The 135,265-nt window shown below is 37.4% G+C and overlaps 7 protein-coding genes and 1 long non-coding RNA gene across 10 annotated transcripts; 4 read left to right on the forward strand and 4 right to left on the reverse strand.

Annotated features, from left to right (window-relative positions):
• Positions 1 to 13,725: 13,725 nt before the first annotated feature.
• On the forward strand, positions 13,726 to 17,327 carry LOC131016661 (oxysterol-binding protein-related protein 3A-like). The gene is made up of 10 exons (XM_057945365.1): positions 13,726 to 14,165; positions 14,522 to 14,615; positions 14,865 to 14,981; positions 15,076 to 15,148; positions 15,235 to 15,353; positions 15,543 to 15,664; positions 15,918 to 16,094; positions 16,241 to 16,385; positions 16,526 to 16,704; positions 16,836 to 17,327. Exons 1-10 carry the CDS (start codon positions 14,065 to 14,067, stop codon positions 17,071 to 17,073), a joined length of 1,365 nt encoding a protein of 454 aa, XP_057801348.1. The 5' UTR covers positions 13,726 to 14,064; the 3' UTR covers positions 17,074 to 17,327.
• Positions 17,328 to 20,603: 3,276 nt separating this feature from the next.
• LOC131016662 (uncharacterized) lies at positions 20,604 to 23,293 on the forward strand. The gene is made up of 2 exons (XM_057945366.1): positions 20,604 to 21,421; positions 22,273 to 23,293. Exon 2 carries the CDS (start codon positions 22,273 to 22,275, stop codon positions 22,837 to 22,839), a length of 567 nt encoding a protein of 188 aa, XP_057801349.1. The 5' UTR covers positions 20,604 to 21,421; the 3' UTR covers positions 22,840 to 23,293.
• A 19,346-nt stretch (positions 23,294 to 42,639) lies between these two features.
• LOC131016663 (scarecrow-like protein 9) lies at positions 42,640 to 45,828 on the forward strand. Of its 2 annotated transcripts, none has more exons than XM_057945367.1 (3): positions 42,640 to 42,778; positions 42,975 to 45,493; positions 45,582 to 45,828. In XM_057945367.1, exon 2 carries the CDS (start codon positions 43,170 to 43,172, stop codon positions 45,450 to 45,452), a length of 2,283 nt encoding a protein of 760 aa, XP_057801350.1. In that variant the 5' UTR covers positions 42,640 to 42,778; positions 42,975 to 43,169; the 3' UTR covers positions 45,453 to 45,493; positions 45,582 to 45,828. The 2 variants fall into 2 exon arrangements, with proteins under 2 accessions (XP_057801350.1, XP_057801351.1); XM_057945368.1 differs by having other exon boundaries at positions 43,156 to 45,493.
• A 10,349-nt stretch (positions 45,829 to 56,177) lies between these two features.
• Positions 56,178 to 56,744, reverse strand: LOC131016664 (uncharacterized). The gene is made up of 2 exons (XR_009099176.1): positions 56,580 to 56,744; positions 56,178 to 56,477 (listed from the first exon to the last, which is right to left on the reverse strand). It is a non-coding gene; the product is annotated as an uncharacterized LOC131016664 (long non-coding RNA).
• A 7-nt stretch (positions 56,745 to 56,751) lies between these two features.
• On the reverse strand, positions 56,752 to 58,815 carry LOC131018791 (zinc finger BED domain-containing protein RICESLEEPER 2-like). Its single transcript, XM_057947500.1, has 5 exons — positions 58,665 to 58,815; positions 57,999 to 58,550; positions 57,377 to 57,882; positions 56,803 to 57,275; positions 56,752 to 56,758 (listed from the first exon to the last, which is right to left on the reverse strand). Exons 1-5 carry the CDS (start codon positions 58,813 to 58,815, stop codon positions 56,752 to 56,754), a joined length of 1,689 nt encoding a protein of 562 aa, XP_057803483.1.
• A 28,178-nt stretch (positions 58,816 to 86,993) lies between these two features.
• Positions 86,994 to 90,248, reverse strand: LOC131016665 (uncharacterized protein At5g02240). Its single transcript, XM_057945369.1, is given in 8 exon segments — positions 86,994 to 87,393; positions 87,462 to 87,585; positions 88,444 to 88,505; positions 88,714 to 88,811; positions 88,894 to 88,930; positions 89,019 to 89,168; positions 89,170 to 89,291; positions 89,852 to 90,248. Coding segments are annotated over 8 exon segments (918 nt in total). The 5' UTR covers positions 90,057 to 90,248; the 3' UTR covers positions 86,994 to 87,273.
• A 16,563-nt stretch (positions 90,249 to 106,811) lies between these two features.
• On the reverse strand, positions 106,812 to 109,225 carry LOC131016666 (uncharacterized). Of its 2 annotated transcripts, none has more exons than XM_057945370.1 (8): positions 109,074 to 109,225; positions 108,350 to 108,411; positions 108,199 to 108,264; positions 108,004 to 108,101; positions 107,805 to 107,930; positions 107,370 to 107,699; positions 107,219 to 107,284; positions 106,812 to 107,081 (listed from the first exon to the last, which is right to left on the reverse strand). In XM_057945370.1, exons 2-8 carry the CDS (start codon positions 108,408 to 108,410, stop codon positions 106,932 to 106,934), a joined length of 897 nt encoding a protein of 298 aa, XP_057801353.1. In that variant the 5' UTR covers position 108,411; positions 109,074 to 109,225; the 3' UTR covers positions 106,812 to 106,931. The 2 variants fall into 2 exon arrangements, with proteins under 2 accessions (XP_057801353.1, XP_057801354.1); XM_057945371.1 differs by lacking the exon at positions 109,074 to 109,225 and adding an exon at positions 108,846 to 108,977.
• Positions 109,226 to 129,572: 20,347 nt separating this feature from the next.
• On the forward strand, positions 129,573 to 130,457 carry LOC131018792 (uncharacterized). The gene is made up of 2 exons (XM_057947501.1): positions 129,573 to 130,010; positions 130,089 to 130,457. Exons 1-2 carry the CDS (start codon positions 129,573 to 129,575, stop codon positions 130,455 to 130,457), a joined length of 807 nt encoding a protein of 268 aa, XP_057803484.1.
• Positions 130,458 to 135,265: the final 4,808 nt, after the last annotated feature.

Consider the following 135,265-nt stretch of genomic DNA (forward strand, 5'->3'; position numbering starts at 1 on the left):
TTACTAACCGTTTATTGTTTCTATGTCAATATGTCTAAGAAAGATTAGCAGGTTTCAGGTACGGAGGATCATACTGTTATTGATCCAAAGACGAACTTCATAATGGAGGCACTTCGATCAGAATTGGGCAATATTCTGAGATCCGAGTTGGAAGGGGTGCATGAAATGATCAACCAGATCGAGTAGTCTCACTCCAAAGAGACCAATTTCACTCGAGGAGGAGGCCGAAGCGGTAGACGAGGCCGTGGTGGTGGATGAGGTCGATTCCAGTTTCATCAGTATGAAGAGCACGTAGAAGATACAAAATATGACGAAGAGGACGAGGGGAACTGGCGTAGAAATCATGACAGGAATGGACAAGATAACAATTTGGGCAACATCAAGATGAACATTCCCTCTTTCCAAGGAAAAAACGATCCAAAATTGTATCTTGAATGGGAGAGAAAGGTGGAGCTGTTGTTTGACTGCCATAACTATTCCAAGCTCAAGAAGGTGAAGTTGGCGGCAATAGAGTTCTCAGATTATGCACTTGTTTGGTGGGATCAGATGGTGACGAGTAGGAGGAGGAACTGTGAACCACTTATTCAGACTTGGCATGAGATGAAAGCTATGATGAGGAAGTGTTTTGTGCCTAATCAATACTACCGAGAGCTTTTCAACAAGTTGCAGAATTTGAAGCAGGGCAGTAGGAGTGTGGATGAGTATTATAAGGAGATGGAGGTTGCCATGATCCGAGCCAGCGTAGTAGAGGAGCGTGAGGCGACTATGGAGAGATTCCTAGCTGGTTTGCATTGGGACATTCGTGATAAAGTGGAGTTGCAACACTGTGTTGAGTTGGAGGATATGGTACACATGGCCATAAAGATAGAGAATCAACTCAAGATGAGGGGTAGCAACAGCAACAACCAGTGACAGAATCAGGCCAATTGGAGACAATCCCAACCAGTTTCTAGTGGTTCCTCATCAAAAGGGAACCAATGGGAGAAGGAGACGCCGCCGAGAGATGAAAAGAAGTCGTTCTTTAGGTCCTGACCTGAGGGTTCGAATTCAGCAAATTGGGCAGTTTTCGATGGTCAAAATCGAGATAAGAAGTGTTTCAAGTGTCAAGGATTCAGGCATATTATGAGTGAGTGTCCGAATAGGAGACTTATGATCATGCGAGATGACAGCGAAGTTGTGACTGATGGTGAGGAGACCGATCCGGATATGCCAGGTTTGGAGAATGTCGACTATGAAGAGGAGATTGAGGAGATTTTTGCACCTGCTGGACAACTGATGGTAGCTAGGAGAGCTTTGAGTGTTCTAACTCAATCCAATGAGAGCGAGCAGCGGGAGAATCTCTTTCATATGAGATGTCTTGTTTAAGATAAGGTGTGCAGCGTGATCATCGATGGAGGAAGTTGCACGAATGTGGCTAGTAGATCCACGATTGAGAGATTGGGGCTGACTGAGGTGAAGCATCCCAAGCCGTACCATTTGCAGTGGCTGAATAAGACCGGTGTTATCAAAGTTACGAGGCAAGTGAAGGTTTCTTTTAGCATTGGGAAGTATGAGGATGAGGTGTTGTGTGATGTGATTCCCATGCAAGCGAGCCATATCTTGTTGGGGTGACCGTGGCAGTTTGATCGACGCGTGACTTATGATGGCTTCACCAACAAATATTCCTTTGAGTATAAACAGAAGAAGGTGTCACTTATTCCTCTTACTCCTCAATAAGTTTATGAGGATTAAGTGCAGTTGCAAAAGGAGGCAGAGAATGTGAAGTCCAAGGAGCAGCCCGTAGCTAAAAAGGAGAGTGGATTGATGCATAAGTCCCTTCTTGCAAGGACTAGTGATTGGAAGTGGGCCATGAAGAAGGAAATGTCGATCATTGAGTTGTTGGCCAAGGAACGCGTGAGAAAGAGTTTGAAGGTGTTTGAACCTGGTGCTTGGGGGTGGTTGCATATGTGCAAGGACATGTTTCCTTTTGATGTAGGTGATGACTTGGATTTGAGGACAAATTCTCTTCAAGAGGAGGGGAATGATGCAGCCCAAGGTTCGTCGTTGAAGAAGCAGGAGTTGAAGAAGAAGCCATTTGAAGATGGTGGAGTTGGCGCATTGATTTTGATTTATTTGCATTTGGGCCGAAGTTGGAAGACTTTATTTATTTTATTTTCTACATTGTTATTTTAGAGCCCAATAGTTTAATTTTTATGTTATTTTTGAAAATTAGGGAATAAGGGTCTTGTTTGGCTTATTAGGGTTTTATTTAATTTGTTTCCTTATTAGACTAGGTTTAGTTTTTGCCTATATATAGGGCATTTAGGGTGTGGCCGAAAATTGAACATTATTTTTATCAAAAACTGTGAGTTTTATTTCTCTCTTGAGAGTTTTCGAATTCCTCTTGAATATTCCAAGAGAATTCATCTATCGGCGTAACGACGAGTCAACCAATCCTTGTCGGGTTTCATTCATCGTCCCCAAGTTGCTGCGTCAACGTCACGTTGGGGTATAGGGATTCCATCGCCTATATCATTCTGTGGGTTAGATTCAGAAGTTTTGAGATCTTCCATCATCTATCGTTCGTTAGTTTATTCTTAAGTCTTCCGCTAGCGTGTTCGTTTGAGCGGTCCGGCAAGGATCGTATCAAAGGGAATTTTGACTCATGAGCGACGACAAGCTTATGCGGTTGGGGCCAAGGATTAAAGTTGGGAGATATTTTATCTTCGGAGGGTCAACTATTTTTGGATACCTTGGTGCACGGCATCTTGGCTACTTACCGCTGATCACCCCAATTTCCCAAAGATTTCGATGTGGGGGTTCTCTATTTGGTGGGTGAGATAGGGAAAAAGACTCTGGACTTGGTAGGAGTGACCCTAGAGCAACGTGCAGCTCTAGATGAGGACCAACTTATAGATGCGCTAGATTCGGAGGGTCTATACTGTGTTGTTGGGATTGACAACTCCCTGTTGGGATTGACAACTCCCTGTTGGATGAATCTGAGGAATGGGTTACCCTTGTTATCGACAAGGCTTTACGGATGTTCATTGATGGAGATGATTCTGTGCCTCTACCGGAGAAGCCTATTTTCCGAACTCCTTTCCTCGATTCTCTCGCCAAGCTGCCTCAATCAGTGGCGAAGCTAGGAATTTATATTAGGAGAGGCTAAACTTGTATGAGGGTTCAAGGAAGGTAGCCCCCGAATTTTTTTTAGGTATTCTGTACATTTTTACTTAAAAAAACAAGTACAACAATGATAAACAAAATAAATATTTCATACCATTAAGTAACAAAAAAACAATATAATAATTCAAAAATATCCAACAATAGCTTACAATATCCAAAAATTATATCTATAAAAGAGCATCAAGGGTCATTGCGGTGTCAATTATCAGTATAAAATTATCTCCAATAAAAATTCTTACCATAAAATTGTTTGATATAGCCTCTGTTAATTGATAAAAATGATCCAAAACGATAAAAGAGCCCACAAGTTCTAATAATAGCCAACAAATAATTTGCTCACAAATTGAACAAAAAACTTTTCTTATTTCAAGAACAGAGCTCACCGACAAAGGCACAAATTGACTAAAAAAATCTTTCTAATTTCTAAGCTAGTTAAGCTATATGTGGCAGTAGGCATTTTTCCGAGGAGGAAAACACCACATAAACCATACTTGTATATGAATTTCAATTTTCAAGAGAGGACTAACCAACGTGTGCAACGATGTGGTGCGATAGCGTGAACAAGAACAGAGCGATGTGGTGCGGGGCGGCAATGTGGCGCAGTGTGGAGAAGAAAAAATAGGTGTAAGCGCGGTGGGGTGCCCTAAATATTTTCTAATTCAGCTTCCTTCTCGATAGCTCTCTATATTTTCATATTTTCCCCATCTCTAATTGGGAGTGGGGGTGGGCTTAGCCCATACATAGCTCCGCCACTGGCCCCAATTCTCTGCTGAAAGGCACATCCCTCACTTTTATAGCAGTTCTCTGACGGTTGTCAGTGCTGCTATCCTCTATGGTAAGTTCTTTTATTTTCGGTGTAAACTTTTTAAAAATATGTTTGTTCTCATTTTTGTTTTTTTTTTGTGTAGGTCCTTTGACTGTTCTTTCACAAGCTGTGGAGCTCCCTGCTGCTTCTTCTGTTGACCCCTCCTTGCAGCAGCCGAACAAATTTGTGAAGGATGTTCTGACATTTGCTCCTGCTGGTGAAGAGGCTTCCACAGGTATGGAGTTTGTCTTTTTTTCTTTGAAGATCTCTTGGTCATTTTCATAAAACTAGCATTTCTTGATGATATTGCAGGGCTAGTTGAGGAATCTCCAGGAATTGCCAATAACCGTGAAGTTGGGAGCTCTGCAAAGCTTCAGGAGGTGGATATCGTAGTTTTAGCGGAGGAGACTCCTGTTGTGGAGATGGTAGGGAATGATGCCCAGTAGAAAACTGCTGGGGATGATGCTCAGGAGAAAATTGCTGGGGATGAAACTGCAAGGTCTGTTGAGTCTGCTCCTTCTGATCAAGCTTCTTAATATTGTATCTGCAAAATTTCTTTGAACAAACTGCTTTTCTTGTGCTTTTTGTAAGTTGTTGTCTTTTGCCAACTTCACTTTGTTTTTATGGAGGATATTTTTGTTTGTTTTCTATTTTTGCTGCTGGCTATTTATATAGTATAGTGTTTTCACATATTTATTGCATAGCATGATTTTGAAGAGTATGCTTGAGAAGTATGTATATAAGAGCAATTTCAAGCCCGTACACACAGCCCTGCAAGGACGTGATTAAACTTGTGCAAGTGTAATATTTTAATTTCATAAGATGTGGAGGTATTTTAAAGTATTATTTTGTTTTGCAAAGTATTTTTTTAACTATAGATGTTTTGTCGTAGTTTGTGTCATTTTCTCTAGTTAGTTTAGTTCTACTTTCTTGCATAGTTGTGTTATGTAGTGGTAATTTTGTGTATAAATTGAGCTTGGTGTGAAATTGTGATGCTTTAGGTGTGGAAGAAAAGATATTAACGTTAAACCATTTAAAGATCTTGAAGTAAGCTCACAAACGATGCAAAAGAGGGTGTACAAGTCTTGCTACCCGTCGCGCTAATCACTACTTTCTTAGCAACAAAATACTGCAACTAACACGGTGTAATTGTAGCATATATAGCAATCGAGTATCGTATCCACAGGGACTGATAAACAAAATAACTCAATCTATTCCCTAAACAAACTCTCACAGTAAACAGACAATCAAAAAGGAAGAAGAATTAATTAAAACTAAATTCAATCAACAACAAATAAAATTCACGGAGAAAAATCAAATTATAAAAACAACTGATCCTAGGGTAGTAATTTCATTAACTAAATCCACATAATAAATCTATTAATCCTATTAACCAATTTAATCCAGTTACGATGAGAGATCACTTAATTAATCAATTACTCTCGCTAGAGCAGCAACGATCGTAGATTAGTAAATTCTCTATCTTCGTTAGGTCTCGAGAAAATCTACTAACTCTCAATAGCTCCTAAGAATAGCTCCCTATGATCCATCTATCTCCACTAGGTCTCAAGGTTAAGATCATATCATACATTCATGAATCCGCTAAACAATTATCTTCGTTAGGTATCAAACCGAATAGCTACACATGCAAATTATTGGCCAGATAATCCACAAGAAATCAAGTACCAGGAATTATGAATCATAAACTACAAGGTAAACAGGTACTAACAAATAAATCACATGAATCTAATTAACTATTTACAAAACCTAGAATCAGATAAAGAACTAGCCAGACATATTAAAATAAATCAAGAACATAATTAAAAAGAAAGCAATCATAAAAACTGAATTAAATAAATTTGAAAGAATGATCTTGAATCTTCAATCCTTGAAGAAATCCAATCCAAGCTCTAAAAATTGGGAAACAATAATAATCTAAAGCTATAGAACTGAAAAATTGAAGCTGGGAACCCTAGATAGGTCAAAAGAAGACCTATATATAGTGTCAGGTGATAAATACAGTACAGAGCTCGAAAATACTGATAAAATCCGAAAATCTCGCAAAATCCCGAAAATTTCAGAAATTCCCGTTGGGCACTATTCACTCTTGGGCGCGACTTTCTTATTTCGGTCATATCTTCCTCGTCCGAACTCGAATTTGCGAATCGTTTGTGCCTACGAACTCGTATCGAGGCGAACTACAACTTTTATTAAGACCATCAGTCTAAATTCAGACTGCATATTTCTGTAAAATTTATCAAAGTACGAGCAAGTAACATATTTTACAAGATGAAGCAATTTAAGCACAAAATAATCATCAAACACTCAATTTCCTAAAAAATTAACATCCTATGAACATTAAAAACCATGGAAACATGAGTGTTATCAGGCGCACAATGAACCGAGGTGACTAATTGAAGAAGATTGGGCAGAAAATGCAGCGCGCCCCGACGCACAGTCAACCAGGCTGACTGTCAGAAGAAAAGTGGGCAGAACGCCCAGTCAGCCGCGACTCACTGTCAACCGGACTGATTGGGACAGTTTCTAACTTAATGGTGACTGAATTTTGGCCCTAAAAAATAGTTTTTAGCAATTCAAACACTAAGCTTTTACCTTCAACTTTTATCTCTTATCTCTTATGAAGCAAGAACTTTAGGAGAATCTTAGTTTATCATTTAATTTCGATTTCTCTATGTATTTGGAACGGATTTGTACTTTAATTTAGTAAGAATTACTTTATCTTTCTTCTTTGCTTTCATTCTATGGATTACTTTTTCTCCTACTTCAGTTGTACATCATTATGAACTAATTTCCTATTCTGGGGTTCATGAAATTCAAATCGATGAGTAAACTTGTTTGTGATTGATTTGTGCTTGTTGATTAAATTATTCTTTTTATGATTATCAGTTGGCAATTGATTAATCTTTCTAAACAATGAATGAGATTGAGAGATGAATTTATTGTTGGATCATGGTTTAATCGACGTTAGATTTGATCGGAAACGTGTAGTCTAATTCATTTGTTAGTTCTAATTAATTATTTTGCATAGTCTCAAAGCATGAATACGAAAGTTAGTGCATTGACCTCCTGCGTGAATGCGTTGTTAGGATTGATAAATTGTGTTAATCTTTTGCTAGCGCGTTAACTCTCGAGGCAAATAATCCTAGACCCTAGGCTCATTTTTCCTATTATTATTCATTTAAAAATTATATTTATCTTTCTTTGAATTATTTCTGATTCTCTTTGAAACAAACCTTGAACTTATCGATAGAATATTTAGGATTTATTTGCTTTTTGTGTGTATAAATCACTAGCCCTGTTAAGCCTTCTTCGTGGATACGACTTGGGCAACTTATTACTCTACGATTGAGCTCGTTCTCTTGCGAGCAATCTAGAGGTATATTTTAGGTTGAACAATAGATAAAGTTGCAAGTTATAGATGCAGACCTATAAGGTTGTAGCAGGGCTCGCGCCAAGGCAGTTCTAGCTATGGGAAACTCATTCGAGTTTTGGCAGTGCTCGTTTGAGCCTTTGGGACCAATTCCGGTTTTGGCAGTGATAGAGCTAATTTGAGCTTCAGCAATGTTGATCTAAGCTTCTGGGATCTATTCGGGTTATGATTGAAAAGAGCTCATTCGAGCTTTAGCAATATTAATCTAGGCCTTTGGGACCCATTCGGGTTATGGCTGAAAAGAGTTATTTGAGCTTTAACAATGTTGATCCAAGCCTATGGGACCCATTTGGGTTATGGCAATGTGGATCTGAGCTTTTGGGACCCATTTAGGTTATGGCAGTGTGGATCTAAGCCTTCGGAACCCATTTGGGTTATGGCAATGTGGATCTAAGCCTTTAGGACCCGTTTAGGTTATGGCAATGTGGATATAAGGCTTTCGGACCCATTTCAGTTATGACAATGTGGATCTAAGCCTTTGGGACCCGTTTGGGTTATGGCAATATGGATCCGAGCCTTTGGGACCCGTTTGGGTTATGGCAATGTGGATCCGAGCCTTTAGGACCCATTTGGGTTACGACAATATGGATCCGAGCCTTTGGAACCCATTCAGGTTATGGCTGGAACAATGCTCATTGGAGCTTTTGCGATTTTCTCCTTGTAGTGTTGACTATTGTGATAAAATCATTGTGATATAAATTGCAATAAAATCATTGCAAATTTTTACTAAGCATTTTATTTCTTTTTATTTCGATGTATACTTCATCACATTTTAATAAACAACACACAAAATAATTCAAACAACATAAAGAAAAAAAAGGGTCGAGCGGTTTACATCGTGAACGTTGGTTCATGGTTCGAACTGAAATTGTGAAACCTTTCTCACGATTGGGTTTCGGTTCCATTTTTGGAACCGCGAACTAGAAGTCCAGTTCTGATTTTGGTTTGAACCGTAACTGAAACTGTGGACACCTCTAGCATTAAGTAAAATTTTAATTGAGTTACTAATCATGATATGATTTGTGGTTGTTATAACAACATACTCCCTCCGACCCATAAGAAAGTATCACTTTTTTCATTATCGTTCATCCTATGAAAAAATAGCAATTTCATTTTGGGATATGACCACACACATTATCATTTTTTTTTTAAAGTAGTGGGGCTTTTTCTTCACTCAACATATTACTAATCAAATATTTTTTGAAACACATGCCACTCCCAAGTGATACTATGCTAGGGGACAGAGGGAGTATATTATTATAATTATATAACATGTATTATAACAAAGATGTATCATATATATGTATATATAAATGCATTATCATTAATAATGCATTTGAATTTATAGGTACATGTTTTAATAATTAGTTACATATTAAGGATTTTTTTTATAGCATTGTACCTTGCACTCAATATCTGTTTGGGGACATAAATAAGTTCATCACTCTCTCTATATTTTTTAAAGGCATCACCCTCTGTAATTAATTATGTCGCAAAAATTTGAATGAGATAGATTTCACCCAAGAGACAAGTCAGCGAGGGACTGCGGTGCCCGGGTCGGGCGGGGCAGAGCGCGGGTCAGGATGGGCTGGGCACGGATCGTAGGTCACAGGCTGGTTGTAAAATACAAATAATTCAACGTAATTATTTTTGTGATGAAAGTAATAATCGACATAAAGAAAGGTAATATTTGTAAAATATTACTTTTTTCACGACAATTATTATCTTTACTTACGAGAACTTCAGCTTAGATTATTTGATCAAATAATTATTGTCGAATTAAAACCACGCATGAGAGATAACAGAGAGAAGAAGAGTACCACTAGGCTAGAGCTTTTTATTTGTAGAATAACAACTAACTTTTAGTTATATCATTCTGGTGAGAACCGATCTTATTTAAGAGATTGGTCTCACGGGAGAGTGATTCTTAGTATTTAGAATTTAAAAGAATTTAAAAGATATTGACAAATTTTTTTATAACTTGTGGATTCTGTAAATTTTATGGATTGTTTTAATTCAATGTAGAGTTTAGCAAATTCTATTAGATTCAATTATCTCTATTTTCCAGAAACCCTAAACCTAGCAGCGATGGTTCATTTCCTCCGCTGTAGTTATTCCGGACATCCTCGTGTGCCGTCCAGCCATGGCCTTCTTCGGCCCGACCATGGCAACGTATTCATCCCCTCCGTCAGACCCGCAAATCTCGAACAATTTTGTTCGGCCGCTTCCTCACAAGATAATCCAGCCTGCAAACTTACCCTCTGCTGTTTCGGGGCGTTCTGTTCCCAAAAATTACTGGGATAGTAATGCCGTCTAAGGTTCCGCCGCTCTCGTCTTTGATGGTTCAGCCGCCTCTTGATACTAGGGATTCTGCGCCTACTTTCCATTCGACTGATCACCAAGGGGCCGATCATAAGGCCGATAGCCTGTCCGCCGGGGATAGCCTATCGTCCGCTGTCGGCATGGCTTCTCTCAACTCTTTTTCGCTGATCTCGTCTGTCTCGGCCCAGCTACAACCGCCCGTAGTTACAGTTACTTCTTCACCGAGACTAACATGCTTTCGTTGCCGGAGAGGGCTCCACGTCGTTGGTTCTGCCGCAGCTTGTCACACCGCCATTCTCGGCTGTTTGGCTTATGGCCGTTCCGCTGGTATCCCGGAGTTGGAGACACGCCCACCGCCTGGTCTGAACTATTCGCGTGTGCCGCTGCCTGCCAAATCTTTTGCGGACACGCTCAAGAAGAAGCCGGACCGCCCCGCCGATGTTCTGGCTCACGACTTTGCTGTCCTCAAGCCCAACTTTGCTGTCCTCAAACCCAGGATGGTGGATGATCGTCCTTGTCTCACCCTTTCTCCAACCTTCCATCAGAGACAAGTCCGAGCTTTCCAATTCACCGTGCATGGCCGCCTCTTTCTGCGCAAGGGTGACACCTTAAGATTTGCGGCTGATCTCTACACCGAGCTCATTGTTCTTTGGCAGCCTTCGCAGCCCTGAGAGGTTATTCCTATTGGAAAAGGTTACTTCACCTTAAAATTCTCCTCGCAGAATGACATGATACTGCTTTCTAAAAGGCATCTTGGCGTCTGCACATTGGCATTCTTCATCTCCAAGCTTGGGTTCCTAAATTCAATCCCAATAAGGTCACGTCTACTCTTGCTTGGGTTTGGCTTCGTATTTTCAATCTTCCGCATGAGTTTTGGCATCCTGACATTCTCACTGGCATTGCTCGACACGTTGGTACTCCTATTATTATTGATGGTTGTGCTGCTCGAGCTTCTGTTGGTTATTTTGCTCGTGTTCTTGTTGAAATGAATGTTGCTGCTCCGATTCTTGATTTTTTGGATGTGAAATGTGGTGATGATATTTTTGAGATTGAATTCGGCTATGAGAATTTGCCATATTTCTGTTGGATTTGCTCTGTTGTTGGCCATGCTACAGATGATTGCAGGATGAATCAATCTGAGATACCTCCTTCTCCGACCAAACACAATGTGCATGATGATCAAATTTTCGGCAAAAAAATAGGAAATGGAGAAACAAGAAAGCTAGAGGTCGCTTTGTTGATATTTGGCGTCAAGTTTCCAAAACCGCTGAGGTTTCTGCGGAGTCTCGCCATGCTCCTGTCGCAGGTTTTCCTGTCGGCACTGGAGACCAGAATCCTCGTGACTTGATCCTGGCACCGGCGGCTGGCAACTCAACATCCAAGTGCTCTTCCTCACCCAGTAGGGGTCCAAGAATTCATCCAGACTTCTCTGGTCCAATTACTACTGCCTAGATTTTTGAACCGAACCTTGGCGGGTTGTCTGTTGCCTCTTGTTCCACAGAGGCGGGTACAGATCTCACAATTCTTACTCTGCCTTGACTACTCTCGATCAAATTGATGCTGGTGAGGAGATGAGTTTTGGTGCTGGAAAGGATATGGAGATATTATACAGGACTCTCGTGCTTTGGTGGCCTTCTCTGGCAAGGCCGTGGCACCTGTGGCAGCCAGACCAGGCCAGCCTTCAATTCCGTCTGCTCCTGCAAATTCTGGCGGCACGCTGCGGGCAAACCTCTGATAGTTCAGCCGCTTGTTGTTTTGCCTGACGTCTCTGATCCGACCGTTGGTGCCAGGAAAGAGGCTGACAATCCGTCCTATATGCACATGGTTATTATCACTGAGCAGCGTGAGTCATCGGATGGGACGCCTCCTAAGATTGATCAGGCTCACCCAACTTCAGACTCGGCATCTTCTGTGCTTGATTCGCCAATTCTTTCGACTGATGTCAAGCGTAGCCGAGGGCGTCCTAAGGGTTCTACCAAAAAATCTGGGAAGATGGGAGTTTCTGCTACCTCTATAAAGCACCGACTACGACATTCTGCTATTCAGAGCTCCTTTGTTAGTTTGCCTTCATATATTTCGATTTTCCAGAGTAAGATTCAAGATGCCACAGCTAAAGGTCTTCCTCTCAATGTTTTTAAAATCTATGTTCCCAGGGATGTTGTCGGTCTTGCGATGACGGCTGCCTCTTCTCAACGTTGGGGGGACATCATGGATTCTGATCTTTCTAAAGATGATACTCTTGACAATTGATTTTTTGGTTTTGTTTTTCGTTGCCCGTTGTTTGCGCTGATGTGCTTTCAACGGGTTTTCTTCATTTTTTCTTTTCTTTCTTGTTTTTGCTTTTCATTTTTCTTTCTCAATAAAATTTTCATTTCAGCATTTATCTCTATTTTTATAAACTTTATAAAGTTTTGACGAAATTTTTTGATAATTTGATGGGAAATTGATTTAGCTTTTATATGTATATATAGATATAGATTAGTCAATCTTAGAAAATGATATGTTAAAAATCAACACCAGAGACACAGATTTTACATGGTTCGATCATAAGATCTACGTCCATATGTGGTTCTTAGGAGATTTTCACTATGACTCAAGAGAGTGTACATTTTACAAGTTGATGAATGAATGATCCCCTAAATTTACCAGTAAATGTGTTATTTATAGTTTGCAAACAAACCCTAATTCTAAAGGCCCACTCATTTAGTCAATTAGGCCCAAAACTCACTACAATAGTCTTAGTTCAAAAGCTGAATTATCATGTGTCACCTGCGCTGACTGTTGACCGAGCTGTTGACTAGTTACTGTGCAAGCTGTTCACCGGTTGTTGCGCGGGTAGGCTTCTTGGCTGCGCGGGTAAGCTTCTTAGTTGCGCGGTTGCGCAGGTGGACTTCTTGGCTGCGCGGGTGAGCTTCTCGGCTGCGCAAGTAAGCTTCTTATGCAATAATTCTTCATTTCATCTACTCAGGTGAATTTCTTACTCTTTATCTGAGATATTCGATTGTACCTGCGCTTGGTAAATAATAATAATAATAATAATAATAATAATAATAATAATAATAATAATAATAATAATAATAATAATAATAATAATAATAATAATAATAATAATAATAATAATAATAATAGATAGATAGATATTTCAGTATTATTAAGCACAACGCTAATGAAGGATTTAGTCCTCGTCAGAAAAAAAGACAGAATTTGTTCCAATTTTTTTTGGCGGGAAATATATCTGATTGAGAAATGTCTTTATATTTATTCACAAAAAATTGCCAAAATTTCCTTTCACTGTACCATTCCAGAACGATGATCAATATTTGAGAGAAGAAAACAAAAAAATTAAGAGAAAAAGTGCCCTTATATCTATTCACAAAAAAACTGTCAAAATCCTCTTTCACTGCATCATTCCAGAATGATGGTCAATATTTGAGAGAAGAAAACCAAAAAAAATTGAGAAAAAAAAAGAACAAAAATAGTTGGGAAATTTGACATATTGATATACTTTTTCTTTATAGAGAAAGGATGTCAAAATCTCTTACGTAGAGCTGGGATTTCTGGAGTAATTTTGTATTTATATATATTTTTTTTGACTTGGGGGAGTTGGGGAGGAGGAGCAGTGGGGTACGAACCCGAGACCTCACTGTTCACACACAGGAGGTCGCACCGCTTGGTGTCCCCTTGTGGACAATTTTGTATTTATATTAGGACATTAGAATCCCATAAAATCCATGACATATTAAAATCTTACAAATTTTCAATTAAAATCTTAATTCAATATGAAGTTTTTAAAATCTTAATTGAATATTTATGGAGTTTTACAATACAAAAAATCTTTTAAATTATGAATTGAGTACATCCCTTAATCGTATGTTTAAAAATCTAAAATCGGAGTTTTACATTTTTCACTCAAATCACAAAATTACCAACAATTTTACCTTCATATATTTACCCAAAATATAGTAAAAAAAAAAAATGACATCAGCCGCCTTCACACAGTCTCTAGAGATCCAAGAAATTCAAAAAAATCGGAGACTACGAAGACTTATCTTCAACTTCACAAAGTTTTGACTGTTCTTCAACCGCGTAAAAACCCCATCAATTGAAGCCATTATCATCCCAATTCCTTCCCATTATCACATTATTTTTCCATTTTTAAACAATCCCACAAGCCGCCAACCCATCATCAATAAAGCTGCACGATTTCTGCAAGATTCCGATACAGACATACATAATAAAAAGCCAATCTTTTTTCCTTCCTTTAGGAATAATTTCGAAACAATTTTTTTCCAGACTAGCGACAGTTTGATCTGACTCCAAGATGGCTTCGAATAACGATCCGAAGCAGGGATCTGGTTTTTTTGCTTCCTTTGCTTCCACAATTTCCAGCCTTGGCACCGCCATGTCCAAATCTGTTAATGGGTATATCTCAAAAGTTGCAATTTTTTATTCGATCTTGCTTGCTCTAATTGAGTTTCTCTGTGCCTATGTCGTTGGGTCCTTGTTTTTGTTTAGTTTAGTCTGCAATTTTTTTCCAGACTAGCGATAGTTTTGTGATTAATTGATAATTATTGGCTGGGTTTTAAGTTGTTGAGTCTGATTTGATGTTATAGATTTATTGGGGTCTCGTAGATGGCAGATCTTGAATATACAAAATACATTAGATGGGGCCGGGTGTAGCATCTATAAAACGCCATTATTTGATCACATAACTGCAAACTTTCAAGTATGGATCAGTGATTTTTATTTAACCTTCAGTTTTTTGCCTTTGTTTCTAGTTTGATTGGTTATGAAGGATTGCAAGTTATAAATCCTGATGGAGGAACTGAGGATGCTGAGGATGAAGCTCGCAAAGGGAGATGGAAGCAAGAGGTATTGCAATGAATCTTTAACCTTTTTTCTTTGTATCATATTCTTTGTCTAGTAGATCTTTGGAGCTTCCTATGGTTAGTTGTGGGGTGATGTGAACATATTGATTGATTTGTGGTGATATCTAGAAGAAAGTGATGCGATATTCGATCCCAAATTGCTTCAATTTGTCTTACCTTATGCTCTGCATATAGGCTCCACATATGATTAGTGTTTCTTTTCTATCATGACAATTGACGTTTCCTCGTGTAGGATCGGGATAGTTACTGGAGAATGATGCAAAACTACATCGGTTCTGATGTCACATCTATGGTTACACTCCCCGTTCTCATCTTTGAGCCCATGACAATGCTTCAGAAAATGGCTGAGGTTTGTACCATTTTTTCTCTTTCTCATCCTATAACCAAGTGTGAAATTTTGTGAGGCGCGATACGCATGCTGAAGTGAGTGCCTTTGCTTGCAGTTGATGGAGTATACATATCTATTGGAGTTGGCAGATGAATGCGAGGATCCCCACATGAGATTAGTATATGCTGGTAATTCATATATTCAGAAGTTAAATTCATTTGGATTCGATGTTTATATCATGATAGCTGTAATGAGCAATCATGCTTCCTTGCAGCTTCTTGGTTCATATCTGTGTATCCCGCCATCCAGAGGACCTGGAAGCCATTTAATCCAATTCTTGGAGAAACGTATGAACTCGTGAACCATGGTGGCATTACTTTCATTGCGGAACAGGTGATCTTCGAACTAGCATTGGCCATGCCATTTTACATATATAGTTTTTTTGCCTGATTTATTGCCCTGGAAGCATGAAGTTTCACTCTATATATGTCTTGGAGAGCAATCTATCGATATCCACGTCTCTTGGTTGAGATGATACTCCTTTCCGTTTTTGTAGATACTGATCATTGATCTTGATAACAGGTTAGTCATCACCCTCCGATGAGTGCAGCTCATGCAGAAAATGAGCATTTTGTGTATGATATCACTTCAAAGTTGAAGACCAAATTTTTAGGGAATTCAGTTGATATCTACCCCGTTGGGAGGTAAAATTTCTCCTCAGGATGAATAAAGATGTTCCATTACTGTTTTTGCATTCCATCTCATGCATTTTGGTGGTTCAACGTTACCAATTACTCTTTCGTCAATTAGAGTTTTTCTTCATCTTGACCTAAGATGATCTTTCTGAATGAATAGAAGAATCTACTTTGAAGTTCATAGCTTTCACAATATATATGGGCCATGTTCGTTAGGCTGGTAAACTTAAGCCAAGATTCGATTCTTCTGTATACTTTGCAGGACGAGGCTTACCCTCAAGAAATCCGGTGTGGTGTTAGATTTGGTTCCACCACTTTCAAAGGCTAACAACATCATATTCGGACGAACTTGGGTTGATTCCCCCGGTGACATGATCTTGACAAACCTCACAACAGGCGAGAAGGTGGTTCTCTACTTCCAACCTTGCGGGTGGTTCGGGTAAGATTTAACAACCAATTTTAGTTATGCACTCGCGTTAAAATGTTACCTACGATCATGTCACATTTATTTGCTGATTTCCCGTGGTCTATGTTTCACCTTGCTGAACCCTGTTGTGTCCCTCGTTTCTTTCTCTGCTTGTCCAGTGCTGGCCGCTATGAAGTGGATGGATATGTGTATGACGCAGAGGAAGAACCTAAGTTCTTGATGACAGGGAAGTGCAACGAGTTCATGAGCTATCAGCCTTGCGACTCTGAGGGCGAACCCACTCCTGGCTCAGAGCTCAAAGAGGTCGGATCATTAACCCCTTTGCAATTTATCTTTATTGCATGGCTTCATTTTAGGCTGGATATTATGCAAAGCTTGTGTTTATCTTGTTTAGTGATAGTTTTGGAGAATATAAAGTTGAGTTTTGTTTGTCGTTGGTTTAGGTGTGGAGGGCTGCTGAACTTCCCAAAAACGATAGATTTCAATACACTCATTTCGCACACAAATTGAACAGCTTTGACACTGCACCTAAGCCGCTGCTCCTGTCAGATTCTCGTCTGCGTCCAGACCGTATGGCACTCGAGCAGTATGATCTCTCTAAAGCTGGTGCCGAAAAGTCTAGGTCTCTCTCTCTCTCTCTAAGCCTTGAGAATGTTACATAGCTTACATCTCTCCATGAAAGCACCAAAGTGATACGACCCTTGTGCCTCTCTCTCTCTCTCTGGTCTTGATATATTTGGTTATTTTGTGCAGGCTGGAAGAGAGGCAACGGGCTGAGAAGCGAACGAGGGAGGCGAAGAAGGACGAGTTCAAGCCCAAGTGGTTCGAGTTGACGGATGAGAAGGCTTCGACACCTTGGGGTGAGTTGGAAGTTTACCGATACAATGGCAGGTACGAACAATATCGTGCTGGTGTGGAGAGTTCAGACAACAGTTCCAAGGAGTTTGATCCATGGCAATATCATGACGATTCGCCTACTGCTCAAACATAAACATCATCACGTCCATTATTTCTTTTATTTTTCCAGATTTTCAAATGTTAAATTGTTGGGATTCTTAATTAGTCCATATACTTTTCATGTATCTTTTTCTGGGATGATATAGATTTTACGTAGATGAGATGTATATGGCATGGCACATTTCTTTTTTCTTTTTCTTTTTTTTGTATTTTTGCTTTTGGTTTCATTGTTTGTTTGAATGTATCAAAAAATGAGTTTTATGCAATTGTTTAGAGAATGTTTGTCAATATTTATGTCTTATCTATGTGAGCTCGTGTGATTTATTTAGTGCAACATTCTCCATGTAAAGAATGAGGTCTACTAGTCGAGATATAGTATTAATTTCACCACCCAAACAAGAAAACTGGTAATATCGATTGTCTTGTTACAATAATATATCAGCGTAGCTTACGAAGAAAAAAGATAAATTATTCATGAGAAGTGGGTTTAAATTCTTAAAAATGTAAACGGTTACATGCAAAGGCATTGACGAGCATGTTTAAGTTGAGAGGGAACACCCTATTCTAGTTAAAATCATGTAATAAAATGAAATTTTATCTATATATTGTGGATATAGTAGACTTTGTGTGCGTATGTTGGCCTAGCGGTAGGAGGTTAATTCCCAAAACTTGAGGTTTTGGATTCGAGTCCTCCATCACGACTTTTTTAAATTTCTTTTATATATACTCCTGTGTCGTGTAACAGTAGAAATTGTGTAATAATCGCGAAAAGTGTGTATTAACGTATTTTACACTTTTACACACATTTTTACACTATTACATACTTTTATGAGAATCGTCTAATAATATATTTTATATTGTTACACACTAGTTTCGCAAAAGTGTGTAACAGTCACGATTTAGAGAGAGCATGAGATCACTAGTTTCGCAAAAGTGTGTAACAGCCGAATGACCCTATTCAACATACAACATCAAATTTTGTCCATCATTTGAAAAAAGATAAATTTTGACCATTTTTTGTATGTCATGACTATTCTACCCTTCTCTCTCTCTCTCTCTCTCTCCTCTCTCTTTCTCATCTCCCCCTCTCTCTCTCCAGCAGCTGCGCGGCAACGGCGCCGAGCAAAAGTCACCGGAGCTCTCTCTCTTTCTTCCAGTGGTTGTGTGGCAGCGGCGCCGAGCACGTAGATCTCGCGGCTTGGGCAGAAGTCGTCGGAGTGGAGGATGAGGCGGCGGCGGTGGATCTGATCTGATCGGCAGATGGATCTGATCTGATCTGATCGGCTTGGGCAGAAATCGTCGGAGCGGAGGATGAGGCGACGGCGGCGGCAAATCTGATCTGATCTAATCTGATGAGGCGGCGGCGATGGATCTGATCTGATTGTTGCGCCGCCTCCTCCATCGGCAGATCTGATCTACGCTGCAACAGTAGCCGTCACTTTCTTCGATTTCAGCCATCGGCAGATCTGATCTGATCTGTATTTGTGCTGCACGTATGGCATTTATGGCACTATTAGTGCCATACGTGCCAAAAAGACCATTTTAAACACTTCCCCCTAGGGTTAAGATATTCCATTTTGGGTTTAGATTATCCATTTGAGGTTTAGATGTTCTATTTAGGGTTTAGATTATCCGTTTAGGGTTTAGATGTTCCATTTAGGGTTTAAATGATGTTGTTGTTTCTGTATTTGTGTTGCACATATGGCACTTATGGCACTATTAGTGCCATAATTGCCCAAATTATCATTTTACTTAGTTTTATTTTGAATTTCCGTTGGCACTTGTGTCACTAAATAGTGCCATAAGTGCCAAAAAAGACCATTTTACTTTGTTTTATTTTGAATTTTCGTTGGCACTTATGGCACTAATAGTGTCATAAGTGCCTAACCCAACCCGCGTGTCTGATCCTACCCGGTCCGCCTCATTAAGGGTAAAAACGTCCGAATTTGTAAAATATGGCCAGAATTTAAATTTTTTCAAAAAGTGGCCATAAATTGATTTCCATGATTCATTTTGGCTATCTCAAAATTTTTCTCTTTTTGGAAAGGGGGAGGGGTTGGCAGCGGGGAGATTATGGTTTAGGGGGAAGGGGCATTAGGTTGAGTGTTTTAAAAAAAACCAATTAACATCCAAAAAGGCTAATATTTTCAAAAAAAAAAAATATTTTCATGTGTACTATTTTGTTTTACTTAATGGGAATGAATAGATTGACATATTAACTCATAAGTAAATCCTTAACATCACATAAATGGAAATATATATTAAACGATTAATTGCACTTTATTGCGCGTAATTATATAAATTTTCACTCAATTTTGGTTTCTTACATTGATAATTTAGCCATATATATTTCAGGCGTTCATCTCAATATTAATTTAAAAATAATTTACAATCATGTAAAAGATTAGAAAAGCTATAAAAATAACCCAACCTCTAATATTGAGTTAGAGGTTGGGTCATTTTTGCAAATCTCTATAAAGGTTGAGCCATAAACTACATTAACTCAATATTAAATATTAATCGTGTATAAAATTCACCAACTCTAGTTGATAATTAATTCATTTATTGACATGAATAATAGTTTACAAATTCCCCAAAATTGTAGTATTTCAGGCTTAAAATGGAAACATATATAGTTAGGGGCGTTTACTTTGCATGATTGATAAAATGGACGATTGCGTATTTTAATCCTTAAGAGTAGGATTACTCCAATCCTACCATTTTGATGAGATAAGAATTAAGCAAAATTAGTTTGAATGATAAAAATAATCAAGGGCTTTGAAATATTTCAAAGTTACAATCAATTAAAATAAACAAAGGATTAGTCTTACTATTTTTATCAATAAAGAGTTATCCACCAAACTAAACACCCTGGTTTTCACAATATAAAAGGAACATATTCCATTGAGACAAAGTAAAAGGTGGTGAGTACATTGGGCATAACTTTACTCGCTACTGCTATTCATATAACTCGATTTATAAGATACCAGTACAATGTTAAATTTTAAATATGTGAAAGGCCCAAAAACATGAAAAAGTCAAATTAGAAGAAATATGGGAATAATAGGGGAATAAGCTACTTTTGTTGTTGCTGTCGGGCACATGCCCTTGATTAGTGTGTAATATTGATAACGTTAAAGCACTTATTGTTTAGTTATTTGTGTTGAGATGTGGATGGCATGTGATTATTATGGTTTCATTTAGTTATACTCCCTCCGTCCACGAAATGAGTACTCATATTTCCTTTTTGGTCCGTCCACCAAATGAGTACCCATTTCCTTTTTTGGTAAGTGTACCCCACACATCCCACTCACAATAAAAGTGGGTCCCTTATTCCACTTACACACACTTAATCAATTTCTTAAAACCCGTGCCACCCCCAAATGGGTACTCATTTTGTGGACGGAGGGAGTATCATTTTCTCACAGCACAACACACACACAAATTGCAATATTTATTAATCATAAATTCTTGTGTTAAACCACCTGTATGCATCAGACGGGTCCAGGCGCAGGTCCAATAGGTCTGAGGGCGGGTCAGAGCGGGTTCAATGATCCAACATATAAAAAAAAGTGGCAATATACAAAACTACCCAAATTCTTAGAAGTGTCTACAACTTTTACCCACTTTTTCTCTCATCTACAACTTTTAACCATTTGTATTTTTTAATATATTTTGTCATCACACATGTACACGCTTTTTTATGCTTGTCAGCAATCATCTCATAATTGTTCACGCATGAGTTGAAGGAGTGTACTATGATTCTCTATCATTTTGTCCTTTTATGATTCCCCCATCACCTTTTGTGCCTAAAATACCACCAAGGAAATGAGTTTGAAATACCGCACATATGTAAATATTATACGAAAATAATATTTACAGGTTAAAATGATGCAAAGGATTCTCTACACCATAGAAAATACTGTCTAAAAAAATTAAAATACCATCGGAATAAATGATAATACCGCCGGTCGATATTCTCAAATATTCGGACGGTATAGTGATTTTGACGATGGTATTTTCTTTTTTCGACGACGGTATTAAATTTATTTCCAACGGTATTCTAAGTACGTCTGGCTCCTTTTAATTTCACTTTCACGTGAATATAAAGTTCTTGCAAGTACACTCATGTCAATATAAAGTGATTCCTAGTACATTCACGGGTGAGGGTGAGTAAATTAAACATAAATTAAACACAAAGGCCTCCATATATGTTGAAAGGATGAAGTAAATACGACACAAACATTCAAAACAAGTTGTCTCAAAGGCCTCTATATTTGTTGAGTTATAATTCTTCTTCTTGGAAGCTTTGGGGTTCTCAGCTGCCATTTCATTGGAGAATTGGGAGAAAAAAAATTTCATCGCATATCTATCAACTAAAGGTAATTCTTACTTTTATTTTAAATACTGAAGTATATTTCGTAAATACCGTTGAGTAATGGTTTAATACCGTTGCATATTTATCATTCTAGTGTACATAGAAATTGTTGCTAATATTAGGTGTATTTTGCTTGTGGAAAATTTATCTTCGAGTAATAGCATATTACCGTCGTATAATATGTACATATCGTCGTCGAAATCTTAAATACCATCGTCAAAAAATGTAAATACCGTCGTATATCTATCATGTTAATGTCCATGCAATTTTGTTTTTAATTAAGTATTCTTTCATTCTATTCTAACAACCTTTGCATATGAGATAAATACCTTCGTAATGTTGATGAATATCGTCGATTACTTGATTAATACCATCTCCTAATAGTGTAATGCCGTTGCATATTTATCATTGTAGTGTATATAGACATTGTTGATATTATTAGGTGAGTTTTGCATGTGGAGAACATACCTTCGATTAATAAATTAATACCGTCGTCGAATATGTACATACCCTCGTCGAAATGGTAAATACCATTGCTTAAGTTCATTTAATACCGCCCGATTTCTATCATGATAGTGTCCATGCAATTGTGTTGTAATTAAGCATTCTTTCAATTATTTGTAAATACCTTCGAATTGTAGTTAAATACCTTCGGAATGTCGATAAACACCGTCGCATAATTGTTAAATACCATCGTGTAATAGTTTAATATTTTCGCATATTCATGAATAAAGATTTAATTGATGGGTTCTTCGTAAATAATTTGGTTTAGAGCGATTAATGATTTGTGGTATAAGCTAATTTATAGGAGAATATATTATTTGTATTTTAATTTATTTTATTCGTAATTTACAGATGACGGAGTGGAAAAACGTCCTTGTGAGATATGGAGGATATTGGAACGATGTCTTATATTGTGGTGGAGGTGCTACATTTGGTTATGTTCAGACAAATAACATAAGCATTTCGGAGTTAAGGCAAAATAGCAATTACTACTTGATGGCAAATTCACTGAGTACCATCTACAATTTATACTATCTATCGAGATCTCGAAGTGGCAGGATCATCCGATCTCTTTTAAGTACTGATGACCAACTTTCTCGACTTTGTGCCTTTGAGGTCGAGCCAGAGGTTTATGTGACACATGATGGTGGCACTTCCCAATCGGAGCAAGAAGTTTATCGACCTTCGATCGAGATACCGTATGCATCTACTTATGAGCACCCTCCTCAGCCCACGTCATTCGAGGAGCCCATCTCAAACCACATGAGAGGTTTTGATTGGTTTGCTGATAATAATGATGATGAAGAGTATGTTCCATCAACAGACACTGATGATGAAGAAGATGAGGAGCGTGAGTCTGCTCGAGTTGATTATGGCACATTTGCTGAGCATATAATTTTTGCTAGCTTCTTAAACTAAATTTTATTTTAAACAAATAATTCAGGCATTTAGGCGATGATTTATCTAAGCATGTTGGAGACTATTATCAATCAGCAAAGCTACGAGAGGCATACTCGTATCGGGTAAACTCTGTCCCGCCACATGCTTCATGGATAGTCCCTGCAGATGTTGCAAGTATTTGTGTTTTACCTCCACTATGGAAGCGACAGTTTGGTCGGCCAAAAGAAACGCAACATAAGGGACCCACTGAGAAAGATTCACAAAAGCAGAAGACAACACCAGGCAATGCGGCATCCACAAGCAAAAGTCGTGTTCCTAAGACGTGTAGTTTGTGTGGAGCGAGATCGCATACACGTCCCAATTGTCCTTACTTACTGCAAGATGAATGAGTGTTTGTTGTAATTCTACATTCTAATGTGTTTGTTGTTATTCGTGGATGCATGTTCTTATGGTTTTCTAGTATCTTAATGGTTTAATTAATAATATCGTCGTACAATTTTATAATACCATCGTGCAAATTTATAATACCATCGTGCAAATTTATAATCCATTCGATACAAAACATTGAATACCGCCAATGTCTATCCGACGGTATAATTACACACCACGACGATATTCTCATTTTTGACGGTGGTATAATTAACGCATGAACAAAAGTAGCATGATCATAAGGTAGCAAATGTCTTAATAAGGTAGCAACTATCTTAACAATACAAAACATGATCATAAGGTAGCAAATGTCTAAAGCATAAAAAACATGTTCATATGATACGTGCACTACTCCTCCACTACACCCATATCAAAAATGCTAGCGGCAATCAATTCCCTATACTTGTTGACGCGCGTGTCCCCCCAAGTAATACTTGGCTGACCAGAAATGATACGCTCCACTATCATGCATGCGAATGGGCCAGATGAATACAAGTCCTTCTGGGTAAACTGCTCTTCTGGACCCGGAATGTATATCTGTAATGGTCGGGTCTTCCTCGTCAAAGCTAACTCGTTTGTAGCCCAGTATCCAGCAGATTTCAATACTCGAGAGAACAAAGTTAGTAGTGGCTGTAATTCATCGGCACGAATTAGTTTGGATTGTTCATCCAAACCATGATACTTTGGATCGAACAAATCTCCTTGCCAAAGTTCGGGATGGATTCGAACAATAACATAATGTTCACTGATAACACATGGAACAATGATCTGCATACAAGTATGATATACCACAAGATCATGTTAAAGAGATTCATTGATCATAATACCGCCAAATAAATTAATAATACCGCCGGCGTAGTTCATAATACCTTCGTGAAATTATAAAATACCTCCAGCCGGTATTCTGAACTATTCCAATGGTATTCTATAATTTTCTAGGCAGTATTATCAACTTATTCGACGGTATTAAACAAAACAAGGATCCAAAAGCAAGATAAATGTAAGATTACAATCACCAAACACTCCCTCAACCTCCAATTATTTTTGACCAAATATGATATAATTCCAAACTAGCAAATTCACCAAATATGATATAACTCCCTCAGCCCTTCGTGAAATTAGTAACAATACCGACAAATAAATTAGTAATACCGCCGGAGTAGTTTACAATACCTTTGTGAAATTTATAGAATACCTCCAGTCGGTATTCTGAAATATCCCGGAGGTATTATTTATTTTTCTAGGTGGTATTCTAAATTTATCTGACGGTATTAATTTATTAATCGAAGGTATGTTCTCCACATGCAAAACTCACCTAATAATATCAACAATGTCTATATACACTACAATGATAAATATGCAACGGCATTACACTATTAGGAGATGGTATTAATCAAGTAATCGACGATATTCATCAACATTACGAAGGTATTTATCTCATATGCAAAGGTTGTTAGAATAGAATGAAAGAATACTTAATTAAAAACAAAATTGCATGGACATTAACATGATAGATATACGACGGTATTTACATTTTTTGACGATGGTATTTAAGATTTCGACGACGGTATGTACATATTATACGACGGTAATATGCTATTACTCGAAGATAAATTTTCCACAAGCAAAATACACCTAATATTAGCAACAATTTCTATGTACACTAGAATGATAAATATGCAACGATATTAAACCATTACTCAACGGTATTTACGAAATATACTTCAGTATTTAAAATAAAAGTAAGAATTACCTTTAGTTGATAGATATGCGATGAAATGTTTTTTCTCCCAATTCTCCAATGAAATGGCAGCTGAGAACCCCAAAGCTTCCAAGAAGAAGAATTATAACTCAACAAATATGGAGGCCTTTGAGACAACTTGTTTTGAATGTTTGTGTCGTATTTACTTCATCCTTTCAACATATGTTTAATTTACTCACCCTCACCCGTGAATGTACTAGGAATCACTTTATATTGACATGAGTGTACTTGCAAGAACTTTATATTCACGTGAAAGTGAAATTAAAAGGAGTTAGACGTACTTAGAATACCGTTGGAAATAAATTTAATGCCGTCGTCGAAAAAAGAAAATACCATCGTCAAAATCACTATACCGTCCGAATATTTGAGAATATCGACCGGCGGTATTATCATTTGTTCCGATGGTATTTTAATTTTTTTAGACAGTATTTTCTATGGTGTAGAGAATCCTTTGCATCATTTTAACCTGTAAATATTATTTTCGTATAATATTTACATATGTGGGGTATTTCAAACTCATTTCCTTGGTGGTATTTTAGGCACAAAAGGTGATGGGAGAATCATAAAAGGACAAAATGATAGAGAATCATAGTACACTCCTTCAACTCATGCGTGAACAATTATGAGATGATTGATGACAAGCATAAAAAAGCATGTACATGTGTGATGACAAAATATATTAAAAAATACAAATGGTTAAAAGTTGTAGATGATAGAAAAAGTGGTTAAAAGTTGTAGATAGTTTTGCAAAGTTGGGTACTTTTGCAAACCCCCAACTAAAAAAAATCACTATTTTCTTGTGGGCCTTAGCGATTTTCCTCCGATTCTGCCATCTCGGAAAATGGGTTAAACTTTTGATTCTTCTACTGCGCCTGACTTGCTGAATAAACGGGACGACGACGAGGGAGATGGCGTTGCCGATGAAGGGGACGACGAGAGGTAGGCCAGGGAGGAAGTGCTTCTCAGCCGTCAGGAATTTGTTGTGATGGCTTTTCAGCCTCACAGATTTCGCTTTCTTGAAAAACTTGATTCCAGATTGTTCATCAATTTTTTTTTTTTTAATTTCTTTCTCCAATGAATCATATATATCGGAATTAATAGATTACCTGTACATTTCATCATCATCTTTTTTTTCACTATTCATCTCATATACATTGCATCATCATCTTCATCGAGTTAATGCTATGATTATTCACTATTCATCTTGTATACATTTCATCATCATCTTCTTCTTTTTTTTTTTTTTTCCCAGTGAACCTATACATTTTATCATCTTGAATTTTAGTGTGGTTTGCATATTGAAATTTGTTGGATTGCTTATTTGATTTTCTGATTTTCTGGAAATTTTAATTTTAATTGCTTTTGATTTATCTAATTTTTTTTGTTGAATTGGCTGTAAATGAGAATTTGATGGTAGCTAGCTATAAAGATGTTAGTTTGGTCAAGTAATTCTTGTTGTCATAAAAATAAAATATTCATATGAAAAAATGTAATGTTTCAAAATTATTATATTTATTTATGATAGTTGTATTTTTATTCATGATAACTTGTAGTTTTAGTTATTTGGCCAAATAACTATTGTAGCAAGAAAAGTTATTATTGATATGAATAAAAGTAATATTATTTTTATTCGTTAGAACTTGTACTTTTAACTATTTGGTCAAGTAATCATTGTCGTAGAAAAAGTAACTATTAATATGATGAAAGATAATGTCTTAAAAATATTACATTTCTTCATGTTGATAATTACTTTTCATCATAATAATAATTACTTTGAAATAACATAGTAATAAATAAAATACAGAAAAAAATCAAGTAATCATGCAAGTAATTATTGTTGTAAGAAAAAGTAACTATTAATATGATGAAAGGTAATGTTTCAAAAAATATTATTTTTCTTCATGTCGATAATTATTTTTCATCATAATAATAATTACTTTGAAATAATATAGAAATAAATAAAATACAGAAAAAATAAAATAAAATAACATTGTAAAAAATAGAAAACAAAATAGAAATAAACAAAATACAAATTAAACCAAAAAAAACAATGAAACAACTAAAAAAACATTGAAACATAAATAAATCATAAATAAATAAATAAATTATAGAAAAAAAAATGTAAATAAATAAATTACAGAAAATAAATAATTGATATTAAGAAAGGTAATGTTTCGGAACATTACATTTCTTGAGGTTGATTATTACTGTAGTGGACAAAATCCGTTGACTCGATAAGCATTTCAAGTTGGCTCGATGAGTCAGGCAACTTGGTCTGTCTAGTCCGACAAGCTTCAGACCAACTTGGATCGACAACGAGGCTGACACAATTACTTAAGAAAACTTGTTCGCCCAACCCGATAAGTCAGGTGGATTTATCTCAAGACCAACCTAAACCGACCCAAGTTCGATATTTCATTTCAAGTCCAACTTGTCTAACAATCAAGCTAGATATTTCATTTCAAAACCAACCTAGGCCGGACTCAAGTTGGATATTTCATTTCAAGTGCAACCTTTCTAACAGCCAGGCTGGATATTTCATTTCAAGACCAATCTAGACTGGACCAGGTTGCATATTTCATTTCAAGACCAACCTGGACCGAACCCAGGTTGATTATTTACTTCAAGTACAACCTGTCTAACAGTTAGGCTGGATAATTCGCACTCAGTCTGAGCCCGTCAAGCTAGCCCGCTAATCTGGCACAATCTTAAAATCCGAATCACTATGATCCACCAAGCTGACATAGTCAGAAGGTAAATCTAAATAATCCCGTCCAAATTGCAACAGCTTAGAAGTGGAAGGCGTGGATGGATAAGGTCAGCACCCTAGCGGCTAGTCATCATTTATATAGACAGATCGACTATGTTACAAGGGACACGATATCCGACTTGCGACCCTCATACCCTCTATCTCTCGAATTCTCTCTACTTCCGCCACCATGCTCATTGCTCTGACGAGTTGGAAATAACCAACCTGGTCTATCTTCGCCTCCAACCTTCTATTATCAAAACCCGCCATCACCGTTTTCACTCTCCGAATGCAATCGACATCTTGGAATAACCATTAATTCCAACCTGTCTTTCTCTCTTACTTCATCATATTTACCATTCTACTTCGTTATTCCGTTAATTACTTAAGCGTTGGAGGCTCTACGGTCGACACCCCCTCTCCGTGCTCAATCTAGGGCTCCCACGTATTCTTGTGTTGACAGGTTGCTAGTGCCCAATTGATTCGGACGTGTCGACATCATCCTCCATTGTAGATTTAGCCTCTACAATTTGGCGCCAACCGTGGGGCGCTAGCAATCAAGCGAACTAACGCACTTTTCGTAGATCTCTACGAGCATCGATCATTATTGATGGACGTGACGGATCTGAAACTCCTTACGCACCCCATGTGGCTGCTCAGGCTGACCTAGCTGCCCAGATTGCCGCCCTGACTGAACAAATGAATCAGGAGCGGGAGAGATGCAAGAAGTTGGAAAAGGAGAACGCCAACTTATATGACTGTCTCGAAGCTATGTAGCCTATCGAGATCATCAAACCTCCCAGCTCCCGAGCCCAAGTACCTCCCATGCAGCCTCTGGGAAATACACCGATCACTCGCAAAGATGGATCCAACCTTCTTGTGACAGATCCGTCCTCTTCGGTAAGAAACTGCAATGTCATTAGTAACCCAACTGATCCTGGCCGTGCTACTTTGAATGCAGGTACCAACATTACAAAATCTGCTAGAGCAAGCACGTGAACTTGGCCAACTCAATCCAGACGCCAGAGCCGCAGGAACACCCCGACAAGATGGAACAACCATCACCGGGGGACAGGTTGCTCGAACTATCTTTACCACCCAGGCGTAGCAATGAGAAATGCCTTCATAGGAGGCATGTAACCTACCATATTGGGGCCCAATAAGATGATCATGCCAATCCAAGTTAACCAACAGGTGGACGGACACGGTCTGAGGGAGACCACCCAAGATTAGTTGTTTGCCAATGAATTTGCCTAACCAGCCATGACCAGCCCGTATGCAATTAGAGATGAAGACTTGGCAAGAAAGTTGGCCGAAATGAAGGCCTTGATCCAGCGAATTCCTGGTGTGCCGGCACCCATCCACAAAAGTTCAAAGAACTGCTACGCCAACTTGCCATTCGTGGATGAAATTTTCCTGATCGAAATGCCCGTCAAGTTTAAATTTTCGAGCATGCAGATGTTCAACGGCACGACGGGTTCGATTGACCACATCGTTCAGTACAATCAAAGGATGTTTACTGCCGCAATTCCTCGTGAATTGAGGCAGGCCTGCATGTGTAAGGGGTTCAGTTCTAGTCTGACAGGACAAGCCCTGCATGTGAAAATACCAGATTTGTAAAGATGAAATGCATTTTTTGAACAATTTAATGCATTTTTGTGTGAAAAGTTATGCATTTTCATAAAGAAAACAAAAAGCAATAAAAAAAGAAAAAATATGAAAAATATTGGGGATAGATCCAACAATCACGAATTAAGACGTCGGGTGCGTCTAGATTGGCGGGCACTAGCAACCTGAAAACCACAAACACGTTAGAGCCTTCTAGGAACACTGGTGGGGGTGTTGATAGAAGGGTCTCCAACGCTCAAGTCAGTTCAACGATTAAAGATACTTGACAGAATTCGTAAAAATAATAATAAAACGTAAGATTAATGGAATAACAGAGCAGGGTTGAAATAGTCGGTCTGGTTGGTCGGACTAGTCAGCCTGACGGGTCAGGGTGGTCCCGAACTTCAGAACGTGAAATTGTGGAGGCGGATGGATTGAGCAAGAAAGCGAATCGTGTCGAGTACGAGTGCAGGTAGCAGTGATTAGAGTATGAATGATTGGATGGCTCTCCAGACCTAGCCGGGTTATATTTATATGTAGGCCTCTGGCGGCTACGGTTGGCTAGGGTTGTCACCCAACCTGAGTCCAAACCCTAACTACTCCGAAATTCTTGGAGAGGATATCCCACGTTGCTCTCCTTCCTTATTCATCAAGTAGTCACCCTTTTTAGGGTTTCACCTAACGAACCTGTATATCTCTTTGATGGGCCAAAGTTTTGGACTTATCAATATAATCAAATTTGACTCGTCTGATTGGGTCATTTTGTCTGATTGGATAAAATAATTGGGCTTCATACGAATTTCACCCTGTACAAAAAAAATGTCGTTGGAGGAAAAGGGGTGGTGTGGGTTAGGGTGGCGAAAATACCAGATTTATAAAAACAAAATGCATTTTTTGTACAATTTAATGCATTTTTGTGTGAATAGTTATGCATTTTCGTATCAATGGTTACTTTTTTTTACGAAAATGATTTATTGACCAAATAGTTAAAAGGTTTTTTTTTTGTTTTTTTTTTTCTGTAATTTTTTTTGCGTTATTTTAAAGTAATTATTGTTATCATTAGAAGTAATAATGGACATGCAGAAAAGTAATTATTGTTATCATGAAAAGTAATAATCGACATAAAAAAAGTCCTCCCTCCGTCCCAATTCAATATGCCACAAGGTCTAAACACGAATGTTAAGAAACAAATACTTCCTCCGTACCTAAAAATTGTGGACTAAAAGAGATGGCATGGGTTTTAGAAAAAAGTATGGTGGTTGTGTTTAAGTAGAGATTGAGTCCCACACCTTTTTGTAATTAGTAAGATGAAATGTTTGTGGGGTTATTTCCAAATAAGGAAAGACCACAATATTCAGGGACGTCCCAATATAGTAATAAAACTACAATTTTTAAGGACGGAGGGAGTAGTTTATAATAAAATAGGAGAGATAAGACAATTGTTTTTTAGGATATATTTATTCAAAAAGTAGGAGAGAGAAATGAAGATATTATTTCTTAAATGGTAGGAGAGATAATTATATGTGGGTCACAATTAGGGTTGTAAACGAATCGAATCGAGTCGAATATCATAGTTTCGTATTCGTATTTGAATACTAACCGAATCGAATCGAATCGAATATTTATATTTCGAATCGAATATTTATCGAATACGAATATCAAAATTCGAATATCGAATCGAATACGAATTATTTGATTAGTTTACAATCGCAATGATGAAGCGCGACTTGTGATGGAAGAATGACTTCAATTTAAAATTTTGATTTTATAAATTGTGAAGTTTTACTTTTTAAATTGTGGAGAATTACTTTAATGCATGTATATTATGATTCTTTGCATTTTCCCTTTTTAAAATTATCAATTATTATATAATATTATAATTCTTATATAGATAATTAGATATTGATGAATATAAAATTAAATTCATCCAATAAAGTGATGAATCCACCATAAAATTTACAATCAAATTGTGAAAATTAGTTCATAATTTATTTTAGCCCCTCCACACGCACACATATATACATATATATAATATTTAAATATTTAATCATGCATCTATGCGAATATCGAATTGAATCGAATCGAATATCATAATTTCATATAAGTATTTGAATACTAATCGAATCGAATATTTGTTATCGAATACGAATCGAATAATTTCTGCTCGATTCGAGATTCGATTCGAAATTGTACTATTCGTATTCGAAATTATTCGATTCGTATTCGATAACAAATATTCGATTCGATTCGATTAGTATTCAAATACTTATATGAAATTATGATATTCGATTCGATATTCGCATAGATGCATGATTAAATATTTAAATATTATATATATGTATATATGTGTGCGTGTGGAGGGGCTAAAATAAATTATGAACTATTTTTCACAATTTGATTGTAAATTTTATGGTGGATTCATCACTTTATTGGATGAATTTAATTTTATATTCATCAATATCTAATTATCTATATAAGAATTATAATATTATATAATAATTGATAATTTTAAAAAGGGAAAATGCAAAGAATCATAATATACATGCATTAAAGTAATTCTCCACAATTTAAAAAGTAAAACTTCACAATTTATAAAATCAAAATTTTAAATTGAAGTCATTCTTCCATCACAAGTCGCGCTTCATCATTGCGATTGTAAACTAATCAAATAATTCGTATTCGATTCGATATTCGAATTTTGATATTCGTATTCGATAAATATTCGATTCGAAATATAAATATTCGATTCGATTCGATTCGGTTAGTATTCAAATACGAATACGAAATTATGATATTCGACTCGATTCGATTCGTTTACAATCCTACATATGAGTTTTGTGAGGATATTTGTTATGTACCCCCTCCGTCCCACAAATCTTGACACGTTTGAATTCGGCACGGGAATTAAGGAGTTGTAGATTGATATTTTAAGTGTATAGTTAATAAAATATAAAAGTTATAAAGTAGGATAGAGAAGGTAATAAAAGTGATAAAGTAAGAGAGAGAGTAATAAAAGTGATAAAGTAGGAGAGAGAAAGTAATAATTATTACCCAAAATGGAAACGTGTCAAGATTCGTGGGACGGCCCAAAAAGGAAAACGTGTCAAGATTCGTGGGACGGAGGGAGTATTGACTTTTCATTTTAGAAAATTGTCAATTGAAATGAGATATTCAAATAAGGAAACATGACCTATTGAATTGGGACAGAGTGATTACTTTTTTTACTACAATGATTACTTGACCAAATAGCTAAAAGTTATTTCTGTTTTTTATTTATTTTTGTGTTATTTCAAATTAATTATTATTATGATTAAAAGTAATAATCAACATGCAAAAAAGTAAAGTTATCTTTCTTTATATCAATAGTTACATTATTTTTTATTACGACAATGATTACTTGACCAAATAGCTAAACAATTTAAGTTCTCTAGAGTAAAAATAACATTACTTTTCTTCATATCAATAATTACAATTTTCTTACGACAATAATTAGTTGACCAAATAACTAAAAGTACAAGTTCTCATGAATAAAAATAACAATTATCATGAACAAATGTAATAATTTTAAAACATTACTTTTCTTCATATCAGTAATTACTTTTTATTACGAAAATAGTTACTGAACCAAATATTATTAAAATGCGATTTTATTAAAAAGTAAAAGAAAAACCTAAAAAAACCCTTGAAAGCACAGGAGAAGCAGACTAAGGGCCGAGCCTCATTAAAACCTTTCTACAGAAAACCCAGAGGGAAAAACCGTAGAAAGGAAAAAGAGTACCCGTCTAAAAAACGAAAAGAAGGGGGGAGAGAGCGGAGGGGTAAGTTTCTGGAACTCCGGCCTAACCATCGTCCCCAAACCAACCCGGCTCTCACCCCGCAAAAAAGACCGAACAGGGGCAACTGGCCGGTGAGACGCCGTCGCCAAGTAGCCTAGAAAGGAAAGCTATACGGCCGGTTAGACTCCGTCGCCGTTAGCTCGAACAAAGAAGACAAACAAAAGTAAGCAACACGGCCGGTTAGATGCCGTCGCCGTGAGCTTACCACAGAACCAAGATCAGAGCTAAAATGATAAAACATCGGCCGGTTATACTCCGTCGCCGAGATTACCACCCAAGCAAAAACCGAAGAAATAAAACGAATAGTTTCGGCCGGAGTGAGGCCGTCGCCGGAAACTAAAACGCTGTGAAAACTCCGATTGCGCGATCTGCCCAACAAGTAACGACCACGCCAAAAGCAACTCCAAAAACCCAGCTCATCAACGCAGCCCTTCCAAAACGCCCATGATCGCCATCCAAACAAAAGCTTCCAGCTAACCTGCGATCCGAATATGACTATGACATGAAATATCCAGTCTAACAGCATCATGAATCACCTCAATCTCATGAGGCCACCAACCCTCATGTCGCTCATCTGCGGCTAGAATATCAGCCACTTTATTCCCCTCGCGATAGATATGAGAAATTTGAATTTGGAAATCCTTTAGGAGCAAAAGAATCCTTTTCCAAATAGCCGCAAAGCGCCACGGAACCGAGGTTGATCTCTCATGCAGGAGATGCACGATATAAGTTGAGTCAGACTCAATCCAAAGTTGACGCTAGTGTCTTGCATGAGCAATCTGAATTGCCGTAATCACAGCAAGAAGTTCAGCTTCAAACGCAAAACCGATGCCTCATTTCACATGAAAGCAACCCCTAACCCAACTGAACTTATCTCTGAAGACACCTCCGGCACCGATCTTGCCAGGAGCACCAAGCGCCGAGCCGTCGGTATTAACCTTAATCCAATTATTGACGGGAGGCCACCAATAAACATTGATAAATTCCGGAGGAGGAGCCGCCCGCGGTCTGACCCCAATTTTTTTAACCACCAAAAGATCATCACAAGAATTATGCATTGAACCTAATTTAGTGAAATTATTCTCCATATCCAAAAAAGCTACCTTGACCACCTGCAGGATACGCATAGGGGCAAAGCTCTCATCCTAAAAAATGCATCTGTTCCGTTGACTCCACAAACTCCAAATCAAAGTAATGATTCCCGCTTTCCAGAAACAAGCAATCTGAGAACTCATCTTCTGATTCCAAGCGTGAACAAAGAAGCTGTGAACATCCGAAGCATCCAACATATGAGCCTGCTGAAACCAATCTAAAAACTTGTGCCATAGTGGGCGCACTTTCGAGCACTGCCAAAAAATATGATCCATGGACTCCCCCTCGGCCATACAAAAAACGCAACGATTAGGCATAATCAAACCATGCTGAATAAGCCTGTCAAAAGTTGGCATTCTGCCATGAAGGATCCGCCAACTAACCAGAGAACAACGTACCGGAATATGCTTCTCCCAAAGCCAAGTCCCCCATTTGACTTTAGGAAATCTGTGACAGTGATGAGAAAAAGCCAAGGCAGAAGTAACATTCCCATGAAGAGACGGCTTCCAATATCGAATATCAGAATCATCACCAACCGGAGCAAGAAGGATCTTACAAACAATCTCAGGGAAGGTATCCACAAAACTTTGAGTAAAATGCCAGATACCATCATAAAAGTACCCAGCAACCGACTGAGTAAGAAAATCTCGCATGAAGTGAGGCACACCACATTTATCAGCAATCAGAAAACCCAGCCAATCATCTGTCCAGAAGTTAACCAATTGGCCACTACCCACACTACAATAAGTATCACTGATTAATTGAGGAATTTCGCTACGAAGACTCATCCAGATCGAAGAAGGGGCAGCTACCGCTTTAGTCTGACCGAACGGCGTGAGATACCTGTCGCGCATGATGTCATAACCAAAATCCGTACCACAAATCACTTTCCAAGCCCGTTTCATGAGAAAGCAACGATTTATCATAGAGAAAGATCTAACATCCAGCCCACCTTCCTCTTTGATAGCACAAATTCTAGCCCAAGCCACCGTGCAGTTGGGCTTCTTCTGAGCGTTCCCAGTCCAGATAAAGTTGCGACAAAATGCATCTAACTCCTTCAACAGAGAGCGAGGCCACCTGTAAATCATCATCGAGTGAGTTAGAGAACTCTGAATAACAAACTTAACAAGACATATCCGACCCGCCATCGATAAATGCTTCCCACGCCATCTGGAAAACTTATTCACAATCTTGTCATGAATCGGGCGCAAAAAAGAAGCTCGAGTTCGCCCCACAAAAAGAGGAACACCTAGGTACTGAAAAGGCAGAGCACCCATCCGAAAATCCAGGTGATGTCCAATGGCCCGTCTCAAAGAGTGAGAAACTTTATCAGAAAAGAAGATATTGGATTTAGCCGGACTATGATTTTGACCAGAGAGCGAACCGTAAAAATGCAAGATGTTCCTGATGGTAGCTGCATTATCCACCGTCGCCTTACAAAACACAAGAATGTCGTCCGCATATAAAAGATGCGTAGGAAAGAGACTCCCACGTCTCATACTCATGGGAACAAGATGACCGGAAGCAACACAATTGTGAAAAAGAGAACTCAGAACATCCTCAGCAATACCAAACAAGATAGGCGACAGAGGATCACCTTGCCTAACACCTCGGGAGCAAGCAAAATAGCCATGAGAGCTGCTGTTATATAAAATAGACAGACGCGCCGAACGAAGAATGATATCAATCCACCGCACAAATTTACTGTCATAGCCTCCCACTCTCAACACTTTGAGAAGAAAATCCCAACGAAGAGTATCGAAAGCTTTAGTGATGTCAATTTTACATGCCATATTAATGCCACCCCCGGTGCGCCGCATGCAATTCACCCCCTCCGAACTGAGCATAATGCAATCATGAATCGAACGACCACTAATGAAGCCAAACTGATTAGCTGTCACATATCTGGCAGCCACAACACTCAACCGCGTGGCAAGGATCTTGGGAATTATTTTATAGAAGAAGTTAGAGAGCACAATTGGTCTAAGATCCGTGACCGATTGGACTTCCTCTTTCTTGGGGAGCAGAACCATACGGCTTGAATTACAACCATTCGGTAAGTAAGATTTCTGAAAAAAGGTGCGAACCGCCCTAAAGATATCCTCCTTGATAATCCCCCAACAGTGATGAAAGAACTTTCCAGAGAAGCCATCAGGACCAGGCGAACTAGAGGCATCCATACCAAAAACAGCCGCCGTGATTTCATCCGCATCCGGGATTTTTGTGAGGAGGGCATTATGATAATCATCAACAACAGAATCAATAGTCGCCTCAATCTCCACAATGTCAACATCAGCATGATTATCCTCTTCAAAAAGAGTGGAAAAGTATTGCACAATGTGCTGACTGATCGTGACTTGATCATAAACCACATTACCCCCAATATTAAGGTGAGAAACCACATGTGGTTTTCTTTTGTATCTCATCATACTGTGGAAGAAGGCAGTATTTCTATCACCATCATGCAACCAAGTCACTCTACTTTTCTGCTGAAGCAAACTATTCTGTCTAGCGAGGGCCGTATTAACTTTAGCTTGAATAGCCACCTCTGCGTCAAAAAGCTCCTCAGTGTAACCTTGCGACGCAATCTGACCCTGAACATCTAACAACTCCGCATTAGCTTCCGTAATCATGCTGTCCACCTGTCGAAACACATTTTTGTTCCAAAGCTTCAGATCACCACGAAGACGTTTAAGTTTCATCATGACAGCGAAAATAGGGCAGTTGTTGTCCACATTCTGCTTCCAAGACTCCGCAACCAAATCATGAAAACCACCATGAAGCGTCCACATATGCAGGAATTTAAAAAATCTCTGACCTGTAACAACAGAACTGCTGCAACGCAAAATAATGGGCGAGTGATCCGAGGAGATCCTAGGAAGGACCTGCAAATGTACGTCTGCCCAACTATCCACAAACTCCTCAAAAATAAGAGCCCGATCAATAGTCGATTCAACATGAGAAGGCATAAAACGTCTACCAGACCAAGTGAATTTGAGACCCACCGAAGGCGGTTCAATAAAACCAGTAGTTTCAATAAACTCCCTGAATTCCTGACAAGAGGTAGCACTCGACATACAGTCACTGCTACGCTCATGAGCACCCTTGACCGCATTGAAGTTGCCAATAAAAATAGAGGGACCATTAACATGATCCAACAAATCAATCCAAAGTCTGCGGCGCAGAATATGAGAGTTCGCACCATGGACAATCGCCACCTTGAAATTACAGTTATTAAGAATGCAAGCCAGAATCACCACCTGCTCAGAAGAGAAAACAACAGTAGTAATCACATCCGGATGAACAAAACACCAAATATTAGAACGCTTATTCAATCTCTCATTTTGATGACAAGGAACAACGTTAAGGGAATTCCAAAAAGAAGCAGGAACTTTAGAAAACTTAGCTTTAGGCTCAATGATGCCCATCACCATAGGGGAGAAAGAGCGACAGTGCTCTTGGAGCATGAGTTTAGACTCGTCCGTAAGCCCCCGGACGTTCCAAACAAGGATATTCATAAAAATCATTGACGATGTGCGGATCGGGCATCCTCCCGTTCCACTTCACTAGCCCAACTCTTAGCAGAAACATTATTCATAGTTTGCATGCTGGTATTTTTTTCCTTAATGATGGCAAAATCCCTCGGTTTTTGCCCTGAAGCGATCGCTTCTGTCAAATTTCTGTTAATTAGCAGCTCAGCTGAAGATGGCCGAGAGTTGTCCAGCTGCTCCGGTTTTCTGAGTCTCCCTTTGATGCTATCCTCTGGTAGAGCAGACGCTTTCTTTTTCTGTCCTGGTGGCCTTTCCCGTTTCTTTGGCGGCAGATCCAACTCCGGACATTCCTTATCCACAGTAGCTGCAATTCTGTTCACTTTCATGGTGGTCTCCAGAACTTGTAAGTTAATTCTTTTGTCTGCTCCCTTATGCACAGTTTCGGACTCTACAAGATCACGCATATGAGAGCTCTCAATCATTGTGTCAGTAGAAGTAATAGGCCGAGGATCCAGCTGTATCCTATCTGCTGCCACAGCATCGCTATGCTCAACAACCTGATCATGCTTGGCCGAAGGGGCTGGTACAGTAATATCTTGCAAAGTCTCCAAAGCTTGATTCTCAAATTCTTGTTCATCAAAAACCGTATCAGCTGCAGAGCTCGTGTAACCTTCCGATTCTGAGTCAGAATTCTCCGTATCAAGTTGCTCTTCCTCATTCCTTATCTCATCATTAATGGGAACTGAGACTTTTTCCAAAGGATCAGGCCCATACAAATCTTCCAAAGGCTGTGTCAGCAACCCATCCATCCCTTTCGCCGAATGAGTTGAGGTTTCCGGTTGCTCCTTCTCCCTCCAACTATTAGCTTCCTTTCCTTTCTCTTTCGCTTGGGGTTTACTAACAGGAGCCGAAGCCGGCTTCTTGGCTTCCCCCTTTCTGCATCGTGAAATCGTATGTCCTGTGATCTGGCATCGAGAACAATAATGAGGTAAATTTTCGTAGCTAAATTCGACATAAAAGGAGCCCTCGTCACAGGTAATGAGCAGCGAATCCGGCAACTGAAGAGATAAATCGACTTCAATTAATATTCGAGCAAAGTGTCCAAACTCCCCTTGGATCGAAGCTTTATCAAGCTTTAAAGGTAGCCCAATATGTCTTCCAATCCCAGCAATAACCTCAAGATGACGGCATTCGACAGGAAGATTATATATTCGAACCCATACCTGACAAAGAGAGGAGATCTCACGATAGGGGTCGAAAATTTTTGTCCATTCCCTTATTCGAACCGATCCTGACGGCAGTTCCCATAGCAGATGTTGTTTAACTCTAGCTTTGTCTTCTGGGATCGAGAAATTCAAAATAAAGAAGCCTTTTCCCATAGCAATCAGACGCCAACTCTCTTGAATGTTCCATAACTTCTGCAAATCTTGTTTGAGTTCCAAGTTAGGTTTGGGCTTCTCTCCCTTACGAAGAAGCACTCTCCCGATCAAAGCATGTTTAATTTCCTCGACCTGTTTTTTGTAAAGTGCTGAGGGGATGGTGAGAGCAGTTTCCTCCCCATGCTTCTCCGGCTTAAGCGCACAGAACATGTGCACCGGAATATCTTGCTTACGGACCGGACGCGGTCCCAAAACCGTTGCGTATGATGCCTTGTCAGTCTGAATCGCAGCAGTTACGTCTTTAGCAGCAACAGCCGCTGTGACGCTCTTAGACATCGTGGGTTTTCCACGAACAGTAGGCGAAACCCTAGTCGGGCTTGATGTTTCACGGCGAGGCGGGTCAAAGTTCGCCGATATTTTCGGCATAGCGAGGCAGGATGGATCTCTGATATCAGCCATGGAGGCGGCGTCATGAACTCCAGTCGCCGGCGACGTCATCCCGGCGAAGAACACAAAATTAGGCAGAAACCATAGCGGGAACCCTAGCAGACGTCATGCTCCTCCAGTTACTGAACCAAATAAATCGAAGAAGAAGCAATAAAACTAAATACACAGAGCTCATAAATTGATACATTCACTAAAATTGAATAGAATGAACCGAATCCTAAAACTAAAACCTGAGTATTTCTGAATCATTTAAGAGGCACGAGTATCAATGAGATAAGTAATTATAGGCACAAGTAGTTTTTTGCCAAATACATTTTCTGTATGCGGGTTGGAGGCCTCAACTCACTAAGAATTTCACTCTATAACATACATAAACTAGTCACAAGTTTGGAACTATTCTGGGAACATAACAAGACAATATTCAAAGATGGATGGAGTCAAAAATTCACCTAGATATCTTAAGTAGATGAAAGAAATATCTTATAAGTACTAAAAGCAGGATGTGTGAAGCAGTTTTTTGAGTTTTTCTAGAGGGCCATTCTGGGGCCTTACTGTTTCAGTCACAGGGAATTGAGATCGATCGTGGCGCGGCGCGCCGGCGGCGATGGCGAGGTGTAGCGGTGGGTGGTTGAGATTGATCGTTGCCACCACTTGGCCGGCAGAATTGCCCATGAAATCGCCGCAGGAGGCTGCTTTAGAGAGAGAGAGATAGGTATGCCCGACTAGGGTTTGTGAATGAAAATAATGATATATATATATATTTACATATATATATATATATAGGGAGAGGTTCAGGAAAGAACCATAAATAAAAGAAGACCGGAGAACCATTTTCAGCCATTCGATCATCAAGATCTACGGTGGATGCATCATCTTGTTGGATGAATGCAGATCCTAGGTTCGAATCCTGAAGGGAACATTCTTAATCATTTTTTTGAGTGTATATATATATATATATATATATATATATATATAGGGTGTGGTTCTAGAGAGAACTACATTATTTGTGAGAACGGGAGAACCATCAAATCTAATGCATCCACTGTAAAAATTAATGCATCCGCTGTTAAAATTAATGCACTAAAAAAAAAAATTGCTCCCTTCAGGATTCGAACCCAGGATTTGCATTCATCCAACAATCCAACAAGATGATGCATCCACCGTAGATCTTGATGATCGAATGGCTGAAAATGGTTCTCTGTTCTTCTTTTATTTAGTGGTTCTTTCTTGAACCTCTCCCTATATATATATATATATATATATATATATATATATATATATATATATATATATATATATACGGAAGGGCTAAAATAAAAACACTTCTTAAAATATAAACAATTTTCTACCTTTAAATCATCAAGTTGATTCGTAACTATGTTGGATAAATTCGTGGTCCTGAGTTCGAATCCCAAAGGTAGCAAATTATTTTTTTTTTTCACAATTCGTAACCTTGTTGGATGAATTCATACATGTTCTACATAAAATTCGTACATTGGAAAATATTTTTATTTTTTTTATGAAGTATTTTCACGGTAGTCCTTCCCTATATATATTAGATTATTAGATGCGCCCCGACCTGCACCTAGCCCAGATCGGATCTGTTTATTTCATACATTTGATCTTACAGAAAAATTTATGTTTATTGTTTTATTGGTTCTTAATCATACAATAATCTTAGTTCTCGACAAATTTAAAAATCTCGCGCAAGACTCATAAGTCACACACAAATATCATATATAGTGATGGGCTAAAATAAGAACATTTTTAAGTGTATAAAATAGGAACAAATCATGTCCATTAGACTCGGTTGATCTTGTGGTTTGAAATTTGCCTAATCAGAACACAATTCGTAACAAAAGAACTTTAGATTCGTGCATAGAATATAATTCGAAACAAAAATATTTTCAATTCGTAATAAGAAAAACGTATGAATTTCAAGGGAAATAATTACGAATTTCGGATCTTCATTTAATTTGATTTGAACCATTAATTCACTATGATCTAATGAACATGATTTGTTCCTATTTTTTACACTTAAAAGTATTTTCATGATAGTCCACCCCTATATATATATATATATATATATATATATATATATATATATATATATATATATATATATAGGGGAAGGCTAAAATAAGAACGCTTCTTAAAATATAAATTAGGAACCATTTTTAGCCCTTAGATCATCAAGATCTACGGTTGATTCATCACCTTGTTGGATAAATTCATGGTCCCGAGTTCGAATCCCAAAGGTAGCAAAAAAATATTTTTCGCAATTCATGCCTTTATACAGTTTATTCATGCGTGTTATATATAAAATTCATGCATTTTTGCTAGTTCGTAATTCTTAAAATAAGGGTGGTTTATTGAATAACCGCCCCCTATATATATATATATATTACCGTGAGAGCACATCTTAAAATAAGAAATAAAAGCAATTTTTAATGTATGAATTTTATGTAGAACACGTATGAATTCGCTATATAAAGGTATGAATTGTGAAAAATAAATTTTTGCTACCTTCATGATTCGAACTCATGACCATAAATCCATCCAACAGGATTACGAATCAACCGTAGATCTTGATGATATAAGGGCTGAAAATGATTCTTATTTTATATCTTAAGAAATGCTCTTATTTTAGCTCTTCCCTATATATATATAATTTATAGGTGCACATAGATACTCTGATACAAGACAAAGAGAGTATAATATAATCTTATACATAAAAAAAATGTTTTGATAATAAATAATAAAAATATGATACGATACGATACATAGAAAGTGTCACAAATCTCATGTCGGCCTGTGTTTCCGCCCGCTATGCAATTATGAAAACGCTTTTGACATCCTTGGTTTCCTTGTGTTTCACATAATTATGTAAAAATAATGCAATTTCACCTGTCACGTAACTCACGTTGACATGATTCATCTTCATTTGGCCCCCATTTCCCCCCTTTTTTATTTTCTTTTATTTTTTATTTTTATGTGTCAACCTCTTGATATTAATATGACCAGATCAGCAAACCACCATGTTCTCTTTCCAACTTCCTGCTTCTCCTCTCTCTCTCTCTCTCTCTCAAATAAGCGCACTCACCTATGCACTCCTGTGTTACTTCTCCCTTCCTCAGCAATCACTAGGGTTTGCTTTTTCTGAGGTATGCTAAATTGTCATATTCTTCTCAAGCTCTTCCTCTTTACACCCTCTGCAACAGCTTTGCTGCATATCATATTTATACACACTTCTTGGGTTGCAATTGTGCGCATATATGATTGTTTTTTTGCGGGAATCGCCATTTTTAATTGTTTCTTCTACCCTTTTGCTCAATTTGGATGTTGTTGTTTTGCATGTAGTTTTTCGGCTATCACTCCCCGCAAAGATTCAGTCTTTTATTGTTTCCTTGAGCAAATTCAAAACTGTCTGTATTGTTGCTTGAGTACGCATATGAGTAGTTTAGGGAATTTTATTGGATTGCTTAGATGAAGCAATAATGGTAGTTTGAATATTGAATTCTAGATATTATATTTGATTTAGTTGGTAGAAGAAGAATGGATCCACGTTTTCATAGAATCTTTAATGGAGTTGGGTTGGGGAATCAATCAATTGCCGGATATGCAAATGGGAGAATTGGGAATGGAGCTCGATTTGGGATTAGTTACCCAGATCCGGAATTAGTGAATGAGCATAGAAATGAGGGTTCCTCATTTCAAGAGCATTGTGTTGGGGGTGTGCATTTGGTCCTAGACCAGCCCTTCTCGAACAGGAACGGGGAGGGGCCCGTTTCCAGCTCGCTTGTGGATATTGACGATGATTGTGATTTCTCTGATGCTGTCCTGAGGTACATTGATCAGATACTGATGGAGGAGGACATGGAGGACAAGTCGCACATGCTTCAGGAGTCATTGGATTTGCAGGCGAAGGAGCGGTCCTTCTACGAGGTTCTTGGGAAGAAGTACCCACCCTCTCCTCTGCAAGAATCAGGGGCCGTTAGTCGTGAGTGTGGAGATGATAGTAACCCTAATGTTAGTTGCTTTAACTCTAAAACTAGTAGTAGTGATGGTAGTGGATACCTAATTGACATTGTTGATCCGAGTTGGATGATCAAAACTCATACAGATCATGATGCCAGCATATCAGATCGTGCCAAGTCATCCATTTGCTCATCATCGAATAGCTTGAACAATCTTTTTGTAGATGGGTGGTTTTCTGACTCTCCGGTGAGCCCCCTTCAAGTACGTGATATTTACAATGAGAGCCAGCTTGTGTGGAATTTTAAAAGAGGGGTTGATGAAGCTAGCAGGTTCCTTCCTGCTGGGAAAAATTTGTTGGTAAATGCCGGTGTGAACACCTTAGCCACTAAGGATACGAGGGAAGGGGAGATTGAGTCGAGGAGTATTGCGGAGAGGCAGTTACCTTCTGGATCACGGGGCAAGAAGAGTCGTTCTACAGTGGACGTAGATTTGGAAGAAGAGAGAAGTAGTAAACTGCCGGCTGTTTATGCAGAATCGGACTCAGATGTTCCCGTGGATGAATTTGATGATGTCTTGCTTTCAACGATGGGGGATCGTGGGGAGAAGTTTGCAGCTTACCGAGAAGTTCTGCAGAATGCATCAAGCAAGGGGAGTCAACAGAACGGGCAGACAAAACGGGCTAGTGGCGGGAGGGGCCGTGCTAAGAAACAGAACAAGAAAAAGGAAGTGATAGACTTGAGAACCCTTTTGATAAATTGTGCACAAGCTGTTGCTGCTGATGATCGTCGGAGTGCCAGTGAATTGCTGAAACAGATCAGGCAGCATGCCTCTCCTTACGGCGAAGGGAACCAGAGGCTAGCTCATTATTTCGCTGATGGCCTCGAAGCACGTATGGCTGGAACTGGTAGCCAGATTCATAAAGCCTTTGTTAACAAGAAAACAAGTGCAGCTGATTACTTGAAAGCTTACTATACTTACCTAGCATCGTCTCCATTCAAGAAGATCTCAAATTTTACCTCAAACAAGACAATCATGTTTACGTCGATAAAAGCAGCACGCGTGCATGTTATAGATTTTGGGATCCTCTACGGCTTCCAGTGGCCGACCTTGATCCAGCGGATAGCTGAAAGAGATGGCGGTCCTCCAATGCTTCGGATCACTGGCATAGACTTCCCACAACCCGGCTTCCGACCAGCAGAGAAGATTGAGGAGACAGGGCGTAGATTGGCCCGTTATGCCAAACAGTTCAAGGTGCCATTTGAGTACAATGCTATAGCTAAGAAGTGGGAAAACATCAAAATAGAAGACCTCAAGATTGAGAAGGGCGAATTTTTGATAGTAAATAGTATGTATCGGGCCAAGAACTTACTCGATGAGACGGTCCTGGCTGAGAGCTCAAGAACTATGGTTCTTAACCTAATTAGGAAGGTCAATCCGGACCTTTTCATACACGGGATAGTCAATGGGGCTTATAGTGCACCGTTCTTTGTCACTCGTTTCCGGGAGGTTTTGTTCCACTTTTCAGCTCTATTCGACATGCTGGAAACGAATGTACCTAGGGACCAGCCGGAGAGGATGCTTATTGAGAGGGACATCTTTGGAAGCGAGGCATTGAATGTCATAGCTTGTGAGGGCTGGGAGAGAGTCGAGAGGCCCGAAACATATAAGCAGTGGCAAGTACGTCACTTGAGGGCGGGCTTTGCGCAAGTGCCTCTCAATCAGTGGATCATGGAGAGGGCAATCTACAAGGTGAGAACACACTACCACAAAGATTTTGTCATTGATGAAGATAGTCAGTGGATGTTGATGGGGTGGAAAGGCCGGATAATCTACGCCATATCGTGTTGGAAGCCCGTTTAAGGGAAAGATCATTCTGCAGCTTGGTTCCCGACTTCTTCAAGGTGCGCACTGAGTAAATTCAGTTTTCTTTAGCTTCGATCAATCAGTATTCCGTCTGTGAACTGAATTTGCTATTCTGCTGCTTTGTAGCTCACAAGACCAACAGAGGCGTAGGTTTCGATGAATTTGGTTCTTCCATTGATGAGTAGCTGCGAAACAAATACTTATTGACACTAGACTTTTAAAAAAGGTAACCTCAGATTGATAAAGAAGCATTCTTAACTTGTTAATGATGATACGAAATAGATTTCATGGACATAAAATCTTGTTTGTTGATGCTAGATCAATCATGTGTAAATGGATGACAACGATTTGTAAGAAGAGTTATAGTTTTGCATTTCTTTGTCTCATTGCAAATTCTTTGCAAGCTCTCTGTGCTTTATTGCATATCATTTGATCTTTATAAGTGAACTTATGACAGCTGTTGTTTTTGGAGGACTCTTCTTCTTCTTAATTGGGAATTTATTTTTAAAATAATTGTGGTCCCTCAAACTAGCATCATTTGGAGAAGTTTGAAAAACTCTTTTTCTTAAAGTGATTCATTAGGTTGAAGAAACGAAAAAGAATTCAATTGATCCCCCTTAAAAAAAAATCAATTAACAATCGCTAAACGCAAAAGTGATTTTGGTGGGAGAAAAAGACAACTTGATCATATTTTTTATTTAAGTTGAAAAAGTAATGTTGTGGTTGACGGGAAGACATAGATATTATTCCAATTTAATGGTAAAAGTATTTTGTGAAAAAGGCTAGCTAGTCATACAACTATTTGGAGCTTTTCTTGGATCATAGTATTATTTTATCTTGACTTTGAGAAATGCTGGCCTTTACTTGAGGTGGGATCCACTTTTCAACAATACGAATTGGAGCAATATTTTTCTCCCACCAATGTCACTTTTGCGTTTAGTGATTCTCATTCTTGAAAGTAAACATCTACAACATATTAAAAGGAAAAACAAAAGAAAGAATGACATCAAAAGGACCAAATTTATCGAACGAAATTCACTAATACTATTATATTGTTACTCCCAATAATTTCTCATAGATACACGCAAATAGCATACATTTGATTGGCTGATGTCCTTGATATAGTGTACGTTACATCACTACGATACGATATCCTAAAAAAATGAAATGGAGAGCTCGTTATTCTGTTTACAGTGTCGTACTATTACTTTTACATTTACTCAAATATATATGCAGAAACGAGTTCTAATAGCAATAATTATTAATGTGAAAAATGAGAATTAATTTTAATCTTTAAATTTAAATATCTTGCGGTTAACATTTGTTTTCAATTTTAGCCGTTTGCTTTCTTCATTTTTATTAAAACCACCATTCCCCCCCCCCCCCTTTTTAATTGGGGGAGACAAATTGACTCAAGAAAAAGGTTGAAATTTCAAATTTGAATTACGCGTTTTAAAATTGCTCGGTTAACGCCACAATGATCAAAACGTTGGAATTTAATTAGGAATTGAGATGGTCTTGGTATACCCGGGTGTATGGTAGTTGACCTGTATTCAGATCATGACTTGCATCCTGACTCAAATCGTGTAAATGACATTATTCAATTATACAAATAACACTATATGTAATTGACATTATTCTGTTATACAAATGACACTGCGTATAAATGACACTGTGTATAATTAACACTATTCAGAAATATAAATGACACTTCATGTAATTGACACTATAAGATTGTAAATGACATTATAATATTTTAAATAACATTATAAGATTGAAAATGACACTATAACATTTTAAAATGTTACAGTGTCATTTATATAATTGAATAGTGTCAATTATAAGCAGTTCATTTGTATAACTGAATAGTGTCATTCACACGATTTGGGCCAGGATGCAAATTTCGATTAGCATGCGAGTCATAATCTGGGTACGGGTTAACTTGGGTGTACGGTACACTCAGATGTACAGGAGATTTTGTTGTTAGCAATTAACCATAAAAATATGATCGACATTTAAAGCACTCCAAATTTTTCGAACAAAATACACTATTATTCGTACTCATTCCATCTCATAATAAGCGTCTATTTTTTCTATTTGGGTTATCACACAACAAATGTCTACTTAAAAAAAAGTAGGTTTCATCACTTTTTACTTTTTTACAATTTAATCATCTGACACAATAAAAGAGGGCTCTATCACTTTTTATTTTTTACTCTTTAATCATATCTACTTATATTCTCATGCCAAAACAAAAATAGACACTTGTTATAGAACGAAGAGAATGTTATTTTTTTAGGAAGCATGACACAGTTTTCTTTTTGGTCTGTCCCACGAAGCATGACACGTTTCTAAAAATGGCAAAAAAATTACCCTTTATTCATATTTTCACTTTTTCACTTTTTCACCTACCACACTTAACACACAAAATACCAATTTCTTAATTCTCGTGCCGCAAAGAAGTGTGTCATGCTTCATAGGACGGGGGGAGTATTAAATTTTTACTCCCAATAATTTGTCATTCTTTTTCTTTTTTGAGGAAATAATTTGTCATTCCTTATTGCTTAACTCATCGATACATATTAATGATATCTAGTAATCCTTTGAAAATCGAAAATTACAATAATAAATAAATATAATAGGGATACAAAAAAAATTGAGACTAGTGTTGGAAAATATTTTCGTAAAATAAATTGTTCTGCTATATGTGCTTCGTGGTTCGCCGATAAATGCCTCCAAGATACAACGGTTCGGTGAACTCAAAATGTTGGAAACTAACAGGCTCGACGTTTCGGCGAATTACTCGACACTGGAGACTAAGCACTTCTCTAAGATTCGGACTATATGAAAAATATGAAAGTAGATTCGGACTATATGAAAATATGAAAGTAGATTCGGACTATATGAAAAATATGAAAGTAGATTTGAAAACGTTTGATTCAATATGTCGAATGTGTGTTTCTGACCATGGGATGACCTTCTATTTATAGCGAAAGGTGGCATTTCGTGAATGGGTACGAGGTGGTTCATGGTGATTGAACCCGAACAACTGTGTAAAATTGGGTCCAAATGGGTGTGTCTTTCTATCTCTGGGTCAGGGCACGTATCACCTATACGCAACCGCTACCACGTCACATGTCCATGTACGCACTGAACTGCACCATGTCTGAGCGAGCCGCTGTTGAGCCACCGTACCATCCCGAGTCATTTTCACAAGTCACTTATACAAAACTTTTGGCTCCTCAATGTTCCTCGCCATGATGCGCCACGTGCAAAGTACGCCTCTGCTGGAATAGAAAGTTTATTAAAAAAAGAGAATAAAAAGGTTCAAGCGAAAAAAACAAGTGAAAGCACCCGCGAAAAGTCACGGATAACCGAAAAACAACCAAGACTAAGAGAACATTAAATCATCATCGTCAAAATATTCTTCGTCATCGAGCATATCTCCCCATCTTTTAGAAACCACAACCGACATAGCTCGAGCTGCGTCTGAAGAAGAAGAGTGAACCACAAAATTTTGCATAAGCGCTCCTCCAGATTGAGCATTGTGCACCTTATTCAAGAACTCCATCGGCGACGGAGTGTCAAGAACAACGCCCTTATTCATAACCCTCATGCTTGGACCCTCTGCATTCCAGAGCTGACTTTTTATACTGTCAATCGGATTCAATGGAGTTTGCGGACGTTCCATACCCTTTTTAGGTCGACCCGGTCGACTCTTAGGATTGTCAACGAGCATTTGCATCCCCTGACTAACGTGCAAAGTACACCTCAAAGCGCTTATTATGGCGTGCACGTGCCCGACACCCGAACTCAGATGGTCTTCATAGGAAACTAGCTAGCCAGAAAATGGCTAACAAACAATATCCCACTATAGTGCACCATAGATGTGTGGCACACACTTGATTATTTCCTTCTAAAGAGATAAGACTTATAAATGACTATGGAGGTTCTTTATTATTCAAATGTGGGATATTTTACATTTCCACATTCATAAGCACATTAAAATGCTTCGCAAACATCAAACTTCATGTATTAATTGCTCATTCATTACAACTTGAAAATGAACAATCAAATACATTAAATTAATGTTCTTGAAATGTAGATTCTAAATCTACAATTAAATCTCCACAAATCCTAATGGATGTACCATAATTAATTTATGGATTTACTATCATTTATAACTTATTTTTTCCAACAGTAATATAGGTAGGGCTATAAACAAACCAAGTTGTTCGTGAACTATACGGAGTTCGGTTGGTAAAAGCTCATTCGAAATTCGTTCGTCTCCTAAAAGAGCCGAACTCGAGCTAAAAACCAAACTTGATAAAATTATCGAGCTGAACTTGAGCCTGCGTATACTCGGCTCATAATCTCGCGAACATGTATGCGACTCTATTCGCAAATATGCTCGTGAACATATTCGTGAATAGGCTCACAAATATGTTCATGTAAATAATTTTGTACACTATCAATTAGTGTATTTATTTTACTATTTAATTATCAAAACTTATTCTCTAAATTTTTATAACTATATATGTATTTTTTTTATTCATCCCTCAAATAACACTTAATTAGCAACAATAAATTCAATTATATATTTTGATATATATTAAAATGGAAATCATAAAAATTAACAATTTATTGTTATAATTTAAAAATAAGATGCATATATTATAACTTATATAAGATTAGAATATCCATATATATAATAAATGTATATATTTACGGTATATTTATGAGCCAATATATCAAACTAGCCTTTTTTTTATAGTAAATTAAAAATTTACCCACTCAAATAAAAAAATTAAATAATGGTCAGTTTTGTGTTAAATGACTAAACTGCCCCTAAAATTAAAATTTAAAAATTACCCACAAATACAACATCACAAATACACTACATTTTCAAAAAACAAATATCACAACAGATCTCCTCTCTCTCTCTCCTCTCTCGTTTTCTGTACGCTAGCTCTCTCTCCTTTTTCTCTTTCTCTCTCTCATCTTTCTCTTCTCTCTCTCTCCCCAGAGGCAAACTTGTTCCCTATGAAGAGTTGCGACTGATCCACCGTCCACTCCTCCCGATCCTCGTTTGTCGCCTCCCACGTCTCCACATTCTCCGGCTCCGGAATCATCAACATTCCAAGTTGTCGAATCTCTTCATCTCCATGTTGTCGGATTCGATTCTCAGCTGGCTTCTTGAGGTTGAAGGTGTTGATAGCGACTTGCTCCTGCTTCTTCGTAGCCAAAACAGATTGAAACACGCCGCAACCATTAATATATTTCTCTCTCTTTTTTTTATTAATTGCTTGAGAAAAAAAACAAAAAAAGAATCTAAAATTCTTGAATACCACGAGGTGTTGTTTTCATTCTGAACGTTTGCATTGATTTCAAGGTCTCGATGAAATCAGGGATTTCCGGTGAGTCGGAGGATTTGTCGTCGATTGCGGTGATCGAATCGATGAATTGATTAATTTTTATCTCTAAATTAATTGTTGTTGGATTTTGTTGATTTTTCTTTTCAAATCTATGATTCCAATTAGCTCTATAAATTCACAACTTAATATTTTTGAATTCACAATCAGATCTATTAATTCACAACTAGATCTATTAATTCACAATTTAAACTAGAATATACAATCAGTTCAATGAATTCACAACTAAAAATAATGATAGTCGTGAATTTAAGTTTTAAAGCTTGAATTCACGACTAACAATATTTTTAATTGTGAATTCATTTAAAACTTGAATTCACGACTTTTTTAGTTGTCAATTCATTTAAAAACTTGAATTCACGACTAATATTATTTATAGTTGTGAGTTCACGCGAATTCACGACTAACAATATTTCTAATTGTGAATTCACGCGAATTCACGACTAACACTATTTACAGTTGTGAATTCACGTTTTAAAAATTGAATTCACGATAAACGCTATTTTTAGTTGTGAATTCAAACTTTGAAACTCGAATTCACAATTGAATAGCTTGTGAATTCGAGTTTTAAAGTTTGAATTCACAACCAAAATGAATGATAGTTGTGAATTCGCGGGTAATTTTTAAATTTTTATATGCAAGGGTAAAAGGGTAAGTGTGGCTAATTTTTGAATTTTTTTATCTTAGTGGGTAATTTTTAAATTTACTATTCCAAAGTGGCTATTTTCAAAATCCACTCTTATAGTATACTCCCTCCGTCCGCCAAGATTATGGCAATTTGCTTGGGCACGGGATTTAATAAAATTGGTGATGATTTTGATGTAGTGGAGAAAGGGTCCCACCACTTTATGAGATGAGTGGTTGAGATTGAATTTTGAGTGGTTTTTTTGTAAATAAAGAGTGTTAGTAAGGATAAAATATTAAAGAGGATGGTGGGACCATTGCCATAAAAGGAAAGTGAAATAATCTTGGCGGACGCCCAATATAGTAATTGTGACATAATCTTGGCGGACGGATGGAGTAATATATAAAAAATAAAATAAAAAATTTAAATATAATAATAAATTAAAATAGTTATCAATCGAGCCCGAGCTCGAACTTGAATAACAATTTCTATATTTCATTCACGTGGCGAACTCGAATTCGAGCTCAAGTAATACTCCCTCCGTCCACTAATTCATGACCTAAGGAGCAAAACACGGGTTTTAAGAAAAAGTGTATTTTTATTAGTTGAGTGGAGAAAGGGACCCACAATTAATGTATTGTTTATTAGTTGAGTGGAGAAAAAGTGTATTGTTTTGGGACCCACCAATTAAATATAAATAAAAACTTACTAAAAATGGATAGGCCTTGAGTTGGTGGACGTCCCAAAAAGGAAAGAAGGCCTTGAATTAGTGGACGGAGGGAGTATTAAACTGCGATTTTATATAAAAACGAAAAGAAAAAACCTAAAAAATCCTTGAAAGCACAGGAAAAGCAGACTAAGGGCCGAGCCTCATTAAAACCTTTTTACGGAAAACCCAAAGGGAAAAATCGTAAAAATGAAAAAGAGTACTCGCCTACAAGACGAAAAAAGAACGAATAAAATAGCGAAACAGAAAGTTTCCGGAACTTCAGCCTAACCATCGTCCCCAAACAATCTCGGCTCTAACCCTACGAAAATCAAAACCCAAATAGAACGGAATGCAAAAAGGCCGGTTAGACGCCGTCGCCAATGCCAACCTCAAACGAACCCAAACCAAAAGAAGGAAAGGTACACGGCCGGTTATATGTCGTCGCCATAAGCACCCCCACAACCAACCACCCAACCAACCCCACAAAAAGCAGAAAGGATAGCTACCCGGCCGGTTATACGCCGTCGCCGTAAGCACCCTACTGCAGTGAACCCAAGACACGATAAAACTTGAGGAAAAAAGTTTTGGCCGGTGAGACTCTGTTGCCAAAAATAAACCATCCTCAAACTCACAAACCAAGAAGACATAAACCACTGGTAAGCAGCAAGGGTAGCTACACGGCCGGTTATACGGCGTCGCCACAAACACCCCTCCTGCCTACCCAAAGCTTAGATCTTTGCCAAGAAAAGCTCTGCTCTGCTCTGAACTCTTCCCTTAACTCTGTGTTTTCTGCTCTGCTCTGTCCGTGGAGCTGCGCTGCTCTGAGATCAGAGATACTCTGTTCTGTCCTCTTTGCTGCTCTGCCGTAAACTCTACTCTGACCTCATGGTCTGGTCTCTGCTCTGACGTATCTCCAGTCTGTGCTCTGGCCTTTTGAGCTGCTCTGCTATGGTCTCTGCTTTGATCTTTTGTGCTGCTCTACTCCATTCTCTGCTCTGCCCCTCTAATCTGCTCTGTCTTAGGCGATGCTCTGACCTCAGAGGTGTTATGCTCTGATCTCTGCCATGCCGATTGAAAAGAACTGCTCTGCTCTGGTATCTAGTGGCCTCTACCCTTCCCTTTGAAACGAGCTGCTCTGCTCTGGTCTTTGCTGTGAGCTCTGCTCTGACCTTTGAAGTGATCATCTCTGGAATCAGAGTTGCTCTGCTCTGGTATGCAGAGGCTATCAGGCTACTGAACTGAAAACATCGACAAACCTCATCAATGTTTAATGCGAACCGCACTATGAGTCGCCATGTCCATAATAACCGCCGATTTAATTTCATCAATCGCATAGGGCCACCATCCATCAACTCGATCCTGATTAGCCATAATATCCGCAACTTTATTTCCCTCACGAAAAATGTGCGACAGCTGCAAGTGAAAATCCAACAGTTTGGCTAGCGTTTGTTTCCAGAGAGCAACGAAACACCAAGGAACATCCACTCTTCTCGAGTGAAGAAGCCTGACCACATACTCCGAATCTGCTTCAACCCAAAGATAAAGCTAACCTCGATTATGAGCAATTGAGATTGCGTGAATAACAGCCAACAACTCAGCTTCAAAGGCAAACCCACGACCACCCTTAAAGTGAAAACAACCACGCACCCAACCCCAGCTGTCTCAGAAAACCCCTCCAGCTGCAATATTACCTGGCGACCCATGAGCCGACCCATCCGTATTCACCTTCATCCAACGAACAGCCAGAGGCCACCAATGAACCTCGATCAACGTAGGCGGGGGCATAGCTCTGGTAGCTACTCCAAGACTACGAAGAATAATATAATCCGACCAAGAGTTGTTGGAATGGCCCAACTTTTTAAAATTCAAATCTAACTCCTTAAAAGTAACTTTGAGATAGCTAGTAATCATCTTTGCATGAAAATCCGACTCCTCAAAGATAACCCGATTGCGGCAATCCTAGATTTTCCACAGTAAATTAATGACACCAGCCTTCCAAAAAGAACGAATCAAAGAACTGAACTCCGAAGACCAAGCCATAACAAGCAAGCTGTGAATATCCGCACATTGCATAAAATCCCCGTTTTGAAACCAATCTAAAAACTCACCCCATATTGGTTTAATAACATCACAGTCCCAAAACAAATGATTGATAGACTCTTCAGCATTCCCACAAAGGACGCAACGATTGGGACCATGCAAACCCCGACGAATAAGACCATCAATAGTCGGCAAACGTTGATGGATAATACGCCAACACACAAGAGAACGTCTTTCTGGAATAAAGTGCACCCAAATCCACGTCCCCCATGAAACATTAGGGAAATCATAGCTTGTATGCGCGTAAGCCATGGCAGCCGTTACCTCTCCACTAACCGAATGTTTCCAGTACCGCGTGTCCTCGTCACCACCCACATGTAGCAATAAAATATCAATGACAATATCAGGATCGGTAATAATAAAATCCTCAGTGAAATGCCATATCCCATCAAAAAAATAATCATCCACGGCCTGCTTCAAAAAGTCATGCATGAAGTGAGGTACTTGTAGCTTGTCCGTCAAACGATACCCTAGCCAGTCATCACACCAGAACATCGTGCTAGCTCCCGAACCAATATACGAATAGGAGTCATCAACCAACTGGTTCACATGATCACGAACACTCGTCCACACAGGAGAAGACCCTAGATTATGCTTAGCATAACCGAAAGAGTTGAGATATCTCGTTCTTAAAATAGCGGCCATAAAATCTTTGCCCTGCACCATACGCCAAGCCATTTTCATCAAAAAAATTGGTTTCATGGCAGAGAAATAACGCACTCCTAACCCTCCCTCCACACGTGGGCTGCACACACGTGACCAACTGACAGAGCAAGAAGGGTTCATATCAATGCTTCCGGACCAGATAAAATTACGACAACATCGATCCAGACTATAAATTAGAGACTTCGGCCATCTGTAAATCATCATAGAATGAGTGACAGAACTCTGAATAACAGAACGAACCAAACAAATGCGCCCAGCCATAGAAAGATGAAGCCCCTTCCAGCGAGCAAATTTCTGAATAATGCGATCATGAATGGCAACAAAATATGAAGCCCTGATCCGATCAACAAAAAGAGGAACTCCCAAGTAGGTAACCGGAAGCCCTTCCATAGAGAACCCAAGACTGCGCAAAATGCCATGTTTCAGAGCCGGCGAAACTCTATCAGCGAAAAAAATGTGAGACTTCTCCGGGCTGCAGATCTGCCCAGAAAGATCTCCATACAAATCCAAAATCTCCGTGATCTTCCAAGCATTCTTCACAGAAGCTTTGCAGAAAATCAGAATATCATCCGCATAAAGAAGATGTGTAGGGAAGTGCGCAGAGCGGCTAAAATCCATGGGAATCAGATGCCTCGACTGCACATAATTCAAGAAAAGGTGGCTGAGCATATCCTCATTAATACCAAACAGAATAGGCGAAAGAGGGTCCCCCTGCCTCACACCACAGGAGCAAGCAAAATACCCGCTAAGCTGTCCATTGTAAAGAAAAAAAAATGTTGAGTCAAACACGGGCCGTGCTCGATCTCTCTTCAATCAAATAATTATCGAGTCAAATTTGAAGCAAGCTCTAGCTCAATATTTATTTGTTGAGTCGAGCTCGAATTCAATTTAAAACTCAAATTCAAACTCGAGTCAAATTCAAATAGAATAAAAATTTCACAAACCAAACTCAAAGAAAAAGGTATTCGGGTTTAGGGTTGTAATCGAATCGAATCGAAGCGAATATCACCAGATTCGATTCATATTCGTGAAATGATACTAATATTCGATTCGTGATTCGATTCGTTGCTATTTTCGAATTATTCGATTCGATTCGAGTATTCGATTCGTCTTATGAAAGTACCTTAATTTTTTTTAAATATTCGATTCGAGTATTCGACTTGTATTCTATGCTATTCGATTCGAAATTCTGAAGGAAAAAAAATGTTCAATAATATAGGTATATATTCAACATATTTACCAAATAAACACATAACAATAAAGGGACAATAATAAATGATCAAGTGATAATTCCACTATGGGAATCCTCAATATAAGCCACAAATTTAACAGTTTGTAAAATAAACAATATCCATCTAGAACATACATCACGAAAAGTTTCAAATTCAACAAAATAACATGATACTAGAACAAATGTCAAGCACCCAATCTTCCTCCAAGCTTGTAACTTAAGTGGTGTTCAACATGACATAAAAAGGTGCTTCTTCCTCCTAACAAGATGAAGAAAATAAATATTAGAGCTCAATTTTATGAAAATATAAACATAATGTGTGTGTGTGAGTGTATGTTAGATAAATAGAAAATTAACTTACATGTGACATAACGGGCTTCTTGATTCCATGAAGTTGGCGAATCCAATCTGCTCCACAAACTAAAACCTCTACCATATCAGAACCTAACCTTGAACGATAAGGATCTAATACTCGACTTCCTGCACTAAATGTGGCCTCTGATGCAACCGTACTTATCGGAATAGCCAAAACATCACAAGCTAAAGTGGATAGAATTTTGAACTTTAATTCTTGAAATTTCCACCAAGCTAATGCATCAAACTCAGAGGATACAGCTCCGTCCCCATCTTGACTTCTAACAACCCCTTCATCCAAGTAAATGTCCAACTCCGATTTCAAAGGACCATTCACCTCAACAGTGTCTAGATACTCATCAAACATAGACAAACCACTAGGCACTAATTTTCCTTGAGATGTGGAGCTTGTGCATGTAGCAGAACATCTTTCTGAAGTAGTACCCTTCTGAGATTTTGCATTATCAACTTCAACATACTCAAAGTATAAGTTATACAATGCATCTCGAACCTTCATAATATTTGCACGTGCATCAATCTCATTATATATCTTATGGAAAGCAAAATCAACCAACCTCATTTTGAACCTAGGGTCAAGTATTGCTCCAATAGCCATCAAAAGATTGCAACTTCCCCAATATTTGTCAAATTTTTCCTTCATCTTTTTAATCATTACTTTAATGAACTCATCAACATGATTTTCCTTTTCATTCAAAACATGCTTGACTCTCCAAATGACACCAAGATAGACATTAGAAGTAGGATAATCAACTCCAGAAATCACATGAGTGAATTTTAAAAAACCTCTAAAATGTCAACAACATCCTTCACTTTCATCCAATCAAGAATGCTAGGACAACAGCGGTATGAAGGCTCTCTTTGTTGAAATATAGGAAATGCATCTCTAACTCTATATGCCTCAAGTAACATCTCATATGTAGAATTCCAACGAGTTGGACAATCAATGATCAACCTTTTCACAGAAATTCCTAAGTGGTGCACAACATCAGAGAATTTGTTCAACCTAGACTCTGATTGGTTAATAAATCTCACGCTATTTTTGACATCTTCAATGATTTTCTTAATCGCAAGAAGACCATCTTGAACAACGAGATTCAATATATGTGCAGTACACCGAACATAAAACAACTGACCTTCCAATGGCAATTTACGGCTCCTAGAGAATGTTTCTTTAGCAATTCGAATTGCCACATCATTGTTTGAGGCATTGTCCACAGAGATGGTGAAAACCTTGTGCTCTATTCCCCAATCCTTTGTGCACTTTATAAGCCCATCATAGATATCAACACCTGAAATATATATATATATATATATATATATATATATATATATATATATAAGTACTGAGTCATTATCAATAAATATAATGAAAGACAACATTATGTAAAGAAACAAATAGCATTACCTCCATGTGGAGGAGGAAGAGGTATGAAGCTAAGAAGCCGCTTCTGAAGTTGCCACTCTGAATCAACAAAGTGACCAGTGACACACATATAAGAAATCTTTTGCACCTTTGACTTCCAAATGTCAGTGGTCAATGAAATCTTATTGATATCTTTCAATGTCAACTGCATTTTTTTCTTCTCAATGTTATAAACATTAATGACATCTTTTTTTGCTGTGGCACGAGAAATCTTCTCAAATTGGGGTTGGTTCATACTCATTATGAAAGTATAACCATCATTCTCCACAGCATTAAATGGTTGCTCACCCATTAAAATCCAATGGGCAACGGCCTCTCTCTGCTTCATGTGATCATATCTGCCATCAGATAAAGGATTCATCTCAAACTTGGATTTCACAGGCTGAAATTGCAACGTCTTTTGCTTCTTCAAGTGAAGCTTCTTTTGCAAACACCTCTTCAAGTGATTCCAAAGATGAGATGTTGTGCCAGTAGGCGTCTTAGCAAGAAAAGTCTTGCAATGTATGCATTGAAGCTTTGTAGTTCCATCATCTCCTGTCACTTCAATGAAATCATCATAAGCTTTGGAACATTTTTTCCTTTTCTTGTTATCAAAAACATTATTCTCCTCCTACTTGTCTCCATCTTTAGCATCTTCTCCATCAATACCTTCTTCTTTATCTTCCTCTCCATCATCTCCTTCTATTGTATTATCATCTTTATCATCATTTATATCCACAACTTCTTTCTCCACCTCATTTTCTTCCACCATAATCTCATCTTCTTGAGGTGTATTTTCTATTAAATTTGAGTTCTCCATTCTGCCCAAACAAACATAAAATCACAAGTATCAATATCTTCATAATTTCTAACAAAATATGCTCACAAATTAGGTGGCAAGTGCCAGAAAATTGGCTAAACTCAAGTGACAGTAGATGAGGCCACACTTAAGACCAACAATTATTCAAACTTAAGTAGTAGATGAGGCGTGTGATTCTAGCATGCTCACAGATTCAATAAACAGATTTCTAACAAAATTCTAACAAAATATGCTCACATGCTGACATGATTCACAAAATATGCTCACATGATTCAATAAACAGATTCTAGCCAACAGCCCAACACACAGATTTCTAACAAAATATGCTCACATGATTCAGGCGGAGGGCGACCGGCGGCGTGCGACGAGCCTGGCAGACGTTGACAGCAGCAGCAGATGGAGAGGCTGACGTCGACGACAGCAGCAGATGGAGAGGCAGACGGAGAGGGCGACTGCTAAAGGTGCAGACGGAGAGGGCGGCGGGTGCAGATGGCGGGGCAGCAGCAGACGGAGAGGGCGACGCGAAAGGTGCAGACGGAGAGGGCGGTGTGGTGCACACGAAGGGGCAGCAGCAGACGGAGGGCGACCGGCGGTGTGCGACGAGCCTGGCAGACGTTGACGGCAGCAGCAGATGGATGTCGACGGAAGCAGTAGACGGAGAGGGCGACGCTAGAGGTGCAGACGGAGAGGGCGGCGGGGTGCACACGACGGGGCAGCAGCAGACGGCGCGGCGTGCGTGGAGAAGAGGAGAAGAAGTGTGTGGGGGAAGAATAGGGCAGGCGCGCCGCTGGAAGCTTGGAAATTGAAAATGGTTTCAAATCTTGAATTGGGAATGGAGGCGCGATAGTTAGAAACCAATTAGGGTTATAATAGTTCTTTTTACTATTTTTTAAAAAAGAGGGTTAAAAAATTAAATTATACAAAAATTATGATTGAAATGTTAATATTCTATATATATATATATATACAATTAGGATCAGAATAAGATATTATAAAATTATAATTAAAATATTATATATATATATATATATATATATATCGAATCGAATATTTGTTATCGAATAATTTCGAATACGAATCGGACAATTTCGAATCGAATCTCGAATCGAGCAAAATTATTCGATTCGTTTACAACCCTATTCGGGTCGACTCGATTCATATATAATCCTAAGTATAGCTACCAATAAAAAGAGAATTCGATTTAACTAAGTGAAAGAATACAATAGAGTTCTAGTTGTGGTATCTACACCAATAACTCAATAATGCAACACAATAATCATAAATTATTTTGACGTGCTTCAAATATAGATTGGCTAAGCTTTCTTTTTCAGAGTCAAAAGCCTCGGTTGAGCCTCAAATATGTAGGTCCCAACTCATTAATTATACAGATGCACAATTTTATAGTAATAATTTGAGACAACAAACAAATAGGAATCCTGGGATTTAGACAACATTTCTTAGTGACCACAATTACTAAATTCTAGTATTCATATAGTGGTCATGCATGATATATTCGACAACGATATAGCACCAATCACAGAAATAACTAAAATATTTAATTCATAAATAAACTAGTGATATATAGTCACGATTATAGTAATGCTAATAATATGTTCCAACTTAGGGGGTTAGCTTCATATATATCTGACGAGAAAATTGAAATATTGTATCTTAATCTGATGTTGCAACACCAGGGTGTTGTTTTGATTGGTTAGATGTATACGCTCAAACAAAACAAATAGTAAATCCTAACGGCTGGGAAGAAAATGTTAGTTCTATTATTTTATACCAGGGTGTCCAAATTAATACATGAAATTTGAATTAGATCGAAATTAAAATTTTAATTTGAATTTTCAAATTGGATCAGATTAAATTTTAGATCAATTTTAGATTTTTGGACCAGATCAAATTAATACATTTAAAATCCGAACAACTCCAAAATCTGAATTATATTTGTAATATATGATCTACCCATCATCAAACGATTGAGATTTAATCTTAGAAAAATCGTATGTAAATATATGAATTCTGTGTAGAACACATATGAATTCGATGTGTGAATGTCTAAATTGAAAAAAATAAATTTTCGCTACCTATGAGATTTGAAGTTAAGACCATGAATTCATCTAACAAAATGATGAATCAACCTTAGATTTTGAAGATCTAAAAACTGAAAATGGTTCATACTTTATATTTTAAGATGTATTTTTATTTTAGTGCTTAAATCTAAATTCTAACCCTATACTCTCACTCTGATCTTGGTCGATTGTAATGAATGATTTATTAATTAAGATTTTAGACATCTCGTAATGGTATAATTGGTTAAGTTGGTATGTATTTCGAATTTTTCAGGTTTTTGATTTTTTTTTTCACATTTCGAATTTTTTGGTTCAAACCATATTTTATTCAAAATATTTCTGATTTTCGGATAATATGGTTTAGTTGAGATGGAATTTTGAAAACTTTCATATTTTTTCATTGGATCGAATCGGATAAGGCAAAAATTTGATCCAGAATCTGAACACTCACCCCTAGTTTTATATGTAGAGGCAAATTTTTTTTAATACTGAAAATTAATAGTTGGCCCACACATATAGTTTTATTAATATATAACCAACATTTAGTATTTTGGACGGAATCACCCCGTGCCCTCTTTTTTTTTTCTCGTACGTACAAAACATGCCCTTTCACTTTTTTCTTTCTTTTCAACTCTCTTTCTGTTGGTCTTAAGTGGGTGCATACTGGTGTTTAGGGGTGAAGGGGTTTTGAACTAATGAGTACAATGTTACAATGTGAACATGAGTTATGAAGTATGCTCAAATCTAGGCTTATGATACGGAGATTGATCACCTAGAACAAAGGGAATGTTTATATGCAAGATTTGAAAGAACTTATCTTGTAACTCCAGAATTAAGTTTTTAAACACTTTGAGATTTCTCTTATTCGAAATATGTTGTGTTCTTGATAGATTATGGTTAAATACTTAATAGCATGAGAATTCAAAGTAGCAGTGTTTTCGGTAAGTCTTCCAATGGAGGTTGCGACGTATTTATGCTCCTCAGATGAAATAGTTTAATTGGAGAAAACGTCTTCAATCTTCGTTGGTTGGTGACTTTGAAATCTTCTTGTTTTGCTCCATGGGACATCTCTTTCAGATGTCAGGTTTAGTACAAGTTGTTCCAGAAAATATGATATCCTTGTACTTGTTCTGTATTGGATTAAGAAGTACAAAGTTTAGTTCTGGTTGGCTTAAGAAGCCTGATAGGCTAACTTGCAACTTTAAAATAAGGAATTCAAAGGTAATGAATTCCTCTGTCACTAAGGAAAGTAGATGTATGAGATTGCTCGAAACCACTATAAACCAACTGCGTACTTATTTTCTATATTTACTTTCAGTATTAGATGCTACCTTTCCGCTTATATTATCTGCATACTGACAAGTTATACATTGCATCAATATCAGCATGGACAACTGCTTTTAATTTTTGATCTTAAACTGAATATTGACTAAGTTGAAAAGTTAATTTAACAAGGATTTTGTAATGCGAGCAATTAACCATAACATTCCACACCAGTCAGTTATTTGTCTAACTAATCAATTTACGAGTATTCAGTATAACCGTGCTCATAGTTAGAACATACTTATCTGGATATCAGACAGTTTAACCTTAGTTAAACTGATTTGTATCAAACCGACTGACTCGTTACCAATTGAACTTGTTTAGAACATAATACTCTGAAAAACAAACAAAAAATTTCTAATAGGTGTATCGCCCATACACCAGTATGCACTTGTTCGGGACCAACAAAAATGACTACAAACATCTATAGGAGTAGCCTAATGTTGAAGAACAAAGTTAAGCAATTATAAAGATATGAAAAGATACTCTCTTTATCCACAGATAAATGTTGGCTTTTGCAATTATCGTCCGTCCACCATAATTGTGGTATTTCTATTTGAGGATATATACCCTTATATTTTTACCTTCATTTACACAGTATTTACAAAAACCTCATCTCACAAATTGTATACACCATAATTAATTATCGTGGATGGGATGGAGTAATTATCATCTAAGAATTGATAGCGGGAAGAACTATAAGATCAAGATGGACTGGATATGCATGCTTGAGTTATTTTTAATATGATAAAGCAAGCATTCCCGTCCAAGAAGGGAGGTAAGGGACGAGGTAAAAAACTCTCTTAACTGTGTCTCCTTATGATTAGTGCCTCTTGGAACATAAGGGGATGGCTAAACCCCAAAAACATGCCGCTGTACTGGAACTTATTCGTTTAAATTTTTTTTGCTATTTTAGGACTCTTAGAAACTAAACTAAATGCTAAGAAAATTGATAAACTTATGAAACAAATCTTGCCCTCATGGAATTTTGAACATAACTTTGAGATAATAAAAGGGGGGAGAATCTTAGTATGCTGGAATCCTTTGATTGTTAGTGCTCTAACTCTTAAGAAGGATGCCCAAGTCATTGCTATGAATTTTACTTGCTTAAAAACGCAGCAAGAGTTCTCCATGGCTTTTGTCTATGCGTTTAATATTCTCAATCACCGCAAACCTCTCTGGAAAACTCTTCAAATCACAATGGCAACTGGTGGGAAATGATGTGGTGAAAGCTGTCCAGGAGTTTTTCAATTATGGAATCATTTGGCCAAGATTTAACCATACCATTATCTCCCTCATACCCAAGAAGGCGCACAACCCCACGGCAGCGGACTTTAGGCCGATTGCTTGTACCAATGTGGTGTACAAGATAATCACAAAAATCCTTACCAAAAGGATGCAATCTTCGCTTAACCTCCTTATCAATCCTTCTCAATCTGTGTTCATTAAAAATAGAGTAATCACTGATAACATCTTTCTTGCACAGGAAATCATTCGGAAGTATGAAAGGAAACGTATATCTCCTCGTTGTATGCTGAAAATCGACCTCCAAAAGCCTACGACTCAATATCGTGGGACTTACTGGACCGTGTTCTCCGTGGATTGAACTTCCACCCAACATTTATACATTGGATTATGACCTGCGTTTCATCTGCCACCTTTGCCATCTCTATCAATGGTGGACATCACGGCTTCATCAGAGGAAAACGTGGACTCAGACAAGGAGACCCTATGCCTCCAACACTATTCATTTTTTGTATGGAGTACCTTTCTAGGCTTCTACAACTAAGGACAGTGGAAAGGGAATTTAACTATCACCCAAAATGCGAAAAGCTGAAAATTTCTCATTTGGCTTTTGCCGATGATCTGCTGTTATTTGGAAAAGGCGACCTAGGATCCATGAAAATTTTGGCTGACACTTTATCTGAATTTACAGGTGTATCGGGATTACAAATCACAAATCTTTTTTGGAGGAGTCTTCGGAGCTCATAAATAGGAGATTATTGATCTCTTTGGTTTTGCTATTGGACATCTCCCAACTAAATACTTGGGAATTCCACTAGCATCGAAAAAACTTCTAGCTTCTCAATATGAACCATTTATTAAAAAGATTGCTGATTCTATTAATAAATGGTCTAACATCAATCTCTCTATGGCAGGTAAACTGGAACTAGCAAGATCGGTCCTCCAAGGTATCGAGTGCTTCTATTGACCGTATCAACACCCTGGTAAGGAAGTTTGTTTGGGGCTCTGCTACAAGTCCTGTTGCGTGGAGCAAAGTGTGCTCTCCCAAGGAGGAGGGTAGACTAGCTCTACGTAACCTCTCGGTATGGAACAAAGCGCTATTGATTAAAAATCTCTGGAATATTGCTGCCAAAGAGGACTCCCTATGGGTGCAATGGATCCATGCCGAATACCTTAAGGGAAGGAGCATCTAGACTGCCCTCGAACATCGCTGCGACTCTTCACTTATCAAAAACATACTCAAAGTTCGTGACTCCATCCTCACCAAGCACAACAATGATGTAGCGACCCGCTCTTTTATCAGTTTTTAATTTCAGTTTTGTGTGTTTAATTTTCTATCTGCCAGTACATGAAGCACTTTATGTTCTCAGCTATGTTTCTGAATTTCGTATTTGGAGACAGAGTCACTACACTAGCAAGTATGCATTTATTTATCTTCGCGTGTTTAAGACCGCGATGAGAATCTTTGAGTTGATGAATGATTATTTTTCCGAGTTATAACCAACTTAGCTAAGTTGGGTTATTTATCAAGATGGAGTTTATTTCACATTGTTACTTAAGTCGTGAATTATTTCCGACTTTGAAGCTAATTAAATCTATGGATTTAATTTAAGTATTAGAATGACGAACGGATTGAATCTACGGATTTAATTTAGCATTATCGATGTTAGCAAGCACGAAACCAGTATTTTTTAATACTGAGAGTGACCGACACTGAAGGATTTTATTTAGATCTTTTATTAGATCACTTCACCACTCACGCCACCCAATCCCAACACTTGCCAACGCTACAAGTAAAGAAAAGAAGGAAAAATGGAGAAAGGAAAAAGTGGAAAAGGAGGCTGCAGCTATGCCCATTGGCTGGGCAGCCGAAGGGTCGCCTGCTGCACCCCTCTCCCACGCCACGCCACACTCCACGCCAGACCAGAGCAGCCACGGCAGCAGCCTCCATTGGACGAGCAGCCGAAAGGGCACACTCCACCTCCACGCCTTCCGAGCTCAGCACGGCAGCAGCAGCAGCAGCCCCTCCATTGGGCGAGCAGCTGAAAAGCCTTCCCTACTCCACGCAATGCAGGGCTACTAGCCAATGCTCTCCCCCTAGGCACTCAAGTGCAGACGACCGAACACCTATATAAACTCCCCTTCAACCCCTTTGTGCCACTCCTTTCCTCTTGTTCGGCACTCTAAATATTCAGCAGCAACAGCAAGAGCTTCACCTCCCTCGACGCCTTGCACCTCGACGATCGAAAATGCGGAAGGGAAACCATCGTTTTTACCCGACCAAAGCACGCGACATCAAGGTAACTCTCGACCTCTATTGTCACTCCTTTCAGCATGAATCACACGCTCATAGAAAGCATGTTTTAGGCTCTAGATACGAACGAACACAAGAAGCATGTTAAGTCACTTTTACGGTAGAACCCACGACTTGAAACCTGGATTAAACGACGAGAACTTTAGCTTTAAACGTAGATGAACTTGAACAAGCACAGCATGATCACATAGGTATAGATTTAGGCCGGTGTACGAGTGAGAATTGAGGCAAGAAAGGACGAAAAACTCTGGTTTTGGAAACTGGAAAACCTCGTCGTTCTGCCCAGAAACGCCAGAGCAGAACTGGAATCGCCAGAGCAGAGCTGGAAATTCCAGAGCAGAGCTGGAATTTCCAGAGCAGAGCTGGAAATTCCAGAGCAGAACTAGAAATTCTAGAGCAGAGCTGGAATTGCCAGAGCAGAGCTGGAATTGCCAGAGCAGAGCTGGAATTGCCAGAGCAGAACTAGGAAATGCCAGAGCTGGAAATTCCAGAGCAGAGCTGGAATTGCCAGGGCAGAGCTGGAAATTCCAGAGTAGAGCTGGAATTGCCAGAGCAGAACTAGGAAATGCCAGAGCAGACTAAAAATACCAGAGCAGAACTAGAAAATACCAGAGCAGAGCTGGGGAATTCCAGAGCAGAGCTGGAATTCCAGAGCAGAGCTGGAATTCCAGAGCAAAGCTGGAATTCCAGAGCAGAGCTGGAATTCCAGAGCAGAGCTGACCAGAGCAGAGCCGAACATCCAGAGCTGACTTTCGGAGGCCAGAGCTGACTTTCCAGAGCTAAGTCGCCAGAGCTGACTTTCGGAGGCAGAGCTGACTTTCCAGAGCTAAGTCGCCAGAGCTGACTTTCGGAGGCTAGAGCTGACTTTTTCAGAGCTAACTCAGCCAGAGCTGACTTAGAAGGCAGAGCTGATTTCCAGAGCAGAGGGCGAAGAGACAGAGCAGATCACGAGAGAGAGAGAGAGAGAGATAAGAACTTATGGTGTTTGAGTTTTTTTCTTTTTCCCTTTGCCTATACGAAGGGGGAAATATGTTTAAGTGGCAGTTTAGAACACCCTAATGAGAACGAATCAATATAATTAATTACTTGACTTCATAAGACGAAACCTAGTTGGTTTAATTTGTTTTTAATAACAAGGACTAGTGATAAAGTCCCTAAGTATTATCTCAGTAATAAAAAGGGAATATGAGTCATGCATATTCACTATACGCATTCTCATTTATTTGAGAATTTTCATCGAGCTAAGGTTTGACCTTATGTTCTCGCATTAGGTTAAGCACAAGAGTAAGAGCTAGTCAAGGAGTTATTGAACTGAAGCAAAGGTTTGCTTATCAGGTGGGCACTACTTTTATATATATCAAATGAGTTTAAGTGTTACGTTCAAGCAAGTTATTTCATGACAAAGTCTTTGAATGAAAGCTATTTCAAGTATTGTCTTGCCATAAAATGTTTCAGTTTTAGCATGATATCTATCTGCTTTGGCTTTGCCAATGATGCAATCGAATTCGGGTCTTGAGCAGTTGATAGCTATCCTGCCTTGACTAGTGTACACGAGGGACCGTGAGTCATCTAGCGGGTTGGCCGGTCAAGTGTCCGTGAGAGGTGGCCACCTCTCCGGCACAGAGTTCCAGATATGATAGATTACGAAGAGAACTTAGTCTGCAGACGAGCTTTAAGTATCACGAAAGAATTTAGTAAGCTTGTGCCTTTTTCACGAAAACTCCCTTGCTGTACTGTTTATGATGGCATGACAATTTACAATTTTATGAAGCATGTATTTTATACTTAGGCATACGTGCCCACTGAGTACTCTCGTACTCAGCCCTGCATATATTTCTAAATGTGCAGGTTGAGCAGTGGCTGATGAAGATGAAGTGACGAGTGGAGCTTTTGTCATAAGTTTATTAAATGAACTCTTGGATACATGTCTCCATACATGTAGTTCAGATTTGTTAATCCGCTGCGTACTCCCGAGTTTTATGTCTTTTAAGTCAAGTCGGATTCATCCGAGTGTACAAGTTATTCGAGCCCTTATGATTAAACAACAATTCTTTATAAATTTCAGCTGCGTATTCTTCAGTAATAAGCCCTTTTGAATTAAGTCGGCTTCATCCGAACTTACTAGTTATTTGAATCTTTGCAGCTAAACATAAGTTATATTATAAATGCCCCCTTCACTGTCAATGATTAAGTTCGATCCTTCATTAATTATTCACGCCCCTTTCTATCCCCGCTTCTAATCTCCCTTCCTTGGTCACGGTTTCCCGGTTTAGTTATCCTTAATTAGGTCCGGTCGTGACAAAGTGGTATCAGAGCAGTTCGTTTGCTCTGAACCCAAGAGTTATCTATTAGCCTTAGTTTGGAAGAGTCAGTCGACAAGAGCTCAGCACTTCATCACATCGTCATGCTCAACGAGAAAGAAAATGGTAATGATTTTCAAACGATGAAAAGTTCACGTTTCATGCGAATGTACTGATGCTTACATTCGAGATATATGCTTTATTAATTGATTTGATATCTCAATGAACTTAGATGCGTTAAGAATGCATGATCACTGTTACGAGAAGAACAGTAGAAACTAGAAACTCAGTTATCTTTCACTATAGCCATAGTGAAGAGCCAAGAAAGATGAGGAAAATCAAATGTCACTTGAAGAGACACGCGAATCCAATGAGAAGGTATGCAATAAGATGAAAAGAAGAGTGTCACACACGAGTAAGTGACACGGGCATAGTTCATTATTCGGGCTGTTCACACGTGACAGAATACCGAACCAACTATTGCTTTACCCGACCAGAACTTAGTTGAGACATTGCTCATAGCGATGAGAGTGACTTATGCAATTAGCTAGCGGTGGTGTGATGAGCTAATACTCATTTCAAACCCCTCAATTATCACCAGTTACGACATGAAGAGAACCTTCATGATTTATGTTCGAATTTCAGAGCTAGGCTCACAAGGGGTTATAACGCTTTGTGTATGATATTGCGATTAGAACTATTTGGCTTACAGTTTTAGATATTCGAAACCTTTCTGATTAAAGTTACCTATTACGTTACACGTGAGCTTGTTTTAGAACCCATGTTGATTACAATCACCTACTACGAATCGAAGGACGAGATGCGAGGGGAATGAGTTCCCGAAGATGGTTAAGAGTTCAATAAGAGTTAGAAGCATCGACAACGGATCGATATTGAAGTTAAGGAATTGGGATTCTAATGAGACACTGTGAGTATACTCAAGTTAAGTATACATACCTTAGACTATCAGAGACATCGCCCTTGTTAGAACGTATTGGATTAGACATTTAGTTTAGTAAGAAGAATGAAAGTATTGACTAAGATCATTACATGCCTTAGCATTACGTATGGTGACACATACCCTGTAAAGATGCTCAGAGAAACAAAATCCACTTCCTGATGGAAGGTATGATGATTAAGAAGGTCTTTAGCAAAGGCATGGGAGAGCGCTTCAAATTATATGGTTGCATTTCAAGCGCTATGAGAAGAAACACAAAGTACTAGAAGTACTACATTAAGATCATGTAGAGGAAGATTGTTGAGTAAGGTTGAGCCTACCTTATTTCGCCTATAGAAAGGTGTTTAGGGATTGCATTAAATTAGGAGGCAGACTCCAAGTTTGAAAAGCTCTAGAATATTCTCAAGGACATGTTCAAGATGTTAAGGAGAAGTGGTGATTTTAGACCAAATATATCTTTTGCAGCCAATGAACAAGAGTTACCAAGTTCGGGAAAGTATTTCCGAGTGACTGAGAAGTAGTTGTGTCGGACCTGGCCAGTCCACATAGCCAAAATCTCAGTAGTCGTCATATATGGGTCTTTAAACCCATATATTTTAAACCTTCATCTGAAAAGCCAAACGGGGTCAGACTATTAGGTCATTTCGTTTCGACCTTTCAGTCAATTCATTTCTACCCTATGGTTATTTATTTTCAATTGTTTGGCAAATTATTGGAACACTTTGCCTAATTGCCAATTGTGATTTGAATCATTGCGATCCACTAGCTGTTGGTAGATTTTCTGTAACCCAAGGACAAACAGGTACTCATCAGATTAAATCAGTCAGACACGAATGCCTCGACCCAAGGGTCAAGCACGTGATGCTTTTAGACCATCCCGTATGTTTTTAGTAGGATGTTATTCGTGTTTTTCGGAAACGATGATTGTTCCGATGCATTTGTATGCCCCTATGTTGGCTTAGTTGTTTTGACTAGTACTAAAACGCTGGTCCACCGGACGTAACGTGACTAAGTTCTTTTGTGATGATTTTTGCTAGACCGCCAGTCCATCACGTGTAGTACCTGGATAGATCAGTAGATCCAGATTCGAATATTTATGTAAAAGTCCTCATCAAGGCAATTTTCCATAACTATTTAGTAACCTCATCGATCTTTTACGGCAAGCTACTTCCGCCAAGTTTTGGAAACGTCCACAACGTTTTTCACGTATCACCACTCAGGAAGTACGTTCACGATCCAAAGCATGTGATCCACTAAGAAGAGATGATCCTTAGCCCAGACTTGAACTATGAAGAAAAACCCTAAGCTTTTTTTTTAGTAGAGATATGCAAATTTCGGGACGAAATTTTTGTTAAGAGGGGTAGGATGTAGCGACCCGCTCTTTTATCAGTTTTTAATTTCAGTTTTGTGTGTTTAATTTTCTATCTGCCAGTACATGAAGCACTTTATGTTCTCAGCTATGTTTCTGAATTTCGTATTTGGAGACAGAGTCACTACACTAGCAAGTATGCATTTATTTATCTTCGCGTGTTTAAGACCGCGATGAGAATCTTTGAGTTGATGAATGATTATTTTTCCGAGTTATAACCAACTTAGCTAAGTTGGGTTATTTATCAAGATGGAGTTTATTTCACATTGTTACTTAAGTCGTGAATTATTTCCGACTTTGAAGCTAATTAAATCTACGGATTTAATTTAAGTATTAGAATGACGAACGGATTGAATCTACGGATTTAATTTAGCATTATCGATGTTATCAAGCACGAAACCAGTATTTTTTAATACTGAGAGTGACCGACACTGAAGGATTTTATTTAGATCTTTTATTAGATCAATTCACCACTCACGCCACCCAATCCCAACACTTGCCAACGCTACAAGTAAAGAAAAGAAGGAAAAATGGAGAAAGGAAAAAGTGGAAAAGGAGGCTGCAGCTATGCCCATTGGCTGGGCAGCCGAAGGGTCGCCTGCTGCACCCCTCTCCCACGCCACGCCACACTCCACGCCAGACCAGAGCAGCCACGGCAGCAACCTCCATTGGACGAGCAGTCGAAAGGGCACACTCCACCTCCACGCCTGCCGAGCTCAGCACGGCAGCAGTAGCAGCAGCCCCTCCATTGGGCGAGCAGCTGAAAAGCCTTCCCTACTCCACGCAATGCAGGGCTACTAGCCAATGCTCTCCCCCTAGGCACTCAAGTGCAGACGGCCGAACACCTATATAAACTCCCCTTCAACCCCTTTGTGCCACTCCTTTCCTCTTGTTCGGCACTCTAAATATTCAGCAGCAACAGCAAGAGCTTCACCTCCCTCGACGCCTTGCACCTCGACGATCGAAAATGCGGAAGGGAAACCATCGTTTTTACCCGACCAAAGCACGCGACATCAAGGTAACTCTCGACCTCTGTTGTCACTCCTTTCAGCATGAATCACACGCTCATAGAAAGCATGTTTTAGGCTCTAGATACGAACGAACACAAGAAGCATGTTAAGTCACTTTTCCGGTAGAACCCACGACTTGAAACCTGGATTAAACGACGAGAACTTTAGCTTTAAACGTAGATGAACTTGAACAAGCACAGCATGCTCACATAGGTATAGATTTAGGCCGGTGTACGAGTGAGAATTGAGGCAAGAAAGGACGAAGAACTCTGGTTTTGGAAACTGGAAATCCTCGTCGTTGTGCCCAGAAACGCCAGAGCAGAACTGGAATCGCCAGAGCAGAGCTGAAAATTCCAGAGCAGAGCTGGAATTTCCAGAGCAGAGCTGGAAATTCCAGAGCAGAACTGGAAATTCCAGAGCAGAGCTGGAATTGCCAGAGCAGAGCTGGAATTGCCAGAGCAGAACTAGGAAATGCCAGAGCTGGAAATTCCAGAGCAGAGCTGGAATTGCCAGGGCAGAGCTGGAAATTCCAGAGTAGAGCTGGAATTGCCAGAGCAGAACTAGGAAATGCCAGAGCAGACTAAAAATACCAGAGCAGAACTAGAAAATACCAGAGCAGAGCTGGAATTCCAGAGCAGAGCTGGAATTCCAGAGCAAAGCTGGAATTCCAGAGCAGAGCTGGAATTCCAGAGCAGAGCCGAACATCCAGAGCTGACTTTCGGAGGCCAGAGCTGACTTTCCAGAGCTAAGTCGCCAGAGCTGACTTTCGGAGGCAGAGCTGACTTTCCAGAGCTAAGTCGCCAGAGCTGACTTTCGGAGGCCAGAGCTGACTTTTTCAGAGCTAACTCAGCCAGAGCTGACTTAGAAGCCAGAGCTGATTTCCAGAGCAGAGGGCGAAGAGACAGAGCAGATCACGAGAGAGAGAGAGAGAGAGAGAGAGATAAGAACTTAGGGTGTTTGAGTTTTTTTCTTTTTCCCTTTGCCTATACGAAGAGGGAAATATGTTTAAGTGGCAGTTTAGAACACCCTAATGAGAACGAATCAATATAATTAATTACTTGACTTCATAAGACGAAACCTAGTAGGTTTAATTTGTTTTTAATAACAAGGACTAGTGATAAAGTTTCCCTAAGTATTATCTCAGTAATAAAAAGGGAATATGAGTCATGCATATTCACTATACGCATTCTCATTTATTTGAGAATTTTCATCGAGCTAAGGTTTGACCTTATGTTCTCGCATTAGGTTAAGCACAAGAGTAAGAGCTAGTCAAGGAGTTATTGAACTGAAGCAAAAGTTTTCTTATCAGGTGGGCACTACTTTTATATATATCAAATGAGTTTAAGTGTTACGTTCAAGCAAGTTATTTCATGACAAAGTCTTTGAATGAAAGCTATTTCAAGTATTGTCTTGCCATAAAATGTTTCAGTTTTAGCATGATATCTATCTGCTTTGGCTTTGCCAATGATGCAATCGAATTCGGGTCTTGAGCAGTTGATAGCTATCCTGTCTTGACTAGTGTACACGAGGGACCGTGAGTCATCTAGCGGGTTGGCCGGTCAAGTGTCCGTGAGAGGTGGCCACCTCTCCGGCACAGAGTTCCAGATATGATAGATTACGAAGAGAACTTAGTCTGCAGACGAGCTTTAAGTATCACGAAAGAACTTAGTAAGCTTGGGCCTTTTTCACGAAACTCCCTTGCTGTACTGTTTATGATGGCATGACAATTTACAGTTTTATGAAGCATGTATTTTATACTTAGGCATACGTGCCCACTGAGTACTCTCGTACTCAACCCTGCATATATTTCTAAATGTGCAGGTTGAGCAGGGGCTGATGAAGATGAAGTGACGAGTGGAGCTTTTGTCATAAGTTTATTAAATGAACTCTTGGATACATGTCTCCATACATATAGTTCAGATTTGTTAATCCGCTGCGTACTCCCGAGTTTTATGTCTTTTAAGTCAAGTCGGATTCATCCGAGTGTACAAGTTATTCGAGCCCTTATGATTAAACAACAATTCTTTATAAATTTTCGCTACGTATTCTTCAGTAATAAGCCCTTTTGAATTAAGTCGGCTTCATCCGAACTTACTAGTTATTTGAATCTTTGCAGCTAAAGATAAGTTCGATCCTTCATTAATTATTCACGCCCCTTTCTATCCCCACTTCTAATCTCCCTTCCTTGGTCACGGTTTCCCGGCTTAGTTATCCTTAATTAGGTCCGGTCGTGACAGAAGCCCACCTGGCGGAAGGAATAATCAAGGAATGGGCCACCTCTAACATCACCGCGGCTGCCTATGAATTTCTCTGTCCCAAGGGGGAGAAAAAATTCTGGCATAAGGCAATTTGGAAAGGATTCATCCCCCCGCGATGCTCAATCACGCTGTGGAAGGCGATTCAAGGAAGGCTCAAAATAGTTGATAGACTTGAGGGAGTACCGAAACTCTGTTTTATTTGTAAAAACTTTGACGAGAGCCATGATCACCTCTTCTTTGCTTGTGCAGGTACCAAAGAGATCTGGTACCAAATTAAAGTTTGGCTCCGAATCAAGAAGATTATGGGGACAATCCTCAGTGCAATCAAGCATCTAACTGGAAAAAAGAAAGGGTCGGCCATCGTGCATAAGGCAAAACAGTTAGCTCTTGCTATTACTGTTCATCAGCTATGGTTTGCCCGTAACAAATTAATTTTTGAAAACGAACCATTCGACATTTGTAAAGTGGTAAAGGATATCAAGAGTGGCATTTATCGCTGCCTCACTGAGATCTACCCACCTGAACATGTTAGAGCTCATCTTGAAAGTAATACTATTTAAAGACGAACACCTTTACCGGAATGAACTGAGCACTCCTGCCCCAAGTCCTCATCTGCTATCATCACAACCGAATGCCCATGGAGTTGCAAGATCAAGAAAAGGTAGGAACTCCCCTAGAGATTGCAATTTCATGGTCTCTACATGCTTGGACCAGCCTTGCCCGATAAGGAAATTTAAGTTATTAAATTCTGAAAACAAACTATTTCCTGTTTGTTACAATTGTAATAGAATATGATAGTTTATTCATATTTGGAAAATGAACCTTTTGAGGTTCAACTTTCCCACCCCCTGCCCCACTTAGCCTCACTTGAGGTTTTGTGTTTTGTGGCATTTGTCTTCCCCTTGGGTATGCCCGAGGTTTTTGTGTATGTTACACCTTTTTTCGTTATTTATATATTTTGTATTTTCATAAAAAAAAAACTAGATACGAATTAAGTGGAATATGTATAATATCCAGATTATGATAAGAGAAGCGCTTCGAATCCTCTGTACCAGAATCGTGTGCCACTTTTGTGTGCCACAATTAAAACTACGTAGTTTTGATATTCTTCTTAATAACACACAAAATATAGATATATTCACAACTCAACTATCGGCTTGGCTTCACGCTGAAAATCATATATCTCTATTTCTTTTTGAAAACTGCGGCGGTTCGAAAAAGTTGAAAAGCTTCCGATGGATATCCTCCATCTATTCTCACATTCAAATATTTTGTTCTTCCCATAGCCACAATTCTATTCAACATCAGATTTCTTTATTTTTCACTGATTCTCCTATTCACACAGTTCATCCCTTCCAGTGAACGCCAAATGCTCGATGAAAGTTTTGTTAGAGACTCGTGTATTCTTGAGGCCTTGATTGCTTGCGGTGCATTTCTTTCAAGGGAAGCAGTACACGTCGTGCAATGCTACGGTTGGAGAACGTGATTCTTGAATCGTGGTCGAGCGGCACTTAATGGATTTATCTAAATCGTGAAGATTGATTGCACTTGTAAGATTTATTTTCTATCCTTTTTTTTTGCTTTGGTTGATTAATTTTGAAGTTATGGTATCCAGCCAAGTTCAATAAACTAGATCCTATTGTATCACTACAACAATGTTTATATGAATAGTTAGCTTGTGATGTCTATTTGATTAAATTGAGCAAGTGTATGATGTAGTTGAAAGCTAAACTGTTGCAGTCATTCAAGATGGCTAAATTAATCTCAATCTCACATTACAAAGTATATATCCATATATATAGCATGAAAGATATTTTTATCTGGTGTAAATTTACTACTCTAGACAAGGCTAAGCAGCTCAAACTACAATGAGATCATTCAAGGCTTCAGCCACCCTGGCTCTGTCAGCTCATCGCTTTCCATATAAATCACAAGGTATGGCTATTGACGAAACAAAGCTGAATTGAGTGATTTGTTTTCCAGATTCAGAAAATGGTGGAACAAGATGGGAATGGGAAGTGTTCTTTCAGCGATTGCTTACATATTGGTGAACCTGGGTGTTTAGTGAAAGAAAACTGGGAAAGATTCTCGTACTATCTTCAACTGCTCGATGAGATTAAGGTTAGAGAAGAGTTTCAGCTCAGGACATTTGGAATTAAAAGAGAGAGTGGTGTGAGGTATGTTCATTTTAGATTATTATGTGATATGAATACATAGTCTTTCACATTAGCTTAAATTTATCTCATAAAGGATGTCTAGCTTCGATATTATGTCATATGAATGCATATTGTTAGAGTCAATGTTGACTCCGATAATGTTGGGACCAATGTTGATAACATACGTATTTTCAATGTTGGGTGGAATGTTGATAACATTCATGGTGTCAACATTTCTGGGATTCAACCAACATTCCGGAGTCTGCCTTGACTCCATACTTTGACTCTCCATTGGTAATTGTATATATTTAATCTTTACCTTCCTTTCACGTTTTATTATTCTTTGGTTGTGGAATAAAGGTTTTATGCTTGTTGACCACGTTTTTAATAAGTGAAAAGGTGGTTTATCATGGTCCAAAGTAGTGGGCTGTTAGTTCCTATTTTTCAGGACCCATGATCTCTCAACCAACATTCCAGACTGGTCGACTGGCAGTTTTCGGAGGTGGATTGCGGCGGTTATAGGAAGCTTCTGGAAGTGAGAAGTGGAGGAAACTAACCACGACATGAAGGTCTATAAAAGCAGCAAGAAGCTTCATTCATCCTTACGTTTTGGGAGTGCATTTTCACCGACCTAACATTCGTTCACAACCAACTCGTCACTTTTGTCTTGCTGCAAACATGACACCAGTTCTTCAAACCTTGCTTTGACGGATGAGTCTTAGGCAGCTAATCTGTAAGGCTTACTCTATATTGACGGGAGGTCAAGGGTAAGGGTTGAAGATCGAGGACATTGGAGCGTAGCAGACTGCTTTGTTCGAGTAACATTTGTTATTCGACTGTTTTGGTTTTCTGTGTTGATTCAACACTTTAGTGCAGATTCTAGATAGGTAGATTTATCTTAGGCAGCCAATCTGTAAAGATAGATCTCCAGAGAGATCTGAATTTGTACTTTGTATTGTTGATGATCATAGTGAATTTAGCCATGAGGCACTCACGGGTTATTTATAATCCGTGAAAAAAGTATTTCTGTGTGTTATTACTTTCCGCTGCATGTTGGTTACAATGTTATTAACATTCTGTTGATAACATTGCATCCAACATTACTCTTTTCTTTACACAGTTTTACTTTGTTGGTAATTTGGGGCACTAAATTCTTTCAATTGGCATCAAGAGCGGGTTCTTGACGAACTAAGAATCGATTCCTGTGTGCAAAATTACCACCAATGGATGTGGCTAATGCTTCGGTTCGTCCTCCTACCTTGGATTGTAGTGGGAAGAACTATTCCTTGTGGAAAACTAGGATGAAAATGTACATAAAATCCATTGATGAACGTGCCTGGACTGTTGTGTTGGATGGATGGACTCCACCGCGTGTTACTGATGATGTTGGCAACATTACTCCTAAACCAGAAAGTCAATGGAGTGCAGATGAACGACTTATTTCTAGTCACAACTCCAGAGCTTTGAAGGCTATTTTTATCTCAGTTGATGTTCCTTATTTTCGCCTGATCTCTAACTGTGTTGAAGCTCGCGATGCTTGGTTTATTTTACAGGAACAATGTGAAGGATCAGCAAGTGTTAGAGCAACAAAATTACGAATGTTGACTACAAAGTTTGAAATATTGAGGATGCATGAAGATGAGACTATTCCAGCATATTATGAGAAGTTGTGCGAGATCTCAAATGAGGCAGTTGGTCTTGGAGAACCAATCAGCAACGAGAGACTTGTAAGTAAAATGTTGAGATCACTTCCGGAAAGGTACAACATGAAAATTTCTTCCATTGAAGCAACTGCTGATGTTACTTCGATTAGAATTGGTGATTTGGTTAGTAAGTTAGTAACATTCGAGATGAATCTTGAGCAGCAAAAATCTAATTACTATCATAAGAATGTTGCTTTTCACGTTGACAAATCTACTTCTACGATTGATGTTACTGACAATGTTGAGAGCACGGATGTTATTGATGTTGAGACCTTTGTTCCTGACAAGAAAGGCCGGAAACGAAAAGCTGGTATGGCTTCTCTTAGGCGATCCTCAAGATCCAAATCCACACGGGTGATTCCATCAACTCTCAACCTTCCTAGCCGAGAAGACAGTGATGTTGGTCCAACATCAAAGCCAACAGTGCTCAAACCAAAGGTTGAATACTCTCCTGCCTCGAAGAGTGGAAAGGTGTCTTCGGCCTCTCACACTAGCTCTCCTCGCATAAGCTGTTCTGGAAACTCCTCTGAATCAGAGGTTGAGGTTAGCAAGTCATATTCTACTCGTTTTTACACTCGTAAAGCAAAGAATGTGAATCATGTGTTGGCTGCTAGGAAGTTTCATAATGATAGACGTGTGGATGAGGATTTCTTTTCAAAGTTTAAGCTTGATATCTTATTACAAGATAGGGGTATGTGGGGTACTGTTATAAATGTTTTTGGCTATGAAGCTGAGATCGACAAGTATGGTGGGGACGATGATGTTGAACGAACAACTATTCCTGATGTTGCCAACATCCGCTCTGTCAAAGCCCATTTCATTAAAGAAACATCAACATCTCGTAAAGGCAAGGAGCCAGTTGGAGAATCGGAGGTTGAGATCGATCTTGACATTGTAGAGCTCATTAAGGCAAGGGAGGATCTTCACAAGCTCAAAAGCCAAGTGCAATCAATGGTGGATCGGACGATCAAGATGGGGCAGGCTATGCTCGCGAGGATTGATTGCTGCGAAAATGTCTTTTCCAAACTCCTACCTTTTCCTTCTTCAACAAAAAAGGGGGAGTAGATTGTTGGGTGTGGTGTTGACTGAGATTGTTGGCAGTCTTTGTTCAAAACAATGTTATTGTTTCTTTGGTGGTGTGTTGTTTTTGGTTTTTGTTGCAGGAAGGAAAAGATTAAGGGGGAGATTGTTAGAGTCAATGTTGACTCCGATAATGTTGGGACCAATGTTGATAACATACGTATTTTCAATGTTGGGTGGAATGTTGATAACATTCATGGTGTCAACATTTCTGGGATTCAACCAACATTTCGGAGTCTGCCTTGACTCCATACTTTGACTCTCCATTGGTAATTGTATATATTTAATCTTTACCTTCCTTTCACGTTTTATTATTCTTTGGTTGTGGAATAAAGGTTTTATGCTTGTTGACCACGTTTTTAATAAGTGAAAAGGTGGTTTATCATGGTCCAAAGTAGTGGGCTGTTAGTTCCTATTTTTCAGGACCCATGATCTCTCAACCAACATTCCAGACTGGTCGACTGGCAGTTTTCGGAGGTGGATTGCGGCGGTTATAGGAAGCTTCTGGAAGTGGGAAGTGGAGGAAACTAACCACGACATGAAGGTCTATAAAAGCAGCAAGAAGCCTCATTCATCCTTACGTTTTGGGAGTGCGTTTTCACCGACCTAACATTCGTTCACAACCAACTCGTCACTTTTGTCTTGCTGCAAACATGACACCAGTTCTTCAAACCTTGCTTTGACGGAGGAGTCTTAGGCAGCCAATCTGTAAAGGCTTACTCTGTATTGACGGGAGGTCAAGGGTAAGGGTTGAAGATCGAGGACATTGGAGCGTAGCAGACTGCTTTGTTCGAGTAACATTTGTTATTCGACTGTTTTGGTTTTCTGTGTTGATTCAACACTTTAGTGCAGATTCTAGATAGGTAGATTTATCTTAGGCAGTCAATCTGTAAAGATAGATCTCCAGAGAGATCTGAATTTGTACTTTGTATTGTTGATGATCATAGTGAATTTAGCCATGAGGCACTCACGGGTTATTTATAATCCGTGAAAAAAGTATTTATGTGTGTTATTACTTTCCGCTGCATGTTGGTTACAATGTTATTAACATTCTGTTGATAACATTGCATCCAACATTACTCTTTTCTTTACACAGTTTTACTTTGTTGGTAATTTGGGGCACTAAATTCTTTCACATAGTCATTTACATTAACTTCTAATTTTCTCATAAAGGATGTCTAACTTCAATATTATGACATTAGCTTAAATTTTTCTAAGAATATCATAGAAGAATGTTATTGATGGGTGTAGAAATGTACGAGAATGTAGGAACCGAGGCAAGAGTTGGACTCTTTCTCAGTAAGACAAAATTGCCCCACACAGTACACACGGTTCGATGACAAATGTCCCCAAGATACAACGGTTTTAATGAGTACGAGACCTTGTACTAGGAACTCGAACTTCCAGCGAACTACTGAATACTCGGGACTTGAGTATGAACTAGAAGAGAGAATGAGTAAAATAATTATCTGAATTAATTTTTTGGTGTCTCTAAAGCGAAGTACAAAATGCGCCTACAAAGCGCCCATTGCGACAAGTGCGACGTGCACGTGCTCGGCCTCGGAAGGTGCTTCGCACCTTCCTCGTAGGAATTTGAGTTTTAGCCTTAAAAGGCTAAGTCAAAACCCACTTGGGTGCACCATATGGTCCACCATAGAGAAGCACACTTAATTGTCCCTTTATGGTGGAGAGCACTTTATAAATAGCTTTCAACTTCCTTATTTTTCCAATGTGGGATGACACTCCACATTTCCATTTTCAATGGCTATCTTTTGGCATTTAATTACTCATTCAATTCTTAATAGATTTGAACAAGTAAATATACCAAATTAATCTACTCAAAATGTAGATTCCAAATATGCCATTTAATTCCATTAATTACAAAGTAATTATGGACTAATTAATCCATTTATTCCAACAAAGAACACCTTAAATCTGTCATGGTATAATCAAAAGCTCCTATATGTTCTTGTTGACTAGTGAACTAACTTTGCATTTCTATGTCGGTATGTCAGATTTTTGCTCAACCAGGATTCGGTAGGACAGGATTTGATCTCCCCGCAAAGGTTTCAAATATCAAGATTATACTTGATGGTGGTGAAAAGGTTACCTTTGTGAGGCCTGAGGGATATTTTTTATTGTATATTACAATTTTGGTGATTTTGCTCAACATTCACTTTGCATTTCTAAAATACAGGTTGATCTCTAAGGTTTTTGGCATGCGTAGTTGGATGATGATGATGACAACGATGAAACATTGGATAGTGAAAATCCCATTCCGACGATAGAACGCCGTAAACCAAAAAACAAAAGACAGATACGCATACCAAAGAACACTTTTAGTATAGAACATTAATCTAGTCAAGGAACATTTTTGTGTAGAAAAACTTTAGTAGTTGTGGATTGTTCATTGAAATCAAGCATTTCCTGAAGTGAAATAATATATCAGACTATTGTTGTTGCTTAACTCTCCCTTATCTTTCAAAGTTTAAATGATTTTGTTTTTTGTTGTTTTAATGCAATGCTGATAGTTACGCGCCTTTATTTATTGATTCAGTTTTAAAGCATCTACCACCAATCAAACATATATTAAATTCATTGGAGAAAGTTAGATTCCAGAATCTCCAATATTATTTCAACTATAATTCCTCTTCAGACTTCAGTAGTAATTCCAGAAGGACCAATAAGTATTAAGTTTGTGCACCAATCACTCAATCAACGGTTGTCCATTGAATCAGAGTTCAACCTGTATTTTTTGCACATTGCTAATTCATCATAAGTTGAAGTATTTATTTTATATGATGTTACTGTTTACCAAACACAGTCCAAAACTGTTGGTATCCAGTAGCACTAAAACATGCCATGGTTTAGATGTGACTACAATATATGATAAGTTAATTTAGCAAAGTTGGATATAAGCTAATAAACCAATAGTTCTGAATCAAAACTAAAGTCAATACATGTATTTTGTGCATCCACACATTCATAGAAATATTACTCATAGCAACATACCAAAACCAACAAAATTAAAAAATTCATGGACATAAGGACCACTTGTAATCTGCGAAAGACACCAATGTTGTAAAATTGTTGGACAAAGCAATTATCTAAATGGATCCAAGCAAAAATAATGAAGGCAAATTCTCAACCTACTTAATGCAAGCTCCATAAGAAATCATTAACGAAGACCTATAGTTCTATTAAGCGAATTCTTTCAAATCTAGGCAGAAAAAGAAGATTAAAACAATTAATAAACTGTTTTAACCAGAAACTTCATCTCAAGTGGCTCATGTTTTCAGGATTTAGCTCCTCAAGCGTCGAATATGACTCCCGATGATCTGATGTTAAGGAATCATATCTCTCATCATTATTAACATCACCAAGATAGGCTTCTTTATTTAAACTATTCCTCTCTTGCAAGTTATTTGCTCCAAAATCGAAATTGAGTGGTTGTTGAGCCTACAACATCAACAACAATAAAGTAATGGCGTACATAAATAGCATGAATTCCAAGTAGTAAGAAGTGCCAGCACCAACTGTTATTTTAATAATTTATAATGAAAAGCACTTATAAAAATTAGATATTGATAACAACTTTTCATAAATAAAACACTTACCAATAGAAGTTTAGTCATGCTCATTGAAAAAGGTAATCCACCAACATTTTGTTGATTTGAACTTGTACCAAACTCCTAGCATCAATACATAGAGAAGCGATTATAGATAAATTGATATCTAACACAAATACTGATGTAACTAAAACTAACCTCAATTGTGTTGAGACTTTGATAAGGTATATCAGAAACACTGGAAATAGTGGTCAAATTTTCTTCTACGCCCTATCCCATAAATACAAGAAAAATATATAAAGAGCTTCAATACATTTAAAAAAAATATATAAAACTAAATAAATTCAAACAAAAGTAACCTCGAGATTGGTAGATAATAACGGAGTTGAAGTTGTGATGTTGGTCAAAGGTTGGCCTTTTCTCCTACTTGCTTTCCTTTTTCCCTTATTTTTTTCTAAGCCACGTTTAAACCTCTTGCTTGAAGTGGTCTTACTCTTAGACTTTATACCTTTGGCTCCAAGAGTGATTTACAACTCGTCCGCATTCAACGATAAATTCCTGCAAGCTGTTCTTTGGTCTAACTCTTCACCTCCATCAACCATATCAAACTTCTTTAAGATACCATCTTTAACAATTTTATAAGTATATTCGTTCTCTGATGCTTTTGTAACCAACTGAACATACAACCCACACAACTCTTTGTACCACATATTTTGAAGTAATTTGGGATCCATCTCTGTCACATTGATATTTGCATCTCCAGCGAATCCAATTTTTGCTTTTCGCGTCCATCTTTTCAGGATGTATTCATTTGGGATTTTCTTAATATTGTGCATCCCGAATACTTTCAAACTATGAGAACATAAAATCCAGCAAACACAAATTTTCTACAGCTACAATTAATTTTTTCACTAGATAAATCAAATGTAACTATATAGTGATGGCTCTCCCTGTTAGGAGTAATTTTATATTTTGCTAGTAATTCTCCATTTTCGAAACATTCCAAGCTGGAATCATGAGATTTATACCACTCATGCTCAAATATTTTGTATACCTCTGGGGTATAAATACTAACTGCATGCTTCAAAATCTCAATTGGATACGACAAACATGGAAGGCGTGTGTTTGCTTTAAAATCAGCTTTTGCTTCTTCGAACCGACGATCTTCAAGCAGCCTTTCGAAATGATTAAAAAAGTCTAAGAACTTATGCTTGTAGTTGACATACCTCTTCACAACACTGTTCATGCTCTCACTTCTTTGAGTGGTAGTCATATCAGCACAAAAGGTTTCGCGTCTATATACTAAGGCCCATTTCTCCTTTAGATTAAACATACGCCTCAACTAATCATTATCTTCAAGTGAATACTTCTTCAACATCTCACCTCATGCTGCAATAAACTCATCTTCTTCTTCAAAATCATACACACATGCCCCAAAGTCTTTAGAAAAATCCTTGAATTTAGAAAAAATACCACTTAAATGGATTGCAGCATTCTGAAAAATGTGTCAAAGACACAAACGATGATGATTTTCAGGCCATATATAAGTTAATGCCTTAGCCATTGCTGCATCTTGATCCGTAAGAATAGTTTTCGGCTTCTTCTCACACATAGCTCTAGTAAATGTATCAAACAAGCATTCAAATGTTGAAGACGTTTCATCAGACATCAATGCAGCACCAAAAATCACAGTCTGCTTGTGATGATTCACGCCTACAAATGGTGCAATAGGACGACCTTCATTGTTCTTCTTATAAGTTGTATCAAAGCAAATCACATCACCGAAATTTGAGTAATCTGTTATCATATTCGCATCAGACCAAAAAATATTGGCTATCAAGTCATCTTCATCAACTTGAATGGCATAGAAGAAGTTTGGATCATTAAATTGCATCTTTTGCAAATATTCTAATATTCCTCCTGTATCCCCTATCCTGGTCTCTCTCGTTCTTTTAGATCTCAAATAATTCTTATAATCTTGAGGAATGAAACCTAAATTCTCGCTCCCTCCTACTTGTCTCACCATAAGATCATGAGAGGCTTTAGGTGTGATGGCTAGGGGTGAGCATCGGTTCGGTTCGGTGCAAAACCGAACCAAAAACTCAAAACCGAAAACCGAACCGATGGTTAAAATTGGAACCGAACCGCACCAATTGGGGGTCCGAAACCGAACCGAAACCAAACCGATAAAACCATCGGTTTCGGTTCGGTTCACCGAACCGAACGATGCAATTTTTTTTATTTTATTTTTTTCGAAAATACCAATTAAAAATTGTAAAATAATGTAAAATACACAAATTCAAATGTCAAATCCCCACAACACGAACATGATAAAATAATTAGGGTTTTAGTTTTAGGTTAAAAAATTAGAAAAATAATTATATGTTATAAAATAATTATATATAATAAAATATTAATATGTATCGGTTCGGTCGGTTTAAAATCGAACCAAAAAATGGAAACCGACACCAAATCGAAAATTTTCGGTTTTTACTTTTCAAAACCGAACCGAAAACCGAACCAATAGAATTGGGACCGAACCGCACCAATCCAGTTCGGTTCGGTTCGGTTTTTAGTGTCGGTTCGGTTTCTGCTCACCCCTAGTGATGGCCACATCATTCGCCATTTGAATTTGCATTGCTGCACAAGAAGTTATGTTTCTGTGACTTCTATGTAAGTGTGTTTTGTGCGGACTTGAAATATAATGATTATGATCTTCAACAAATTGAACCACACAAAACTTTCCAGCTACTCGGCTACTAACTTTCAATTTAGCTTGACAACCAGATCTTGTTTCCGGGCAAGCGTTGCTGACATATATATCACACTTATCATTTGTCCTTTTTTCCTTCAGCACTACAACAAAAAAACCTTCTCAATTAATGAACCGGATTTGTCCTTATGGCTTCTGCTTCTTCTGATACTAAAACCCACGTGCTTCGAATAGTTTAAATAAAACCCATAAGCATCCTTCTTCAGTGTCAAAGCACATACCAACCTTTGGCTTATCTTCCTCAGTTCTTGAACTTGTAAAATTGACTAGTTGATTTTCATTGCTGTCCCCAACCATATCACTGACATGATCATTATGTCTTTCATTAACATCTTCAAAATTCAAATGACGAGAAGATGATCCAATATCCATAGCAATATTTTCTTTGGTCCGAAAACAGAGTAAACTAATAACAAACTTAATTTTCAAGACAAAATGAATAAACATTTAAAGTAAATGAATCTAAAAAAAAGGTAAAAGAATCTAAGAATATAAATAGCATAAGAAATCAGGAAACATTCTTTAGGTATTTTCTAGTAAAAAAGTTACGATATAAACTAGAAAATTGGTACTTTGGTAATAATTAGCTTCCAGTTTTCTAGACTGATTAATACACGTCTAAACTAACAAAAATTCAATGTACCAACATTATTAATTTATAGAGGTTTCACTAGACCATTAGTACTTTTTTACATGCATCAGAGACTAAATTTTCCATAACATCTATATGGAACATATAATACATGGCTAATGGAACATATAATAATTAATAAATACATGGCTGATGGAGCAGATTACAATTTTCCATAACATGGCTAATGGAACAGATAACAATTTTCCAGAATGATTAATACATGGCTAATAATTAATAAATGCCACAGAGGGACCAAAGTAGCAACCTAGGTGTAGAGAAACTAAATTTTCCATAACATCTAAATGCTACAAACTAAATGAAAGTTCATATGTAACTGAGATACTAAACATGCAGTAATCGTAATAAACATTCAAAGTAAAAAGAAACTAAAAAAATTCTATATTGCAGAGTCACAAGCTAGGAGAAACATTCTTTCAAGCATATACAAATGTATACACTAACTAAGATTTTACTTGAATCAACACTATAAAAGAAAAAAAATATATATGAATATATTGATCAACTACACAATATAAGAAAAGAAATCTCACAAGAGTGATTGTCTTTGTTCACACAACTGATCGAGTGTTAGAAATGGATATTGGGCCCATTCCTCCCTTAAAAAGCCTTATAAGGGAGAGGGTTGCCTCACCATATAAAGTGGCTCATGCCACTATCTCCAATCCAATGTGGGACACTTCAATACACCCCCCGCACGCGCAGCGTGGACTATCCCAAACGCCATCTGTTGACAACGATATTGGGGAGGGCCCATCATTGGATTGGGTTGGCTCTGATACCATGTTAGAAATGGATATTGGGCCCATTCCTCCCTTAAAAGGCCTTATAAGGGAGAGGGTTGCCTCACCATATAAAGTGGCTCATGCCACTATCTCCAATCCAATGTGGGACACTTCAATATCGAGTGTGGCAGCAAACCAACACTAGCGTCCCTCGGCTGTGTGCACTGCTTCTTGGTTTCCAGGTCTGTCGTCGTGCCCGTCCGCAGGCAAAGGAACGGATTTGTAAGCACAGAATTCTGTCACGAGCCTTTCGTCGAACAGTTGGTGTGGCTCTTTGCGATGGACTTCGTGAGTAGTATGGGTTGAGAAAGAAAAAGAAATATGCAAGAGAATCAATTTGTGGCAAAGAAGAAAAACTTTGAGGCCACAGAATCAGACAATGTTGAGTATAATAGAAGTGTATAAAGTCATCGATTTGTGGCTTTGTGAAGAAGATAATATTACAGCAAGAGAAAACTTTTTCATGGATATCCATTTATAATATTGCAGCAACGAATTCCGGATTTTACGATGGATGAATCAAAATTTCCAAATAATTCAGAAGAAGATTTGCTCTGAAGGAAAGAGAGAGAGATTTGATTTTCAGCGTGAAGCCGAGCCGTTAGTTGAGTTGTGAATATATTTGTATTTTGTGTATTATGAAGAAGAGTATCAAAACTACGTAGTTTTAATTGTGGCACACGATTTTGGTACAGAGGATCCGAAGCGTAATAGAAGATTACACTTACATGTGCTAGAAGCAGTGTAGAAGAAATGCTGAATATCCAGGAAAGATATCTCTCATCGTGAAACCACTTATTCCGACTGAAAAGACTAAGAAAATTTAACCGGCCATGGCGAAAGAAACGACTCTTGTATGCTACTGCTGATACAGACGATGTTTAATCAGAAACGAGAAGTGGCTTGAGAAAATAGAGCCTTAAAATCCTTGGTTGGTGTACCGGATCCCTCAGGCTTAGAGGCGAGATCAAGTGCTTTGAATTTCGCCTCCTCAATGCTTAGTGCCTGATAATTAATGTCGTCAAGAGCAGAATCAGCATATGAAGAACGTGAACAAGATATAATGTTGCTACCTGAATACAGGTTTCTGCAACATCAGCCCTCGCGATTGTCCTTGTTTCTGTCTCCAGAAGTTCATCATCCTTTCCAACGAGCAGCTCTCTTACACCGCCGTCTTTATCTTGCAAGCCTCCAGCCCTAGACCAACAGACTAAGAGATGAAGAATAACAAGAATACAAAGATCATTGTGACTTGAAAATGTGATTAAAAAAAAAGGGAAAATTGCATGTAAATACACAAATTTTGCTCAAAATTCATATTTGACGTCAAGTTAGGATTTTACAATTAAATACACCAACTTTGTAAGTTGTTCGATTTTGACGCCAATATCATTTTCCCCAAATTTTAAAATGATGTAGCTCCTACGTGGCTCGCCGGCACACACCTTTTAATTTGCCGGACAAATAACAAAACGAAATGAAATGAAATCCTAACTTCCGTCATTTTTTCCGATCATTGGAAATGAAATCGGCGTCAAAATTGAACAACTTACAAAGTTGGTGTATTTAATTATAAAATCCTAACTTCACGTCAAATATGGATTTTGAGCAAAGTTTGTGTATTTATATGCAATTTTCCCTAAAAAATTTCACATTCACTTTGGATGCATGCATCCCAGTAAGATAAGGTGGTTCATTCACTATAAATACTAAGCCCACGTTTGGCTGTGTGTTTTTAGAGATTGAAAAGGGAATCAAGTAATTGAATCCATTACTTGTTGTTTGGTTTGGATAATAAGATAATCATTACCCTTACTTGAGGGTAACTCAATCACTCAATTTGTTACCCCTCAAAATATAGGGGAAACAAAAGAAAGAGAATCCATTATTAATGATTCATTTCCATTGTTAAACCAAACACTCAATAAAAGTAATGGTTATTGTTACCATTCCACTCCTTTATTTGATTCCATTCTCTTTCCATTTCTCTACTTGAACCAAACGAGCACTAAGTGTGAATCTTTTCTAGGTGTAGAAAGAAAAAGTAAGCAATACCGAATTATGGTGTATGGTATTCCCGAGTCAGCCAGATATTGTTCGGCCTTTCTCTTCCAAACCTGCAAACCAAAGAGAGTAATTATTTATGAAAACATGAAATACTGCAGTCTACGAGTAACTAAGCGAACACTGTGTTTTAGAGTGCGAAGCCAAGAATGAACGAGTAGCAAAAACCTGGATTTCAACAATGAAGAAATCAATAAAAAAGAAGAAGAAGAAGAAGAAGAAGAAGAAGGTGATCAAGTTGCAGCTTAACAGAGAACGAACCAAGATATTTCCATTTCCTATGCTATTTAGAGGGTGATTTGGATTTGTTCCTCCCATCGATCCAACCAATACAATCTGCTTCACTCCAGCAGCTTTAGCTGTTCAACACATCACATCTTTATGAGAAATACAATAGGAAACAGTTAACTGAACAAATGAAGCATAAGCATAGGCCTGTACCAGCATCTATTTGGTTCTTTTGCCCAATCCAATCAACCTAGCATCGAACAAATGAGATCAGATGCCTAAACATTAGTGACTAGAACCATGAAATCTAGCAGCAACAACAGGTGAAAAGAGAAAACCTGCTCAGGAAATGCTCCATCTTCAAAATAGAATTCCGGCCTTCCACCTTGAGACAAGTCGAAGCCAGGTTTTATCTTTGGCACAGCACTAGTGAGAATTATAAGAGCATCAATCCCCTGGATAGCTGGAACCATGCTATCAGCATCATCTTACATCCCCAACGTAAACATCGTCTTCACCACCAATTTTCTCCTTGCTCTCGGGGGTTCGTACCAAACCCCTTGCAGTATACTGGTCTACCCTCTCCTTTAGTTTCTTGTAAACAATTTGGCCTGCAACCAAACAACGCATCACAAGGAACTATTAAGAAAATGAAATACCGTCCCATCTCACACCAAGATGTGAAAACTAAAACCAATTAAGTGACTGCAGCAAGCAAAACGAAGGATGGATGATAAAAAATTTGTTCGTTTTATACCTTTATATATTATGGTTTTGTTTTTTCCTCTGTTCTTATTTCTGTAGGGCTAATTCCATCAACTAAATCAATGGTAATTCATCGCTTTAACCTACATTCGCATAAATTAAACGGAGCAACACATTTTTGAAACAATACCCTTCGAAACCCCAAAAATCTCACAATCATCGCAAAATAAACAATCGTACAATTTAGCGGTTGAAGGATTAGATGATCAAACAATGTTCAGAATTGATTAATCATTTCAAGTAAATAGTAGATTAGCCAACAATACTTTTGTGTCTATCAATCATACCACTCCAAGCAAACGACTTTACAGCATGCTAAAACAAAATTCAAATCATGCGAAAAAAAATTCCAACATTGAAGCGCTGAGAGAGAGAGAGAGAGAGAGAGAGAGAGTTCGTCTAATACCAGTTCTACCGCCGGCGCCGGTAACAAGAACAGTGCTTTTGCTTGAGCCAGACATCGCCACCACCGAAATTCTCGCTCTTCGCGGCTGGGAAAATCGGAATGCGGAAGAATTGGGAAAAGCAACTCTAGAAATAGGGAATCTGTCGATAGGATTAAAGCTCCAGCATTTATGAGTGGCGGCTGAGGTGACTGCGAAACGTGCCATAACTGCTACTTCTCCGGCTAAACTCTACTAATACGTATTTCTGTCCATGCGGCGGCGGCCGCTGGTGATGAATATTGGAGACTCAGAATTTTACTTCCAGCAAATCGGAGTAGATTGCGGCAGCCTTGCTGATTTTCTTATCTGTTTTTAACAGTCATCTTATCTGAATCAACTACTGCATTTTTTCTTTTCTTTTTTCCTTTTATATATATATATATATATTGGGGAAACTACACTGGTACGGGTTTAAATTCCATTTTTAGGTTCGATTTTGCAAAAAAACAAATCAAATCCAATTTATACTCCCTCCTGCCCCAAAATAAGTTTCTCTTTGGAGACCGCACGAATTTTAAGGAAAAGTAGTAAAGTGTATTGATAGTGGAGAAAAATATGTTATAATTAGTATTGAGAGTGGTGAAAAGGTGAAAAGTAAGAATAAATAAAGTATTATTAGTGGTGGGATAGTTGTCCAAAAATGGAAAGAAAGAAATATGAACTTATTTGGGGACGTCCCAAAAAGGAAAAAGAGGAACTTATTTTCAGGGACGAATGGAGTATTTGATTTTAAAAAAAAACTCTAACTGAAATGGAAAAAAAAAATCTAACCGAATAAATCTAATCGTAAAATTAAACATTTTTAAAATAAAAACCGAACTAAATCAAAAAAATTGAAATAGTCCAAGAAAAATTGAAAAAAACAAAAAACCAAAGAAAGAAAATAAAAAATAACAAAAAGATAGAATTAAATTGTACTATATATAAGCATTATGTATATATATATGGAAAAGTTATATGGAAACACAAAGTTAGATGGAGAAATGAGACACAATCTGATTCGTTAGATCAATCTTGATCAAGAGCTGAGATTAAAAGTTAATATAATTAATATAATAATTTCTGACAATAAAATTGGTAAGATTATAGTATCCCTAAAATTACACACTTCCCTTTTTTCCTCTCTCTATATCTCTCTCTGTCTTTTCTTTTCCCTCTCTGCCTTCTCTCTCTATCTCTTCTTCTCCCTCTCTGCTGTGAACGCCCCCAACCAGCCCGCCTAGGGTTCGAATCCCGCAGCGCAGCGCCGCCTCAGTCAGCGGCCGCCTCACCACTGAAACGGCTTACGCCCGCCGTGACACCAACAACATTTTCCCCAAGATCTGTTGATGTTGCTGTCGGAAAAACGCGACCTGCCACGCTGCTGCCACCGCGATCCGCCACAAGCCCAAATCGGTGCCGCCGTCTACCTCCACACGACGCACAGCCGTCGAGCAGACAGTAGTCGCGGGAGCAACTGCCGCTCTCGATGCAGCCGTCGAACTTGTGTATTACTCCGTCTTTCTCCAAAATAACTTCCTATATTTCCTTTCTAGGACGTCTCCAAATAATTTCCTATCTATTTTGGGATATTATCCCACCACTAATAATACTTTTTTTATTCTTATTTTTCAATCATTCATTATTCTCAATACTAATTATAACATTCTTTCAACATTTTCAATATTTATAACACTTTTTCTCCACTACCAATACACTTAACAACTTTTTTTAAAACTCACATCGTCCCATACTAGAAAGTTATTTGGGGGCGGAGGAAGTAATATATTATTAAATAAATATAATTTGATTTTTGGTTTATATTCGATTTTTACAGAACCAAACCGATATAAAAAATCAATGTTTTTTAAAAAATCTAACCGAACCAAATCGAAAAATAAAAAAAAATCCAACTATATATTTCGATTTGAATCGGTTCGATGGTTTGATTTTAGTTACTTTGTTCACCCCTACTTCTAGACTCCACATGTACTTTATAGAATTTTCGTTCATATACACTCTCACCCACGAAAATTATCGAATTTTGATTCACTACACGTTTTAATAAAATGGACTTCAATTTAATAAAATAATTGATAAATGTATTTTTAGTAAAATATTTCATTATATAAAAATAAGTAATTGAGATTGATGTGGATCATGAGATAAATTTTTTTATAAATAAAAAGTATTTATAAATTGAATTATAATGATAAAATCTGAAGTTATGTACTTGCTCCGTTTTTATTCAATATGTCACAGAGTTTGGACAGCGATTTTAAAAAGGAATAGATTATAATAAATAAATAAAAAAAGAGAAAGAATATAAAGATATAAAGATATACTTATTTTAATGAAAAGAAAGATATTTTTTATTATTTATTAATTTTCTATTAGGAAGTGCACTATTGAATTGAGACTAAAAAGTAAATGTGTTATACTTTGAGCAAAATCTAAATAAACCAAACCTACAATAAGTTTTATGAATAAATGGAGTAATATAATTTTTTTTCAGCATATTCTAATACATATATAGAAACTCGGAGGATACAGACGTTCGCAATCGCTATCAGCCTTATTCTGAATCTTGTACCAATTTTGAGCAACGACTGTGGTATTCATGACTACGCGCATGTCTCGGCATCATAACACAGCTCCATCCCAAACCATAATATTATTGGTATCACTGCTCATTGATGGAGGTACGTACACATGCTTTTCATGTTGAATTTGGTTTTGTGAATATGCCTCTATATTATCCCAGATAAATGTAGGAAAATTCATAAAACCATGGAGACTAAGAAAGATGTTGTTCAAGAGACTAAGGAAGAAAACTGAAAATCATGCCCTACACATGATAACCAGTTGGCGAGGATGAGGTTAACATGCATGCTTGAATTGGTTCCTGCCAACCAAGAGGTCGCTGTGAAGAATGATAATGTGGTTCCTGCAGACACATGGGTGGAGAGTGACCACTCATGATGACACACAGCTGGAGAATTTGACGCTAAAAAAACTCCTGTATGCTCTCTTTGTTCCATAAGAGAATATCACTTGGGGATAACACGAATTTTTTTAAAAATATTGGTAGATAATATGTTGAGTGGAAATAAGTGATTGTTCTTGAATTAATTGTGGGGTTATGTAGAAATGAGTGATTGTTGTAAAAAGAGAAAGCAGCATCATGTTTCAAAATATGTTACGTAGTTCTCTCAATACAGAAAGAACTTTCATACACGTGAATGGCATGTTACGTAGTTCTCTCAATAAAAAAATGACATTTTCTTTCCTTTCTTGTTGGCCTCCTCGAACTTTCATTATATGCCATGAAATGATTAGATCTAACAACTTCTAATTTGAGACCATAACATCCGCATGACCATTTTGAAGAAGGAAACACAAATTTTGGTCATTGATTTGAAAAATATAAAATCTGACCATTTTTTACGTTTTAACACTATTTTGCCCTTAATTAGAGCGGAACAGATTCGGGTTTGCGCGCGGGTTAGGTACACTTGACACTATTAGTGCCAAAAGTACCAACAGGAAAAAAAAATCAAGTAAATTGGTAACTTGGCGCTATTAGTACCAATAGTGCCATGTACGATGGTACTAGTGACCATATTAATGCCAATAGTGACATATATTTGTGTTGATACACTGTCTTGTCTTATATAGATGAGTGCAGGTATATGGCCATTTTGAACACTTCCTTGTAGGGTTTAGATTCCCCATTTAGGGTTTAGATTCTTCATTTAGGGTTTAATCATCGAATGCTACTTTTGACACTAATATTACTATTCAAAAGTACCAATTTACTTGATTTTTTTTTTAATTTTTGTTGGTACTTTTGGCAATAATAATGCCAAGTGTATCTAATTTGCGCGCAAACCCGAATCTTATTCGCCCTAATTAAGGGCAAAACAGTCTTAAAATGTAAAAAGTGGCCAAAATTTGTGTTTTTTTAGATGGGTGGCCAAATATTGTGTTTTACTGTTCAAAATGACTATCTCAAAATGAGACTATTCTAATTTTATATGAAATTGTGTAATTGTGAGCACCTTCCGCAAGCAGCATAGACATTTATAACAACATTTTATTTAGGGGTTATGGCAAAAAAATACACGACTATAGAAAAAATTGTAATTTTCACATGAACTTTCAATTAAGCCAAAAAATACATGAATTTATATTTTTGTTGGAATTTTCACCTGATCAGTTTGACTTTCGGTAAAATTAGAGCTTAGTTGGCAGTCGAAAATTCACCTGATATTGGTCTAACTTATGATGATGAGGAGTATTTAGAAGCTTGGAGGTCTAAAAAAGTAAAATTTAATATATTTGACTTAATTTCGACTATCAATTAAGTCTAATTTAATTGAAAGTCAAACTTAGGTAAAAATTGCAACAAAAATATAAATTCATGTATTTTTTTGACTTAATTGAAAGTTTAGGTGAAAATTACAACTTTTTTCAAAGTTCATGTATTTTTTTGCCATAATCCATTTTATTTATTATAAATATTTTTATTTTAATATATTCAGGTATTGTTATCAAAATACTAAATTTATAAATAAAATCGTAATTAGAGCAAATCGAACTATGATTTTCATATAATTTGTAAAATGGACAATTTTATAAGCAAATAATATATATAGTTAAGTTATAGTGAAAATGATTATTTTCGTGAGAAATTAAAATGACGAATAAATTATTTGTAATGTACGAAAAGCATATTCAGTTAATATGATAGAATGTTAGACCTTTCAGAATTCGAACTTAGATTTGAACGGCTACTCATGCATTACAAGTGATTTATTTGTAAATTTATATTGGATTGTTCGATGATTTATAATGACTTATTCGTTATTATCCTTTTACACGAAAAAATTGAATAAATTATCACTCATAAGATTCTCATTTCTTACCACATTTGGTCATTCTCATTGTACCCATTCTCTCTCTCTCTCTCTGTATATATATATATATATAGGGGTGGGCTACCGTGAGAGCATATCTTAAAATAAGAAATAAGAGCATTTTTTAATGTATGAATTTCATATAAGAAATAAGAGCATTTTTTAATGTATGAATCAACCGTAGATCTCGATGATCTAAGGGTTGAAAACGATTCTTATTTTATATCTTAAGAAATGCTCTTATTTTAGCCCTTCCCTATATATATATATATATATATATATATATATATATATATATATATATATATATACAGGTCAAAGTTCAATGAAGAATGCCTAAATGTAAGAAAGAAGAGAGAAGTAATCTCATCCGTTGATCTTATCTAATCTAACGGAGATGATTTATTCACGTCATGTTCAACGAATTTTTTCGTTGAACATTCATGAACATATACAATATTTTTGGGGGTTTTGGGTTTCGACCCCCCATATGTTCAACAATAAATCATGTCCGTGGCTACCGTGAGAGCATATCTTAAAATAAGAAATAAGAGCATTTTTTAATGTATGAATTTTATGTAGAACACGTATGAATTCATTGTATAAAGGTATGAATTGTGAAAAATAATTTTTTGCTACCTTTGGGATTCGAACTCAGGACCATAAATCCATCCAATAGGATTACGAATCAACCGTAGATCTCAATGATCTAAGCGTTGAAAACGATTCTTATTTTATATCTTAAGAAATGCTCTTATTTTAGCCCTTCCCTATATATATATATATATATATATATATATATATATATATACAGGTCAAGGTTCAATGAAGAAGGCCTAAATGTAAGAAAGAAGAGAGAAGTAATCATATATGTTGATCTTATCTAATCTAACAGACATGATTTATTGTTGAACATATGGGGGGTCGAAACCCAAAACCCCCAAAAATATTGTATATGTTCATGAATGTTCAACGAAAAAATCCGTTGAACATGACGTGAATAAATCATGTCCGTTAGATTAGATAAGATCAACGGATGAGATTACTTCTCTCTTCTTTCTTACATTTAGGCTTTTTTCATTGAACCTAACCCTATATATATATATATATATATATATATATATATATGTATGGGAGGGCTAGAGTATAAACACTTCTTAACATATAAAATACGAACTAGCTAAAATGTATGAATTCTACGTAGAACACGTATGAATTCGCTGTATAAATGTATGAATTGCGAAAACTAATTTTTTTGCTACCTATGAGATTCGATCGGGACCATAAATTCATTCAACAAGGTGATGAATCAACCGTAGATCTTGATGATCTAAGGGCTGAAAATGGTTCCTATTTCTAAAAGGTTTTTTTATTTTACTCCACCCCTATATATATATATATATATATATATATATATATATATATATTTATACATATATATTAATTCTTATACCTCATAAATTATTATTGATGATGAGGAGTAAAGTACGCATGTATCTGGAATGCAACAAAGGTCAAGGGGCAGAGCTGGAGCCGAGCATAGAAGAATCGCTTCAATTAGCATTCCCTGAAGAGTTACCACCCAGTGGAAGCATTTGCGGACTTTTAATGGTGTTTCTACTAAGAGAGCGAGCAGCGCTGACATACTCCTACGAGCTAGGGTTGGCAGCGCTACACAACAGACAAAATCCGACAGACTACTGACACATCCGACGGCCACCTATGCAAAGATTTCTCTTTAACTAACCTATTAATTGTATGAAGATGTTGAATGACTTCTTTGCCTACATCTCTATAAATTGGAATCTCATGTCTCATTGTAAGGTTACGTAACATGGAATACAACACCTTTTCTCTCTTTCGATACATATTTGCTTAAAACTATCAACGATCATTACGCCACAGGTGAAACATCCTACCTTAAGCTATGAAGCACGATTAATAAACACATCAACTGGCGCCGTCTGTGGGAATACTTACCGAGTCTAAGACGCGAGGAGGGTTTATGGTCAACACTACTCTCTCGGGTTACCTAGCAAAGTTGCAAATCTTTGTTAGGTGATCTTGGGTAGAAGAACACACATTGTTACTGGGCTATTTACTTGCGGGAAATGTTGAATTTGTTGTTGTGACTTTGCTATGGTGATTTTGTTGTTGTTTTGTTGGTATGACCTTGCTATTGTGACTTTGCTTGATTTATGTTTCCTTACTTGTGTTCAAGCATATTTATGGGTTATATGCATGTCTCTTAACATGGATAACTACGATTGAGTTTCGTGTGATAGTATGCGCTTTCTTCATGCCCATATCTTGTGAACATGTAACCTAGTGTCCCACTGCTTTATTTGCGGTTGAGATCTGTTTGTTCTTCTGGGTTTTTTTGAAATTCCTTGACTACACTATTATTATGGAATTCTCAGAGCTGGTTTCTCTTATTGGGTCTCTTTGTGAAATCTATGGATCCGAGCTGATTACTTCATAACATTTATGGAACTATGGTGATTCTTTAACAGATTATGGAAAATGCTAGTATTACCAAGAATCTCATGGGGAAATTTGCCGGGGAGGGCGGAGATCCTCCCACTGCCGCTACTCTAACCAACGAGGGACTCTGCGTTGGTGACACTACGCCTTCCGGTCCTACTAGGCCGGTATTCTCAGGGCTACCTGCTACTTCTGTTGTGCATGGACCGATCTCACAGGGAACATGACTGATAAACGTTACTATGACTGAGCAGATGTTATCTCTGCTGAATTACGCGTGTATGAGGCAAATGATGGAGTCCCATTTACTCCTCTGAATCCAGGCGTGTCAGTAACTGCAAGACTGGGGGTAACAGGGGTGCATCGGCCATCTCATACCACCCCGAATATTCCACGGGCGGACAATCCCCAAGCCCGGCTAAAGAGCACCATTTTTTCTAGAGAAAGAGCTAGAGCAACCAAGGGGGATAAAACTGGGAATTCACACCAGCTAGGGCCCTTATACCCGGGTGATATGGATCTCATTGAGGACGTCGATGATACATCCATTCAAACTAGACCTATCACAAATCATCGAGGAAAGACAATAGAGCCGGAAAATCCAGCACTGCTATAAGAAAGGGTTTCTGTCATGTAAAAACACCTCCAAGAGCTTGAGGAAGTAATTGGGGAAAAAGAAAGAGAGAGGAGCAGAGTTACTTCAAAGAAGAAAAGACCACATGAAGAGTCTAGACACCACAAATAAATTCAACAAAATGAATAATAAACTGGGCGAATTAACGAATAAAGACTAAATAAATTAATAGGGTATGTGAACAACGTTCATATTACACTGAATTTTTTGGAAATATTAAATTCATAGTCTACTGAATGAATATGCAACTGTTACAAATATAATTAAATATGAACAAAATTACTTTGAATATTTTATTGAATAATTTATTTTTTTAATTTTTAAAATAATACTTACACAAAGGTGGGAACACTACCCACACAAAATTGGAAAAACTATCCGTACGCAGACGGAAATTGAACTCAAGACCTCTCACAAAGAAGAGTCTTTGGGTGCCTCAGCTTTGAATAATTACTTGAATAAATTAACATTTAACAGCATATAAAAAATAATTAAACATGTTGGTATTGTATGTTGCATCAAACGACACTGCATGGCCAAAATTTATGTAGTTAATCACTAAATGTTGATATGTCCAGATAAGGCGGCACAACTGATTTTTGTCGTCAACATCATAAATGTATTGGAATCCATCACAAAGTTTCTTCTTGTCCTTCAACGTATCTAGCAACATGTGGGCATATGAACCAACAGAATACACCTTCAAATCTCGAACATAGTTCTTAAAATCAATACTTGTGCATCCAACCTTATCATAACCACCAACAATCTCCTTGTAAATGATAAATGTTCTTATTAGTCCAATGTTGGCTTTAATACCCGCATGTATAAAAAATCAATGCACATTATCGACCTCCCTATTGCTCGACATTAAATGAAGACTAGATTTAGAAACCATCTTATGGTTATGGTCCTCAATGAAAGTGCCAACCATGTATCGACCAAATGACATGGCCTTAAATATGATAAGGGCCTTGCAACCAATCTTACAAGAGGTCCGCTTGCGTTTTCGATTTTTAGTGTTGACCTTGCCCAACAAATATGGATCTGGTTTAGGGGGGGACCCTTCTCTATTACAGAGCATATATTGAGTGCAAATGGGCCCTATCATCTTCATGGTTGATGGTAGCCTTACGAGAAGTGAAACCACACGCGGTGCGTAATCATCATAAAACTTATCCCCTACTTCAAGTTTACTGAAAATCTTCCTGGTAAATGGTTTTAATTTGGCATCACAAACTGGGAAACACAAATTGGATCATTCTTCTAGTTCAGTTCTGGCTGATTCACCTATTAAAAATAAAAATGAATAATATTATTAACCGAACGGTTGTTCTACGTTTAACATTCAATGCGCAACTGTAATTTGACAATACATTGACGAGAATGAAAGCAACAATGGAAACTTCAAACCGACGAGATTGTTAAATGATATTTGCATCGTGCATGTATATTAAATGAACGAAACACATGATGGCTTCCATTTACAGTGGTGGCCGAATATGAAAATCAAGAGCGAAATTCAGATAGTCATACATGTACTAACCATGGCGGCTTGAATAAACAGCAGTGGCCAGATGCGAAAATCAAGAAACAAAAGGTGGGTGTATATTCTTCAAGTTTCAACTTTTTTTTTCCAGAAATGGTCAACGATAATGGTGTGTGACGGCGAGAGAATGATTCTCTCTTGATTTTTAAGAATATAAGATAAAAACATTCTACTCTCTAACGTTAATCTCTAACTAAAATTAAGGAAACAACCAAATCTTGCCATAATGAAGAAATATATTTTCAGTTATCTTATAACATGTTATGACACTTATATCCTTTTCGTGAGTTATGGAATTAGATTTATAAGTTGATTGTCATCTGTTGGATGGGCTGATTTGGAAGGCTAAGATTCATTCTTCATTCTTCACATATTTACCTTTCTTTATTGATCTCTTTCCTATATATATATATATATAGGCCAAGGTTCAATGAAGAAGGCCTAAATGTAAGAAAGAAGATAGAAGTAATCTCATCCGTTGATCTTATCTAATCTAACGGACATGATTTGTTCACGCTATGTTCAACAGATTTTTTCGTTGAACATATGGGGGGTCGAAATCCAGAACCCCCAAAAATATTGTATATGTTCACGAATGTTCAACGAAAAAATCCGTTGAACATGGCGTGAACAAATCATGTCCGTTAGATTAGATAAGATCAACGGATGAGATTACTTCTCTCTTCTTTCTTACATTTAGGCCTTTTTCATTGAACCTAACCCATATATATATATATATATATATATATATATATATATATATATATATATATATAGGGTTGAGTTAAACAGAGAATTATCTTTTTATTCATTATGAACAAATCTATATATTTTACGAATAGATCAACATAAATAATGAACATACGTATTTAGTAAAAATAGAGAAAAACTTGCCACCAACAGGATTCGAACCTGGGGCAAATTGTTATTCATGCGGTACATTGATTTGTTCAACAAAATTATAGATCCGTTCATTTTATTTTACGAATTCTCTATTTTCCACAATATTTAGCTCCTCTGTTGAACCCTTCTCTCTCTCTCTCTCTCTCTCTATATATATATATATATATATATATATATATATATACTAGCGAGTGGCCCGTCGAAATTCGACGGAAATCTATTACTATTACATAATTTTGTGATGTTTTATTTTAGGGGTTTTTGCAAATAAAATCACGAACAATTTTGAATTTGCAATTTTAACGCGACTTTTAAAGTGTGGCAAATTAAATCATAACCTTTTCAATTTTTGCAATTTCGTCCCCTCAATTTTTTCCGGCCACCGGAGTGATGAGTTGGAGCTTATGTGGATTAGTATTTTTTTCCACGTAATTAATTTCTGACTATGATTAAATTGCTGACTAAGATTAAAATAAAATCAAAACCTAATTCTTTTATTTTTCTTCTTTTTCGTCGAACTTATTCAGTATCCCCCATTTTCCTTAAACTAGTACGCCCTCCCGTGCGATGCACGGCCACGATATATTTATTTATTTTTAAAATTTGAAATTATGTAAAAATATTATTATTTATGAATCAAATTAATTAATAACAAAAAATATATTAATTTTATACTCCTACTTATTAAGTTGATAAAATTATTACTATACACTATTTTAAATCAAATACTAATATTTAAATTAATATATTTTTTGTTATTAATTAATTTGATTCATAAATAATAATATTTTTACATAATTTCAAATTTTAAAAATAAATAAATATATCGTGGCCGTGCATCGTACGGGAGGGCGTACTAGTTTAAGAAAAATGGGGGATACTGAAATAAGTTCAACGAAAAAGAAGAAAAATAAAAGAATTAGGTTTTGATTTTATTTTAATCTTAGTCAGCTATTTAATCTTAGTCAGAAATTAATTACGTGGGAAAAAAATAACCCACATAAGCTCCAACTCATCACTCCGGTGGCCGGAAAAAATTGAGGGGACGAAATTGCAAAAATTGAAAAGGTTATGATTTAATTCGCCACACTTCAAAAGTCGCGTTAAAATTGCAAATTCAAAATTGTTCGTGATTTTATTTGCAAAAAGCCCTTTATTTTATTAAGATAAAATATTGAATAAATTATTTTAAAATAAAAAATATATGGTGTTTATTTAAAGTTGACTTAAATTATATACTATTATTGACCTACAAAATATTAAGAGATAAACTGTTAGTCTACTACATTTATTTGAATTTTACTTAAATTAGATGTATGTGGCTGCAATCAGTTGCTGAAAATATTAAAATAAAATGAATTAAATAATACATCAATTATGACTTCAACTTTCAAAGTTTGAATACATTCTTAAATTTATAATTATATTTTAATTTATTGAAAATTTTATCATACACACGTTTTTGTTGTGTCATGCGTATGACCATTCTCATTTGATACTAAAATCTTTAAACCTATTTTTCTAGTTACTCTTGAGATTTTCACGTACAGTTGTTCATGACTGAAAATAGGTTTCATTATGTATAACCATACGCTCGAAAGAGATTGTCTCTAACTCTTGCTTATTATCATAATAAAACAAAAATTCATAGGGAATTGCCTTCTCTGTAACCTATCTGATAGAAATTTTTGTGAAATTAAATTAGATGGACTTATCATCATTCTAGTTATAAGAAACTTGTTGCCCATATTCTTTTCTAAAATTTGTTTGCCTTTAATTACGTATTCCTCAAGTTAAGTTACTATTAGTCTAGTGCTATTGCATAGATTAAAAAAAAATACACTTGATCGCTTATTTATACAGAAATAATATTCATTTGATTGGAATAAAGATCATTTGAATAAATTATGCATGCTAATATAATTTATTAGATTATATATTGCGATTAAGAGTATCTTACATGTAATCATGATATCAAACCGACTTCCCTTAGGGATCACAGAGAGTATATGTCGAAAGTCGCCTCCTAAAAAAACCACCAAACCTTCAAAAGGTCTTTTAGCCCTATCGGAAGATCTCATAATATCCCTTAAGCTTCTTTCAAGTGATTCAAAGCAGTATCTGTAAGTCATCAGTGTCTCATTCCAAATAATAAATTTTATTTTCTTGTGACATGTGTATCTCTCGTCCTATAGATTGGAAATGCATTATTATAAAGCTTTGTATGACTAACATGATTTTTTCGGTATCTTTTTAACCACTTTGAATTCACCATGCAAGGTATTTTTTTTTGTTAGTAATATTTTTCTTGCTTTTCAAATTATTTAGTTTTTCGTATTTTTATGATATAAGGGTCGGATGAATCTAACAGATGAATTGTAACCTTTGCATTTTCATCATGGTGTATCATTCCACTATAAATTATCGAAGTAATCGTCTAGCAATAAGTAATTTTTCCTTCATGATATATTTAAAAATTAAATATCTAAAAAATAATTTTATAAATATTTCTAATAAAATAATTATTCTTCATGATATCTAACTTTGCAATTTCAATTTAAAAACGTACATGTTTTACTTTAATACTTTGATGTTATTAATTCTTTTTATATGTTTTAGATTTGAATTTCATAAATTAATTTTATGTTTAACAAACATAAAGATTTGAACATGTTGTAAGTTATCTATAGGTTTGTATGATTATTTAATGGTGTAGGATTTTTTTAATAAGTTTATATAACTATTTAATAATGTTTAGATGTAAAGATTGATTACAGATTTATAAATAAATAAGAATAAATTAGAATTGAGGAAAATTGAAATAGAATGATTTTTAGATAGTTAGTAATTTTTTTAGATATTTTTTATTTGACCCACGGAAAAATATGTTTTAGAATTTTATTTTATGCATATTGATGGCCAATATTATAGTATATATCTTTGTTTAATAATAGTATGTATTTTTTTTGTTTAAAATTAAACGCACAATATATAGATATACTTCAATGGCATGATGAAATTTCATTGAAATAGAAAAAGATCAACTTCAAAAAGTTGAAATTTTTGGATTTTCTATTCAACAATATTATATCGAAATTCTCGAAAAGAAGAATGGTACTTGTGTTGGAGTTATTGGAGTTTATCATTTAATTCATAGTTTTGAATTTTTCAAAAAGAAGAATGGTTGAGTTGGAGTTCTAGCATATACTATATTATTGATTAGATATCAAATTTTGTTGATTAAAATTTCAGAAAAAATAAGAATGAATGAGAATTGAGGAAAATTGGAATAAAGTGATTATATGACGCAACCGTTCAAGATTTTCTCACTCAAAATCAACAATTAAGCACAATAATTAAATTTCGTAACTTATATATACTGATTTTTGAATTGCATTAATACTTTACTCCAGTAATGATATTACCATAAAATAATTATAAAATGGATGCATGAAGAACAGCGAGGTCCCAAGATAATCCAAATTACAAAGAGAATAACACTTAATAATTTTCGTATTTATTTAGAGTTTAAAATCAAAAGGAGTTCTAGCATGATTTTATTTGTGTATAATGAAAAAAAAATAGATATTGAAAATTGATTAAAAATTTAGTAAAAAATAAGAATGAATGAGAATTGGGGAAAATTAGAATAAAGTGATTATACACCGCCACGTATGGGTAGGTTCCAGTAAGATTGTCATTTTTCGTGAGATCGTGAGACTAATGAATAAAGCAATATATAGTGTTGAATAAAGCAGTATGTTGAATAACGATATTCAAAAAATTAGTAAAATTTTCGCTCCATCCGATATTCAAACCCATGTAAAAATTTTCCCCCTACAGATAAATATCAGTATGATATGATACATTAAATCAACACTTACAAATCAATCTGAGATCTCACCACATATAGGGGATCTCATTGAAATGCTATATCCAATTATGATCAAAGCGATCTTAGCCCTAAAGGCTTTACCATCCGCTACTAAGATGAGTCGAGGTACTACGAGGTACCCACTACTCGGAGTACCCTCCAAAAAGGAAAAAGTTTCCCATCTTATATATAGGGTGAACATACTTCGTCAATTTCCATTCGTAAAGGGGCGGACAAGAAATCTCGTATTTGAAGAAAGCCCATTTCTTCCTCAAAGGATTCAAGCATTTTAATGAGATCCCCTATATGTGGTGTGATCTGAGATTGATTTGTAAGTGTTGATTTAATTTATCTTATAGCTGATATTTATTTGGAGGGGGAAAATTTTTACCTGGGTTCAAATCCTGGAGGGAGCGAAAATTTTATTAATTTTTTAAATATCATTATTCAACATTATATATTATCTTATTCATTAGTCTCACCACCTCACGAAAAATAACAATCTCACTATAACATCACGTATCCATCATATTTTCTTTGTCTCCCATTATTTATTTGAATTCCCCACGACAACACGCCTCTAGAAGAACCAAAAAATTAAAGTTTTGAAAGAATAATTTGCAGAGTTTCATTTAAACAAGGTATGCTCGATCTCTGGATTGAAGAATATGAGAAGGCAAATGGAAGTTGCTGAGCTCGCAAAGCATGACGACGTCCACTCTCGCATTTTCCTGTTTGATTTTTTTTTTTTTGCTGGGCCTGGGAAATTCTCAGTAACTTTGTTGCTCTTTAGTTGCTGATCTCTTGTTTTGATTTTAATTTTGGATCAATTTCTTAAATCATTAGATGATTCTTGATAAAATTTAGTTTATCTTTTTTAATTTAATAATTTTGGGGGAAAGAGAATTCGATTAGGAAAGCGAGCCCCACAGCGCTTCAGGCGCTCAATGGAAGTTCCTCGCCCATGATTTGCTGGGTTGGTTTTGTTATGCTACTTGTGTTTTCTATTTTTCTGATGATTTCGTTACATCTAGTATTAGGCTCTCGCACAAGTGGTTGTGGAGAATTTAAATTTTGTATAGAAGTTGTATAATGTTGTTGTAATTTTTTTATTTTACTAAAGTTATTTCAATAAATTTAAAGATTAATCACGAGTTTAATCAATAATACCAAACAACCTATTTATGTTGTTTGAGTTTTCAATCTTATCTATCAAACACATAAAACATAATACTAATCTTACCATATTCACAATATTAATCTTAAGTTTATTTATCTAATTATATCCTTACATGGATACTAAATATATCTTAAATAAATAATACTTCATTCGTCCCACGAATCTTGACACGTTTTTCTTTTTGGGCCGTCCCACGAATCTTGACACATTTTCAAATAAGGGAATAATTATTACCTTCTCTCTCATACTTTATCACCTTTATTACATTCTCTCTCCTACTTTATCACTTTTATACTTTATTAATTACACACTTAAAATATTAATCTACAATTCCTTAGTTCTCGTGCCGAAATTAAACGTGTTGAAATTCGTGAGACGGATGGAGTATAATTTTTTTTAAAAAAACTCGTTATTTTTTTAGCATAATTTTTAGTGGACGAAGGAAGGCAGTAGTATAATATTTATCGGTATATAACTTACGATTACGACAAGCGATTAGGACTCACATACCACTAGGATTATTTACTACATATATAAAATGATAGCATGACAACACAACTGCGTGACTGAAAAAAGTAGTTCAACATTAGGGAACACGACAATATTAAATAAATGTAATGGGTGAATGATGTGAAAGTAAGGGGTAAAACTCACCGTCCTATATCACTCTTAAGTCACTAATGAAATAAAATAATCTTGGCCATTTAGTTTGACTATGATTAATCCTACCAATCTTAATTGATATGTCAATTCCACAATCGCACCATTTCTAAAAGTGACAAGATAATATTATGGACATCACTCATGCACCAAATCAAGAAAGAGCATATTGTGATAAATATTTCTTTTCTTGTTTACTACCCTAGCCATGAGGGTTATGTATGAAGAAACATATTAAGAAAAAACATATTATGATAAATACCTTCAAGCTCCATATTATAACAAATTTAGCCCTTTAAGAATTCTTGAATCAGCCATTGGCCACACATCAATATTGCTGCAGTTCATCTTCTTCTTCTTTATTTATTTTTTTCAAAGGGGGAATCGATATTGCTATAAATTAAAAAGTAGTCATTGTAAAATATTTTAAAGGTGATTTCGCGAGCCAAATGCGGTGATTTATTTGACACCAATGATTATACGTAGACACAAACAATAATTATCGTAAAGTCATAAGATGAGATTGTTGAGTATATTGAGTGTATTGGGAATAATGAAAACATATTGTAAATAAGGTATAATCCAAAAATAATAAGAAAAGTTTTTTTGTGGACATTTCAGAAAGAAAATTTAGAAAATTTTATTGTGAACGGGGAAGTATACAGGATCCTCTCTTGGCCTCAAGCTAGCGTACCATAGATGTGAATTTAAGCAATCAAGTTATTGCAAGAGAAAAAATTAATATCTTAATTATATGATACCAACATATATAGAATTTACATCATTAATGGGGACAAGTAGTAAGATGAACTACTAACATACTAGGAAATTTGCAATGAAATATAGTTAGGTTTTAAGTTAAGCTATGACAGAATTCTCCACAGCCACCCCTGAGTAGTTAACTTCAGCTGGCTTCTCAGCTTCCCACAGCTCCGGTATCGCCTCTCGGAGATTGTGAATGCTTTCTAGTGCATAATCTGCACCCTTTACTCTCTGGGATTTCCCAATCTGCATCAAGAAATTGCTCCAATTTAGACAAAAAAAATGGTCCAATTATATGTTAGGTTCTAAGTTGAGCTGTGAATTGAATTCTTGCAATCTTGTCTCCCAACAAGATCCAGCTGTCAACGAGTCGAGTAACTCACCAACACGGTGTTTAGTCCAACGCGTTTCCCAGATTGAATGTTCCGGATGCTGTCCTCGAAGAAGAGCTGCAGATCAAGACAGTTACAGTAAGCATATGTCCTAATCAAGAATGTTGATGTCTCTCATGTATGATCAAAGCTGCAAACTTACTGTTCTACGAGGATCGATCTTTGCAATCTCGAGAGCCATTTCTATGGCAGATTCTGAAGGCTTGCAAACTATAGGCGTCTTAGGCAATCCAGATTGCCCTGCATTAGGCTTAGAGAAATGTGCAACAATGTCAAATATCTCAGTGCTTTGGGGAGAAGCGTTACAAGCCGGTTTTGACCCCAAAAACGCGATATCATCCTCATCATCCGATGCAACGCTCTTGTGGACAGGATTGAGAGTCTCAAAGCAGATTATGCTCTCAAAACAGTCTTCAAGGCCTAGTCTCCTCAGCACCTTCACGGCGTGGATGTTATCAGCATTGGTGAAGATCTGATCATAATTAAATAGTGATGGATGTCAATTAACAAAACTGCAATGAATTCAACCAAGAACATGTTCTAAAAATGTTCCAAGAAACGCAATAAATGTGCTCACAATCTTGGGAATAGGCAGGCTCAGCAAGAGGCTCCTCAACACAGGATCCGGTTTCAGATTCTCATAAGGCAACCTCCCATGAACAATGCTGTGATACTCATCATAGTCGAAATCATAGCCAGTCGCCTGCGAAAGAGCAACACATTATGATCCGTACTTCTTTTTCAGACAAAATTGAAAACTATGTAGAGATGCTCACCCTAAGACCAGCCATGGTTGTGCCATAGTTTCTGTACAGAAGGTCACATAGTGAAGGGATTTTGCTCTCTTCTATGCCCAAATTTTCGATCATGTAATCTAGAATGATAACAAAACATTTGTGACGAATAATCAATACATCAAATTAAAGGAACATCTTGAACATTTGAAGTAGAGAGATGAGCTGCATATATACCTTGAATGTTTTTGAGAACTGATGTTGCTAGGCCAGAGCTTAGAGGGTAGAGGGTGTCATCAAGGTCTAGAAAAGAATGCAAGAAAATTACTTTTTGTCACATTTTAATTACATGAAAAATGGGTTTTGGGAAGTTTTTGTTTTCAGTTACCAAATAGAAGACAATCATATTTAGGCCTCTGAACCTGCCCGTATCCATCCTCGTATGCCATCCTGATATAGAACAACTAGAATATGTGAGCATTATGTGTAATAGCAAACAAGAATGAACTAAAATTAACATGTAGATTCAGATTAATTAGTACTTCTCCATTATCATGATATGGAAATGAGCTCATGAGCAATAGTTGACATTTTTACTACATAACAAAACCATGATGACAAAAAGGGCTTTGAAATAACACCATTCCTTTGAGTTTTTGTCAATACAACAATTTCTATGGTCTAGTCCAAGACAATGACAAATTGACAACCTTAAAAGAACTGCACAGACACACACACACAGTGGCACATATATATGAATCTTGTAGCATAGAATTTGATCAAAGCAAACATACAAAATTCAAAGTAAAACCAATATCAAGAATCTCACAAAAAATAACAAGAAAAGAAAGCTAAAAAAAGAAAGAAAGAAAAAAGAAGTAAACCTGCAGCTCCAATATGGAGATGCTGGAGCTAGAGAGTGATTATTGAAACAAAAATTGTGAAAACTACAACCCATCAAATATAAGAATATTATATTATTTAAATGTGACATATATGTTTCCATAAACCCATATTATATATATATATATATACATATATATTATGAATGTATATTATATGCATGGAGTGATAGAGCACCAAAGAAACATTGAAAGTGACAAGTAAATTACCTAATAAAAGGAAATGGGTCGAAAAAGAGGAAAAATGGGGAGGAAGACAGCAGAATTTCGAAGATATGAGTTTCTCTCTCTCTACGCAGGGAATTGAAGAGTGAGGAAAGGTGGGAGGAGAAACGTTGGGATACGACGAGTTTAAATAGACCAACCGTTGCGTGTTTCCATTTCATATTATTGTTTTCTTTGGTTTGTCTGTAAATCATATGCGCACGTTTAATTAATTTTCTCTGAGTGTTGCTATGGAATAATTAATGTCCATCGCAGTTCTCAACACGTCTACACTAGAATTCTCAGTTTTGCCCCTCATTAATAAGTGCAGTCGAGTTTGGTATGTTTAGTTATTAATTTAATCAAAGGGAAAAGTATAGTTTTGGAGCTAAAATATCAACATACTTTAGATTTTACACTATATTTTAGGTATATAGAACACAGACTCACATAAATCTAACTTAATTCGAATCTTAAGCAGGCTCATTTTATTTCTCATAATTTAAATGAAATTCATGCGTCGGAAACTATCTTATGTCTACAACCGATCTAAAATATCGAGAAATACTTTTACACATCATTTTTTTTAATGTTTGAAAAATAAAATGAATCTTAACGTTGAACTGCATTTTAAAATTTGAATCGATTTAAATTTATAAAGTTTGCTTTCGCATAGTTTAGGATTAAATTTACGCTAATATCGTGGGCTGAATGGAGTAATTAAATAACTCATCACGGCTAAAATATCTATAATCAAAGATGTGGATGGTTGCACGTTCAAAATACGTGGCCTTTTTTTTAAAGATGGTTTTGACTTTGAGGTGCTTTTTTTTTTCTTCTTGATTGAGTCTTCCAAGGTTTGAGAAAAATAAGAAATAACTTATTATTATTATTGTTATTAGGGTTAATTGCCTGTAAATTCATAACGTTTACACGGAATTGATTTTTGTTTCTAATTTAAAAAATCCGCCACTAAATACATAACCTTTCATTTTTGTCTCGTTTTTGTCCGATGACCAGTTTTTTCTTATGCCGGCGTCGAAAATGACACGATGGCAGCCGGAATCAAAGATATGGCAGCCGAAATTGACACTTAAGTATATATTTGACATGTGGAATAAAATTAAACAAAAAAAAAGAAATAATTGACATGTGGAAATAACCCCCCCCCCCCAATCGTCTTCTTCCTCCTCCCCTTTCCCCATCCGGCGCCCGCCGCCCCCTCTCCTTTCCCCACCATCTGCCGCCGCCACCTCCCTCATCTGCACCTCGGCGCCACCAGTTTCCCCCTCATCGAACCTGCGTCGACCCTCCCCCTTCCTCTGAAACTTCGCTGCCTTCCTCCAGATCTATGTCACCGCAGTGAGATTTAGGGATCTGTTGGAATTGAAGGGGGGTTTCAGAGGGAGATAATAAGGTTGAAGTCGGTGGTGGGTTTGTGTGTAATTGAGCGAGAATGGAATTGATCGGAATCGGGGCGGTGGTTGGCTTCTCGCCACTATTGTCACTGTGAGCACTGTAGGGGGTGGGAAGAGGGGGAGAGATGCAGCTGGCTGCAGGGGCGGCGATGGTGGCGGCGGTAGGGTGTGCGCTGCGGCGAAATTGACACGGTTTTTGAAGCTTCAAATTCGGCTGTAGCAATTTCAGTAGCCTCTTACTACCATATTTCACCTCTGTCATTGAGTGCGTGTGTGATTGTGTGAGAGGGTCGCAAGGCCAGCGGCGATGGTGGCGGCAGGGGCAGCGGCGACGAGTGTGGGAGGGGGTGCCGGGATCTGGAAATGAGGGATGAACAGACGGGATCTGGGGGAGGGGGAGGGCCGACGGGTCTGGGGATGCGGGAGGGGCTGACGAGCTCCTGGGAGGGGGAGGGCCGATGGGTCTGTGGAGGGGAAGGGGGCGGCCGACGCCGGCGTGTGGTGGCGGCAGGCGGCACCGGCAGGTGAGGGAGGGGAAGTTAGGATTTGAGAGTGGGAAGATGATGATGTGAATGTTTTTTTTATTATTTTTTTTAAAAAAAATTCCACATGTTCTAAATGTGCCTAGGTGTCAATTTTCGGCTGCCACCGCATCAATTCCGACTGCCACCGTGTCATTTCCAGCGCCGGCGTAAGAAAAAACCGGTCATCGGACAAAACGAAACAAAAATGAAAGGTTATGTATTTAGAGGCGAATTTTTTAAATTAGGAGCAAAAACCAATTCCGTGTAAACGTTATGGATTTACAGGCAATTAACCCTTATTATTATTATTATTATTATTATTATTATTATTATTATTATTATTATTATTATTATTATTATTATTATTATTATTATTATTATTATTATTAAGTAGCAAATAAATCTCTATCATATAACCAATTAATCCCTAATATATTTACCTCCCCATCTTTTGATTTTGGGCTGTTATCCCCTCAACATATCATAACTAGTGCAAAATCTTTCATATTCTTGACGGACACTTAATTCCCTCCAATATTTGTTAGTATTTAATTTTAATTTCTATTTCTTAGATGGGTTCCATTCTATTTATCAATGTATTAGAAAGAACAAACTTCCTTTATTTGCTATTTTTAATGATATTTCATTTTGTTTGATATAATCTCGAAAATATTAGCTCAAGCTTTGTACAAGCAGGCAAGTTTCGTGCCTTTGTTTTTTTATTATTTCATTTAGTTCTATTTTTTTCCATCAGGTTTCACTGAATTTTGCTGTGTTGAAGAAGAAAATTTTCATTTTTTTTTCTTTAGTTATTTCTAGGTGAATTTGATTAACATGTGATAAGGATGGAATTAGGGATTCACGTTCTTCTAAGGAAAAGCCTAAATATAAGCAATACACGACTATAATTAAGCTATTATATTTGTATCACTTTGATATTGTTGCAGGTTTAAAAGTCAAGTTAGGCACGTCTAAAGCAATTATAAAGGCAAGTCCAGCAGAGCTGAGTATTATAATTCAGAGTCGTGTCGAGTCTGAAGAAAAAGATAAGATAGATCTGAGCATGCAAGCCGAAGTTAAAGGAGTATCCAAGATATGAAGCAAATTAATGGACCCAAAATATTAATGGATTTTATGGTTAAATAGGCCCAAGTGTTTTAGGTTTAATCTTACACTTATAAATAGGACATTTGGTTATGAGTTAAGAGAGTTTTTTTTTTCATTATTTTTCCTTCACCATGTAAAATGTTACCTTCCAAATATAGTGAAAACCCGATAGCCTCCTGTGGATGTAGATTTCCATGATCGAACTACGTAAATCTTGGTGTCTTTTATCGTTTTATTTATTTTCTGCTGTTGAGATTTAAACAGAACTCAGCAACAGGCGTCGTCTGTGGGAAATCGAACTAAGGTGTGAGTTTCAATCTTACTTTCTTCCCGATTTTCTAAATTTCCAGATTTCATTGTGATGTTGTTCTATTTTTCCAAAAAATGGCCACATTTTCTGAAAATCGCCAAAAAATGGCCCACATTTTCCAGCACCTTTGTTTTTCTCTCCAGCGAAACACGTTGGAAAAATCTCCATCAAAACCCACCCGCCCATGTTTTCGAAAAATGAACTGATATCGCCGCCTGGACATGGCCATCGCTGTGGCTTCCCTTCTTCCCAATCAAACTCCAATCCTATCCAAATTTCTTACTCGGTGAACATCTCATCACCGATCGAACGAAGAAGCTAAGTTATCTATCCCTGGCTGAATTTGAACTAATTAGTGAAAGGTGAAACTTGCGTATGAATGAGTGGTTATCCTCTTATTGCAGTTGCACTATCTTTGAAAAACATTTGTGTGTGAGCATACGGGTTTTTGTTGAATATTTGAAATATTAAGATGCAAATTGCTTGTTCTTGATTGAAGATTTGATTTAATATCCTTGGCTGCCAATTATCTCTGTTTTTTACTTCAATAAAAGCTATATGCTTTATTTTTACTCGATCATAGACATGAGATTAATAGCCAAATGATCTGTTGCTTATTATTGGTGTCGGTAAGGTCTATGACCAACAAACACGAGAGGTGGTGGAACGAAAGGGTGATTTATGTGGTTTTCTACTTTGTGCCAATCTTAGAAGTCTATTATTCAAACTTTGTGCACTTCTTTGCTAGTGAAATAAGGAGTGCTTGCAGTTTTCCTGTATATTAGAGAAGCATCACTATCGTTTGTAATTTTCGACCTATATGTGTTTTGTGTGCGATATTCGCTATGATCTAATAGTTGCTTGACTCTCAATGGTTTCATCGTGATCATCGGGTAAATATCAACATTCATCACGCTGGCTCAGTTGCAAATATGGATTCAAAATGTGCTCAGCTATTTCCTAAGTCTTGCATCCATTTTGCGTTCATAGTATCTCCTTTCAGCGGACTTCTGCTGAATTTGCCTTTCTTTTTTAGATTTACCAATTGTTATTTTGTTCTAAAGTCCTCTACTGAATCGTGACTCTTTCTTATGTTTACAAGTTCTTTGTGACTTTTACTCTTTTTTTAGAATATAAAATATAAACTATTTTCACCCGTTAGATCATCAAGATCTACGATAGGCTCAATCTCACACACATTAAAATTAGTAAACTCAAATTCTTCGTAATTTATTCATGATTTCATTGGAGATTACAATAGGCTCAATCTCACACAATTTTTTTTTCATACTAAAAATAATTACTTGTACAAAATATTCTAATTTATTAAGTATGTGATATACATATACATATAAATATAAATACACACACACACACATATATATATATATATATATATATATAGGAGGGCTATCGTGAGAGCACCTTTTAAAATAAAAAATAACAACTAGAAATAATGTATGAATTTTATGTAGAACACATATCAATTCGCTGTATAAAGGTATGAATTACGAAAAATAAATTTTTGCTACTTTTGGGATTCGAACTCAGGACCATGAATTCATCCAACATGATGTTGAATCAACCGTAGATCTTGATGATCTAAGGGCTGAAAACGATTCTTATTTTATATTTTAAGAAGTGTACTTATTTTAGCCCGCCCTATACATACATACATACATACATACATACATACATACATACATATATATATGGGAAAAGGTGCAGATTGGCCCCCGAAGTAGTAGCCCCTATAGCGTATAACCCCTCTTACTCACTGTGTGTGCAACTAAACCCCTGAACTCCGAGAAAAGGGTGCAAATTCCCCCCTCTGACCTAACGCCGTTAAGCGTCCGTTAACGTTTGAGTTTAATTGCACCCTCTACTTCAGGGGTGGATCTGCACCTTAATTTTTTTTTTTTTAATTTCAGCATCCCACCTCCGGCATCAACTTAACCACCCTCCCGTACTCATCGACTCCAACTTACACTTTGTCAGCTCGCACGCGCTCAATCTCGACTGCTTACCGCCGACATGCAACAGCATCACCAACTCCAGATGTGGACCTGGATCGATTCTTGCTTGGTCCAAATCCATATCCGTATTTTTTACTTAGGTCAGGATCCGGTCCAAATCCATTAGGTCCAAAAAAACGAGATTCAGGTCCAGATCCATTAGATTCACAGGGTCTCGAGTCCTGACCCGGATCCATTCTTTTTTCTCTTTTAAAATAAATTTACAAATATTAAATTAACCAAAAATAAAATCATAATTATTATCTAGAGTTTTAATAATTATTTAAAAATAAATAAATAAAATTTAAATATATACACAATTAATATCATAAGATAAGCCTAAAAGGTTAAGGTGTTGGAGGAGATGTTGTGCGGGGCAGTGAAGAAGCTGGTGGTGTTGCTGCATGTAAGCGGTGGGCAGTCGACAACCAAGAGATTGGGCGCGTGCGAACTGACAAGGTGCAAGTCAGAATCGATGAGTACGGGGGTGGTTAAGTTGATGCCGGAGGTGGGTTGCTGAAATTATAAAAAAAAAAAAAAATAATTAATTAATTAAGGTGCAGATCCACCCCTGAAGTAAAGGGTGCAATTAAACCCAAACGTTAACGGACACTTAACGGCGTTAGGTCAGAGGGGGGAATTTGCACCATTTTCTCGGAGTTGAGGGGTTTAGTTGCACACACAGTGAGTAAGAGGGGTTATACGCTATAGGGGCTACTACTTCGGGGGCCAGTCTGCACCTTTTCCCTATATATATATATATATATATATATATATATATATATATATATATATATAGGGAGAGGTTCAAAAAAGAACCATAAATAAAAGAAGACCGGAGAACCATTTTCAGCCATTCGATCATCAAGATCTACGGTGGATGCATCATCTTGTTGGATGAATGCAGATCCTGGGTTCGAATCCTGAAGGGAGCATTTTTTTTAAAAAAAAATTAGTGCATTAATTTTAACAGCAAATGCATTAATTTTTACAGTGGATGCATTAGATTTGATGGTTCTCCCGTTCTCACAAATAATGTAGTTCTCTCTAGAACCACACCCTATATATATATATATATATATATATATATATATATATATATAGGGTTGAGTTCAACAGAGAATTATCTTTTTCGAGAGAACGAACAAATCTATATATTTTACGAACATATCAACATAAGTAATGAACAGACGTATTTAATAAAAATATAGAAAAACTCGCCACCAGCAGGATTCGAACCCGGGGCAAATTGTTGTTCATGCGGTACATTGATTTGTTCATTAAAACTATAGATCTGTTCGTTTTTATTTTGTGAATTCTCTATTCTCCACAATATTTAGCTTCTCTGTTGAACCATTCTCTATATATATATATATTTGGGGAGAGGTTCAAATAAGAACAACTAATTAAAATTAGAACGGAGAACCATTTTAAGCCATTCGATCATCAAGATCTACGGTGGATGCATCATCTTGGTGGATGAATGCAGATCCTGGGTTCGAATCATGAAGGCAGCAAAAAATTTATTTTTTTCGGATGCATTAAATTTAACAATGAATGCATTAATTTATATAGCAGATGCATTAATTTTAATGGTTCTTATGTTATCACGATAATTATGGTTCTCACTATAACCGCACCCTATATATTTGTAAATAAATCATATCATATATATATATGAAAGCTCAACCAATTACATAAATAGTAACATATTGCCTAAGTTTATAATATTATGAAAAAAATTCATATTGCGTAAATTAAATTATTAGTTAATTTTTTATCTTTTTAATATTTTATATTTGTTAGTCTTACGGATAAATGTAAATAAATTGTCCAACCAAAGTTTATAATATTATGAAAATTTATATTGGTAATATATATTATTAGAATATACTTTAAATGAAATAATAACATATTTTTGTATTAAATGATCACACATGTTCAGTAAATGTAAATAAAATATTTAGTAAGTATATGTGTTAGAGATTTAACAAATGGTGATGTTAATGATTGTTATGCATCTATCCATCTCCTTTAGTGTACATTGACATTGCTTAATGCATTGAATCTTGATGTTGGTGAAAATATGAGCCCTCTCTCTCAAGGGAGTCTCTCGGCCGCCGCCTAGGCGGTTCTTCCGCGGGCAGTTCTGGCCAGCCGGCTGCTCTTCTCCGACCGGCGTTATGACGACCTTCACGTCCTCCGATTTTCCACCTTTACACACCAACGTTCATATTCTACCTAGGGTTTCCCTCCAGCCACCGCATCCGTCTCTTGCGGATCCTTCTTCCGGCGGCGCTTTGTCTTTTGGCTTCAACTTGTCCCGTGATTGCTCCCTGTTCCCGAAAGTTCCCGAGTCAGATATCATGGCGGCAACTAGGGTTTCTTCTGTGGGCCTGGCAGCGCAACTTTGGTGCGCTGATAGTTCGGCCTTGGTCCCTGTGGCTTCTGCGCCCTCGGTGGGGACTAGGGTTCCGGTGCTCCATCCTCATTCCGTGTCTGTCGCTGCAAGTCTTCATGCCTCGACACCGGTTTTGGAGTCGCGGGTTCCCAAAGACAGCAGCAGGGCGATACTTCATTCATCAGCGGCCAGTTCTCTGTTGTCGTTCGTGGATTCCGTCATTACCTCATTTTCGCGGGATCAATCCTCTTCCTGCAGTGACGTTGATCAGTCCGGTGTTTTTCGATCGGGACAGCCGGAGCAGCAACGATTGCTTTTGGAGTTAAGCCGGGGTGGAGATGTTCCGTCCGGTACTCCTCCCGTGAAGTCGTTTGCCGAGTCTCTTAGGCAATCTTCAGGACGTCCCGCAAACGTCCCGACTCATGAGTTTACGGTGCTGAAACCCACAATGATGGACGACAGGCCGTGCCTTTCTATTTTCTCGGCTTTCCGTCAACGGCAAATCAAATCCTTTCAGCATGCTATTCATGGGAGGGTTTTCCTTCGCAAAGGCGATTCGCCGAGATTTGCAGCGGATATTTTTACTGAGCTCTCTATCCTCTGGAAAACGTCGTCTCCTTGGCAGGTTATCCCTCTGGACAAGGGATATTTCACTTTGAAGTTCTCATCTCCTGAGGATTATGCTTTGGCTTTTGCGAAATCTGCTTGGCGTCTTCGTGTGGGAATTCTTTTCCTTCAGGCATGGACTCCCAACTTCAATCCGAACAAGATTGTTTCTTCTACTGCTCAGGTTTGGGTCCGTATCTTTAATCTCCCGCATGATTTTGGCATCCTGAAGTTCTCTCTGGTATAGCTAGGCATGTTGGAACTCCTATTCTTGTTGATGGCATGTCTGCTAGGGCTTCGGTTGGTTATTTTGCTAGGGTGTTAGTTGAGATGAATGTGGCCTTGGATATCCCTCAGTTTCTTGATGTTAAATGTGATGATGATATTTATGAAATTGAGTTTGGTTATGAGAATTTGCCAGACTTCTGTTGTCTTTGTTCTGCGATTGGCCATGCCACTGATGACTGCAAACTTTCTTCGGGCAAAGAGCCTGCTTCTCCGACTAAGTAGACAGAACAGGATAATAGTTTGCGGGGCAGGAAGCATCGCAATAGATCTCGAAAATGGAAGAAGACTAGGAACCGTTCTGTTGCGAACCGACAGCGCGCGAATGAGGTGCCTAGTTCTACTGGGCTGGATAATGATACGGAGTCTTCGCCCAGACGTGAATATGTTACCGCTGGAAAGAATTCTATGGAAAAAAGCAATCGGTTTGAGGTGCTGGAGGGTAGGGAGTTAGAGAATGGAGACAATATGGCAGCACGTAGAGATGACTCGATTTTGGGACCAGATTCTGTACTTGATCGGCCCATTGATGCTCAAGATAGCAAGGAGGACTCGGCTGTTATGGAGGTTTCCAACAGCCCCGTGGTTGAGGAGATCATTGCAGACGATCGAGAGGCCGTTAGTCCGGCAGCACGATCGCAGAGGGAGGACGGAGCCGGGTCGAAGGTCATTATGCGGTCTGTTGTGGTTCCGTCCATGGACATGGCAGATGATTCGGCATCTCGGTTGGTCATTGAGCCCACACATTCTGCTCAGGAGGAGTTGGCTAGTCGTATTAGCAGGTTAGAGGAGCAGGTTAGTCAGGGGATGCAAATGCTCGTTGACAATCCTAAGCGTCGACCGGGTAGACCTAAAAAGGGTATGGAACGTCCGCAAACTCCACTGAATCCGATTGACAGTATAAAAAGTCGGCTCAGGAATGCAGATGATCCAAGCATGCGGGTCATTAATAAGGGCGCTGTTCTTGACACTCCGTCGCCGGTGGAGTTCTTGAATAAAGTGCACAATGCTCAGTCTGGAGGAGCGCTTATGCAAAATTTTGTGGTTCATTCTTCTTCTTCAGACGCAGCTCGAGCTATGTCGGCTGTGGTTTCTAAAAGATGGGGAGATATGCTGGATGACGAAGAATCTTTTAACGAGGATGATTTAATGTTCTCTTAGTCTTGGTTGTTTTTTAGTTTTCCGTGACTTCTCGCGGGTGCTTTAGCTTGTTTTTTCGCTTGAACCTCTTTGTTCTTTTTTTAATAAACTTTCTATTTCAGCAGACATTGCTTAATGCATCTAAAGTTTCAATAATAGACATCATTTCAAACATTCACACGTCCTATTCTAACAACATCTGCGATCATTTTTATTTTGATATAACGAGCAATAATTGTTCCTACCTGTTTCTTGTATAACATAAAATTTTAACATTCATATAATATTATTTTCATAATTTAAATATAAAAAATACTTTAAAATAATATTTATTATTAAATATAAAACGCTTCTCAAACAATCTTAAAGTCAGTGGATTGACTCATGTGTGCATGTGTTTTTAAAATTTTAAAAAAAATGTATATATGCAAGGGCGATGTACGAAATTGTAAACCCTCTACCCTTGATAAAATATTGAACTCTTTGTTTATAGTTAATGAATATTAAAAATTATGAATTAATTATATATAATAAAGTATAGTTTATTTTCGTCAAGTTACCATACTAAAAGCTACAAAACTAATACAATCAATGTAGTTAAGCCGATTTTTCGTATATATTAAGCAATAACTTTTTAATGCATTAAGATATCCACCGAAAAAGAATGAAAAGTACACAATATATTTTTAAATTATGTTGGAGATCAATAAAGCTAAAGTTGTTATTCATATATATTTGTGAGCAAGAAAAATATATACTTCAATTGTAGCAATTGGACAAGAGGTGACAATTTCATTTACATGTATTTATTTTTAAAATATAAAATTTTGACTCTTTATTTTTAGTTAATAAATATAAAAATTATTTATATTTCATACAATATATATAATTTATGAATTATGTGTATATTTAAATCACTTTACATATTATCAATCAAATGCGTACGGATTTTAAGTTTTAACTAGGGGAATATAATTCTATCAAAAAAACTAGAGAAGACTATTAATAGGGACATTTTTTTATTTTTTTTTGGACATGGAATAGTACATACGTATTAATACAACTTTAGTATACTTACTTTGATATCTATGTTTTTATGTTTTGTTTCATATTTTTGTTTTTGTAATATTTTTTATTTAAATAAAGGGTGTGTTTACAAAAAAGAAAAGCATACATAACAAAAATAAAAATAAAGAAACACTTCAGGAAAATAAAAGTAAAACATGTTAACAAAAAAAAATAAAAAACGTCAGATACATAAAGAATATCAAAGCATGATAACAAATGCATGATTGAGTAATTAAATACATTCATGTTGGTTTACAAAATATATTATAAATTAGTCAAACTTCTCATTGAAAATACAAAAGTATTTATTGAAAATAATGTTCCCAATAATATATATACATATTTCATTAATATTAAAATGAAAAATACATAAAGGGTAAATATGTCTTTTTATGTTGAACATTAATTATTTTTTGGATTTGATCCGAATCAAATTGATCCAAATAGCAAGGTCCAATTAATTATCACCAGTTGTGTTCTATTTAATTTCTATTTTTGCAACACTCGCATTTATTATGTGTACTGCAGAGCATAATAATGTTCCATCACTACTAGAAAAACGCTCATAGATAACAATTTTTTTTTCGTTATCTATGAGCAAAAAAACCGTTGTGTATAGTGGTGTTGTCTATGATACGTATCATAGACAACGGTTAAAAACCGTTATGTATAGTAGCATAGATAACGGTACGATGTGCATACATAACAGTACGCATCCGTTATCTATAAATATTATACATAACGGTTGCAGAAAAATTCTGTTCCAACAAAGGAGAATTCAATGACTATGAAGTCATGGAGTGGGAGAATGACGCTCACACACTTGGTCTTCACCGGACCCTTCCACTGGATCTCAACGTCTCTCCGACGTCAAGCTTGTTTCTACCCTCACTTATATCCAGTGACGTGAGTGTCTTCCATCCTCATGGCCGGCACCAAGAAGCCTCTTCGTTTCTCAATGATACGGTTTGAAGTCCCTCTCTTCAGTATCTTCATCTCTTCCTGGTCCCCACACTAACACCTCATTTGGTTCGGTGCTTTTCTTTTCAGTACTAGAACCTCCATAGTTCTTAGCATTCTCTTCAGTTTCCTGCTTCCTGACATCATCAAGTGTCTCATCAAAAATAACATGAGGTGTTCCTTACACAACCATCGTTTGAGAGTTAAATACTCGATAGGCTTTGCTGGATTCTTCAGTTCTAGAGTATCCAAGGAAAATTCCTGGATCAACCTTGCTATCAAAAGTGTTTAACTTTCTTTTATTGTTGTTATGAATGAAACACCTAGAACCGAAAGCATGAAAATAAGAAACAATTGGCTTCTTGTTCTTCCATAGCTCGTATGGAGTTTTTCCGTGTCTTTGAGTGAGGAATGAGCGATTTTGAGTATAACATGTGTTGTTGATGGCTTCGGCCCAAAACTTCAGTGGAAGTTTTGATTCAGCAAGCATCGTCCTTGCTGCTTCCTTCAAAGATCCGTTTCTTCTTTCAGCTACTCCGTTTTGCTGAGGAGTTCTTGATGCAGAGGTCTGGTGACTGATCCCTCGTTTCTCGCAGTAATTTCTAATCACTGAATTGAGGAATTCAGTCCCTCGGTCTTATCTGATGCTAATGCTAATGATATCCATTTGTTTTTCAACGCTTAGTCTCTTCATCAGCTTTAGGAATTCCTTTAGTGTTTCACTTTTTCTATATAGAAAAATAACCCAAGTATATCGTGAGTAATCATCTATAACCACTATGCTGTATTTTATACGGTTATTGCTTTTTGGGAGACACTGGACCAAATAGATCAATGTGAAGCAGTTGGAGTATTCGCTTTGAGGAGTGTCCTGTTTTTGACTTGAATGAAGCTCTGGTCTGCTTTCCTCGTTGGCATGCTCCACATTCTTGCCTCTTCTAGAAGACAATAGAAGGTAATCCTTCTACTAGTTGATGCGTGGCAAGCTTGTTGGTTGTTTTGAAGTTGAGGTGGTTGAGTCGTCGGTGCCATAGCCAATTGAGTTCTGAATTGCTCTTGCTGATAAGGTATGTTTCAGGTGGACTATCTTCCCATGATACGACGTAGAGATTTCCTTGCCTGATTCCTCTCAGCACCACCTTTTTCTTGTTGTTCTTCACATTGAATTCATCATTTTTTATCTTCACTGAGAATCCGCTGTCACAAAATTGACTCACAGACAACAAATTATATTTTAGTCCAGAAACATAGCTAACATTACTGATACTGGTGTTACCCATAGTGAGCACACCATAGCCTTTAGTTTCTCCTATAGAGTTGTCTCCGAATGCAACTTTTGATCCAGTTTTCTCGACATATTAAGTTAGATATTCCTTGTAGCCCATCATGTGCTTCGAGCAGCCACTGTCCAAGTACCAGGTGTTTCTCGGAGCTTTCATTTCTTCCTTCTTCTTGTGTTTCCTGGTTTTGCCCTGTAAGGAAGAAGTATTTTAGGTACCCAATCAATGTTTGGGTCCTTGAGCGTAAGTTAGTCCTTAGGAACCCAGATCTGTTTTAGCACTCGACGCGCCACTGCTCATTTGTTGTTGACTAGTTGTCTGACTGAAGTTGAGGCTTCTTTAGTAGGCACATGGGCTCTTCTTGGTTGATCAATTTTCTTCTTTGGAACTCATTCTTCTTGTAGTTAGGTCTTGTATAGACTGGAGGTCTTCTCTAATCAGTATTGTTTCTTCTCTGAGATACTGAAGTAGCTCTTGACTGATGATGTCTTGACTGGAATTGAGGAGCTTCAAACTGATCTTGTCTGAATTGAGACTAATAGGGTCCAGACATATGATGTCTTGATTGATCTTTGGTTCGTCTGGACTGATCGTTGTGTTGTCTCTATGGTTGTTGCTCTCTTATGAACTTAATTGGTTTCAATTGTTGATGATTCTTGTTCTTCCCTCTGGACTGATGAGGAAGATTCTAGTTCTTTGCTCAATTGAACTGAGGTTGTTTCAGTCCAGAAGTTCATTCGTCGTTCCTTGACTGAATTTTGCTCTTCAGTCTCTCTCGGTGGTTAGGTTGGTTGAACACCCCCTTTAGTCTTCTGTAGTTTTGGGGAGGAGGAACTGTTGGATTTGTATACTGAAAGCAAGAACTTTTATGCTTGTATACAATGATTCATGTGTTCACTATCTAATCTCCTATCTGAATTGTTCATAATTACATATGTATGTCAAATTATCTTTATATAAGTAGATTATATGGTGTGTTGTAGATCACAGAAGACCATATAATTAGAATAACCTTATGAGATATAAAATTGATCACAGTCGAGATAACTCTAGGACGAGTTGTTGGTTTAGGCTGCAGTATAGATGGAAGTAGTTTGTCTTGGCTACTTGTCTATACTGGTGCGTGTAAACGTATTGATACGATCACAGTGAGATGTATTCTTCTGTCTAGCCTAAGTGAAGAATTAAGATATCGGTGACTTAATGAAACCTAAATCCTAATAAGATTTCAGGTGTATATATAAATTTGTGTATCACTTTAACTTATTATGGGTGAGAGTTGCATATTAACTTGAGTACTCTATATCTTGGGTGATAACAATTTATATATATATGACATTTGGTAATCTGTATTAGGTGACCGTATCTGGTATATGATGAAACATCCCCTTAAGGAGCTCAAAAGGTTTATTGCACTAAACCCAACAGATTGATTAAGTTCAGGTGCAATAATAAACTTGAGTGGTACTACTTAAGAATTAATAAGAAATTAATTAATATAAGCTGTCAGAAGCTTTAACTAATTAATGGATGTTGGATATCTTAGATACGGGGGTTCGATAAGTCTAAACACAAGCCTCGACTCATCATCAGCAATAAAGGGGTAAGTCAATATTGATTCTCTAGTGGAATGAATTAATATTTATGAATTAATTATGATATGGGCTGATCATAAGAATTAATTCATTTGAGGCCCATCTTTATTCCTTGTATTTGATCCCTGGGCTGGCCCAAAGACTCATGAGCCCAGTAGGAGAAAAATAACCTAACTCATAAGTCTGGCCCATATCTTGTATTTATAAATATAAATACATCTCAGCTCTCAAAACAGAATAGACCAGACGTAATACGTAATTTCAGATTACAAAATTAGGTTTTCTGTTACAGATGAGCGGCACCTATTGAGTGGGTATTTTCTCTGGGAAATCCTCAAAGATCGTCGTTCATCCGACGTCGGGGATTAAGCGGGATACAGTCCAGAAGATCAGAGCTGGAGTCAAATTTTTGTAGGAAATTAAGTTCTAGCAGTCTTCGAAGAACGACCATAACTTCCTCTACAGAACTTCGATTGAGGTGAAACAGGCGGCCACAGAAAGCTCTCTTGAACTCGAAGAAGTCGTATTTCTGGGTAAAATACGATTAGAGGACGTTCGAGGCTTTAAACGAAGGATTGAAGTTAGCTGACCTGTTCAGCGACGAATTGATGAATTTTTAGGAATTCTTTAGGTATTTCTGAACTCCTCGGTGCAGTATTTAAATTAATAGAAGCATGCTAGGTTTAATTGATATATGGTGAATTAAGATAATCCAAGAGACGATCCTCGGACAAATCGAGTATTGATTAAGTTTAATATTCCTACAAGAACATTCTTGTGTACCATCATGTTTCTCTTCTAAACTTCTTCTTTGTCATAATCATTGGATTTGTTCGGCGTGTCGTCGTCAGAACCTTCAGTTATGTCCTGGATCATGATTCTTTTTTCTTTTTCAGCAGCAGTCAATTTTCCTCTTATACTTTCCACCAAAGCTGTTGAAGAAAAGTTGTCCATCAGTGGAGACTCCTTCATGCAGTTCTTGACCAACTGCTCCATTTTGTAGCTGAATCTCTTGGCTTCGTATGTGGCTTTCTCGCATTCCACTGTTGATTTCTTGAGTTCAATTTTAGTCTCGTTCAGTTTAGGCATACCCGCACAACTACACTTTGATGTGGGAAATCTACCAGGACAGAGGGGGGAAGGGAGTACACTTCCAATCAATACAAAGGGCGTGGATGAGGGTTGAGTGAGCTTGTGCATATGACAACCAATGACATGAAGGCACAATAAAAAAACCCTTGTACCAATGACTGATAATATACCCCAATACCTAATTAGACTATGCCCATACCAGGTTTTTCTTTATTATTGATATTTTCTTGTTTTATTTCAGCTTTTATATATTGCTCATATTACATTTCGTACCAAGCCAGAGAGCTGGCACTTAGACCAAAGTTGTCACAGCCCGACCTAAACTAGTGTATAGTTAAGCCAAGGAAAGGTGTGACTGAAAAAAGAGCAAGAAAATGAAAAAGAAAAATTGGTTTCAAGACTAATCACTAACCTGCTTAAACAATAATTTACCAAAATGTTTAGTAATCATAAGCAATCTTTTCTAAACTCAAAAGCAGACAACTCACAATAACATAACGACAAGTTGTCTAAGTATAAAGTGGCATAATTATCTAAACCATTAGTTTAAAATCTCTACAACACCTCAATAAAGTAGAATACGCTAAATGTTGCAGTGGAATAACTTAAGTGGATTACATGTATGAAGACATGAAAATCCTAAGCCTAATTTAGTACTTATATATCAAAAGCTTTGCTCTGCTCGCATCCATCTTCATCACAGCTTAACCTGCATATTTAGAAAACATATGCAGGGCTGAGTATCAAAAAGCACTCAATGGGTATATGCCACAATTACATACATACAAAAACTGTAAATTATCATGCCTTTTTCTATGGCGTACAAAAGTTTTAGTAAAAAGTCTGTACCCACTAGCCATTTTACTTGTACTGAAATTCGTCTGATCAGACTATACTTCTTTGTACTCTACCATATCTGTAATGATAACTGTGTGCCGAGAAGGTGGCCACCTTCTACGGTCACTGACCGGCCGATACGCTAAACCGGCTCACGGTCACTGAGTGGCCGATAAGCTAAACCAGCTTACGGTCACAGACCGACCGATACGCTAAACTGGCTCACGATCCTAGACCGGCCGATATGCTACATCGGCTCACAGTCCTTTGTATACACTAATCCTGTCTAACATCTGAATAGTATGGGATCCGAATTCGATTAACATAACTCTGGTGCCAGATAGGTATTATACAGAAATCTGTAAACTGATAGGCAATGATAATAGTTCACAAATTTTATTCAATTGCAGCATAATCTAAACTTTGATTTTTATATAAAAAAGCCCACCTGATCGTGGTCTGGCGATACAGGTAATTCTGAACTTTTGTTTCACTCTCTTTCTCTTGTATTTGACCTTCAGTATAAAAACTGACTAATAAATAATGAGGAAATGGCATGGCCTAATTTAGTACTTATATATCAAAAGCTTTGCTCTGCTTGCATCTATCTTCATCACAGTTTAACCTGCATATTTAGAAAACATATGCAGGGCTGAGTACCAAAAAGCACTCAATGGGTATATGCCACAATTACATACATACAAAACTGTAAATTATCATGCATTTTTCTATGGCGTACAGATGTTTTAGTAAAAAGTTTGTACCCACTAGCCATTTTACTTGTACTGAAATTCGTCTGATCAGACTATACTTCTTTGTACTCTACCATATCTGTAATGATAACTGTGTGCCAAGAAGGTGGCCACCTTCTACGGTCACTGATCGGTCGATACGCTAAACCGGCTCACGGTTACTGATTGGCCGATAAGCTAAACCAGCTCACGGTCATAGACCGGCCGATACGCTAAACCGGCTCATGATCCTAGACCGGCCGATACGCTACATCGGCTCACAGTCCCTTTGTGTACACTAATCCTGTCTAACATCTAAATAGAACATGATCCGAATTCAATTAACATAACTCTGGTGCCAGATAGGTATTATACATAAATCTTAAAACTGATAGGCAATGATAATAGTTCACAAATTTTATTCAATTGCAGCATAATCTAAACTTTGACTTTTATATAAGAAAGCCCACCTGATCGTGGTCTGGCGATACAGGTAATTCTGAACTTTTGTTTCACTCTCTTTCTCTTGTATCTGACCTTCAGTATAAAAACTGACTAATAAATAATGAGGAAATGACATGGCTTTGATCTAAAAAGAATACTTATTTTGGTCATAAGGTGATATTTCTATTGAAATTATTGAATAAAGTCTAGCTGCTATTCGAAAACTTATTAATAACTAATTCAAGAAACACTTAACTGTGATTATCATAACTCTACTCGCACTAATTTAATAAATAGCTATTAGATGGAAATAATATAAATCCCTTATTTCCTCTTCTTTAAGGAACTTGATCTTGAAATAATATATATTGTCTAATTTATGCATAAACACATAGGATAACATCATAAATTAATTACAATAATTCTACATGTCTAGACCATTTAATAAATCAAACTAATTATTAGCTAATAGCTAATAATTCTTATACATAATTATAAGCTTAATTTAAAATAAATACAGTCCAACTAAATAAATTAAGGCTCAATCTAGGGGCCTGTTTGATATGGGTTTATAGGTAGGATAAATTAAATTAATACAAATTAGTGTGATGTTTGATATCATGTGCAGTTAATATGGTCAACTCCTACTTAATCCTACTTCTCCATGCTATTTTGTGGGATTAACCCATACTAATAATCCGCCCACCCCCTCGGATAAATTTAATACTGAGAAGTTGGATAAAAATTCTGCTACCCTTCCTCACGCATATCGATGCAAATGCTCAAGTAATGGTGGACACACATGATATTTTTAAAATTATGTGAGGATAGTTTTGGTATTAGATAATATAATCCAACATAATCCTATGGATATCAAACATAATATAGGATTAAGTAGCCATGATATCAAACACCCATGAAATAATATAAATCCACACTAATTTCTCAAGATAATTTTAATCCTAATCAATCCTAAACTGCAAATCAAACGGCCCCTAGTTAAATTAGATTTATCCTTTAATCAATTACCAAAGCCCAATAAATATGTTATTAACAAAGCCCATAAAATTAACTTCGTTTGAGCCCAACTGATGGTATATCTGATAAACAAATACTCCCTCCGTCCACGAAAGAACTTCCTATCTTTCCTTTTTGGTACGTCCACAAAAGAACTTCCTACCTATTTTTGGACTATACCCCACCACTTATAATAATCTTCTTACTTTTCACTTTTCACAACTCTCAATATTAATTATAACACTTTTTCACCACTCCTAATACACTCAACTACCTTTTATCCACTCTCAATACACTCAACAATATTTTTTCTTAAAACCCGTGCCACTCCCTCCAAGGAAATTATTTCATGGACGGAGGGAGTAGTTAGAGTCTTCTAAGAATTTAAAACAGATTTATCTCTCTCTTTTTTTTCTTACGCAGAACACACTTTCTCTCTCTGCGTTCTGTTTCCTTCCCCCCTTCTCTCTACCCTCTCTCTCTCTCTCTCTCTCTCTCTCTCTGCGTTTCTCCGGCGAATGTCGCCGGTTATCGCCGCCTCCGGCGAGCGAGGCCGGCTCCTTTCCTTCCTCCCCCTCCTTTTCCTTTTTCTTCCCTATTTCCTTCCCAATTTCTAAAATTCCCAACTTCTAGGGTTCCTGCCTCTTTTTCTTCTCTGAGATTCGCCCCTCCGCCGCACCGCCGCCGTCTCCGACGCACCACCGGCCTCTCCATCCCAGGTATGTCCCTTCTTTCTCCCTCTCAATCCTTCTATATTCCCCCTCTCTGCTCACTTTCTATCTCTCTCTCTCTATGCCCTCTTGGTCGCGGCGGCCGCCGCGCACCGTCGCTGAGCATGCAGCGCCGGCGATCGCCGCGGCCCCTGCTTCGCCTTCCTCTTTCTATCCTGCTCTGTCTTCTCCTCTCCTCTCCTTCTCGTCTGCCTCTCCCCCTATCTATTTTCTATTTCAGGAATTGATGATTCTAGGTGTCTCCTGCGCGGCAGCTTCGACTACTGCTCAAAATCCTATTTTTTTATATGTTATAAGTCTGTTTCCGCTTATTGAGGAACTGAGACTGCGTTTGTAAAATTAGAATTAGAGATATGTTTATAGTTATTGTTCATTACTATTCATGGTTGTTGCTTTAACACAAATATTGAGCTGTATTGTATGAAAAGGGATACTACCTTCTTCGATGTGAACTGCTAAGAGCATCAACAACGTGGGGTGCGAAGGCCGGATCGATCCCGGCCTATCGCACCCGCCACGGTTGTTGCACCCGGGTGCAATGGCTGTGGGGCGATGGAACGCACTCGGGGCAAAGCTGGAGCGAAGGAAATGGGTGAAAAGCACGCGCCCATTTCTGTAATGAAAAAAAATAAATTCGAATTAAAAAAAAAAAAAAAACGGTCATTTGACCGTTGGCTTCAACGGTCTTCTCGGCCATTTTTTTTTCTTTTTCACCTATATATAATCACATATCCCCTTCCTCAATCACAAACACTACATCAAACTACTCATTTTCTCTTCAATTCTTAAAGAAAATGTCTTCATCCACCAATTCTTCCAACAATAATTCTTCCTCAAATTCTTCATCCGACGAAGAAGTTCATGTTGATCCCGCACAACTTCCTTCTCTTCCCGATCCTACTCAAGCCCCCGATTTATTTTTTATGAGATGTGCTGTGAATTTTATGACAGTGGCAAGTTCATATCGTTTCGATCCACCTCCACCACGCCCGAGGAAGAAGCGGACAGTGGTTCGTCGTGACCGTGAAGGTGGAGCCGAGTGCCTCCATCGCGATTATTTTTCTGTCGAGCCTGTTTATGGGCCACAATTATTTCGCCGTCGATTTCGTATGAGCCGGGAGTTGTTTCTACGCATTGTCAATGCGCTAGAAGTCGATCCTTACTTCCAACAACGTCCGGATGCTATTGGCCGCTTAAGCTTCTCCCCGATCCAGAAGTGCACTGCCGCTGTTCGACAATTGGCATACGAAACTGCTGTTGATTGTTGTGACGAATATCTCCGTATAGGAGAGACGACGGCGTTGGAATGCTTGAAGAAATTCTGCAAGGCCGTCGTTCGTATCTTTGGCGGCACGTATTTGAGACGGCCAACAATTGCCGATGTGCAACGCATCACTGCAATGCACGAAGCCCGCCATGGGTTCCCGAGAATGTTGGGGAGCCTAGACTGCATGCATTAGGGATGGAAGAATTGCCCCGTGGCTTGGCACGACGCCTACACTCGAGGGGATCAAGGCGAGCCAACAATTATATTAGAGGCCGTTGCTTCACAAGATTTGTGGATCTGGCATGCATTCTTTGGAGTCGCTGGGTCCAACAACGACATCAACGTGCTCCACCAGTCCACGCTATTCAACGATGTTTTAGCGGGGCATGAAGCGGCTGTGCACTTCCTCGCCAACAATTCTCACCACACTCGAGGATACTACTTAACAGACGACATCTATCCGGACTGGCCGGTGTTTGTGAAGAGCTTCCAGTTTCCGAACGATGAGAAGAAGCGGAGGTTCAAGGTGATGCAAGAAGCTGCAAGGAAGGATGTGGAATGAGCTTTCGGTGTTCTTCAGGCTCAGTGGGGTATAATTAGAGGACCGTCGCGTTTGTGGAAGGCGGAGCAAATGAGTTCGATCATGTTTGCATGCATCATATTGCACAACATGATCATTGAGGATGAAGGTGGAAATGCAAGTAATTTTGACGGTGACGACGGCGAGGGACCAAGTTCTACTCCTCAAACACAATTCAATTCCGGAGCACCACCGGAGTTCGCCGCCTATTTGGCACGGAATGCAAGCTTGAAGGATGCACGATTGCATGCTCGCCTCCGCGATGATTTGGTTGAGCATATATGGGCACGCTTTGGTCCGGTTGACCCGTAGTTCGACGGCTTTAAATTTTTCAAAAATTGGATGTTTTAAATATTTGTTGTTTTTTTTATTTGTGGTGTTTGGATTTTTAGTTGAATGAATTTTATGTTGTTAAAATTGAAGTTGTTTAATTTAAATTGAAAAAAGAATAAAAGTAAAGAGAAAATAAAATTAAAATCTATTGAACCCGGGCGGGTGCAATACCATTGTTGGAGTGGGTGCAATAGAAGTGGGACCATGTCTATTGCACCCACTATGGGTGCAAGCATTGTGGATGCTCTAAGGAAGACTGGGAATGATTTGTGTGTTGAAAGGTATTTTGCTTGTGTGTTTGAGTTTCTGCAGATTGGGAAAGGACTGAATTTACGCATCTCACTAGAGTGAGATTTGTTCTGGTTTGAGTCGGTCTCTATAATAGCTGACTCAAAAGTTTCAAGCAACGTGTTTGTTGCCCAACTAATCTGGCTAAAAGCCTAATTGTTAAATAAATCAAATTCACAATTAATTAGTTCACTAATAATATAAGGGATTGGGCCAACCCTTTCTACGTGACAAAACTCCTGGCCCAAATATAGTTATTGGGCTCACAAACTTGACTGAATAGTACTTGAGCTTTTAATAAAAATAGACTAGCCCATCTCTTTTAACTAAACATCTTTAGGCTTCTAAATAAAATCCTGGTTCATCTTAAGATAATGAAGAAATAATGAAGTATTTGGGATGCTATAGCTATCTCAAAATAACTCAACTCACTAAATTGCTAATAAATTCAAATCTCTCATATAGCTATTTTTTGTGCAATTCATAAAATATACCTAATCTATTAAGAACAAATATCTCTATTTAACTATATATGAACAAATAATAATATAGTTAAGGTGGGGGCTACTACAAAAGTGCAACCTTAAAATTGTGACATCGAGTACCGAGATACACCGACTCCCTGTTGGTTCGATCCTATACTTGTCATTGATTAACCTTAATTGCAAGGCATAGGAGATTACAAATTCTTTTTGCCCGAAGTCTTGAAGAAAAGCATTCGGCACGGCACCAATTGATGAAATAAATATAAAAAAACTACAAAGATTCTAAAGGATTAAGTTAAAAGGTGACATGGGTATCGTCAATTAGCTGAAAACACTTGAAGAACACGAAAATAACTTAGCTGAATTCGCTTGTATTAAATATCGCGTAATCTTTACAAATGCATATAATCATCTATGTATAGAGGATTACACAGGGGTAAACAAGTAATTTTATACTATTCACGTACACTGCATGGTCAATCACTGTCATTTTCACTGCAGATATTGTTAATAACTAACTAATAGCCTTTTGTCAGATACTTATCAGGGCTGCATGACTTCCGGTTGTCGAATTCTTTGTTCTTCACCTCTAACTTCAATAGCCTCTACTTGCGTTTTCTTAAGCTCCCGTTTCTTTATTAGATGTAATTTTTTAAGCTCTGACCCATTACCTTTAAAGCTCTTCATCGTCACCTCTGACATGTTCTCTTGTTTCTCCAACACTTATCAGCTCTGACTACTTTGCCACATGTTATTAATTCCAAGATCTTTTAACTCCGATTGTCAATATTTCGTTCCATGTGTCTTTAATTACTTACTTTAGGAATAAAATAACTAATTGAATAAATTGCCGGCGTTGATGCATGATTTACTCCTAGTTAATGACTTTTTCTAATAATAAACGTAATATTTACTATAAGACAAACATAATATTTATGATTATAAATCATACTCTCTCCAAATCCAACTCCAATTCTGAGGAATCAGAGTTGTATGCACTTGAATCCACTGTACCCCTATCAACTCAAACAAGATGATCAAGAATCAATCAAACAGATCATATATGAATGGCAACAAAAAGCTATCTCGATTTTGACAAGAAAAAGTCTCCACAACTTCTTAATCTTGCGCAAGAAAAAGTGAATGCAAGTTCCAAACAATCGACATACATGGCTTGCTAGCATGTAGAGCAACAAATTGTATGTAGCACCGGCCCAGGCTGTCTTTGAGACGACTCTAGTAGTTTTGATGATTTGAGAACTCAAGGGGAAGATCATATACAATCTTGGGATGTACTACAGTAGGACAATCATTATCAACGCATTGTTCGTGTGATCAGCATGGGAGCTTCTGATCGCTGGCAATAAGCATCACACAATCTGGACAAAAGCAGAAACTCAAACACTACACTCAACGACTTCCATTATCATCACCACTTTTCTATATTAGATAATGATTCAAATTAAACTCAGTTTAAGAGTTCAATAGTTGTATTTGTTTGCTACCTCATTTTCTCTCATGCCAGAATGGAACTAATATTGGAGAAAAACACTTAACCTGAAATGTATGATCAACAATGACTGATCCTAAACCAAATTAAGGTACCAAGAAGTATCAAGAAAGCAAAATTAATGCTACCTGAGAAAGAGGAAGGGCTGCAATGGCGTCGATCAAGAACTCAGAATTACCGGTAGAATTTCTTAAAAGAAATCGCGGATACTAAATAACAGAGTTTCGATCGCCTCTACCCGCCCTCCGGCGTGCGGTGGAGATGACGTGCGGCGACAGCGCAATTGTGAGATTGGTTCACAGAAATCGCGACACAATTGTGAGATTTAATCAATGTAACAATATATATATATATATATCTATATATATATATATTTTATAATTAGTTGGTGTTGGAACAAAGCTACGCCAGATGCTCAGCAAAAGAAGAAGTAGCAGGCTGTATCAGAGACGCACGTCACCTGCTCGATAAAACTCCTGAACCTGCAAAACAAGGTAGAAGAAATAAACAAGAACAGTGACTGTGCAGCGGCGCACCGCTGCCTTCAAAGCGATCTTGGCAGACCCTCCGGTATCAAGTCTCGTTGCCGAATGCTTCCCAAGGTTAACACAGCAATCCATCAATTACGTGCACTCGCAAAGGACGGAGTGGAGACGTTTTTCATGTTTAAAGAAGAGAGAAAAAAAGTGTATAAATTCTGGAAATTAATGAAGAGAAATGGTGTATATGAGTTGAGGAAACTAAAGGAAATTCGTAGCTTGTGTAGAGAAGAGAAAAAGTAGTTGTTATCTCAACTGGAAAGAAGTCGCTGCCCCATTTTATTTGGAGATGGGAGGATAGTTCAAATAAGAACTTAGACTCCACCCACTTCCCCAAAAAACGTCTGATTTGTTTTCCCCAGCCAATGACTAAGTCAAGGGCACAAAAATGATAAAACATGGGCCAAGTTTTAAGCCCATTTAGTATTATTTGTGGGTTGTGTTTCATTCTATTCAACAATCCCCCACAAATGGAATTCAGCACAAAAAAGATGAAACTAGAGGAACATTGATGCATAAATACAAACAATCTTACGATTAGAATTTATATATTAGTGTAGTAGGAAAACATGTGAATCTCATAATGTGTATTTCTACTTGAACTTTATAAAAATCACATGTTGCCCCCCACAACACACATCTTTCCTTAAAGGTTACGTCTACGCGATAGCAAATAAAATTGGCTATAACAACACCTTGGATCTCGTGCGTGCTCTAGGAATTAATTCCATAGAAGAATGCCACCTCTTCACACACACTTATGTGATTCTGTGATAGTGCAATCGCCACGACACTAAATATATTATACGCATACAATATATCAGAAGTGTTTCACAAAGCACGACTGCAAGAATCATTAAGAGCCAAATGCTCAACCTCAGAATCATAGTACAATCAAAAATCCACCGCAGTGGAACTACCTTCTACAGGTGATGATTCATCTATGGCCAATGTTCTCCGTAGTAGAATAACACAGTTTAATACATAAAAAGCTATATAAATGAATATAAGCTCACTTGGTTTCGTTTGACCTTTAGGTATCCACCACGTCAACTTCATCCATTCAATGACTTCATCCCGATTCCGGCTGAAAGCTCTTGCACTTGCCTCTTGATGAGTGCTTTAGTGAACGGGTCAGCCAAGTTTTTCTCAGACCTTACAAAGTCTAAATAAATGACTCCATCACCAAGCATTTCTCTCACCACTGCATGTCTTAGCCGAATGTGTCTCATCTTTTCATTGTAGACACTGTTTTTAGAGATGGCAGCTTGTGAGTCACAATGAAGAGAAATAGGTGCCTGAGACCTCTTACCCAACGGCACATCTGCCAACAGTTCTCGCAATCATTTCGCCTCATGACTCGCCAAATCCAATGCTATGAATTCAGATTCCATCGTAGAACCTGCAATACAAGTTTGTTTTCCAGATTTCCAAGAAATTGCACCACCTCCAAGAGTGAATACATATCCACTAGTTGAGCTTACCTCATCACTGTTTGATACCCAGTTTGCATCACAATAGTCAATAACCTTCTAACACATTAGGAAATTTAGAGTAATGTAAACAGTAATTAGCAGTTCCCTTAAGATATCTCAACAAACGATAAAGTGCAAACCAATGATCATTACTAGGATT

Source organism: Salvia miltiorrhiza, chromosome 3, assembly GCF_028751815.1.
Source record: "Salvia miltiorrhiza cultivar Shanhuang (shh) chromosome 3, IMPLAD_Smil_shh, whole genome shotgun sequence".
NCBI classification, from domain to species: domain Eukaryota; kingdom Viridiplantae; phylum Streptophyta; class Magnoliopsida; order Lamiales; family Lamiaceae; genus Salvia; species Salvia miltiorrhiza.

Coding starts and splice junctions, on each gene's coding strand:
- LOC131016661 (XM_057945365.1), top strand. CDS start 14,065: ATGGCTTCGAATAACGATCCGAAGCAGGGATCTGGTTTTTTTGCTTCC. Junction 16,095..16,240: donor CAACCTTGCGGGTGGTTCGG/GTAAGATTTAAC, acceptor CTGCTTGTCCAG/TGCTGGCCGCTATGAAGTGG. Junction 16,705..16,835: donor GCTGGTGCCGAAAAGTCTAG/GTCTCTCTCTCT, acceptor TATTTTGTGCAG/GCTGGAAGAGAGGCAACGGG.
- LOC131016666 (XM_057945371.1), bottom strand. CDS start 108,967: ATGGAAACATATATGTCACATTTAAATAATATAATATTCTTATATTTG. Junction 108,412..108,845: donor TCTCCATATTGGAGCTGCAG/GTTTACTTCTTT, acceptor GTTCTATATCAG/GATGGCATACGAGGATGGAT. Junction 108,265..108,349: donor ATATGATTGTCTTCTATTTG/GTAACTGAAAAC, acceptor ATTCTTTTCTAG/ACCTTGATGACACCCTCTAC.
- LOC131016662 (XM_057945366.1), top strand. CDS start 22,273: ATGACGGAGTGGAAAAACGTCCTTGTGAGATATGGAGGATATTGGAAC.
- LOC131018792 (XM_057947501.1), top strand. CDS start 129,573: ATGACAGTGGCAAGTTCATATCGTTTCGATCCACCTCCACCACGCCCG. Junction 130,011..130,088: donor GACGGCCAACAATTGCCGAT/GTGCAACGCATC, acceptor TGCATGCATTAG/GGATGGAAGAATTGCCCCGT.
- LOC131016663 (XM_057945367.1), top strand. CDS start 43,170: ATGGATCCACGTTTTCATAGAATCTTTAATGGAGTTGGGTTGGGGAAT.
- LOC131018791 (XM_057947500.1), bottom strand. CDS start 58,815: ATGGAGAACTCAAATTTAATAGAAAATACACCTCAAGAAGATGAGATT. Junction 57,883..57,998: donor TCTTCCTCCTCCACATGGAG/GTAATGCTATTT, acceptor TATATATTTCAG/GTGTTGATATCTATGATGGG. Junction 57,276..57,376: donor ATGTTGTTGACATTTTAGAG/GTTTTTTAAAAT, acceptor TTGAATGAAAAG/GAAAATCATGTTGATGAGTT.